We start from the raw sequence: 144,179 nt of genomic DNA on the forward strand, positions 1-144,179 counted from the left end.
TTCTGAGAAATGTATAAGGAGGTTTTATTTATTTACTTTTTGAGATGGAGACTCACTCTGTCACCAAGGCTGGAGTGCAGTGGTGCAATCTCGGCTCACTGCAACCTCCACCTCCTGGGTCAAGCGAGTCTCCTGCCTTAGCCTCCTGAGTACCTGGGATTACAGGAACATGCCAATACACCCGGCAAATTTTTTCTTTTTTTTTTTTTTTTTCCAGTAGAGATGAGATTTCTCCCCGTTGGCCAGGCTGGACTTGAAATCCTGGCTCCAAGTGATCTGCCTGCCACGGCCTCCAAAAGTGCTGGGATTACAGGCATGAGCCACTGCGCCTAGCAAGGTGGTTTTATTGTTTTGACATGATAGAATATACTTATACAAACCTAGGTGGTATAGCCTGCTACACACTTGGGATATACAGTACAGCATACTGCTCCTAGACTACAAAACTGTACAGCATGTTCTGTACTGTATACTGTAGGCAATTGTAACACTGTGGTAATTAATTAGTATGTAAACATATTTAAATACAGAAAAGGTACAGTAAACATACTGGTATTATAATCTTATGTGACCACCATGTGTGGTTTGTGGTTGGCTGAAATGGCTCATGAATGTATCTCTACATGTAAACATATACATCCTATGATTCTGCCTGTCTGGAGAGCCCTGACTAATACATAAACTATGGTCTTTGGCAATTTTAAGTCCTTTACTTTACTCTCCTTTCTTTGATAACACTGCTGAATTTTAGTGAAAGAAATGAAAAATCTTAGAATTGTAAATATTCTCCAGAGGTCATCTAAGTCATTTTAAGGAATTTTTCATAGTTTAATAAGACTACGACTCAAGCGAGATGGCAACCACCATCACGTATCAAATTATATCTTATATATTTATTTGGTCAAAAAATTGTGTTTTGATTTCCAAACTAGGATATTTTGGGGAGCTTTCTCTTTTTTTACAGTTTCAGTATTTTGCAACTCTCATCATTACCTTACTAATTTAAAGCTATGTCTAAATGCTGAATGAATGAATTAACATTCATTAACGTCTTCTCAATTCAATTGTATAATACTAATACACTCATTACACATATATTTACACACAACTATGTGTACATACATGTATAAATATCAATTCCATATATACATTATTCATACATATCTGTTGCAGCAAACACTAGATATTTCAATTTCTTCAAAACTATATTGAAGAATGATAGAAAACGAAATATAACAACAATTAGTATCCTCATAATTCATAAAATCTATAATAAGAACATGAATTACAAGTGGTATCATTGTGTAGATTTAAGATAATGAGATACTTTTAACACTCTAATTTATTATTTTGTAAAGGAAAGAAGATATAATTTTATCAATATAAGATTCACTCACCCCTGGGTTCTTTGAATGGTTCCCACGATGATTCTTCAAAGAAATAATTCCGTTAAGTACTCCTCAAGGTCAGGAGCTCATTCACCGCAGTACTGAATTTCAGAGGTCACCAAAGTACAGCTCCCTCTAAGCGTGCTCCTTCTCCTTTGGAGAAAACTGAGCTTGTCTCTTCTATGTCCTTTTATAAGAATCTGTGAAGACCACACCCACCTCTTTAAGTGGGTGGAGTATTGAGAAAGGTTGAGAATAAGATGGGTAGGTTTATGCAGTATGTAGATCACACCTTTGCACCACTGATTAAATTATGATCACTCCTTAAAAAACCATGACTGAAATGAATCATATGTAATGTATATCCTATCAGATTAGACACACATTGCAAATATAGGTTTTCCAAAGTTGTTAACCATTCGTCTGCTTCAAATAGAATATTTTCAAATTGCAAATTTTATTAGGAACCAATTTTTACACCACTTTCCGGGAGTAAATCAATTGACTCAAGCAAGAAAATTGCATCAAGCAAGAAAATAACCAAGAATCTCAGTCACAGGAATGCTGCTGTGTGTAGATATCTGTTTGTGGCAGGGGGTCAGGGTATTCATGCTGCAGAAGACAAGCTGGAATCGCCCTCCACACCCATTTCGACCCAACAAAGGGCTCTGGTTCCTTTCCTAAACCTGCCACTAGTCTTTCCCACCTTTCTCTGTTCCTATCCCCTCTCTAATTGCTGGATGAGGCTGTGCTGCTGCACCCGACTCTCTGGACGCTGAGCATTACATCCCCATACTCCAGGCCTTTATTCGTCACCAAAACAGCATGGTACTGGTATAAAAATAGGAACATAGACCAGTGGAATAGAATAGAGAACCCAGAAATGAACCCAAATACTTATAACCAACTGATCTTCGACAAAGCAAACAAAAACATAAAGTGCGGAGAGGACACCCTATTCAACAAATGGTGCTGGGATAATTGGCAAGCCACATGTAGGAGAATGAAACTGGACTTTGTGGCATAGACAAACTTAGAGGAATGCCTGTATCTTGGATGAAACTCAATAAACAGTATAAAATGCATCTTAGTTGATTTCCACTGTGTGTCTAATCTGATAGGATTAATGTTACATATGATTCATTTCAGTCATGGTTTTTTAAGAAGTGATGATAATTTAATCAGAGGTGCAAAATTGTGATCTACATACTGCATAAACCTAATCATCTTATTCTCAACCTTTCTCAGTACTCCACCCACTTAAAGAGCTGGGTGTGCTCTTCACAGATTCTTATAAAAGGACATAGAAGAGACAAGCTCAGTTTTCTCCAAAGGAGAAGGAGCGCGCTTAGAGGGAGCTGTATTTTGGTGACCTCTGAAATTCAGTACTGCGGTGAATGAGCTCCTGACCTTGAGGAACACTTAACAGAATTATTTCTCGAAGAATCATCATGGGAAACATTCAAATAATCCAGAGGTGAGTGAAACTTATATTGATAAAATTATATCTTCTTTCCTTTACAAAATAATAAATTGGAGAGTTAAAAATATCTCATTATCTTAAATCTACACAATGATGCCATTTGTAATTCATATTCTTGCTATAGATTTTATGAATTATGAGGATACTAATTGTGGTTATTTTGCATTTTCTATCATTCTTCAATATAGTTTTGAAAAAATAGAAATATCTAGTGTTTGCTGCAACAGATATGTATGCATAATGAATAAATGGAGTTGATACTTATACGTGTATGTACACATAGGTGTGTGTAAATATATGTGTAATGAGTGTATTAATATTATACAATTTAATTGAGAAAACGTTAATGAATGTTAATTAATTCATTCAGCATTTAGACATAAGTTTAAATTAGTAAGGTAATGATGAGAGACGCAAAATAGTGAAACTGAAAAAAATGAGAAAGCTCCACAAAATATCCTAGTTTGGAAATCAAAACACATTATTTGACCAAATAAATATATAACATATAATTTGATACGTGATGGTGGTTGCCATCTCTCTTGAGTCTTAGTCTTATTAAACTATGAAAAATTCCTTAAAATGACTTAGATGACCTCTGGAGAATATTTACAATTCTAAGATTTTTCATTTCTTTCACTAAAATTCAGCAGTGTTATCAAAGAAAGGAGAGTGAAGAAAAGGACTTAAAATTGCCAAAGACCATAGTTTATGTATTAGTCAGGGCTCTCCAGACAGACAGAATCATAGGATGTATATGTATACATGTAGAGATACATTCATGAGCCGTCTCAGTCAACCACAAACCACACATGGTGGTCACATAAGATTGTAATACCAGTATGTTTACTGTACCTTTTCTGTATTTAAATATGTTTACATACTAAATAATTACCACTGTGTTACAATTGCCTACAGTATACAGTACAGAACATGCTGTACAGTTTTGTAGTCTAGGAGCAATAGACTGTACTGTATATCATAGGTGTGTAGCAGGCTATACCACCAAGGTTTGTATAAGTATATTCTATCATATCAAAACAATAAAACCGCCTGGCTAGGCGCAGTGGCTCATGCCTGTAATCCCAGCACTTTTGGAGGCTATGGTGGACAGATCACTTGAGGCCAGGAGTTCAAGTCCAGCCTGAACAACAGGGAGAAACCTCATCTCTACTGGAAAAAAAAAAAAAAAGAAAAAATTTGCCGGGTGTATTGGCATGTTCCTGTAATCCCAGGTACTCAGGAGGCTAAGGCAGGAGACTCGCTTGACCCAGGAGGCGGAGGTTGCAGTGAGCCGAGATTGCACCACTGCACTCCAGCCTTGGTGACAGAGTGAGTCTCCATCTCAAAAAGTAAATAAATAAAACCTCCTTACACATTTCTCAGAACATGTATCTGTCCTCAAGCTACACATGATTCTACACGAGAGGGAATTCATCAGGATAATTCGTTTGCTTGATTATGGAGTCTGAGCAGTTCCAAATATAGGCTGTCTTTAAGCTGATGTCCTGAGGATACCGGTATCTTGACTGAGCTCAAGGCTGAAAGCCTCAGAACCAGCTTCAGGGGAAAGAAAGAGGAAATTGCCTTTTCTCTGGCCTTTTCCTTTTGTCTGAGCTACCAGCTGATTGAATGGTGCCCACGCACATTGAGGGATGATGGTCCCACTCGGCTCACCAACTCACGTGTCTCTCTCCTCTGGAAACAGCTTCACAGACTCACCCAGAAACAATGCTGCGCCAGTTCCCTAGATGTTGGTTAATCCAGTCAGACTGATACCTAAAATTCACCATCACACCATAGAAATATAATTAAACCTCTTTAAGTTTAACAAAAATCCTACTGTATGTTAGTTCAGAGTTTGGGTATCCCTAGGAGAAGTTAATTTAATCCACGAGAAAATAAAAAGGCCCAATATCTTTAATTATTTTTTCTCTTCTATTCAACCTAAATTGGTTTAATTGCTGTTTTTTATTTGTTTATTTGGTTGGTTGATTGGTTTTTCTATTTTCTTTTGGTTTTGGTTTTTTATTTCACTTTAATTTTATATTATTTTAAGTCTTGAGATAAATGTGCAGGACGTGCAGGCTTGTTACACAGGTAAACATGTGCCATGGTGGTTTGCTGCCCCACTGTTGTGTCTCTCTCTAAAAATATGTCTTAAGACCCTCTAGCCATCTTCTCATATTTCTTTGGCCAAGGCAGTTTTTCCCACTCTTTCATACTCATTCAGCAGTTACATGAAAGAAGAATAGGAACAACTACAACTTATTCTAGGCCACTTAGAATCAAACCCAATTTCCAGATGCACATTGAGAAATGGGAAATTGAATAGATTAGTATTATGTTACAGACAGGAACCAGGAATAGAAGGGGTTGTGAGTCATCTAGTCAGTAATATCTACTATAAAGCCGGGAGACTCTCTGTGTGAGATTTTTACTTTTGTTACAGAAGAAATAGTTTGCTGTGCTTTAATGAACACTGGCAAGAGAAGAAACTAGAGCTATCACTTATCTCCACATGCTCAGAAGCTTTTCATCAACCCAGACACCAAAATGACATGTTGCTCTTTCTTCTTCAGAAACATGAATTCTGGAATATTGAAAGTTTTCCAGAGGGAACTCACCTGCCCCATCTGCATGAACTACTTCATAGACCCGGTCACCATAGACTGTGGGCACAGCTTTTGCAGGCCCTGTTTCTACCTCAACTGGCAAGACATCCCAATTCTGACTCAGTGCTTTGAATGCATAAAGACAACACAGCAGAGAAACCTCAAAACTAACATTGATTTGAAGAAGATGGCTTCTCTTGCCAGAAAAGCCAGTCTCTGGCTATTCCTGAGCTCTGAGGAGCAAATGTATGGCACTCACAGGGAGACAAAGAAGATGTTCTGTGAAGTGGACAAGAGCCTGCTCTGTTTGCTGTGCTCCAGCTCTCAGGAGCACCGGGATCACAAACACTGTCCCATTGAGTCGGCTGCTGAGGAACACCGGGTAAGTGATGCGTCTGAAGATTGATTTCTCTAAAGGATGCATAAAATTCCTGTGGGTCTCTTTTCTTGGAGATTGGATAAAGCCAACTCTGAGTCCCTTTAAGCAGCTCTGTTTGGGCTTTCTTAGTTTCCAACCTCCGGGCTTTGACAAACATGAAGGGAAACAAAGGAAATGCCATTTACTAGGGGCTTATTTGTCTCTCATTCTGGGCCCCTCCCTATGTCATGGTCTGCACTGGTGCTTCAATTTATGGCTCTTTTGCAGGAGAAGCTTTTACAGATAATGCAGTCTTTATGGGAAAAAGCTTGTGAAAATCACAGTAACCTGAATGTGGAAACCACCAGAACCAGACACTGGAAGGTTAGTCCTGTACTACTCTACCTTCTCCAGGAACTTATGGTGGGCAAATGGGTGACTCTTAAAATAGGAACTTGATATCAAACTGTAATGTTTCTGGGATTCAGTAAAAAAAAAAAAAAAAAAAAAGTGAGAGAAAACATTGAGAAAATGTGGCCTCATTTTTATATAGAATAGTATGCCTGTTAGGTAAGATTTCTAAGAAAACCACTGATGTCACCCAAAGCATGCTGGTTTGTTTCATACAAACCTGTAGTTATACACCAATAGATCCAAGAAACTGGGCCATCTCACAGCAATCTATATGTGCTGGTTGGATAAATGCTGGGCATAAGAGTTATTTGGCGGTCATGGAATGCTCAACTGAAACTTCTGAGTGTCGGTCAGCATTAATCTGAATGCTGGTGTGCAAGTAGTATTTGGAATTGTATGGATAATTTGAGGCAGAAAAATTGACAGGACAAATCTAGGGCAACCATGAAATTAAGAATCTCAACTAATTAATGTGGAATAATACATAACATATGATGAGAAAAGTGGTGAGAAATACGGATTTGTGTCTTGAGGGAGACATGTAAACATGCCAGAAATGTGGGAACTAGTATCTAAATATAAGGAGAACTCCGAGGACTTCAGAAAAATATTAAAAATAATTTTCTCTTTGTGGGTGTGTACTTTGAGTGTATGATAGCTAATATTAGTTTGTTGAAAAGTATTTCATGAGAACCTAGTCTATGTTGAATATTAAATTAGAAAATATACTAGTAAAGAAGAAAGGAAGCACCTTTGTCCTCACAAATGATACAATCCAAATGAGAGAGTCAAGTGGTCAATAAGCAAATATATGCAATACATGATGTATTTGAGTGTGGTAGGTTTTTTGTTGGAGGGTAATCAAGCAGGGAAGTAGAAAAGGACAATAGAGGCCAGAAACTAGAGATTAGTGTCTGAGTTTTAAATAGGGTGGTCAGAAAAAAGACTCACTGAAAAATTCAAATTGAAACAAAGTTTTCAAGAGGAGGGGGAACACAAATGTGTGTGTGGATATATATGTGGACAACGAGTGTGTATATATAAGTATGTGTGTATATATATATGTATATGTATGTGTGTGTGTTTGTATACATATATTTTATTTATTTATATATACATATATATATATATATTTGTAATTCTAGTTGGAGAGAACAGTATATGCAGTAATTTTGAGTTTGTGTACATTTGGAGGCCTGAGGAACCACAAAGAAGTCTATGTTTCAGATTGGGATGACTTAGAAAAAGAATGGAAGGAAATGAATTCAGAGAGACAAAGATGGCCAAATCATAAATGCAGCCTTATTAGGATAGGTTTTGCAGGGTGAAACGCATTTAGCTGGACATGTTAGTCTAAGGTCATTTTATATACAATGAGTTTAAGCAACTTGTTGCATATCTCGGAAATAGAAATATTTGTTTCCTTTCTAGTAACTATAGCTCTATACTCCAACTCTTAAGCATGAACTTTTCTTATTTTTCCATAAACATGGGCTGGAATAGAGAAATTCGAATTGTGTTTTTTTATTTCCAACTCTCTTAGAAAACACATTATCTTGAATAAATTTAATGTAATTGGTCAGATAGAGCTATGTTGATCCTTATGCAGAAAGAAAGGAAAGGAACAAAATTTGTAGATTCTAAGAACTGGTAAGACTGAGGTTTAAAGTATTGGATGTTCGAGAGCCAAAAGAATCCATGAGATTTAATAGGAGAGGAATAAGTACATTTCTCTATTGACTAACCCATTATCACTGCAGGATTATGTGAATTTAAGGCTAGAAGCAATTAGAGCCGAGTATCAGAAGATGCCTGCATTTCACCATGAAGAAGAAAAACATAATTTGGAGATGCTGAAAAAGAAGGGGAAAGATATTTTTCATCAACTTCATTTAAGTAAAGCCAAAATGGCTCATAGGAGGGAGATTTTAAGGGAAATGTATGAGGAGCTGAAGGAAATGTGCCATAAACCAGATGTGGAGCTACTTCAGGTACAAACTCACAATGTGGTTTCAGGTTTTTGAATATTCACATGTATAAGTATTTTCCTCATAGCTGAAATCCATCTCCCTATCTTTATTTCCATGATGTGTTTCCAAAAACACATTCACATAACTAATGCTACTTTTTGGGAGAGTATAGCCCCACCAAGGGATTCCACCAGGCCAAAAGTCCTCCTACTTTATCCACCAGCCACAAAACTTTATGGAATGGTCAAGGTAACAGCCCCAAGAAATATTCCCAATCTAATTCAATAATAAACTTTGGGTTGTTAAACATGTATAAAAGAGTGATTCATTTACATTTAGGTTAATTTGGAAACATGGCAAAATCAGAAGTTTTAGGAATCTAGGTTCGTGTTAACATTATTTTGGGGTACACTCATTTGGGTAACAGGTTCAGCTAAAGATGACTGCGTAGGTTTTTCGTGGTTAACACAGAGCATAGACCCTCTGGACCTCTTCTCCCTTCACTTGTTTAGAGGATGTCTTCAAGACTCAGACTTTCCCAGGACGTTAATTAATGACAATACAACTGACTGGGTTTTTCATTACAGAAGAAATAGAAAATGCTTTCCAGAAGAGAAGATGGTAGGTGAATAATATCTTCAGAAACTGAGTACAAATCTCACACTGAACTTAGTGAAAGATGCATCTTGTGAAATGCACTAAATCTTTCTTCTTCTTCTTTTTTTTTTTTCAGGCTTTTGGAGACATATTACACAGGTGAGTGTGTACCTAGATTTCAGCATATGTTATTTAAGATGCCACGAATATCAAAGCAGGCTCTATTAAACTCATGGCATAAATAATTAAGATATTGATACCACTTTTTTTGCATCTACTTTCGTTCCCACACCTTAAAAGACAAAGCCACAAAGTAAATAAATGAAAATAAATGAATAAAAGAAGAGAGAACTAAAACAAACAATTTTATTCCTGATTTTTTTGGGTGGGTGGATGGTGTCTCGCTCTGTTGCCCAGGCTGGAGTGCAGTGGCGCGATCTCAGCTCACTACAAGCTCCGCCTCCCAGGTTCACACCATTCCCCTGCCTCAGCCTCCCGAGTACCCGGGACTGCAGGCGCCTGCCACCACACCCAGCTAATTTTTTTGTATTTTTAGTAGAGACGGGGTTTCACCGTGTTAGCCAGGATGGTCTCTATCTCCTGACCCCATGATCCACCCGCCTCGGCCTCCCAAAGTGCTGGGATTACAGGCGTGAACCACCGTGGCCAGCTCCGATTTTCTTTTATTACTTAAAAGCCTGCACAGGAGAAGGATAAGAGTTTTGTTTTGTGGATGGTGAGAAAGTCACCAGAGGAAGCAGGAAAGAAGAGGAGGAAGTATTTTACCAGTGAAAAAGTGTTGATGTTTGGTTTTTTATACATATATACATATCAGTTAACAGTTCTGAAAAATGGATTGAAAAAAACTGTGGAGTGTTAGAAATATAAGTCTCTAGGGAAGTTCTTTGCTAAAAGGCAGATCTCCCTGCCTAGAACAAGTTTCCAGTCTTTATCTTGAGAAGGAAGCAGTGGATGCATCAGTCTCCCCAGAACCCGGCTATTTCAGACAAAAATGTCAGAGGAGTCTGCCAAGAAGTGGAATTCAGAATTTCATTTCTAAGTATTCTCAAAGCCATAAGGCTGAGGAACCTTACACATTTGGGGCAAAAAAAAAGAAGGATCAGATTGAATTCTGACTTAGACTTTTCCACCATGCTTTAAAATTTAGAAACTGTAAAGAATTAATTTGCAAAAGGAAGTAATAATTTTTGAATTATCAAATGTATGCTTTCAAAAGATTCTCATGAAATGTCTTTTACATACAAATAGTGATTTTTATTCATTTTATGGCTGTAGATGTTGTAACTGCAGGTTTTTCCTTGCAGGACTGAGTCCGTGCTGCTGCACATGCCCCAGCCTCTGAATCCGGAGCTCAGTACAGGGCCCATCACTGGACTGATGGACAGGCTCAACCAATTCCGAGGTAAGTCTCCACCCATAGTCAGCACTCCCACTTTATGTAAATATTATTATTGTTAAGATCATATAGGTAATATTTCATATTTTATCAAATATTTTACTTCTTTTAAGACATAAGTGAACAATATAACCATGCAACTGTTTGGTATCTGTGTCTGTATTTATAGTCAGTTTTATAGCATGAAGTTTGAAAGATAGTGAAAAAGAAATACTTTCTGGCATAATATGTACTCAATTATATAACGGGAAAAAGGAGTAGGTAGAAAATTTACAAAAGGAGCAAAGGAAATAATGCTCAGGATGGTGAATTATTTAATGGTAAATACAAAACTGTACATTTCTTTAGTATATTCACTTGAACTGCTAAGAACTGTTCTTTGCGGGAATATAGTTTTCTGGAGATTCTTGGGGGTTTTGTATTTTTTTAATGTGTATATATTATTCATATATTGCAAACATTTGAATTAATGGGTAAAGCTAAAAGGAAGAAATCATTTTGTGAATACAAGTAGAATTACAAATGAAATTAACTTCAGTTTAATTGCAATATGAAGAGCTACATGTTAATTCTAAAATCCAGCTTCAGCCCAGAGCTAGCTTGGAGGACCACAGAGAGTCTGGTCAAAGATTTTGCAGAGATCTGTTTTAAATTATCATTTATAACGTGCACATATGGATGTTTATCCAGATACCTAGAGCAGTTCTTGAGTAAGTGAAAATCTTCACCTTCTTTCCATAATGATAGCACTAGTTTTTAAGAATAAGAAACATTTCTAAATAATGATCTTGATAACAGCATAGCATTTAGGGCATAAAATGTGTAAATTTTACTTTGAAAATTGGATCGCAAGAAGTTGATCTCACATTTGGCTCTCAACATGTAAGTTTTCAAAAAAAATATAATATCTGTGGTTAGGGTTTTGTTTGTCTTGTATACAATATTAATCATCTCTATACTTTACTGGAAGTTACAAGCAAAACTGTCTTTATGACCTTACTTTTCCTGGTAAAGTAACTTCCTGATAGAACAATTATTTTTTTTTATTTACACATGTCTATGCATGTTTTCTTTTTCTTTTTTTTTTTTTGCAGTGCATATTACTCTGCATCATGAAGAGGCCAACAGTCATATCTTTCTACATGAAATTTTGAGAAGCATGTGTATTGGATGTGACCATCAAGATGTACCCTATGTCACTGCAACACCTAGAAGTTTTCTTGCATGGGGTGCTCAGACTTTCACCTCCGGCAAATATTACTGGGAGGTCCATGTGGGGGACTCCTGGAATTGGGCTTTTGGTGTCTGTAACATGTATTGGAAAGAGAAGCATCAGAATGAGAAGACAGATGGAGAGGAGGGACTCTTTCCTTTTGGGTGTGTTAAGAATGAAATTCAATGCAGTCTCTTTACCACCTCCCCACTTATGCTGCAATATATCCGAAGACCTACCAGCCAAGTAGGATTATTCCTGGATTGTGAGGCTAAGACTGTGAGCTTTGTTGATGTTAATCAAAGCTCCCTAATATACACCATCCCTAATTGCTCTTTCTCACCTCCTCTCAGGCCTATCTTTTGCTGTATTCACTTCTGACCAGAGACAAATCAGAAATGTGTTTACATGCTGTGGGAACCCCCTTATCCGAGGAAGTCCTCTTCCTTGTGCCTTAACATACAGGACAAATAGGCTCTCTTTTATGTCTTGAATTGCCTTCTAATGTTATCAAAACTCATTTATTGTGTTACTATTAAATATGCTGAAAACACTAAAAGTATATGCATTGGTCCTTTATTAAATAATTTTTGAAAAATCATTATTCATGATCATGGCATACAGTATATTCTCTTTTTTTTTCTTTATTTCTGACTGTCACTGAGTGAAATAATAGATGACAGACATGTCTGAATGAAGTTAAAATCAATTGAAGACAGTCCAGATCTCTTGCTTCATGCAAAAAACATGGAGTGAAGTATCAATGATAAATGGGAAATGTTTTTCTCCCTCTTTATCTAACTATATCACACTTATCCATCATGTTTCATTGTATTAATCTGTCCTTTGAGGTAATATTATTTGACCTTCTATGCTGGGCTTTATTTTGCAATTCTCAACACAGATATGATTAATCCTTCATTATTAGTGTGCTCGTCTACATTGAAATACACGAGGTGATCAGACCAATGCTGGATTAATTAAATATTGCAAAAAAGGTAACTAAATATTGACTCCTACCTCAAACCATACACAGTCATTTCCAGATAGATTCAAATCCTGAAAGGAAGAGGAACCTTATACAATATTCTCATAAGTATATCTTAACCAGGGAACAAATTAATAATTAAAACAATTAGTTCATTTATATTGATAATGATGACTTCTGTGTTTCAAAAAACATTATGCAAACTAGTAATGGAGAAAGATATTTACCCCAACATACATAAAGTAAAATGTAATGCATGTATATGATGAATACTTAAATTGTAATAAATAAAAGACAGTGAACTCAATAGAAGATTGGCTAAAATATCTGAACAGACACTTTACAGAATTGGATACATAAATAACTAGCCAAATATAAAAAAGTGTTCACTTTCATTAGTCTTACAAAAGTAAGAATTAATCCACCAGTTGTACCACAGTCCCCCATACAAAAATACCAAAATTTAAAGACACACAATAGTGTGTGTTGTCAAAGATACAGAATAAATGAAATTTATTCATGGCTGGAGAGATGTAAATGGAAATCCTTTTTGGGAAACTGACTATTAGCATTTATTATGGGCTAGATATTCTAATTCTAAAATGTAGTCAACTGATCGCCTATATATACTTCAACATACACAATATTGTTCACTGCATCAACTTTTATAGTAGCTCCAAATCAGACCCAAAATATTCTTAAACTGTAGAATAGCTAAATAAATTTGGTGTATATATGCAAAATAATCCTATAAAACAGAGAATAAATAACTCACTGAATGCAACAAAGTTGATGAATCTCAGAAACAAGATAATAAACATACACCAATTTAAACAATAAAATTGAAGTTAAGAAAAGACTCTTCCATGTATATGATATATTGGTAATTGTATGCTCTTTATGGGTTCCATAATTACATGAACACTGTGGAATTATAACTTTTAAGACCCAAAATGGCAAATAATGCATAAGGTAGTAGAATTAAAAAGAGCCCAGGCACGTTGGCACTCCCAGCACTTGGGGAGACCAAGGTGTGAGAATGGCTTGTGGCCAGGAGTTCCAGACCAGTGAAGGCAACATAGTGAGACCTCATGTCTACCAAACATTCCTTTAGAAATCAGCCTGGCATCATGGCACATGCTATAGTCCCAGCTACTCAGGAGGCTGGTGCAGCAGGATGGCTCATGCCCAGAAGATCCTGGCTGCAGTGAGCCATGGTGGTGCCTTGCAGTCCAGCCTGTGAAAGAATGACAGTCTGTCTCAACAGTAAAACAAACTATCATTACTTGACATAACACAAACCAATATATTATAAATGCTCTAATTATAGGTATTTTAAATATTGATGTTATTTAAAATAACTGAGAAAGCTGAGATAGCTACATGTTTGCTTAGACCAGACAAAAGTGCCCTGGGAAGTAAGTTTAAAGTATTTTTATTAGAGTAAGTGAGGATGAAGTGCTTCATTCCAAATGTGATACACACCAGAATCTGCTATGAATAGTCACATGTCTAGAGGATTTGTGGATATCTAGGTAAGCAGTAATTCTTGGGTGCCTGAAGCCTAGCAGGTTCATATTCAGTGTGTCTTCTCTGGAGATGTCTTTGGAAAGTTTGATTTTTTTATTATATTTCAAGTTCTAGGGTACATGTGCACAACGTGCAGGTTTGTTCCATATGTATACATGTGCCATGTTGGTGTGCTGCACCCATTAACTCGTCATTTACATTAGTTATATCTCCTAATGCTATCCCTCCCCCTCCCCACACCCCACAACAGGCCCCGATGTGTGATGTTCCCCTTCCTGTGTCCAAATGATCCTGTTGTTCAATTCTCACCTATAAGTGAGAACTTGCAGTGTTCATTTTTTTGTCCTTGTGATAGTTTGCTGAGAATGATGGTTTCCAGCTTCATCCATGTCCCTACAAAGGACATGAACTCATCATTTTTTATGGCTGCATAGTATTTCACATTGCACATGTGCCACATTTTCTTAATCCTGCCTGTCACTGTTGGACATTTTGGTTGGTTCCAAGTCTTTGCTATTGTGAATAGTGCCACAATAAACATACGTGTGCATGTGTCTTTATAGCAGCATGATGTATAATCCTTTGGGTATATACCCAGTAATGGGATGGCTGAGTCAAATGGTATTTCTAGTTCTAGATCCTTGAGGAATTGCCACACTGTCTTCCACAATGGTTGAACTAGTTTACAGTCCCAACAACAGTGTAAAAGTGTTCCTATTTCTCCACATCCTCTTCAGCACCTGTTGTTTCCTGACTTTTTAATGATGGCCATTCTAACTGGTGTGAGATGGTATCTCATTGTGGTTTTGATTTGCATTTCTCTGATGGCCAGTGTTGATGAGCATTTTTTCATTTGTCTGTAGGATACATAAATGTCATCTTTTGAGAAGTGCCTGTTCATCTCCTTTGCCCACTTTTTGATGGGCTAGTTTTTTTCTTGTAAATTTGTTTGAGTTCTTTGTAGATTCTGGATATTAGCCCTTTGTCAGATGAGTAGATTGCAAAAATTTTCTCCCATTCTGTAGGTTGCCTGTTCACTCTGATGATAGTTTCTTTTGCTGTGCAGGAGCTCTTTAATTAGATCCCATTGGTCAATTTTGGCTTTTATTGCCACTGCTTTTGCTGTTTTAGACATGAAGTCCTTTTCCATGCCTATGTCCTGAATGGTATTGCCGAGGTTTTCTTCTAGGGTTTTTACGGTTTTAGGTCTAACATTTAAGTCTTTGATCCGATTCAGGAGGTGGAGCCAAGATGGCCGAATAGGAACAGCTCCGGTCTACAGTTCCCAGGGTGAGCGATACAGAAGATGGGTGATTTCTGCATTTCCGTTTGAGGTACCGAGTTCATCTCACTAGGGAGTGCCAAACGGTGGCTGCAGGACAGTTGGTGTAGCGCACTGTGCACGAGCCGAAGCAGGGCGAGGCATTGCCTCACTCGGGAAGTACAAGGGGTCTGGGAGTTCCCTTTCCTAGTCAAAGAAAGGGGTGACAGATGGCGCCTGGAAAATCGGGTCAGTCCCACCCTAATACTGCGCTTTTCCAATGGGCTTGGAAAATGGCACACCAGGAGATTGTGTCCCACACCTGGCTTGGAGGGTCCTATGCCCACAGAGTCTCCCTGATTGCTAGCACAGCAGTCTGAAATCAAACTGCAAGGTGGCAGGGAGGCTGGGGGAGGGGCGCCTGCCATTGCCCAGGCTTGCTTAGGTAAACAAAGCAGCCAGGAAGCTGGAACAGGGTGGAGCCCACCCCAGCTCAAGGAGGCCTGCCTGCCTTTGTAGGCTCCACCTCTGGGGGCAGGGCACAGACAAACAAAAAGTCAGCAGAAACCTCTGCAGACTTAAATGTCCCTGTCCGACATCTTTGAAGAGAGTAGTGGTTCTCCCAGCACGCAGCTGGAGATCTGACAACAGACAGACTGCCTCCTAAAGTGGGTCCCTGATCCCTGAGCAGCCTAACTGGGAGGCACCCCCCAGTAGGGACAGACTGACACCTCACACGGCCAGGTATGCCTCTCAGACAAAACTTCCAGAGGAACTATCAGACAGCTGAATTCACGGTCTTATGAAAATCCACTGTTCTGCAGCCACCGCTGCTAACACCTAGCCAAACAAGGTCTGGAGTGGACCTCTAGCAAACTCCAACAGACCTGCAGCTGAGGGTCCTGTCTGGTAGAAGGAAAACTAACAAACAGAAAGGACATCCACACCAAAGTCCCATCTGTACATCACAATCATCAAAGACCAAAAGTAGATAAAACCACAAAGATGGGGAAAAAACAGAGCAGAAATACTGGAAACTCTAAAAAGCAGAGCACCTCTCCTCCTCCAAAGGAATGCAGTTCCTCATCAGCAATGGAACAAAGCTGGATGGAGAATGACTTTGACGAGTTGAGAGAAGAAGGCTTCAGACGATCAAACTACTTCTAGCTACGGGAGGAAATTCAAAAGAATGGCAAAGAAGTTAAAAACTTTGAAAAAAAATTAGATGAATGGATAACTAGAATAACCAATGCAGAGAAGGGCTTAACGGAGCTGAGGGAGCTGAAAGCCAAGTTTTGAGAATTATGCGAAGATTGCATTAGCCTCAGTACCTGATGAGATCAACTGGAAGAAAGGGTATCGCTGATGGAAGATGAAATGAATGAAATGAAGCGAGAAGGAAAGTTTAGAGAAAAAAGAATAAAAAGAAATGAACAAAGCCTCCAAGAAATATGGGACTATGTGAAAAGACCAAACCTACATCTCATTGGTGTACCTGAAAGTGATGGGGAGAATGGAACCAAGTTGGAAAACACTCCGCAAGATATTATCCAGGAGAACTTCCCCAATCTAGAAGGCAGGCCAACATTCAGATTCAGGAAATACTGAGAATGCCACAAAGATACTCCTCGAGAAGAGCAACTCCAAGACAAATAATTGTCAGATTCACCAAAGTTAAAATGAAGGAAAAAATATTAAGGGCGGCCAGAGAGAAAGGTCAGGTTACCCACAAAGGGAAGCCCATCAGACTAACAGCTGATCTCTCGGCAGAAACTCTACAAGCCAGAAGAGAGTGGGGGCTGATATTCAACATTCTTAAAGAAAAGAATTTTCAACCCAGAATTTCATATCCAGCCAAACTAAGCTTCATAAGTGAAGGAGAAATAAAATACTTTACAGACGAGCAAATGCTGAGTGATTTTGTCACCACCAGGCCTGCCCTAAAAGAGCTCCTGAAGGAAGCAATAAACATGGAAAAGGAAAACCGGTACCAGCCACTGCAAAACCACGCCAAATTGTAAAGACCATCGAGGCTAGGAAGAAACTGCATCAACTAACAAGTAAAATAACCAACTAACATCATAATGACAGGAACAAATTCACACATAACAATATTAACTTTAAATGTAAATGGGCTAAATGCTCCAATTAAAAGACACAGACTGGCAAATTGGATAAGGAGTCAAGACCCTGTATTCAGGAAACCCATCTCACGTTCAGAGACACACATAGACTCAAAATAAAGAGATGGAGGAAGATCTATCAAGCAAATGGAAAACAAAAAAAGGCAGAGTTTGCAATCCTAGTCTCTGATAAAATAGACTTTAAACCAGCAAAGATCAAAAGAGACAAAGAAGGCCATTACATAATTGTAAAGGCATCAATTCAACAAGAAGAGCTAACTATCCTAAATATATATGCACCCAACACAGGAGCACCCAGATTCATAAAGCAAGTTCTGAGTGACCTACAAAGGGACTTAAACTCCCACACAATAATAATGGGAGATTTTAACACCCCACTGCCAACATTAGACAGATCAATGAGCAGAAAGTTAACAAGGATACCCAGGAATTGAACTCAGCTCTACAAAAAGTGGACCTAATAGACATCTACAGAACTCTCCACCCCAAGTCAACAGAATATACATTTTTTTCAACACCACACCACACCTATTCCAAAATTGACCACATAGTTGGAAGTAAAGCTCTCCTCAGCAAATGTAAAAGAACAGAAACTATAACAAGCTGTCTCTCAGACCACAGTGCAATCAAACTAGAACTCAGGATTAAGAAACCCACTCAAAACTGCTCAACTACATGGAAACTGAACAACCTGCTCCTGAATGACTATTGGGTACATAATGAAATAAAGGCAGAAAAAAAGATGTTCTTTGAAACCAACTAGAACAAAGACACAACATACCAGAATCTCTGGGACACACTCGAAGCAGTGTGTAGAGGGAAATTTACAGCACTAAATGCCCACAAGAGAAAGCAGGAAAGATCCAAAATTGACACCCTAACATCACAATGAAAAGAACTAGAAAAGCAAGAGCAAACAGATTCAAAAGCTAGCAGAAGCCTAGAAATAACTAAAATCAGAGCAGAACTGAAGGAAATAGAGAGAAAAAAAAACCCTTCAAAAAATTAAGGAATCCAGGAGCTGGTTTTTTGAAAAGATCAACAAAATTGATAGACCGCTAGCAAGACTAATAAAGAAGAAAAGAGAGAAGAATCAAATAGATGCAATAAATAATGAAAAAGTAGATATCACCACCGATCCCACAGAAATACAATCTACCATCAGAGAATACTACAAACACCTCTATGCAAATAAACTAGAAAATCTAGAAGAAATGGATAAATTCCTCGACAAATACACTCTCCCAAGACTAAACCAGGAAGAAGCTGAATCTCTGAATAGACCAATAACAGGCTCTGAAATTGTGGCAATAATCAATAGCTTACCAACCAAAAAGAGTCCAGGACCTGATGGATTCACAGCCAAATTCTACCAGAGGTACAAGGAGGAACTGGTACCGTTCCTTCTGAAACTATTCCAAGTGCACATTTATTTATTTATGCCAAAGAAAGTTTCACCCTCTGGAGTGCAGTGGCACAATTTTAGCTCACTACAGCCTTGAATTCCAGGGCTCAAGTAATCCTCCCACTTCAGCTTTCAAAGTAAAAAAGACTAGAGGTTTATGCCATTGCACCTTCCTAATTTTTCATTTATTTTTTTGTTAAAGACAGGATATCTCTACGTTTCCCAGTCCAGTCTCTAATTCCTGGCTTCAAGTTATCCTCTGACTTCGGCCTCCCAAAACAATGGGAATACAGGGTGAGCCACATGACCCAGTCAGAAATGCTCCTTTATCTATGACATTCTCAGAGGAGGCCCACAGGAACTAAAATTTTCTTTTATTCTTTTTTAGCACTCTAAGAGAATTCACTAATTAATCAAATAATCCAAATGATAATTTAGCATCTTATCAAATTTTCAAAGGCTTTTCCATTCTCATGGGTAAAACATGAGTTACTCTTTTAAATGCTTTCCTCCACATAGTGCATAATATCCTAGAATGGCTAGAAAAGTACGATGGGTATTGATTTTGGGATTATAAATATCTATTAGGATGTAGGCAAATTCACGAATACAGAATCCAAATGATGGGGAGAGACCATGCATGTTTTTTTTCTATTTCAAAGTTTTTTTTGTGATATGAAACTCCAAAAGAAGGAAAAGATTTCAGAAGGGGATACCTAAATATCTTCTGACAGAGGAATTATTTGCCAATGGCTCACAAGATTTATGGTCAAGACGGTCAGAACAGTGAAAACATATCTATCAGCCTTATATCAGTCAAGGTTCAAAGACAAAATCAGAACTCATAAGATATATGTACACTTAGGAAGATTCATATATGGATTTAGTACATGGAATTAGCTTACTCAATTGTGGTGGCTGATGAAGGAAGTATAAGATCTCTGGTATAGTCCATCAGGAAAAAAAACAAATTCTGCTGGTTGGATCCCAATGGTCATGGAATAAAGCTTTAGTTCACAGTCAGTACGGATGAACTGGAACAATAGAGATCCCTTCACAGTTTAGCCTTGTCCAAAGAAAGTCTAAGTCTTCCTTCAGAGAACTCTCACTGTTAAAGTCAGACTTACTTGGGTAAACTTCCAAGTCCCAGAATTAGAACCTTTACTTACATCTGAAAACTGCCTTCCCAGCAGGGACTACGTTAGCATTTCATTGACTAAGAAGGAGGTGTGTGTATGCTACAAATTGATGCTGTTTTCATTTCCCTCCTTGTAGTTAAACCTAGCCAATTTGCCACACTGAAAAATCATTAAGAGGTTATATGTCATAAATTTAAGAAAGAGAAAAATAGGATTCCTTGCTCCTTTCTAAGTTTACTGTGCAAGACCACCAACAGACTGAAGCCCTTGGATATACATTCTGTAACTCAATAAATTGAGGTAATCCAAGTGTCCACACAGAGGTGAGATCTGCCCTGGGTGCATGGGGTTACTGGGGACTCAGCCCTGCACTCAAGAGTGGGAAGCCTTTGAGACCTTAGTTCATGGACTGGACCCTGCAGGCATCCTCTGCTGAGATTCAGGGGCTCCCCAGTGGGGCTCTGGTATTCCATCCCAAGGTCAGATGACTATGTGTATCAGGAAAGAATTGGGGCAAGGAGAGAAAGGGAAAAGGGTAGCTTCTAATTTAATTTCAACTTTTTTGCACCACATAATTGACTCATCCCAACTGTCAACTTTAGGCAGATGAAGTCTAGAGCCCTGGAAATTAGGAGCTCTCAATTCTAGATCTACTTCTTTCTACCGTGGCATTACTAATGAAACAACTTATTTTCCTACATGAATCTCAAACCATGAAACAAATATAAGAATGTAAGTCCCTTTAGAGTTGGCATTTTGTAGGTTCTAAAAGTCCTAACCAAGCCAGAAGCAGGAATAGAGATGGGTATGGGCATTAGAGATGTGTGTATGGGCAAGAACAATACATGATGTGGACAAAGAGCACTCTAAACAATCTTGTTCATTTCCTCATTTCCAACTGAATCCCCTTTCAATACAAAACGTTCTGTTTTGGACCTGGGAGTCTGTTTCCACTCTAGCATCTGAAACCTTACTCTACAACAAAGATTTCTATTGAATTACAATTCTGTTTTTGAGAACCGTTAAGAGACTCTCTCCCTCATGTAGGTTTCATAACTCATTATAAAATTTTCATACAGGAATTTGGGATCTATTTCTGCTTTCTTAATATGCATAGAAAACTAAATTTATTTTATTTTAGAAATTTCTTTACTGAAAATTCAATTATAGCATATTATTTAAAATTAAACAGTTACAATTCCATTTAAATTGTAATTGCCACTTTGTTTTATTTGTTCAGATGGAGAGATGTGCCCAATTCTATCCATGCTAATAAAAATTCATTAATTTTCCAACAACGATAGACTGGATTAAGAAAATGTGGCACATATACACCATGGAATACTATGCAGCCATAAAAAATGATGAGTTCGTGTCCTTTGTAGGGACATGGATGAAACTGGAAAACATTCTCAGTAAACTATCGCAAGGACAAAAAACCAAACACCGCATGTTCTCACTCATAGGTGGGAATTGAACAATGAGAACTCATTGACACAGGAAGGGGAACATCACACTCCGGGGACTGTTGTGGGATGGGTGGAGGGGGGAGGGACAGCATTAGGAGATATACCTAATGCTAAATGACAAGTTAATGGGTACAGGAAATCAACATGGCACATGGATACATATGTAACAAACCTGCACATTGTGCACATGTACCCTAAAATCTAAATTATAATAAAAAAAATTCATTAATTTAATAATAAATTATATTTTGCTTTGTGGCCTCTGAATGTCCAAGACTATTTTTAAATCTTTTAAATTTCCTTTCTTTGAAAATCCCATTTATTAGATATTCTTCTGGAAACCCCAGTCATTTTCTCTTCAAACCCCTTATTTATTTCTGTTAAGATAAATATGTTAGAAAAAGGAAGGGAACAATGTACTACATGGGCTATGATGTACCACATACTTTGCTATCTCCCTGCCCACACCTTCCATAATCACAACAGAAAACATAGAATGTGTCCCATTGTCCCAACTTCGTATATGAGCACACAAATAGTAAGCAATCTCTTTTCCATCCTATTTCCTGTATGGGAGGGGGTCAGGAATCAGTCCCATGTCACTAACTCCATAAATCCTCAAATATTTCAATGTATTGCCTTATCTAGAACCACAGAAACATGTAGGATTCCTTTTGTGTTTGTCCAGCTGATTTTCAGCCTACATTTTCAGGTTTATTTATCTCACAAATAAAGCATTCAGTTGTTGAACACTATAACATGATAGAAGCCTGTAAAAAATCAGAATCAAATAATACAACAATTCAGAATATCTTCCTTTATGCCACCGTAGCTTTTATGTTACAAGTGTTATGCCTTTAAATGTAAGAATGTACTAAATTTATTATTATAAAAAAATCAGAATCAAATAGATTACATTCCTTAAGAAAATAATGAAGGCAGCAATTGCAAACAGTACCATAGATGCAAGATTTTAAACTTTTTTTTCTCTTCTTATTTATTTTCTTAGAGGCAGGGTCTGGCTGTGTCACCCAGGCTGTAGTGCAGTGGGTGGTTCCTAGCTCACAACAGCCTCAACCTCCTGGGGTCAAGCCATCCTCCATCTCTGCCTCCTGAGTAGAAAGAACTACTGTCAGGCACTACCATTCTGGGTTATTTTTAAAAAATTTTTTGTAGAGACATGGCCTTCCTATGCCACCCAGGCTGGTCTCCAACTCCTAGACTCAAAATATCTTCCTGCCTATATCTCCCAAGGCAATGGGATTACAGCTGTAAGCCACCATTTCCAGCCTCAAAACATTTTCATAGCAGAGTTAACAGAACGTTTTCTTCTATGTTAATCTCTATATTCGGTAGGTAGAAGATTAATGTCCTTTACTCTTCCCATATCTGGCTTAGTATCCCTTTCTTACACAACCTATTGCCAAATGTTTGTTTTCAATTTAATATTTATATTTCATAGCACAGAATAGTGAAATGAGCAATGCAAAGTAGAGTTCCCATCTTATTTCCTAGCCCCTGCCAATCCAACCATAGATATTCTAAAGGGGTTCATGATCTTAGCCTTTTCCCTCTGTTGGATTCCAGGTTATGAACTAATGAGGGTTGGGTGTAAAAACTTTAAGGAATAGAGCAGAAAGTAGGACTACAAACTCTTGTGGTTCTACCTACCCTAGAACCACTATTTTCACAGGAACTCTTATCACAATGCTAGGCTCACTGATTTCTCATCTGAACATGCTTAGAAATAAATATGTTAGCCCTTACCCTGATTTTAATTTAAAAAAAATAAATCCTAGCTCTACAGAAGCAGCCACCAAATATTTCCTTACACAAGCAATCGCATCTACAGTTCTCATAATAGGTATTCTCTTCAATAACCTGTTCTCTGGGCAATGAACAATAATAAACACTATTAATCAATTTTCATCCTTAATAATGATAATGGCCCTAGTAATAAAACTAGGAAAGGCTCCTTTCACCTTTTAGTCCCAGAGGTAACTCAAGGAACCTCCCTAATGTCTGGTATACTTCTCACGTAACAAATACTAGACCCTATCTCAATTATGTTTCTAATTTCTCCAACAATAAACATGAACATCCTCCTATCTGTCACAATCCTATCTGTTATCGTGGGCAGTTGTGGAGGACTTAAACACAACTGTGAGAAATTCTAGCCTACTCCTCAATTACTCACATAGCTTCAATAATAGCAGTGTTAATTTATAATCCAAACATTAGTATTCTAAACCTGATTATTTACTTTAACAGTTAACGCATTTCTAGCACTCCACCTGAATATCAGCAGCACGACCCTGTCACTATCTCATGCCTGAAAGAAATTAACATGATTAACACCCAAAATCCCACAATTCTACTATCCCTAGCAGGTTAACCTCCATTAATAAGTTTTCGGCCTAAATGACTAATTATTCAAGAATTTACAAAAAAACAATAGTCTTACTGCTCCAACAATTATTGCTATTATAAGTCTACTCAACCTATGCTTTTATATATGCCTAATTTATTCCATCTCAGCGGCAATATTCCCCACATTGAATAACATGAAAATGACAGTTCAAGAAAACAATACCCATACTACTCCTCCCCCCACTTACCATTTTTTCATCCTCCTCTTACCCATCTCTCCATTAATACTAAATATGATTTAGAAATTTACGTTAAATAAGACCAAGAGCCTTCAAAGCCCTTAGTAAGTAAATTACACTTAATTTCTCTAACAAACCTAAGGACTGCAAGACTCTATTCTGCATCAATTGAACACAAAGCTAAGACCTTACTAGACTGGTAGAATTCAAACCCACCAAAATTTATTTAACAGCCAAACGCCTTAATCAACTGGCTTCAATCTACTTCTCCCATTGGGGGAAAAAAGGCGGGAGAAGCCCAGACAGGATTGAAGCTGCTCCTTTGATTTTGCAATTCAACATGAGAAATCACCTCAGGGCTGGTAAAACATGTGTCTTTAGATTTACAGTCTAATACTTATTCAGCCATTTTACAACCGCCACCCCCGCCCCCCCCCAACCTCCCCGCCTGGCCCAACTTATGTTAATCAATCGTTGATTGTTTCCAACTAACCACAAAGATACCAGAACATGGTATCTACTATTTGGTGCATGAGTAGCGATAGTGGGCACTGCCTTAAGCCTTCTAATTCGAGCAGAATTAGGCCAACCAGGAACTCTGCTAGGAGACGATCAGATCCATAATGTTATTGCTACTGCCCAAGCATTCATTATAATATTCTCTATAGTTATACCAATTATAACTGGAGGCTTCGGCAACTGACTAGTCCCTCTGATAGTGCACCCGATATGGCATTTCCCCGGATAAATAATATAAGCTACCGACTTCTCCCACCCTCCTTCCTACTCCTACTTGCATCTGAAACAGCAGATGCTGGCGCTGGAACCGGCTGAACAGTTTATGCCCCTTTAGCAGGAAGCCTGACACATGCAGGGGCCTCTGTGGATCTTACTATCTTTTCTCTCCACTTGGCAGGTAGGTGTTTCTTCTACTCGAGGGGCCATTCACTTTATTACCACAATTATTAACATAAAACCCCCAGCCATATCCCAGTATCAAACACCCCTCTTCATCTAATGAGTTCTCATTACGGCAGTCCTTCCTCTCCTTTCTCTCCCAGTCCTAGCCACCAGCATGACCATACTATTAACTGACCGTAACCTTAACACTACTTTTTTTGACCCCGCTGGCAGGGGTGGCCCTCTCTTATATCAACATTTATTCTGATTCTTTGGTCACCCTGAAGTCTATATCCTTATCCTACCAGGCTTCAGGATAATCTCCCATATCATAACTTATTACTCTGGACAAAAAAGGAGCCCTTTGGGTATATGGGCATAGTATGAGCCATAATATCAATTAGCTTCCTAGAGTGTATTGTATGGGCCCATCACATATTTACAGTAGGAATAGACATAAACACACGAGCATGTTTCACCTCTGCCACTGTAATTATTGCTATCTGTATTGGCATTAAAGTGTTTAGCTGATTAGCTACACTGCACGGCGGTAACATCATATGATCACCCACAATACTCTGAGCCCTAGGATTCATTTTCTTTTTCACAGTAGGAGGTCTAACCAGCATTGTGCTAGCTAATTCATCACTAGATATTATCTTACATGATACATATTACTTTGTAGCCCATTTCCACTAGGTCCTATCAAAAGGAGCAATATTCGGCATCATAGGAGACTTTGTCCACTGATTCTCCTTGTTTTCAGGTTACAGACTTAATCAAGCCTATGCTAAAATCAACTTCACCATTGTATTTATAGGTACAAATCTAACCTTTTTCCCACAGCACTTCCTTGGCCTATCTGGTATACCTCGACATTACTCCGATTATCCTGATGCGTACACCACGTGAAATATTCTCTCATCTGTAGGCTCATTTATTTCAATAACAGCAGTTATATTAACAATCTTTATAATCCGAGAAATCTTTGCTCCAAAAGTAAAAGTTCTAACAATTGAATAATCATCTAATTTAGAAAGAATTTACGGCTGTACACCACATGGATCACACATTCGAAGAACAAATCTACGTTAAACTCCAGACAAAAAAGGAAGGAATCACGCCTCCAGAAACTGGTTTCAAGCCAGTCCCATAACCTCTATGACTTTCTCCATAAGATATTAGTAAAATCATTACATAACTTTGTCAAAGTTAAATTATAGGTTAGATCTTGTATGCCTTAATGGCTCATCCAATTCTATTAGGCCTTCAAGATGCTACTTCCCCTATTATAGAAGAGCTACTTACTTTCCATGACCACGTTCTTATAATTATTTTCCTAATAGTTCCCTTGTCCTGTAACAGGATGAGTCAGAAGCATCGACAGACTCGCATCTTCAGAGCTGAGCTTCCCCGGAGACAGAGTTCCTGGCCCTTTTAAGGGCTTACAACTCTAAGGGGTTCCACGTGAAAGGGTTGTGATGGACTGAGAGCACATGTGGTTAGAGTTGGTGGGGGGGGGTGGTTAATCTTTTAACCTCAGGCCTGGTCATCAGTGGCACCAGCTGGTCTTGCCACTGACTTCATTCCTGTTTTCAACTTTTACTATCTCCTCCTCTTCAGAGACAGGAGACAGTAAGAGAAATGGCTTCTCTCCTCAGTCCTATTGTAGCAGGACGAGTCGCAGACAAAATTCCTCAGACACCGGATTAAAGAAGTAAGAGGTTTTTTTATTTGGCCGGGAGCATCAGCAGACTCGTGTCTTAAGAGCCGAGCTCCCCGAAAAAGAAATTCCTAGCCCTTTTAAGGGCTTACAACTCTAAGGGGTCTATGTGAAAAAGTCACAATAGATCAAGTAAGTGTGAGGAATGTGACTGGGGGCTACATACATCAGCTAACAGTACAAAAGGTTTTACAGTGCTTTCTCATACAATGTCTGGAATTCACAGATAACACCAGTAGTTTTGGTCAGGGGTTAATATTATTATTTCAACCACCACGGCCAGGTGGTGGTGCCAAGGTCGTCTAGCTATTTATCTTCTGTTTCTTTCCAACATTTTGCTTTCTCCATTTTCTCCTGTCTTATAAACTAGGGAAAAGGGGAGGTTGGGGAGAAACTGGGAAGGACAATAGGAGAAGTGGTGATCTCATACCATATTTCCCCCCTTTGAGAATTTTCACTTTTTAGTGGGAGTTCTCACTCTCATCCTCACTTTCTGAGTCTCTTTGTGAGATAGAGCGATAGCGATTCATATAATACAAGTGTGCTGAAGTTTTCTGATGAACCACAGTAGCAACAAAACTTTTTATCATTTGAAAAAGCAAGGGTAACACACAGGGGAGCAGCAAGCAAGTTCCTATCACTAGCAATACGCCTACAATGAGGGTTTTAAATCCTCCTATAGCTGGAAACCATTTTCCAAATAAAGACTCAGGATTAAACTCGTGCCAAACCTATACAGGCGCATGTGCCACCTTTGTCATGTCCCTGACTATGTTTTCAATCACCTGTCCTTGATCATCTATTTGTAGGCAGCAAATGGTTAAGTTAAATTTTCCACAAACTCCTCCTTCAGCTGCTAGCAAGTAGTCCAAGGCCAGTCTATTCTGATAGATAGCATTCCTCATTTGGGTTTCCTGCCAAGCTAAAACAGTCAAAGCTCTGCCAGTTTCATTAGTTGGGGGAAAAGTACCAGCTTGAGCTGTCTCCGATCCACGAGAGGGCGCGGAAGCCCAAGGGATCAAAGAACTGCCTGCAGAGACTCAGGGACTGCGAGCTGTCTGTGCTGACGCCGCGCTCCGTGCGTGGTCCGGAGGACCGGGGCGCCCTGGACCACATGGTCAGGGTGACCACCAGCCTCTAACAGCCCCGCCATGGCCCTCGCGTGCCAGATCGTGTGCCCAGAGAGCTCCCTGTGCGCGGGGAAGAGGCAGCTGGTGGTGCAGGAAATCCTGGCGGCTCAGGAAATTCTGGCTGAGCGGCGGGGGGTGGAGAGGTAGGCACAGGAGGCGGGTGAAGCGGAGGGTGCAGAGCAGCACAAGTGGCCCTGCCCAGCGGCAGCGGGCTCCCGGGAGGGCTCCCCAAGAGCCGGCCTCCCACCTGCCCCGCTGCCGGGGTCCTGGGGCTCTGCCTACCCCGCCTGGCGGAAGGCCAGCCTCCTGCCCCTGCAGCGCCTGCGGCAAAGCAGCTTGCGGCCGAGCTTGGTGGTGTCCCAGGTCCGCCTCAGCAAGGCGCCTGTGCCCAACTTCCAGCCCCAGAGGCCGGCGCGGAAGGGCAGCACCAAGGACAGTGGCCACCTGCGGATACCCAAGTGGCCTTACAAGGTGGCCAAGGAGGAGAAACCAGAGGCTGAGGAGGCCGAGAAGAAGCGCCAGGCCAAGGTGCAGGAGAAGCGCCCGCCAACCTGGAAGAAGAGGATGTGAGAGTCCGCGGGTGCTTGACGCCAGGTTTGAGGACAGGGTGAGGCGGCGGGGCTGGGCACCATGGCCGCTCCCAGGACCACCAGGCCACGTGCGTTTCCACGCTGTCTTTCTAGGATGCTCCCAGGAAGGGGCTGGGGGAGCCACATGGATTCGCCTGACACCAGCCACCCTAGCCATCAGTACACATAGCGGGCATGTTGCCTGTAAGGCTCCCTTTAGAGAACCTCAATTAAGATTTGTTTAAAAATCAATTTATGAGGCCGGGCACGGTGGCTCACGCCCTAATCCCAGCACTTTGGGAGGCCGAGGCTGGCGGATCACCTGAGGTTGGGAGTCTGAGAGTAGCCTGACCAACATGGAGAAACCCCGTCTCTACTAAAAATACAAAATTAGCCGAGAATGGTGGCACATGCCTGTAATCCCTGCTACTCGGGAGGCTGAGACAGGAGAATCGCTTGAACCCAGAGGCAGAGGTGTCAGGGAGCCAAGATCACGCCATTGCACTCTGGCCTGGCAACAAGAGCCAAACTCTGTCTCAATTTTAAAAAACTCAATTTATTAAAGGGCATTTTCTGTGTAATTTTGTATTTTTAATTATTATCCAATTTGCCAAGTTTTACAAGTGATAGGGCCCCTTGTATCCAAGGCAGTTTTAATACACTTGCCTGAAGATGTTTTATTTAACATACTGTTTCTAGCAATAAATATTTATGATATCTGTAGGAGTTTACACAGAAATCATGGGATTCTCTCCTTTTTGGCTGTTTGCTTTGGTCTTTTCTTCTCATTGTGGGTGCACGTGCACACTGGATGTTTTTATTAGTTAGATTAAGTGATGCCAGATATTTCTATTTGATGGAGGGATTGACTCATTCAGCCACATGATCAAGTGAGAAAGAGATATCATATTTTATTGTATCTATTTATAAAGTATTATCCATACAGTCATATATTGGGGACAAACATTTATCATCAAATTATAAAACAATGCAGAGATAAGCATGTATGTATTGCTAGAATTAAACTCATTTTAATCAAGGAGTTTTAGATAAACTGGATACAAAAATCTTTAACATATTCAAAATAGATATGAGGAAAACGTGTCATTTGATAAAATGGGGAAATGTAATTAATGATTACCAGAAACACAAAATTAAGCCATATATGCTCTTAAGTAAATCGAATCCAGACATCCTTAAAATGTAAAAACAGGTTGCAACATGTGTAAGGAGCCCAGAATGATGCAAATTAAGGGAATGGGAGGAGGTGATGTTTAGAACAAGCAAAGAGAATGCAATGGGAAGCAAACTTATTTTAGGCAAATTCTCCTGGAGTGGACCAGGCAGCCCTCTCTTCCAGACTCAGTTCCAAAGAGTCCCTTATGTGGGTATTTCTTTTATTTTTCCTTTGAGGACTGCACTTGGTGTTTAGTTCAACCTCATGCAGACCTCATGGAATTTCCAAGACTTGGGGCCTTGGCATTGTGGAACCTTCCTGCCACATGTACATAATTCACAGCATTACCAAGTCACCACGAGCTCCACGCTCATCTCTGTCAGCCCAGGACCCAGCCAGGCAGTGTCACGTGGTCTCCCAGGCATGGCTTTCCAAGCTGGCTATCCCTGCTGCGGAAGTTCTGAAGGCACTGGCCCAGGGAGCTGAGCTTGGGCCTGTCCTAAAGCTCCACAGGTGACTGCATTGCAGCCCACGTGGAAAGCTGCAGCTCTAACACAGGCATTTTGAGAGGCCTCAGTCGCCTTTAAGTGGCACTTCCAGGACACCCATCCTAAGCTCTCACAAATGGCTCCACCTTCCCAAGGATGTCCTATTGTCATTGGAACAGCCAGTGTCAGGCAGCTTCTGCTCGGGCTGACGTAGCATCTGACCCTTGGTGGGTTGCCAGACATTCCTTCCTGTTTCCGCCATGGGAAGTTAGCACTGGGAATGGTATGGAGCCCCCACGTCTACCCTAAGCCTTGGGTGTCTGCTGCTTCCAGGTCAAAAATGGACATTTCTGGTCCTGACCAGACACTACCACATTGTAACCGATGCTCTACACACTCCAGGGATGTGTAGAACAGCAATGGCAGGACAGCAAACAGTTGGCGATTTCCCCAGGTCCCACGGTGTTCCAGAGTGGGCATGTTGGGTCCCTGTTCCCAATGTGTTCCAGCCTTACCCAGGTGCACAGGGTACCCTGGGACCAACACAGGGCTTGTCAAGTAATGCTCCTGGTGTCCACAAAACAGCTCCAGAGATACCTGCATTTTGAAAAGCCTGCCAATACTACTTAGCAAAAGAAAGAAAAACTATTGACAAAGATGCCAACATGGACAGGTCTCAAAATAATCATGCTGACAGCAAAAAGCAAGATGAATGGTTGTCTAGGGATTGGATGAAGTGGGAAGGAAGAGTTGGGAGGGTGAGAATATAAAGAGATGAGAGGAAGCTTTTTTGAGATAATGGGTGTGTTCACTATTTTGATTGTAGAGATCATTTCACATATGTAAAACTTCCAATTTTATGTTTTAAATAACACAAAAACTCATTTTTTTAAAGAAGAAATGTATGATATAAAGAAGGATACAATCCATCGGTAACTCAGCAAACCTAAGTTGTCATTTGTTAAAAGCAGCATTGCTTTGGGTATGAGGATCAGCATTTCCGAACTCTAATAAAGGAAGAAGAAGAGTATGAACTGAGTGTTTACTCCCCATGCCGACATCTCATGAAAATGTAAAACTAAAATAATACAAGAGCAAATGTTTTAAAATTCCTAGCAGCAGTAATCCAAAATGATATAAGTGCACTGAATTTTAGTTTAATATTATTGTGAACATGGTTGCCTGTATTCCTTCTAAAAGGGCAAGGAATATCTTTGCAAAATTGGTGGACTGATAGACTCATCCCTTACCTTTTGCTGGATAGCCTGGAGTGAGTGGGTCACCAGCACCATTCAAATTTAACACATTTCCTCTCTGGGCTGCAGTTCCAGGAAGATTCCATCCTTTGGGATATGGCTGTACCTCAGGAGCAAAGTAGCCAGCTGGATCTGAGTACAAGATGATTCCTATGGCCACTGCTAACATGGCATTTTTAACCTGCAGGGGCAGTGTGCAATTCATAATGCAGATATGGCAAATGGTTGGCTTATTCATATAAGAAACACATTAATTTAATAATGGAAGGATATTTAGACACTGCCTTTTACCATACAATTACACATTCAGTTCTCTTGGCTTTGAACACAATTTCTCTCCTGTTAGACCTAACAGACTTCCATTATTCCACGGAATTCTAAATGAGTTATCATTTCTTCTGTGAAACATTCCTATTACAACCTGCAACTGTAGAATTAATGTCCCTTCTTTGTAGTTCTATATTTTCTATATTATAGGATAGCTCTTAATGTATTAACATATCTTTTAAATGTCTATCTCTCCTATAAGGCTGAGGGTGTTTTTGAAAACATGAACCATGTCTTCTTAATTTTAAACTACTGCCCTGTGAAATCTTGCACATCATAGAGTAAGCATCCTACAAACATTTAAGGAACTAAACTGATTTAAAATTGTATGCAGAGCAGTCATATTTGTGAAAAACAGCACAGGGTTTTTGTAAACATCTTTCTAAACATCCAAACTGGCCAAGAATAGGAAAATACACCCTGTGAGATACTAAATTCTTCTTCACCAAAAGTATTGCAGCAGAAGATGGATAACAGTCTTGATTCATAAAAAAGCATTCCAATATTTAGAGAACACCCTGTTATATCACTAAGAGTACAATCTGTCACAACTTTTTGAAGGAAAATTGATGATGTCTATCAAAATTTTGAAAGAATATACACTATTATTTAGCCATTTAATTTCTATGAATCTATACTACAATAATCTTCACACAAATTTCTGAAGCATATATGGACAAAGATGTTCACAATGAAATTATTTGTAATAGTAACAAATTCAAGATAAGACAAACATCGTCAGTAGTAGAATGGTTAAATAAATGGCTTGTCAATTCTGTGAAATACGATGCCATCATTTAAAACAGTGAGGTAATTAATAAGCAGTTATATAGAAATTACTAAGTACCAGCCACTATCCTAAGTGCTTTCAAAGAAAGTCATTTAATAAGGACTCTGTGAGATTGGTGCCCTCGGCATTCGCATTTTATATATGAGGAAACTTTGCAACAGAGAAGTTAAGTAACATGCTCACAGCAAAATATCTAGAAAGAATAGGAGCCAGACTAGACCAGAACCCAAGTGATAATGGATCTAGGTTTCTATACTCTTAACCAATGTATTACATAACTCTCAACATGTGGACATGAAGAATATGAGTCATGGCTGAATGAAAAAAAATAAAGTCTTATAATATAGAATGTAAAAGTAAATAAATAAATATATGTAAAATGGGCATATAGGGACAGATATATTTATATTTCACAGAATTAGGTTTGAAAAAAGCTATTAAGATTGATTATATCTGAATAATGAAGTGGGTAATGCAGAGGAACTTTTCATTTTTTACTTTATATAAATTTCCTTCAATTAAATTTCTAAAAGCAAATATTACTTTTGTAATAAAAATGATTAGAAATAATTTTCTTGTCCAGGTATGTGAGAAAACATAGAAACATGAGTTTCTGTGTACCCATGGCAAATAGGAAAAAAAAGAAAAGAAAAGAAATGTTTGAAAGCAATTTGGAAACAGAGAAGCAAGTTGGTCATTTACATTTACAGAATATATATATCCTCTCATTCTCTGTAGAAAAATAAATAATACTGTACTTTATTTCCTCTGAAGATTTTTCCATATCTTGCAATAACAATCTTCCCAGTACAGTGGATGCCCATCTCTCTTTCTAGTTTGAAAAAGTCTTCAGTGAGAGCATAGTTCACATATACAAGATTTCCCTATAGGGAAAAGAAAATATATATAATACTGCTAAAATTAAAGAAAAAAAAACAAAAAATAAGTTTGCTTCACAATACTGCAACACCAAAAGTGTTTCTTTATTTGGGGAATAATAAACAGACCCACGGTAATTATGCAGAAGTCATTAGAGAATCTTTTAAAATCCTGAAAAGGTTTAAAAAAGGATAATGCATAAAAGTTATTTATTTGTTTATTATTTTGGAGACGGAATTTCACTGTCCTCCAGGCTGGAGTACAGTAGCACTCCCTCGGCTGACTGCAACCTCCTCCACCTTCTGAGTTCAAGTGATTCTGCCTCAGCCGCCAGAGTAGCTGTGATTACAGACATGTGCCACCATGCCCACATAATTTTTGTATTTTTTAACAGTAGAGATGGGATTTCACCATGTTGGCCATTCTGGTCTTGAACTCCTGACCTCCAAAGATCTGCCCGCCTCAACCTCCAGAAGTGAAGTGCTGGGATTACAGGTGTGAGCCACCGCACCCAGCCAGACATATCTAAACAGTATGTCCTGTGTTGAAGAAATTATCAGTGTATAAAAAGCCACAGGGAATAGAGTAAATAAATGTCATTTTAAAGATCCTAACTATATTTATTTAATTTCCAACCATTGCATTAATTTAAGAACCTCTATGGTATGATCTGTAAAATCCTATCTATGAATCCATAAAATATTCAAATTATGAAAAATGGAAAGAAGCTTGTAAAAACACCTACTGCTGGGCAGAAGCAGTGGCTCATGTCTGTAATCCCAGCACTTTGGGAGGCCGAGGCAAGCAGATCATCTGAGGTCGGGAGTTCGAGACTAGCCTGACCAACATAGAGAAACCCCTGTCTCCACTTAAAAAAAATACAAAATTAGAAGGACGTGGCGGCATGCACCTGTGGTCCTAGCTAAGCGGGAGGCTGAGGCAAGAGAACTGCTTGAACCTGGGAGGTGGAGGTTGCAGTGAGCCGAGACCGTACCACTGCACTCCAGCCTGGGTGACAACAGCAAAACTGTCTCAAAAAAACAAAACAAAACAAATATAAAAACAAACTAACAAAAAAACACCTACTGCCTCACTGAAAGGCATGTTCAGCAGTTTGTTATTTCAGACAGTGGCAACTCCTTCAGCAGGGTCAGTTTTTAATGTATTTGTTTTGTTTCTTTTTTCTCTGTCTGGTGTTCTCTTCTATTTTATTTTATTATAATTTTTTTTTAATTTGAGGGATGAGGTTTTCATAGTACTGAATATCAAACAATGAACCCGCATGAATGATTCACCTAATTTCCTTGGTTTTAGTCCTCTATACAGGTTTTACATTGCAAAAGAACCATTTAAAGACTTGGATTACAAATGTATTTTATTTTACCTCTGGCATGCCTTGGGCTGAGAAAGCATTATATGGTGGCACAATATCTGTAACATTCTCATAGCCATCTGGTGGTGGTTCGAGGTATGATGTTTTGAAAATCTAGCAAGAATTAAAATATGTCAAGTTAGAGAGAAAAATTCCAGATTATTATTAAGATATAATTCATTTTGCCATCAAGTATATACTTCAGATTAAGCATCCTGGAACTAGGTTATATAATTAAATAGATAAATTACACTGACAACAATGAGAAAGAGCCTTGTCATTATTAATGTCTTCCTAATAATAGAAACTTTTATAAATGCATGCAATCTCAGGTAACCAAAACTTTCCTTATAAAGTGTAACAGCAGAGCTTCAAAGGTGGCACTTTGGTGATCCTCTTTTTTTGACTATGCCTATTCAGCTTCCTTGGTGGGCTCCTTTTCTTTCATCTTTATTTAAATAATATTTCCCCATGTTTCATCCCCAGCCCATTGCTTGCCTCTGTACTCCCTCACTGCGAGACTTCATTAAGTATCAGAATTTTACTAGTAGCTAATATGCTTATGATACTTACCTTTTCAGATTCATATATTTAAATGTTTGGTGGTTATTTCATCCTGGATGTCCAAACTCAACATGTTAAAATTCAAATTTATCATCTCTCACACTGGGCCTGCTTTTGATCTGCATTTCCTACCTCTATTAATAGCTTCAGTCATTAGCCACTCACACCAGACAGTCGCGGAGTCATCCTCAACTCTATCTTCCCCTCCTTCCCCAAGTCAATCACTAATCATGTCCTGCTAATACATTTCCTTACTATTTCTGAAATCCATCCCTCTTCCTCATTCCTACTAACATCCTAAAACTTTATTATCTTTTACCTGGACTATTGTCTTAAGACAACAACTTTAACCCATTGCTTAGCCTAGGTGTAATCTACAGAGGACCTTGTCTATCTAAAATGCCCCTCTAGCCACATCCTTCCCCTGCTCAGGACTTGTCATTGGCGCCCATGAACTGAAGTTGAAGCTTCTTAGGACAGCATATACGCCCTTCTATGATCTGTTCCCAGGACATATTTACCGGTTTATCTCATATCATGGCCTATTTTGTATTTTACACTTTTGAAATACAGAAAATCATTACATTCTCCCAATAATACTAAGCTAATATATGCCTCCAATCCTTTGCCAATATTTTGTCTTTTGTTGAGAATTCTCTTATCCTATTTTGTCACATGGTTATCTCCTTACGTCCTTTCATGACTCACATGTCAAGACTTCAGGAAACATTGTCTAACTCCCAGGCTGGGCTGAGTGACACTTTTCTCTGTAAATAATGAACTCTAATCATAATCTTCATAGCACTTACCATACTAATTTGAAGTCTGAAGTATTCCATTGTCTGCCTCAACTTACTTAGGCAAAGGAACCATGTCCTAGTCTCATTCTGGCCTCAGGACTTAACACCATGTTGAACACATAGTGGATACTGAATAATTCACTATTAACAAATTTCTACTTTTACTTGACCCTACATTACAATCCACATAAAACGGTTGGATTGCAAAATATAAAAGGTACCAACAATTTCACATACCACAGTTTCATGTTCATCCACAATCGATATATAGCTGGCATTTGTCTCATTGGGGTAAGATAAGAGGACATCATAATGAACCAACTTGGGTGAATCTAGTCCAAATTTCTTCCACTGGGTTTGAATTTTCTTGGCAAGCAAGAAATTTTGTTCTGTTCCTGCCAGATGAGGAAGCTTTGTAAAAGAACTAAAATGAAAATAAAATATAAGAGGGTGTTAAAGACTATGCTCAGACGATGTGCCTAAAAACTATTCTAAATGCACTACTTATGCTTCGGGCATTAAGTTGTCATTCCTATATGATAGATAAAAGAAACACAGCTAATGCTACCAGTTTCTAGATAGGCCAATTTTTAAGTTATTTGTGTACAACTGCAGTTTTCATATTATGCTTCCTCAGAAAAGAACACATTCCATGGTAGACACAATCAGCAAAGACTCAGATATGAGAAGACAGCCTGGAAGAATGTCATACTTCTATACCAATAATGTTCCTTTTTGCTGCTTGTCAGAGAACAGAGACATTTTGGAAAGAAAATTAGATCTTAATATCTCGCGGGGACCAACTTGGGCACTTCCACGTTTAACTTATGTATTTCTACTGTTGATTGTAGCATGTATGCAGTTGTTTATTTATCTCACTGATGTCAAAGTCCATGCATTTTAATTTTTCATATCCCCTAGTGCTTAGTTCTTGTCTTTTACCCAAAAAGTGCAGGCTTGCTGAATTTAATTTGGGCAGTGTTCTCTTGGTTCTGGATGTAAATGGGTTGTAACATTTAAGTGACCTCACAAACATAGTTCTTAGTGAGATTTATTTTACTTGGGTTGAATAATATTTTTAAAGTCCCTGGCCAGGCATGGTGGCTCACACCTGTAATCCCAGCACTTTGGAAGGCCGAGGAGGGTGGATCAACTGAGGTCAGGAGTTTGAGACCAGCCCGGCCAACATGGTGAAACCCTGTCTCTACCAAAAATACAAAAAAATTAGCCAGGCATCATGGCAAGCGCTTGTAATCCAAGCTAGTTGGGAGACTGAGGCAGGAGAATTGCTTGAATCTGGGAGGTGGAGGTTGCAGTGAGCCGAGATCATGCCAATGCACTCCAGCCTGGGTGACGGAGTGAGACTATGTCACAAAAAAAAAAAAAAAAAAAAAAAAAATTAAAGTCACCCATCATCAGTAGAACAAAAATAAACCCTTTAAATTTTTTTTTGTTAACCAGACAACAGCCACAAAATATACAGCAGTAAAAGGAAATTAACATGTATTGAAAACCTGTTGTATGACAAGCACTCTACATTCACTTTCACATGTGTTTTCTCATTTAATCATCACAATCTTTCTTCCATCATCCCCATTTGGCAAATGAGGACACTGACAGAGTGGCTGAATAATCTACTCATAATTTTACAGCTAACAAATGCTGGAACTGGAATCCAAAATTGTAGTTATCTGATCCTGAGAAATAATGATGTTTCTAAATAATTCATCTGCTGTTATTACCCATGTGCTTAAAATTCTTCTACAACTCACTGTACCCTGCATTAGAAAGTTCACACCCCAACAAGGCACCTAAAGCACTTTTAGGTTAGATTCTCTCTTCTGTCTTTTCAGATTAATTCCACATCACTCTCTTATAAACTCCTCTACTCTCTGTCACTGAGTATACTTATTTTTCTCATAAAATGATTATGATCTTTACTATCTTTTAGCCTTTGCACAATGTCTTATCTCAGCCAAAAATATTGTCCCATCTACCTGAATCTTCCTCTATCACCACTTCTAATCACTCTCTTTTCTCATCTGCAAACTATAATCATCCATAAGGACTCTTCAAGCATCATCTTCTCTGAGAAGGTGTCCTTCTCTATATCAGAAAATGAAAACTGCAGGTATCAGATGTTTAATTTCTTACCATATTTATTTTTTAAAAGTACAAATGCGTTCAGACAGAAGTTATTTTATATGTATAGGAATAAAAAGGCAAAACGGCTAGAGATATTTAATTTCTACTTTATACAATTCATTATTTTTGTTTCTACATAGAGCAGATATGATTCTTGCAATTAGAAAAAAATATATGTATTTCCTTAAATTAGGAGGGAGGATTAGCCATGAATTTTTTGCCTCCCATCTTTTCAAGAACTCCCTGAAATGAAATAGAGAAGTACAGAAAAAGAGTAGGAAGGTATAACATCCTTTATTTTATATCAGGGTTTCTCCGTATGGTCTCAAGGTGGGCATTACAGCTCCAGGCATACATATTCACCCAGTAACTTCAGGAGAAACAAGTACAAACTGGAACAACTATTCCTTCTTTTGTGTTTAACAAAGGAACATTTTTGTAGAAGATCTTAGCTAAGTTTTTCTCCCATCTCATTAGGCAAAATAGGGTCATTTACCCCTTCTCAAATCAATCATTGCCAGAGGGAGGATAATGATTGGCTTATGGGCTAATCAAGAGATTCCTGGGCTGGGAGGAAGGTAACCTTTACTGAACACATACCCTCCTGAGAGAGGGAGAACACTCACAGTTGAGGCTCTGTTAATAAGAAAGTGGCTGGGAGAAATACAATTGTTCCCACATTTAAGCCCTTTAACTCAATCTTCAAGCCCTCCTTTGCCTTCTAAACTCTTCTGCTGTGTTCATTTACCCTTTAGCTCTGCAATCAACAATTCGCTTATCTCTTCAGCACCTTCTCTGAATGTTTCCTTGACCTCCTTGTCTTTCTTTTCTGTTTTTTTTTTTCGTTTTTTTGATGGAGTTTTGCTCTTGTTGCCCAGGCTGGAGTGCAGTGATACAATCTTGGCTTACTGCAACCTCCGCCTCCCAGGTTCAAGCGATTCTCCTGCCTCAGCCTCCCGAGTAGCTGGGATTACAGGTGCATGCCACAATGCCCAGCTAATTTTTTGTATTTTTAGTAGAGGTGGGGTTTCATTATGTTGGACAGGCTAGTTTTGAATTCCTGACCTCAGGTGATCCACTGTCCTTGGCCTCCCAAAGTGCAGGGATTACAGGCGTGAGCCAACGTGCCCAGCCAACCTCCTTGTCTTAACTGGTTTCCTCTGAGGACCCTGCTCAGCTGCAGGCTGTTTTGTTTTCCATGACCCCATATATCTCATGGCTAAAGTTCAGCTAGGAGGCCTTACTCTCCACTGGCTGTTTCAAATATATCTCTTTTTTCTTCTTTCCAAACTAACAGCTTTTTTGAAGCTTACAACAAAAGTCACCACCCACTACACCTTCTAGGTATGTACTGTCATCTACAAAACTTTGAGTCATGCCTCTTCATTCATTAAAGTTGGGGGCCCCTAATATGGTGTATTTCCCTCTATCCCTGTTCTTGTCATCATTCTTGGTGTGTAATATTTGTATGTGGTTGGATGCAAAAGAAAGGAAAATCAACACCAACAAGATATTTAATCATCACGAAAACCATTCAAAGATTGTTTATCAACTTATGCATATTATACACTAAAGCATAATACTAATAATATAAATAGAAAATGTTAATGTTTAATCAAGAGCATCACCATAATTTAGTTCTGATACCTCACGTCATTTTCTAGGAGCTTTCTTCTGGACACTTGATGATACAGTGCAAATACTTCAATAGTGTTAACATCTTACCTGGCCTTTTAAGTTAAGCAAATTTAAATGTGAGCACTCTGTCTCACTTGATAAGACATTCATGGCTGGGCACGGTGGCTCATGCCTGTAATCCCAGCATTTGGGAGGCCGAGGTGGGCGGATCACCTGAGACCAGCCTGGTCAACATTGCAAACCCCGTCTCTACTAAAAGTACAAAAACTAGCCAGGTGTGGTGGTGGGAGCCTGTAATCACAGCTACTCAGGAGGCTGAGGCAGGAGAATTGCTTCAACCTGGGAGGTGGAGGTTGCAGTGAGCTGAGATTGTGCCACTGCACTCCAGTCTAGGCAACAGGGCAAGACTGTCAAAAAAGAAGAAGAAGAAGAAGAAAAAAAAAACCTCTGCCATTCTACTCCATTGCATGAGCTATATATAGACTGAGTCTCTCTTCAAGTGATGTTCATTCCTACTCCTTCTTTTCCTGTTTCATCAAAAAAGCACCTCGCAACAGACATTTTGAACTAACCTCTTGATATCTGATGTGCCTTGATAATACATAAGCTGAAATTTAATAAGAACATTATAGCTGATTTATTCCTCATTACAATAGCTCACTCGAGTTCATCCATAGACAATAACATGGAACCTTGTGATCTCAACAGCACAGATGGGTAGAAAATAGATATACTACTCAACTTATGGTGAGGTTGTGTCCCTATAAACCCATTGAAAGTCAAAAATATTACTAAATTGAAAATGCATTTAATATCCTGGTAAATCCATCATAAAGTTGAAAAATTCTAAATCAAACCATCATAAGTCAGGGATTGTTAACTGTAGTGTGTATGTACTTCACTCGGTATATCTGTCTGTAGGGTTTAACTGGAGTATCAGAAGAAAAGAAGAGAAAGAATGGTGCAGAAAGATATTTTAGGAAATAGTAAACAAGACCTTTCCAAATAAATGGAAGACATAAATTTCCATTGTCAAGAGGCTCAGAGAGCCTAAACAGGCTAAATTTAAAGAAAACTATGCCTAGACACATAGTAAAACTGCCAAAAATCAAAGACAAAAATGATACATGTTACATGATTTAATGACTGTAAACTTCTCATCAGATAACATAGCAGCTAGAAGACAGTGAAACATTTAAAGTTCTAAAAACTTCATGTGTATTAGCGGAGTCAACCCAGAATTCTATATCCAGGAAAAATATGTTTGGAGAATAAAGTTGAAGTAAAGAATTTTATGGATGAAGAAAAACTAAGAATTTGTCACCATCAGACTCCACATTACAGGAAATACTTAAGGAAGTTATTCAGACTCAACAGAAATAGCACAGGGCAACCTAAATCTTCAGAAACCAATGAAAAGCATCAAAAATGATAAATATCTAAGAAACATGAAATACTAATTTTAACTTTAACTGGTTTACAATACATATACACGTTCAAAGAAAAAATATAACATTAATATAGCATTATTTTTTGAGGTTTATATTTCATGTATGTATGATACATATGACAGCTACTTTATAAAGGATGGTGGGGGAGAGAGTAAATGGATATACAGAAATGTGAGTTTCTCCATTACATATTAAGTGACACAGTAGTAAATTTAAGAATACAGTGAAACATTATAGATGTATTATATAACTTTTAGAGTATCCACTAAAAAGTATAGCCAAAGAGGTATAGCCAAAAGATAAATTGAAACAAAATAAAATTTCGTATATTTTCCCCACTATCCAAAAGTCAGAAAATGAGTAAAGGTACAGAAAGAAAACAGAAAACAAACCATAAAGTGGCAGACTTAAGTTTAATTATATCAATCAATAACTATATTATATGTTAATGGACTAAATACCCACAAGGCAGAGGTTACCAGAGTGGATAAAAAAGCAAATATCTATTATATGCAGCCCACAGAAGGCATACTTAAATTAAGATTACAAAAATGAGTAAAACAGCAAATGACAACTGTGTTCTCTCTATAGAGGGTACACTTTATTTCTAATGAAAGTGATAGTTAAAAGTAAGTAGATGGAAGAAGACATCCTATATAAACATAAGTATTAGAAGGCTGACATGGCTCCATTCATATGAAATAAAATAGACTTAAAAGATTATTACTAAAGATAACTAAGCACATTTCATAAAAATAAAAGGTCATTCTGTTTTGAAGACATAACATCCATGTGTATATGCCTAATGAATGAGCCTCAGAATACATAGAGCAAAAACTGACCAAATTAATGGGACAAATAGACAATTTCGCATTCGTGGAGAAAACTATAACATAGCTCTGGATTAAATTTGACCTCCTCCCAAATTAGTAAAGAAATAAAGGAATTACCCTACCAACCAGCTAAAAAAGAAAAATCATATGATCACATTAATTGATCCAGAAAAAGCACTTGACAAAATACAACACCCATTCATGATAAAAACCCTCAGCAGTCTTGGAATAGAGGGGAGCTTTCTTAACTTGACAAAGAGCATCAACAGAATACCGACAGCTACATCATACTTAACGGTGAAACTAAATCTTTCTCCTTAAGATTAGTAAAAAGAAATGAATGTCCATTCTTACTATTCTTATTCAACAGAGTAATGGAGGTTCCAGTCAGCACAAAGAGGCAATTATTCTTAAAAAAGTAAAAGACATACAGATTAGAAAGAAAAAAGAAATGAAACGTTCCCTTTTTGAAGATGACGTTATTGTCTACATAGAAAATTTCAATGAATCTACAAGAAACCAACCAAACCAAACAAAGAAACCAAACTCTTTCCCACCTTCCAGCCAAGTCTAGTGGCTCACATTTGTCATCCCAGAACTCTGGGAGGCCTAGGTGGGAGGATCGCTTAATACCAGGAGTTTGAAACCAACCTGGGAAATATGGCAAGACTCTGTCTCAGAACACACCCCCAAAACCAAAACAAACAAACAAACAAAATTTTCTTAGAGTTCAGCAAGGCCACAGGATGCCACATCAATACACAAACACAACAGTATTTCTATATGCTAACAACAGTTTATGTGGAAATTCAAATTAAAACACAATATAATTTGCATTTGCTCCAAAGAAAATGAAAGATGCAAATCTAAGAAAGCATATAAAGCATCTGCTTCATGCAAATTACAAAATGCTGATAAAAGAAAGATGATCTACAACTGGAAACACACCACGTTCATGTAATAGAAGACTGGACACAGCAAACATGTCAAGAATTCCCAAATAGCTCTATAGGATTACTGTAATTCCTAGCAAAGCTCCACAAATAGTTTTTTAGACAAATATGTGTTTATTATATATTTTAAATGAAAAGGTAAGGGATACAGTATAGCTACAATTATAGTTTAAAAGAATAAGGTAAGAGAAAACATTCTATATTTTGTTAAAATCTGCTGTATCACTTTAATAATCAGGACAGTACGGTACTTGATAAATAGGGCAGAATATAAAACCCAGAAGCAGAATAAGACCCTGTCTCTACAAAAGAGAGAATCTAGAAATAGACTCACACAAATACACCCAACCAATTTTTAACAAAGGTGCAAAAGCAATTAAATGAAAGAAGGATAACATTTTAATAAATGGTGATAGAGCAATTGGACATTCTCAAGCAAAAGAACAAACTCAACCTAAACCTTACATCTTTAAGCACAAAATAACTCAAAATAGGTCAGAAACTTTAACGTAAAAGGTAAATTATAAACCTTTGCGGGAAAAAAGAAGACAAAATTGGTCAAAGTCCAGATCAAAGAGTTCTTAAATATGAACAGAAAAGCATGATCCAAAAAGAGAAAAATTGATAAATTACACCTCATCAAAATAAGGTTTTAATTTCTGATCTGCAAATGAGGGTGGGCAAATAGACAAATTACAGACTGGAAAAAAATATTTGTTCACTGCATTTCCAACAAAAGACATATCTAGAATAGAACTGACCCTTGAAACATAGGTTTGAACAGCATGGGTCCACTTATATATGAACTTTTTTCAATAAATATATTGGAAAATTTTTTTGAGATTTGCAGCAATTTAAAAAAAAAACTCATAAATGAACCACATAGCCTAGAAATATAAAAAAAGAACAGGTTTGTCATGAATGCATAAAGTACATGTAAAAGTATTTTATCATTTACTGTTTTAAAATAACATGAATCTATTATAAAAAGTTAAAATGTATCAAAATATATGCATACACCTGCAGACTACATGGTGCCATTTGCAGTCTAGAGAACTGTAAACAAACATAAAAATACAATATAAAGTCATAATTATGTAAAATTAACTGTAATAAATTGTGTACTTCAGGAATACATTTGTAGCAACAGCTTATTGCTCTTGCAGTGAGCTTGTGTGATGACTATCTGCTTAAACCACTGTATGATACTAAGCATCTCCCTAATCATCACTACGTGAACAGTTTGTTTCTCCAGTAAATTGCTTATGGCAGTCTAAAGAATGATCTCCCATGGTTCTAATGTAGTTCTCACCGTGTTTAGTATAATACTGTAAACCTTGAATAACACCATGGGATCCATTCAAAATGCCACTAATGATACATCATAATATAAAGATGAATTGCTTGGTATACCCTAGACTGAGATGTGCAGCTGTGATTGCCCTCCATTTTCAAGATAAATCCAGCATAAGGACTATTGTTAAAAAAAAAATAAAACGGAAAAATTTCTGAAGCTGTCATGGCAGCTATGCCAACAAGTGTGAAAACCTTGTTCTTTTGCAAATTACCTTTTTTTCTTGTATTGAAAATGTAGCTTTTATGTGGGTGTAGGATTGCTATAAGAAAGGCATATCTATAGACTCTAATTAATGTGATTTGAGAAAAAGCAAAGTCATTCTATGATGATTTAAAGCAAACGGAAGGTAAAGGTGGAGAATAGTATGCCTGCAAAAGATGGTTTGATAAATTTAGAAAGAAGTTTAACTTTCAACGTGTCAAGATAAGAGGAGGAGCAGCTTCTGCTCACCAAGAGGCAGTGGACAAGTCTTCAGATGACATTAAGAAAATTACTGAGGAGAAAGGGCATATCTGCCTGAAAAGGTTTTTCAATGCAAATGAAAATGCCCTATCCTGGGGGCGGAGGGGGATGCTACAAAGGATATTTAAGAGTAAGGAAGAGATGTAAGCACTGAGATTTAAGGCTGGAAGGGATAGGCAAATTCTACTGTTTTGTGCAAATGCACTTGGGTTTATGATAAGGGCTGCCCTTATCTATGAAGCTGCTAACCCCCAAGCCTTGAAGGGAAAAGATAAACGGCAGCTTTCAGTCTTTTGGTTGTACAACAAGAAGGCCTGGACAACAGAAACCAATGTTCTAGATTGATTCCACACATACTTTGTTCCTGCAGTCATGAAATACCTTGCCAGGAAGGGATTGCCTTTTCAAATCCTTTTGGTATGGGAAGACACGTCTGGCTACCCAGAAACCCTGAGATCAAGTAGTCTACTTGCCCCCAAACACATCTCTCTAATTTGCCCCCTAGATCAAGGGGTCATAATAACAATTTTAAGGCTCACTGCACTCTATGGAAAGGATTGTCAATACTACGGAAGAGAACCCTGACAGAACTTAATGAAATTTTGAAAAAAATTACACCACTGAAGATGCCATCATTGTTATAGAAAATGCTGTGAAAGCCATCAAGCCCAACACAACAAATTCCTGCTAAAGAAAACTGTGTGCAGATGCGGACATGACTTCACAGGATTGATGACAGAGCCAAACAAGGTAATCATGAAAGAGATTGTGAATATGGCAAAAAAAAAAAAAAAAAAAAAAGCTTGAGGGATGAAGGGTTTCATGACAGTAATCTTGGAAAAATTCAAAAGGTAGTAGACACCAGAAAAATTAACAGAAGATGATTTGATGGAGATGAATACTTCTAAACCAGTACCAGATGATGAGGAAGAAGACAGAAGAAGCAATGCCAGAAAACAAGATGATATTAGACAATCTGGCAGAAGGGTTTCCATTATTCAAGACTGCTTTTGACTTCTTTTACAACACGGTCCGTTCTATGATACAGGCACAAAACTAAAGCAAATGATGGAAGAAGAACTGGTAGTGTATAAAAATATTTTTAGAGAAAAGAAAAGGTAAAAAACAGGCATGATGTCTATGAATTCAACAGAAAGTGACTGCCTTTCCTGACTCCCCTTCTCTACCTTCCCTGCCTCTGCCATCCTTGAGACAGTAAGACCAACCGCTCCTCTTCCTCCTTCTCCTCAGCCCACTCAATGTGAATACTGGATGAAGGCCTTTATGAAAATCTACATTCACTTAATGAATAGTAAATGCTTTTCTCTTATGATTTTTTAAAAATCATTTTCTTTTCTCTAGCTTACTTTATTGTAAGAATACAGCACATAATACATATACAAAATACATGTTAATTGTCTATGTTATTGCTAAGGTCACTAGTAGGCTATTAATAGTTAAGTTTTGGGGGAGTTAAAATTTACGTGTGGATTTTTGACTGCATGGGGGGTCAGCACGCTATGCCCACACTATTCAAGAGTCAACTCTATATAAAGAACTCTAAAAACTCCATAGGGGGGTTGAGGATGGTGGCTTATGCTTGTAATCCTAGCACTGTGGGAGGGTGAAGTGGGTATGTCACTTGAGCTCACGAGTTCGAGACCAGCCTGGGCAAAATAATGAGACCCTGTCGCTACCAACAACAAAAACAACAACAAAAAATAAACAAATAAACAAAAATTAAAAAAATTAGCTGGGTGTGGTGATGCATGTCTGTAGTCCCAGCTACTCAGGAGGCTTAGGTGGGAGAATCCCTTGAGCCTAGGACATGGAGGGTGCAGTGAGCTGAGATTGCAACACTGTACTCCAGCCTGGGTGATGGAGTGAGACTCTGTCTCAAAACAACAACAACAACAACAACAACAACAGCAAACCAAAAACTCCACAGGGGGAAAACAACTTATATCTAAATACAAAATAAGCCAAAGCCATGAATAGACTTCTAAAATTATTTCTTTATTTCTAAATTTTATGGCTACCTACTACTTGTACACATTTATACGGTATATGTGATATCTTCATAGAAGCATACAATAAGTAATGATCAAATCAGAGTAGTTAGGATATCTATCACCTCAAACACCTATCATTTCTTTGAGTTCAGAACATTTCAAATCCACTCTTGTTATTTTGAAACATACAATAAATTATTGTTAACTATAATTGCCCTATTGTGCTATGTAATACTAGATCTTATTCCTTCTATCTAACTGTATTTTTGAACCCATTGAACCAACCCCTCAGTATCGTCCATCCTCCTCGCTACCCTTCCAGTTTCTGGTAACCATCATTCTATTCTCTATCTCCATGAGATCAATTTTTTTTAGCTCCCACATATGAGTTACATCATGCAATATGTGTCTTTCTGTGACTGGCTTATTTCACTTAATATAATGACATTTAGTTCCATTTGTGTTGCTACAAATGATAGGATTTCTTTCTTTTTTATGCTGAGTAAAAATCCATCCTGTATATACACCATAATATTTGTTGATGGAAGTTGATCATCAGGTTGATTCGGTATCTTGGCTATTGTGAATACTGCTGTGGTAAACATCAGAGTGCATATATCTCTTTGGAATACTGATTTCCTTATTTTGAGGTAGAAATGCAAAATGATGCCACCACTTTTCACTTATCTTAGGCATTTTCTTAAAAAGTTAAACTTATGCTTATCATCAAACTCAATCATTTCAAGAGAAATAAACCACATATCCACAGAAAGACTTGTAAACATCTGTTCATAGCAGCTTTATTCACAATAGCCAAAAACTATAACCAACCCAAATTTCCATCAACTATACATTGCAGTATATCCATACAATGTAATTCTAGTCTGCAATAAAAATAATGAACTACTAATACATGCAACAATCTAGATGAATCTCAAAATCATTATTCTGAGTAAAAGAAGCTACATACGAAAGAGCATATACTCTATGATTCCATTTAAATAAGATTCTAGGAAATGCAAATGAATCTCCAGTGATATAAAATTGATTAGTGATTGCCTAGTGCCAGAGATGGAGGGGGATGGGGAATAAACTGCAAAGGGCATAATGGAATATTTTTGTAGCGTGATGGAGGAGGTGGTATGTTCACTATAGCATACATCTGTCATAACTCTCAAATTGTAGGCTTTATAGAGATGCAGTTTATTTTATGTAAATTATACTTCACTAAAGCTGATTTTAAAAATTAACACCCATTTGAAAGAGTCTGAATACAGAAATAAATATCATGGCCATTGTTCTTAAGGAGTTTATGATGACTCCCCCAATTTCCACTGTTTTTCATGGTTAGAAGCTGGAGGAATGGCAATGATTGTTTTTGGTTTCATTTTGTCTTATTTGTAAACAACAAATTTATACCTGCAAGATGGGATAAAGGTTTAACTTTTGGCAGACAGAATCAGACACTTTGATCACTTTTCCACTAAATCACTTAGTCAACCAGCATCTAACTTTCCCTGACAGAATACGGTATCTAAAAAAATTGCTGATTAAATCCCAGGCCCTGATGAACAAAGAATAACATTCAGTGAGATCCAAAGTTACATGAAGTTGAAACATCTCTTAATAAGCCAACCAGATACTTTTTGTTAGATAAAGTTAGGGAAGAAACACCTACTTTTATAACATTGTAACAGATTTCACCCTAAGAGTGGCATAGAGACATTAAAAAAAAAACAAAAAAAAGTTAAGTTGATGACTAATATGTAATTTCACACAGAGAAGACTGTCCTCATGCATATCACCAGGTATAATATGCTTCTCACTGTGATATTTTAAACATGATTTTTAAGATCAAATACGTAAATAAACTTACCGAAGAAATGATTTGATGTTTTCAGCTTTCATTTCAGATACCAGTTCCCACCGTATACTTTGATGATAGCGCATACAAGTGGTTATTTCTTTGAGAGGCTTAATAAACCAGGCTGAGGAAAAAAATACACAAACATGCACACATATACACAAAATCACTTCGACTTTATTAAAACCAGAAGCCACCCCTCTCTCCTTCCCCACAAAAAGCCTTTATCTGACAAATAGATCATGGTGAGCTTTAAAAAATAATGTTCATATTAAATGCAGAAAACCTGTAAATTCTGATATGTAATATAATTTTGAGATGCTTAAAAGGAGTTTTATTTAAGAGAAGCTCTTTCATTTTCTCACTTTATGCATGAAGGCGTGGCTTTTCTTGTTCTTCCCTGGATATCTAGTCCCTGACACATAGGGAACATTCCACAAATATTTATTTACATATAGAAAAGGGTTTTGTTTTGTTTCGTTTTGCTTTGTTTTTAGTGCTGCCCGTATTAGTTGAAAGTTTTGACTCACTCATGTTGCTTGGAAATAAAACGATTTTTTTTCGTCCCTGCAGATAGTGACAGCTGTAGGTTGTCTCTAGTGAACTCAGGGAACATTTAATAAATTTGAATTTCAAGCACACTTTGTCTGTTAGGAAGCCCAAAATACATTCCATCTGGTTTCTAGTTTTGCTGAAATTTGCAGAGTTTATCATATCTAGCCCAGCCGGCCAGGGCTAGCGCACAGCCCAATCCCTTCCGGCTCCAGGATTTCTCCCTTTATCTCTGCAGAGAATCACGAGCCCCGGAGTCAGGAGAGAGTGTTTCGTTCACTTACCCACCATAAATCCCACCAGGAAAGATGCCAGCGCAGCAGCCAAGCACATCCAAAGGTACAGACGGCCCCTGGACTTCGCCATGGCTTCTTGAGGACTGAGCTTGGGGCGCCTGCTACATTGGTGAGCTTCGGGGCTGCAGAGAAACACAGAGCGCGCTGGCAGGAGGCTGTGAGCGCTGAGTGACCTCCGCTGACTTTCGCAAGGCCACGCCTCCGCCCTACCCGCTGGGGACCTGTGGTCCCCAGGGGCCCTCGATGGGGGAAAGGAAGCCCTGCAGAGGGAAGAGGCATTCTTCCTGTTGGCGGACAACTTCCATTCTGTGGATCCCGCAGTAAACCGGACGTAGTAGGTGGCGGGAGCTGCTGAAAATGTCCCTAATTATTTCCTAAGGAACTCGACGGCTGTTTGCCACGCCCATCCCCCAAAAAGCCCAATTTCGGCTCAGAAGTGAATTTAAGTATTGCTTTTCCTGATCTATTCGTTATTCTTCTTCCAGATTCTCTGCTGTAATTTCCCACTCGTCAAACTCGGAAAGAATTTCTGGTCCTGCCTGGGTGCTCCGCTGTTAAAGCTGTTAACACCACTAATACCTCAATCACTGTCAGCATCAAAATCGATGGGATTGCGCTCTTTTGTTCCCCTTTACTTAAACAAAACTCCACATTTCTGTAATTCTGTTCCCACTCATTTAACTGAGGTTTTTACCTGCCTCACTGGAATGTTTTAAGTTCACATTAGTAAAAGTAATCATTGAAAGGACCTTGCACTGCCAGTAGTTACTGAGAGTAGGCTCTTCATGCTGAAGCTCAGACACCAATTTCCCAAAATATGGTGCTTTGACATGCTAAACCGAAGAAACCAGAGGCTCTCTCTCACAATACCCCTCTCTTCCAGCTCCTCTCTCTCAATCCTTTGTCTCTCCCACAGCACAGAATAAAGCTGTTCTCTAAAGTTCCCTTATCTGCCTAAAGTCCAGAACTACTAAAGGAAAAAACAAACAAAGAAAAAAAAACTGTTTCTTTCCTGAGTTTTCATTAACCGAACTAATACCTCAGGAAGAAGGACTGCAGTCTGTCAAAACAACTGGCAGACTTCTGTCACAAACCATTGTCTGCCCTGTAAGGCCAACAGATTTTGTCCCAGGCCATTGTATATTCTTCAAGCCCATTGAATTCCCCTAAAATTTATTTACTACCCTCCTAAAATTATACACACATTCCCATCTTCCTTTCCTCTAAAAAGATGGGTATATTATCATCTGCACCTCATTGGTTATTGGGTAATCATTCTACTATGATTCCCCTATGCTATCCAGTTCAATAAATTTGTAAGCCTTTTTTTTTTCTAATAGTCTGCCTTTTATGAGTTTATTTTCCAGCAAAACTTCAGAGGGTGAAGGGGAAGCTTTCCATTAACCCCTACATTAACAATGGCCCCTGTCTTCACCATATTACATTCATGAAGCATTTCTCTTTAAAGATGGGTTTGCAAAATAGTGGCCATTGTAAATACCCTGCATCCAACCATCTCCCCTCAGAGAAAAATTTTAGGAATTTATGATTGGCTTCACGTATCTAACCAAAAGTAGTTTTTTCAGAAAAAGCAAAACTGCTGAGTTGATTTCAAAGATGGTAATATATCTAGGATAAACTTCACAGCATTGTCTGCAGCCCTGATGGCTTTAGGTAATGCACCTTTGCTCCTAACAAGGGACTGGAAGAGTCAAGTTTATTTTTCTGGGACATAATTTTTTTGTTCTTGTATTTCATTGGCTATGAATTGAACATAATTGTTGATAGGTATGCCTAATGACCTATTTCTTGAAACTTTTGTAGCATACCTGGTACTTAACTTTGAAGCAAACCTCCATAATGAACTATTGATTTCTAAATGTTTGCATGCAATTTAAGTCCCAACTAACTTCAGCTTTTTCAGCTACTATCCCGTTAGACATTCCTTGACTGATTGTGTTTTCTATTTTAGAGAGAAATATCTTTCAAAAAACATTTTCATAACAAAGTAAGTTTGTTCCCCCTTATATGCATACACACAACACCATAGATATGGAATTAGAATAGAATTATTCAAAAGGTTCAATATCCAGTGAAGTAACTGAACCCCTCAAATACGGCTTAAGAAATATTTTGCAAGAGCACTCAGAATTATTTTTATGTGTTGCATTATGAAATTATACTGGGATTTTAATAACTCTCCAGTGTTTAACAGGTGACACATAAAGGTCTCAAACAATATCAAATGTTATTTTTGTACATATAAACATTTTGGGAATTGATTGTGTAATTTTTCAATTTTTAGACTCTTGGCTTTTTCTATTTGCTACCCATTGGACCATTCACTGTTGACCACATAGCCCTCAGATCAAAATTATCTCCAGGAATAGATTTACTAAAGAAAGATAAGGTAGAAACTAATGAATAAAGTTGCTAAGCTATTTATTAAATTTATTTTTTCCTGCTCATTTTCTGTTTTTTATTGCTAATTGAAGTTTGAGTAATAGAATAAATCAATGCATTATTTAACACAGTTTGCCAGTTTGAATAATCTTCCTAAATTAAAATTAGATTATTCATTCAACCAACATTTATTGAGAGGCTATAACATGCCACACATTATGCACAATTCCAAGAATATGATCCTTGTTTTTATGAAGCCTATAATTCAATGAGAAGGCAAACATTGAATAAAAAAATTAAATGTAAAGAGTTCCAAGAATGAGCAATGTTACCTCAAATATGACTGTCGTCTCTGTAGGCGGCATCTGCAATCTTCAAAAGCCATTGTAAAAAGCCCAGTTAGCTGGCTCAAAAAGTCTTTGTCCTTTTGTCAATATAGACACTGCAAGCATTCAAAATTCTATGTTAATTAAGTTTGTAACAGAAGGCTGCTATCAAAAAGTAATTCCTAATTGTTACCATCTTGGCAGATACTTGTACTTTGCAAAGCACACTTAGCAAAGCAACACTGTTGACGTAGGGCAATCCTTTTCAATTTCTCCATCAAAGCTAATGGTATATAAAAACTTTTAGTATTGAAATCCAGTCTCTCAATGAAGCTATTTGACACATTTGACCTGCTCAGGATTCAGTGAGCCTGTAACATAACAAAACTCACCACTTCCTCCATTTAAGTTAAATTGCTCTTATCTAAGCATTTTTTCCTCCTCTTCTCCATCATAGCAGAGGCAATTTTGTAACTCTGAAGCTCAAGTTCCTTCAAACAGGCTATGGCAATGTTTGAAAACAAAGTGTCATATATGTACTAATAAAGCAGTATATATAAATTTCACTTGCAGAATTAAGCTTTAATTATTAAGCTTTAATAAAAAAGAATAGTGTTTAACTTGATGATAAAGTGATGAGATATTTGTCAAACCCACAGTCTCACCAGGTGCTGTGCCACAAAATTTCAGGTTTTGCTTGAAAATGTTGCCTTCTTCTGCATTTGTGAGGCTCACTGTATAGATACAGACATTATGTCATTAGTGATGTCACAAGGTGGCATTACTAGGGAAATGAATAGGCCCACATGATTTTGGGGTCATCTAGAAAGCAATGTTCACTTTCAAAAATGTGAATGGTTGATGTTATGATAGCTGTGATTCAGCACAAGAATTATATTCCAGTTAGGTATTTGTTTCTTTTCTCTTTTATAGGAGAGGGTCTCACTATGTTGCTTCAGCTGGTCTCTAACCCCTGGGCTTAAGCAATCCTCCCAACTTGGCCTCTCAAAGCGCTGAGATTACAGACACGAACCACTGTGGTTAAGCATTTTTAAGATTCTGGGCTACAAAATTGTCAAAAATTAGTTTCAAACATAAAATAAGATGTTAGAAAATTAGTACATCAAACAAGATACCAGAACCTATATAACAGAGGAGAGGTGAGACAAAAGAAGTCTAGATAGTGAGAAGAGGTAAAAGACTGCTAAAAGTGAGAAGAAATTTTAAAAGAAAAGCAGAAACCATGATTGGATGATTTCCTTCTGATGTCATAATTACTCTACTCAACAATAAATGTAGAAATTACAAAAGACCTACCAGGTTAATGTGTAAAATAGACCATGCATACCTTCTCATCAACATAGGATATGCCTCCTATCATGCTAACATTCTAGTTGGAACCTTGACACTGGTAAGTTGTGTAACTGAGCCTTTAAACAAGATTTTCCAACTTAACATTGCTCATCCCTCATCATTAAAATGCACCTTCAAGCTATTTTCCATAATAGTTTTAACTAATAGTGCCATAATTAGAGTACCTCCAGTGCTATTCCTTTACAAACTCTCATCCTATAGCCTCATTTACAGCTGCGGTCCCTGTATCCCTTTAGTATCATTTTATTGTGTATAAATGCCTTTATATTTCGAATCCTCTCTATAACATATCTTTTTCTACCCCCTCTTGTCTGACACCTATTTTCACTTGATACCACTTTTTTCTGAAAAGCAGTTAAATGGACATTTCCTTTTCTTGCCTCTCCATTGACACATGGGGTCAGAGAGGAAGGACAGATCTTCGCTTTGTCACCATTATTCCCTGTGCATTCTCTTCTGAAGTCACTTCCATCTGATTATATAATTTGCTTCCTTTTTTCATCATTGTCCCCACCAAGATATTATCCCACTTTCTCCAGTGGTTTTAATGGCTACATTGTAGAATTTGAGTGTGCCCCATTCTTTGGCACTTCACTCCTCATTTTCTTTCACACCTCACATAGAATTGTTTCGTATGTTCTTTTGACTCTGCAATCAAAATGTGTCTTGAATCTAGCTGCTTACCGTCTTCACCAGCATTATTCTAATCTTAGCTGCAATAATCTCTCATGTAAAGCATTTTTATTGGGTTCTCTTTCTCCACCTTTGCAGACCATCTTTGACTCAATAGAATGTCCTTCCTAAGGCAACAATCAGATCAAGTTTTAACTTAAAATTTTCCAAAGCCCTGTCTTTAAATTTAAAAACAAAATTTATTAGAACAAGGATCTCTGAGGAAAAAGAAAAATATAAACTGAAAACAACCCCAATTTCCCCCAAATTTAGACTCAGTAGAGTGGCTACCAAAAACTCACACGATCTAGCTTTTGAATCTCACCTCCCTTCAAATAAAAACGGCACTAAGGAAATACATTCAAGCCAAATACATAGAGACCAGGCAACCACAAAATCAACAAAGATCACCAATATCATAAAGAAACAGACAAACCCAAAGGGAGGGCTTGTGGCACTAAGCCCTCCTAGTGATAAGTGTCATAAATTCGTATGTCTATAGATAAAGGAGGCTTTGTTATATGGCAAATGGCTAAGAAAGCCCCAGCCTTCTATAGTATTTTTCAAAGATCCCTACCAAAGTAAAATAGCAAGAAGGGGGTGTTTAACAATTTTACAATTGGAGGTAACTATTGGAGAAACTAAAATTATTTGATATTTTTATTGTGGTGAGTTGAAATTCATTTGTTATTTTAAAAGAGAATTATTTTTATTAAGTGGTTACTTTTCTTGACCAGCTAACCTGACCAAGGACAGTCTAATTCATAACAAGAGGAATATAATCCCTATTCTACAAGCCACATCCATAACCTCATGCTTCCCTAAATTATATTGCCAGTATTTGAGACTGAGCATTCATTTCCTGCTAAGTCTCAGACCACTCTGAGAAAGGCTGCCAAACTTTTGCCAGCCCTGCTCACTACCATCCCACCTTCCAAGCAAAATTCTTTTTCTTAGGCTCAGACAAGCAAGGCTATTAATCAATGAGTGAAGGAGTTTTTCAGATCCTCTGGTGATGAAGTTATGGCACTCTCTGGTTTGTACAGGTTGATATGGTTTGGCCATGTCCCCACCCAAATCTCAACTTGAATTGTATCTCCCAGAATTCCCACGTGTTGTGGGAGGGACCTAGGGGGAGGTAATTGAATCCTGGGGTCCAGTCTTTCTCGTGCTATTCTGATGATAGTAAGTCTCATGAGATCTGATGGGTTTATCGGGTTTTCCGCTTTTGCTTCCTCCTCATTTTCTCTTGCTGCTGCCATGTAAGAAGTGCTTTCCACCTCCTGCCATGATTCTGAGACCTCCCCAATCACATGTAAGTCCAATTAAACCTCCTTTTCTTTCCAGTCTCAGGTATGTCTTTATCAGCAGCATGTAAATGGACTAATACAGTAAACTAGTTCCAGTAGAGTGGGGCGCTGCAGAAAAGATACCCCAAAACGTGGAATTAACTTTGGAACTGGGTAACAGGCAGAGACTGGAACAGTTTGGAGGGCTCAGAAGAATACAGGAAGATGTGGGAAAGTTTAGAACTTCCTAGAGACTTGTTGAATGGCTTTGTCCAAAATGCTGATAGCAATATGGACAATTAAATCCAGGCTGAGGTGGTCTCAGATGGAGATGAGGAACTGGTTGGGAACTGGAGCAAAGGAGACTCTTGTCATGTTTTATTAAAGAGACTGATGGCATTTTGCCCCTGCCCTAGAGATTTGTGGAACTTTAAACTTGAGAGACACGATTTAGGGTATTTGATGGAAGAAATTTCTAAGCAGCAAAGCATTCAAGAGGTAAGTGTTGGTAAAAAACATTCAGTTTTATAAGGCAAGCAGAGCATAAAAGTTAGAAAATTTGCAGCCTGACAATGCGATGGAAAGGAAAAACCCATTTTAAGAGGACAAATTCAAGTCAGCTACAGAAATTTGCATAAGTAGCAAGGAGCCAAATGTTAATTCCCAAGACCACTGGGAAAATGTCTCCAGGCAGTGTCAGAGAACTTCCCAGCAGTCTCTCCCATCACAGGCCCAGAGGCTCAGGAGGAAAACGTGATTTTTATTGGCTGGGCCCAGGGTCCCCGTGTTGTGTGCAGCCCAGGGACTTGGTGCCCTGTATCCCAGCCACTCCAGCTGTGGCTGAAAGAGGACAACATAGAGCTCAGGCTGTGGCTACAGAGGGTGGAAGTCCCAAGCCTTGACAGCTTCCATGTGGTGTTGAGCCTGCCGTTGCACAGAAGTCAAGAATTGAGATCTGGAGAGGCCAGGGGTGGAATGATGTGATTTGGCTGTGTCCCCATCCAAATCTCAACTTGAATTCTATCTCCTAGGATTCCCGCTGTTGTGGAAGGGACCCTTGAGGAGGTAACTGAATCATGGGGGCTGGTCTTTCTTGTGCTATTCTTGTGATAGTGAATAAGTCTCATGAGATCCGATGGGTTTATCACAGCTTTCTACCTTTGCTTCTTCCTCATTTTCTATTGCTGCCACCATGTAAGAAGTGCCTTCTGCCTCCCTCCAGGATTCTGAGGCCTCCCTAGCCACGTGGAAGTGTAAGTCCAATTAAACCTCTTTTTCTTCCCAGTCTTGGGTATGTCTTTATTGGCATCATGAAAATGGGCTAATACAAAGGTAAAAAAGATTAAAGAAGATGCAGAGAGTCAGAGAATCATGGTGGGGCCCAAGAAGATATAAAATAGCTGGTTCAGTGAATGGTCTCTGGCCTTCTCCAAGACCGAAACTGTACCTGGCTACTTTTCTAAGTCCCAAAACACACACAAGTCATCTGTCCCCAACAAAACTAAGTCTCTAACCAACACAAACTTTTGTTTTACTTCTCCTTAAAATCTCTTTTCCTAAAAAAGACCCGGAATCTGGAAAACATTATACTAGGTGACATAAGCCAGACACAGAAAGGAAAATACGCATGAGCTTACTTTTATGTGGAATTTAGAACAAGTCAAACACATAGAAATGGAGAGAAGAATGGTGGTTTTCAGGAGCAGGAAGGAGGAGGAAATGGAAAGTATTAGGTCAAGGGGTAGAAAACTGCACTTTTATAGGATAAATTACTCTAGAGAGCTAATGTACAGCATGAGGACTGTAGTTGATAACATTGCATTGCGTATAAAAATTTGTTGAGGGTAGATTTTAGGTGCTCTCACCACACACACACACACACGCACATGCTTACTCACACCAGTAATCATGGTAGGTCATCGATAGTTTAATTTGCTGGACAGTTGTGGCCATTTCATTATGTATACATACATCAAAACACCATGTTGCACACCTTAAATATATACGATACACATTTTATTGGACTATTTCATAGAATTCTTTTTTACTGCCATATTGAGAAATGGGATAAAATCCCCTCAAGCTAAATATATAAAGCAGAGTATTAAATGTGCAATAATCAGAGGATAACTATAGTCAAATGAAAACACGGTTAAAAATTTTTCTTCAAAATGATTTAAAAAGCATTTCACTTTAGTCAACAGTGAAGGATACAGAGTCCCTAGGACTACTATTTTTGTCCTACCTGTTGTCATCTTTGGCATGGTGAGCAGGTGTACTACAAAAGTGGTGTTGCAACATCAAAACATTGCATTTTATATATTGCTTAGAGAAGAGTCTGTCTTTACAATTTATTGGCCTGAGGAGAACCCATCTCCCACTCAGCAAAATACAGTGAAAGAGAGACTCTAGCCTACTAGACAATCAGCTTTCCTGCATCTTATACTTTTATCCCATTTGATCAGTTCTGGTGAAACCAAATTTAAGAGTCATCTTTGAGTACAGAATTTCAGAATTTAGAGGAAGGTGATTCTTGTTTACCTTCCACTTTAAAAAATGCTTTGGATACTTGATCTGTAAGCATTGGGAAGTGACATTTCACCTAAGTGAAAGAGTATTTTGCTTATCATTAAAATGACTCCATTGTAAACTGTATTGCTTGTAATCTGTATCATTCTTGGCCTATGCTTTGGTTTCTGTTAGCTTCTATTTTGCAAGCAATATACATTACTCTAACTTGAACAGAAAAGAAATATAGTTCATGGAAACTCTGGCAAGATTAGAGAATCTTTTTTTTTTAAAGTGGGCAGTGATTAAAATGGCCAGTCAATCAGAACTATGGCAAAAATGATGACAGAGGAACAATCTGATGAGGGTGGTGTGGCTGCGGCAGCGGGACACTGGATGGCACCCCTTGTTTTAGAGACGATCCCCGTGATCACCACCACCATAGAACAGTGAGATCATGTGCCTGTGCTCTACCAGGGGCAGGGAAGACAGATGTCTAGACTTTATAGATTCTGAGACCATGAAGAATCACACAGCAGAACATTCCACAAACATAGAAAGGGTGTTCAAATGCTGTACAGACAAAAATACACCAGCAAACAATTATATAGTCTCTTTTTTTTTGCCTGCCCTATATCTGTACATGTTAATCTTCCAATAAACTTCCAAAAAAAACATCCCCAGTGGTAGTTTTGTAATTTTCACATTTAGCAAACAAGACTACACTCATCATTTCTCTAAGCAGACAGGAAAAAAGTGCATTAGAGTATTATTTAGAGAAGTGGTTTGCAAAGTGAAATCCCCAGACAACAGCGTCAATATTACCTGACAACTTGTTAGAAGTGCAGTCTCAGGACAATTGTAGAGCTATTGAATCAGAAACTTTTATTCAGAAATGAAGATAACTATTACTTTTAGAGTTGCTTTTATATGATGGGAAAAAATTGACCCAAACTCTTGTGGTTACTGCATCCAGCTGCAAATCTAGCTTTCTAGTTGATGCTCATTCTTCTTGTAGTTCTGTCATGATTCTATCTCAGTTGTCTCATTCTATGAACAAAATTGTAAAGCACAGGAGGCTGGGTTCAGTGACTCACGTCTGTAGTTCCAGCTATTTGAGAGGCTGAGGCAGGAGGATTTCTTGAGCCCAGGAGTTGGAGACTGCAGTGAGTCATGATCATGTGACTGCACTCTGGCCTGGGCAACAAATGAGACCATGCCTCTTAAAACTAAAAATTTGGCCAAGATGGTGGCTCATACCTGTAGTCCCAGATACCTTGGAGGCCGAGGCTTGAGCCAAGGAGTTTGAGTCCAGCCTAGGCAACAGAGGGAGATGCGATCTCCATTTAAAAAAAAATAAAATTAAAAAAATATATATGTAATATGGAGAGAGAAAAGAAATTTAAGATAAGCTATAAGAATATATACATGTTGCAGTAAGAAATGAGACACACGAGATAAAATTTTTGTTTCAGCATTTCATCATAAAGTCACTTATAACTTCCTTCCACCACTTATCTCCCATATTCCCTTAGCTTTCAGCAAGTATCTCAGCTATTCAGAATCATTTACCTTCATTTCTAAGGGACCTGAACCCTTGCTGTACCCTCTTGTTTAGTAATCTCAGTGAACCTTGGATTGGCTGAGAACACTTTGCTTTGCTTTACTCAGAAGGTGGACTTTATTCTTCCCACCTCCCCCCCACTTTTGTGTTATTTCCTGTCAGTCCTTGAAGGGGCAAACTATCCCGCTCCCTCACCCTGTGTTTCTTCCATCCTCAGCTTCACTCAGACCCATGGTATCAACACTCAATGGGTGAACTGCTGTCAATGAAAAATATTGCCATCATTGTACTAGAACTTATTCTTAATAATAATAGGAGCAAACTGACCTTAAAAGTCAAGTAGGTCAAGTTGTACACAAATACCTATCACAGATCGGTAGATGGGTATTGTCAAGTTCATTTTTGTATGCTTTCTACTTCTGTTCCAACTTTGACATTCATTTGCGGTTTCCAAAAGGGAGGCAAAGACAATTTTACACTTTATAGTTTTCAACTTACAAGATGTCTGTAAAGACCTCACATTAGAATCACCTGGGACCTTTAAAAATGCCAATGATTGGCCGGGCGTAGTGGCTCATGCCTATAATCCCAGCCCTTTGGGAGGCCGAGGCCGGCGGATCACGAGGTCAGGAGATCAAGACCATCCTGGCTAACACGGTGAAACCCCTGTCTCTACTAAACATACAAAAAAATTAGTTGGGCGTGGTGGTGGGCACCTGTAGTCCCAGGTACTCGGGAGGCTGAGGCAGGAGAATGGCATGAACCCCGGAGGTGGAGCTTGCAGTGAGCCAAGATTGTGCCAGTGTGCTTCAGCCTGGGTGGCAGTGGGAGACTCCACCTCAAAAAAAAAAAAAAAATTGCCAGTGATTGAAGCCTAATATTGAAGTTTCTGATTTATTAATAATTAGTCTGTTGCTGGGTGTTAATTGAGCTCCCCAAGTGATTACGCATGTAGGACTTCAAACCACTAATTTAGAACCTTGTGATTCAAAATTTGGGCAAAAATGAGCAGCATCAGTATCACCTGGGAGCAGCTTCAGGCCTCACTTTAGATTTACTCTAAATCTAAATATTTTATTTTTATTAAAACAATTAAGAACAGATTACAAGCTTCAACTACATCTAAATTCTTTGGATTTACTTTAAAAGAATCTACATTTTGACACAAAACCAAAGTGAAATAAATTAGCTTTTTTTTTTTTTTTTTTGAGACAGAGTCTTGCTCTGTTGCCCAGGCTGGAGTGTAGTGGTGCAATGTTGGCTCACTGCAACTTCCACCTCTCCAGTTTAAGCAATTATCCTGCCTCAGCCTACAAAATATCTGGGATTACAGGCGCATGCTATCACGCCCAGCTAATTTTTGTATTTTTAGTAGAGACAGGGTTTCACAATATTGGGTCAGCTGGTCTCGAACTCCTGACCTCAAGTGATCTGCCGGCCTCGGCCTTCCAAAGTGCTGAGATTATAGGCATGAGCCACCATGCCCAGCCTAAATTTGCTTTAATTTGGAGAAGTACTGGTCTAGAAAACACAAATTCCCAGGAGACTCAAGTTCTTAAAATAAGTTGATTTCTTGAGTACAAGTTCTTCAAATGCATTCTTCAAGATTTTTTTTTTTACTTTATAAATTGACAAAGTTTATACATATTCATGGCTATATGGGGATGTTTCAATACATGTAGATGGTGATCGGATCAGGGTAATTAGCATATCTATCATCTCAATCATTTATTATTTCTTTGTATTGGGAACATTCAAACTACTCCTTGGTATTTTAAACTACATAATATAGTATTGTTAACTATAGTCATCTACAGTACTATAGAACACTAGAACTTATTACTCCTAACTAACTGTAATTTTGTACCCATTAACAAATCTCTTACTATCCTTCCTTTCTCTCTACCCTTTTCAGCCTGCAGTATTCGCTCTTCTTCTTTTTACTTCTATGAGATCAACTTTTTTTTAGCTTCTGCGTGAGTTAGAACATGTGGTGTTGAACTTTCTATTCTTGGCTTATTTTGCTTGACATTATATCCTCCAGTTCCATCCATGTTGCTGAGAATGACAAGATTTTATTTATTCTTTTTTATGGCTAAATAGCCTTCCTTGGTATATATATACCACATTTTTAAAATCCATTCTTCTGTTGTTGGAAACCTAGGTTGATTCCATATCTTGGCTATTGTGAATACTGTTGGAATAAACATGGGGATGCCGATGGCTCTCCAATATAATGCTTTTCTTTCCTTTGGATAAATTCCCAGTAGTGGGATTGCTTGAGGGGTTTCAATACTGTTCTCCATACTGGCTGCACTAATGTACATTCCTGCCAACAGTGTATGAGAATTCCTTTTCCCCCAGCTACTCAGGAGGCTGAGGCAGGAGAACTATTTGAACCCTAGAAGCAGAGGGAACCAGATTACACCACCACTGCACTCCAGCCTGGACAGAGAATGCGACTGTCAAAAAAAAAAAAGTCCCTTTTCTTCACATCTTTGCCAGCATTTATTTTTGTCTCTTCTATAATAGCCATCCGAACTGGGGTGAGATGTTGCCTCATTGTGGCTTTGATTAGCATTTCCCTGCTGATTAGTGGTGTTGAACATTTTTTCATATATTTGTTGGTCATTTGTATGTCTTATTTTGAGAAATGTCTGTTCAGAGAATTTGCTTATATTTAATTAGATTGTTGAGTTTCTTTGCTATTGATATGTTTGAATTCCTTGTATATTCTTGAGATTAATTTCCTGCCAGATGAGTAGTTTATATTTTCTCCCATTCTGTAGGTTGTCTTTTCACTCATTTTATTATTTCCTTTGCTGTGCAGAAGCTGTTTAGCTTGATGTGATCCCATTTGTTTATTTTTTCTTTTGTTGCCTGTGCTTTTGATGCCTTATTCATAAAGTCTTTTCCCAGAACAATGTCCTGAAGGATCTCCCCTATGTTTTCTTCTAGTAGCTTTACCATTTTGGGTGTTATATTTGGGCATTTGAGATATTTTGAGTTAATTTTTGTATAGGGTGAGAGGCAGGGGTCTAGTTTCATTCTTCTGCATTTGGATATCCAGTTTTCCAAACACAATTTATTGAAGAGGCTATCCTTTCCCCAATGAGTGTTCTTGGCATCTTTGTAAAAAATCAATTGGCTGAGATATGTGGATTTTCTGAGTTCTTTATTCTGTTCCATAGGTCTGTGTCTGTATTTATGCCACTACCATGATGTTTTAGTTACTACAGCTTTGTAGTATATTCCGAGGTCTGGTAGCATGATACATCCAGTTTTGTTCTTTCTGCTAAGGATTGCTTTGGCTATTCAGGATATTTTTTGATTCCATACAATCTCTTTGGATTTTTTTTTTTAATTTTGTGAAGAATGTTCATTGGTATTTTGATAGAGATTGCGTTGAATCTGTAGGTTGCTTTTGAGTAGTTCTGTCACTTTAACAACATTAGTATTTCTGATCCATGAGCATGAATGTCATCTACAGTGCTATAGAACACTAGAACTTATTATTTCTACCTAGCTGTAATTTTGTATCCATTAACAATCTCTTACATCCCTCCTTTCTCCCTACCCTTTTCAGCTTGCAGTATCCTCTGTTCTACTTTCTACTTTTCATTTGTTTGTATCTTCTTCAATTTCTTTCATCAGTGTTTTGTAGTTTTCATTTTACCTCCTTGGTTACATTTATGTCTAGGTTTTTTTTTTTTGGTAACTACGGTAAATAGGTTTGCCTTCTTGATTTCTTTTTCAGCTAGTTTGTTTCCATAGATATAAATGCTACCAATTTTTGTGTATTAGTTTTGTGTCTTGCAACTTCACTGAATTTGTTTGTTCTAAAAGTTTTCTGGTAGAGTCTTCAGGTTTTCCTATAGATAAGATCATGTCATCTGCAAACAGGAACAATTTGATGTTCTCCTTTCCAATTTTAATGCCCTTTATTTCTTTCTCTTGTCTAATTACTCTTGATAGGACTTCACATTTATATACTTTGAATACTTAAAATGTTTACATAGATGTCAGAATCAACTTTCATTTTTCATAGTAAAAGAAGACCCTATTTGTTTTGTAGTTTTAATATTAATCAATTATTATTATCTGAGACAAATTATTTAACAAATTAAACCATCTCTTAAAATATATTATCACAAATAAATTCCATAAGGAAAATATCTACAACTGTTTTTATGAAAGAAAAAAAAGAATTCTCTAAAGTTGCTTTGTCCTGGTGCTATGGCACACACCTATAAATCCAAGCACTTTGGGAAGCCATGGCGGGATGATCCTTTGAGCCCAGTAGTTTGAGACCAGCGTGGACAACAAAGTGAGACCTCATCTCTACAAAAATAAAAAAGAAATTAGCTGGCTATTGTGGTGCATGCCTGTGGTCCTAGCTATTCGGGAGGCTGAGGAAGGAGGATCACTTGAGCCAGGGAGGTGGAGGTTTCACTGAACCATATTCACGCCACTCCACTCCAGCCTGGGCAACAGAGATAGACCTTGTCTCAAAAAAAATTAAATTAGTTAAATTAAACATAAAGTTGCATTGTAGTTAAGAAATTGGGAAAGCAGAAAATGCTTCTTTTTTTTTTTTTTGAGTTGAACAATGAGAACACGTGGACACAGGGAGGCGAACATCACACACCGGGACCTGTCAGGGGGTTGGGGGCTGGGGGAGTGATAGTATTAGGAGTAATACCTAATGTAGATGATGGGTTGTTGGGTGCAGTAAACCACCATGGCACGTGTATACCTATGTAACAAACCTCCACGTTCTGTACATGTATCTCAGAACTTAAAATGTAATAATAATAATAATAAAAATGGCAAAAAAAAAAGGAAATGCTTCTTGTTAGAACAGATTACATATCCTCATTGCTTTTTATAATAGCCTATAATAACAGAATATCCACAAGGTGGCAGTAATATATCAGTTTCATCCTCTGAAATTAAAACTTGCCTATTCAATAATACAATGGATCCTTCTGAATTCACTCTAAGACATAGAATACAGCAATTTGACTTAATAATTAGCCTTTAATTTATAGTTTTGTATTATCACCTTAGTGTTTTGAATTAGTTTGTATTTTAATATACTTAAATGAATTAGTCCTATGCAAATTGACTAATTTGACATGTGAAGGTGTTTTTATTCTATTTTCAGAAGTTTGGCTTTAAAAAAATTTCTAAACTTTGATATCTGGTGAATGTTAATGTTTTTATCTTATTAAAAGGTGACAGACCACAGGATATTCAACTGACTTTTTTTAACAAGGATGCAAAATCCGTTTAAAGGAAGGATACCTTTTTCAACAAATGGTGCTAGAGCAATTGGACATTCATAGGTACAAAAACTAAGATTGACCTAAATTTATACTTTATATAAAATTTAACTCACATAAATCACAGGCTTAGATGTGAAATGTAGTATTACAAAACTTTAAGTTGTGTATGGTAGCTTGTGACTGTAATCTCAGCTACTACTCAAGTGGCTGAAGCAGAAGGATCACTTCAGTCCATAGTTTGTGGCTACAGTGAGCAATGATGGCACCACTGCACTACAGCTTGGGCGAAACCTTGTCTCAAAAATAATAAATAAATAAATTTATTAATTCATTAACCTTTTAAAAATAGAAGAAAACTCTTGAGACCTTGGGCTAGGCAAAGAATTTTTAGGCTTGATATCAAAAACAAAATCTACAAAAGGAAAAAGTGATAAAACTGGACTTCTTTTTTTTTTTTTTTTACTTAGAAAGACCCTGTAAAGAGGTTGAAAAACTGAATTACAGACCATGAGAAATAATTTGCATACCCTATATCTGACAAAGAGCTTACATCTAGCATATGTAAAGAATTCTCAAAACTCAATAGTAGTAAATAAGGTATCCATTTAAAAAATTGGCATATGTGACCTCTGTGTATTATAACTTAAACCTCATGTGACTACAATTATTTCAAATGAAATAAACAAAACAGTAATGCCTGTTTCTAGCATATAAAATAATCAGAGGACATAGAATTTTACAAAGTTAAATTATTGGGCCATTTACTTAATTTAAATATTTTTAAATGAATGTACCCATTTTGCTTGAAGCTGTGTGCAAGTATGCTTGGTTTTTTTTTTAACGATAATATGGTCACATGAGCATATACTTTATTTTTTTAAAGTTTATAGTTACCCCACACAAGTTCTTATTGATTCCCTCATTCTTAACACCTGCACAGTATTTCATTTTATAATTAATGGATTGTAGGGTTTATTCTTTTACTATCACTTGTGTTGTTCTAATGTTTTGTTTTGTTTTTTTTTCACTAGAAAGTGTTGCAATGCACAAAACTACAAATATAAGGAGGGTCTTTTCTGGATCTCTATTGAAAAACTTTGAATAAAAATTACAAGTTCAAATCACATGTAAAATAAACATTTTAATTAATAGGGCTTTTATGCAAGATGTTAGTAGCAGCAGCACAGTTTTATTAATATCCCTGAATCTCTCACAAAAACTGACCGAGCAACTGGGATAATGAAGTGTTAACTATGACAAAACAATGTAACAGGGTGTCATCATGAACCTTTTGTGAGGTTAAACCACAGGGACCCAGGGGAATCACCAACTTTTTTGGAAGAAGGAAAGGAAAGGAAAAAAATCTTTAATGGCCCTGGGAACTGGAAAAACTAGAAATACAAGCGCTAACATCTATGTTCCTAAATTCAGAGATTCCTACTAGGCAAAAAGAACTTAGCAGATTAATCTGAGAACAGCAGCTGAGGCTTGCAGAAGGCTTCCTGAGCCTCAACTCCCAGCTGAGAGTGAGGATGGCAAAAAGCAGGTGCTGTGAGTGGTCTGTATCCTATGAACCCTACAAATTAACCACCTCTGAAACAAAGCCCTGCCCTAAGGAGAAACTGCAGGAAGTCAATTATAAAGTGAGTTGGGAAGGACACTGAAGCTCAAGAAAAAGAGAAACTCCAGTTTAAGATGCAAGAGAAGACGGGAAAAGGCAGTTTTCTGCAAGTTCAAGCACAAATAATTTCTTTAACTTCTAGTTCTGGAAATACCAGGTGCAGTGTATGTAAAGCAGGAATTTTGGATGGATATTATATAATTTTCCGACCCACTGTTACTAATCCAGTCTCCCCTGTACTCAGATCTTCCATGCTACAGACAGACTGACAGATGCTCAGCAAATAGTAGCTAATATTTTCTAGGAAACGAGGTGCTAAACGAGTTGTCCTAAATTTTTACCTCCAGGTCTGTAAGTTGATTTGAACCATTACCAGTTCCTGGTTCTGCACAGGTTGTTGAAGACAGGACTTCTCTCCTCCACTGGAAACTCCACCTGCTCCCAATCAACCATCCTTTCCTGTAGCCTTGGAGACACTACTCGGTGTAGCACCCCTCCCAGCCTAGAATAAGCACACTCATCATCAATCGCTCTCATTTTCTGTCTTATCTCCATTCTATCTACATACATTTTTTGTTTTCGCCAATGTTTTTAAATAAGCAACTGTACAAGCACAACCATGACAACAAAAACCTTCCTTTCCCCAGTGTCATAGTGAGCAAGGAATATATTTAACCTTAAATAAAAGACAAAAACAAATGCTGGATAAAGCTGACAGAAAGAAATGCAACCGTAGGTGCTCTGGCATTACAGAAATGATACACTAAGAAAAATAGAAGAAAAGGAAAAAGAAGGTATTCTGCAGGATGATTTTACTGACTGCACATCTGTAATGCCTGGGAGTCAAAGGATATTGTTTATAGAAATGTAGGCATACTTAATGGCACCAGGGGAAACAAAGTTAATATTATTATATCCAATTGGGGGATGAAAGATCACATAGGGAAGACAAGAAAGAGTTAATACCATTGTTCTTAGTTTAGAGACATTAGCTACTGTCTAAAGAAAGAGATGATTTTATGAAATTACGTAAGGTAGCCATCAGAATAAAAATTTAACTCTTCCAAATATCACAACATCAAAACAAAATCAATAAAAACAAACAAGACAGCAAAAGAAGATATGTGCATATAGATCATAGCATAACATGCTCTTATTAGAGGAAAAAAATATTGTCAGATTAAATCAAAAAGGGAAACTCAATTCTATGCTGGATATAAGATAAAGTGTTTCAGAAAGTTTAAAAATAATAGTACAGGCAATGAATAAAAGGGTCTTCTCTTCATGTGTTACAGAGTATAAAACAGTGAGTAAACACATCATACGTTTTCTCTTTTTACACTTAAAAGGCTGGAGATGTTGCACCACTAGTATGAATTTACTTCAGATATATAGTGGATATACTTTTATATGGTTAGAAACAGAGATGATAATAGTTAAGGAGAAAATAACATCTGCATTGACGCTAGGAAGAAAGAGCCATTGTTGGGTACATAGTGATCACATTACCACGGAGCAATCTGTTCCCAACTGAAATGTCCTTGCCCTTCTGCTGAAATCATGTACGATTCTGCAAAAGTAGTTTTTACCTCCCACAAATCAGCCATTGGCTCTGCTGTTATTGTCCACACAGAATAAGCATCAGAGCTAGATTTAGCTGTTGTATTATGGTATGAGACCACCACTTCTCCTGTTGTCCTTCCCAGTTGCTCCCCAACCTCCCCTTTTCTGTAGTTTATAAGACAGGAGAAAAGGGAGAAAGCAAAAAGTTAGAAAGAAACAGAAGTAAGATAAATACCTAGACGACCTTGGTGCCACCACCTGGCTCTGGTGGTTAAAATAATAATAATATTAACCCCTGACCAAAACTACTGGTGTTATCTGTAAATTCTAGACATTGTATGAGAAAGCACTGTAAAACTTTTTGTTCTGGCCAGGCGCGGCGGCTCATGCTTGTAATCCCAGCACTTTGGGAGGCCGAGGCGGGCGGATCACGAGGTCAGGAGATCAAGACCACTGTGAAACCCCCTCTCTACTAAAAATACAAAAAAATTAGCCGGGCGTGGTGGCGGGCGCCTGTAGTCCCAGCTACACGGAGAGGCTGAGGCAGGAGAATGGCATGAACCCAGGAGGCAGAGCTTGCAGTGAGCTGAGATTGCGCCACTGCACTCCAGCCTGGGCGACAGAGCAAGACTCTGTCTCGAAAGAAAAAAAAAAACTTTTTGTTCTGTTAGCTGATGTATGTAGCCCCCAGTCACGTTCTTCATGCTTACTTGATCTATTACGACTCTTTCACCTAGACCCCTTAGAGTTGTAAGCCCTTAAAAGCCCTAGGAATTTCTTTTTCAGAGAGCTCATCTCTTAAGACACAAGTCTGCTGAGGATCCCGGCCGAATAAAAAACCTCTTCCTTCTTTAATCCGGTGTCTGAGGAGTTTTGTCTGTGACTCGTCCTGCTACATTTCTTGGTTCCCTGACCAGGAAACGAGGTAATTGATGGACAGTTGAGGCTGCCCCTTAGTTGGCTTAGGCCTGCCCTGTGGCGCATCCCTGCGGGGGACTCCAGCCAGTTTGAGCGATGTGGATCCTGAGAGCGCTCCCGGGTAGGCAATTGCCCCGGTGGAACGCCTCATCAGAGCGGTGTGTGGTAGGCCCCTGTGGAGGATCAACGCAGTGGCTGAACACCGGGAAGGAACAGGCACTTGGAGTCCAGACATTTGAAACTTGGTAAGACTGGTCTTTGGAACTTGCCTACTCCACTTGAGTGGAAGTGTGTCCTGATCACCCACTGCGTGCCTGTACTGGCACTTTGGCTTTCGTTTTTGAATTGACTTGAATTGCTTGATACTTTGGTTTTTGTTTGACCTGGCTTGGATTTCTGGATACTCTGATTTTGGTTTTGATTCTGGTTTGGTGAAAACTGAAAAAGTGTGTATGTGACCTTTTTACCCATTCTTTGTTCTGTGGTGTGCGTGTGGTGTGAGCTTGGTGTTTTGTCTTGAGGAAACATGGGTCAGACACAAAGTAAGCCTACTCTGCTAGGAACTATGTTGAAAAATTTTAAGATGGGATTTAATGGAGACTATGGGGTTACTATGACACCAGGGAAACTTAGAACTTTGTGTGGAATAGATTGGCCAACATTAGAAGTGGCCTGGCCATCAGAAAGAAGCCTGGACAGGTCCCTTGTTTCTAAGATATGGCACAAGGTAACTGGTAAGTCAGGACACTCAGACCAGTTTTCATACATAGACACTTGGTTACAGCTGGTGCTAGACCCCCCACAGTGGCTAAGAGGGCAGGCAGCAGCAGTGTTAGTAGCAAAAGAACAGATAGCCAAGGAAGGATCCCGCTCCACCCGCCGAGGGAAATCAATTCCTGAATTTCTGTTCGACCCAACATCAGAAGATCCATTGCAGGAGATGGCACCAGTGATCCCAGTGGTGCCCTCCCCTTACTAGGGAGAGAAGCTTCCCACTTTTGAGTCCATAGTGCTTGCGCCTCCACAAGACAAGCATATATACAAGTGTTTTAGAGTATACTAAATGTCTCTTCAGCATTTCTGGGTGAAATCTGATCAAATCTCACAATGTTCAGTAAATAAATAATGGTTATTTAGAAATCATTTTGCAGTGGTGGATTGTGATTGAGATTTTACAAAATACTTTAAAGGAGAAAATTATGACATCTAAATGAAACAATGAGAGTAAAATTGCAGTTAAATACCATTTCCTAAACAAATCACTTTTTTTCTTTTGTACTAAATCAGTCTTTTCTAAACCAATCACAATGAGCATTAAGAATGATTTTCAGAGTATTCAGGACCCATCGTCTAATGGTATAAATTGGTCCTAACTTCATACTCTTAAACCTGAAGCTTTTTGGAGTAAAGTCAAAACTCAACAAAACTGAGGTTTCTTTTCTTGTTTCTTTCTTTCTGTTTCTTTCTTTCTGTTTCTTTCTTTCTTTCTTTCTTTCTTTCTTTCTTTCTTTCTTTCTTTCTTTCTTCTTTTCTTTCTTTCTTTCTTTTTCTTTCTTCTTTCTGTTTTTTTCTCTCTCTTTCTTTCTCTCTCTCTTATTCTCTCATTCTTTCTTTCTTTCTTTCTTTCTTACTTCTTGCTTTATTATCCAGGCTGAAGCGCAGTGGCTCGGTCTCAGCTGACTGCAAATTCAGGGTTCAAGTGAGTCTCCTGCCCCATCTCCTAAGTTTCTGGGATTACAGTCATGTGCCACCACTCCTGGCTGATTTTTGTGTCTTTAGTAGAGATAGGGTTTCCCTATATTGGCCAGGCTGGTCTCTAACCTGATCTACCAGCCTTGGCATCCCAAAGTGCTGGGATTACAGGTGTGAGCCATCACACCTGGCCTCTCTGAGGTTCATTTTTCTATGCAAAAGAAAATGGTAGGATGTAGTGCCCTGTGAGTTGTGTATGAACCCAACAATTTTACCTACAGATCCAAGAGCTCTCTTTGGGCCTCAGGTTCTCTTTTTGTCTTATACAAAATAAAGCCTGTTCTACTCTAGACAGAAGTTTATCACTGAGTCACAATCTGAGTCAAATTTTGCTTTGGTCTTTGTTTCCCCAAGGCATAAGATGAAGTTTCAATCATACCCTTCCTAATTTCCTTCCTTCAGGGAAATGTTTTCAGACATCACACAAGCCTTCCAGAAAGAACGCATCTGCCTCTTCTGTCTGAACTAACTCATAGACCCCATCACTACAGGCTGCGGCCCTAGCTTCTGTAGGCCCTGTCTCTGCCTTTCCTGGGAAGAAGCCAAAATTCCTACCTGCTGCCCACATGTGGGGAATTGTCACAGCAGGAGGACATCAAAACCAATATTCTTCTGAAGAATCTGGTGTGCATTGCCAGGAAATCCAGTCTCTGGCAATTCCTGAGTTCTAATGAACAAATGTGTGGGTTCCACAGGGAGAAAAAAAGATATTTGGAGCAGTGGATAAGAGCCTGCTTCATTTGCCGTACGCTCAGGAGCACGGGGCTCACAGACACTGTGAGGGGCAACTAAGGAACACTGGGTAAGTGATGGCTCTGAGAGCACTTTGAAAGCTGGAGGATGGCACAAGTAAAGAGATTAGGGAGAAGATGAAGAGCATGAGGATTATTCTTTTCTGTACTGGATGTCATGTAGTGCCTAGGTATCAATGGTAAAAATTTAAACGGAATCTGTGAGAATACCTTCCTTCCTGGAACTTGCATTTCACCGAGGGAGTGATGAAGTTAATAATCATTATAATAATTTGGCTATTTACTTTAATGTTCAAGGCACTGTAAAGAGCTCAATATCAGAAAGGGTTTCTGGCTATCTAAACTACAAGTTCAAAAGCCTTCTATATAAGAAACCTATTTACCAACACTGGAAATAATACAATAAAATATGCTAGAATTAGCAAGGCACGGTGTCAGTGGATTCCAATTCTGATGCAAGATGCCACATTATCTGTAAACCGGCCCTGCTTATGATTTTCCTATTAAACTGATTGTGTTGCATGTCGTGGTTCTACATTCTGAGATCTTCCCAAATCTCTTTCATATCTCATTCCTTGATTTCTTTATCAATGGGGGTCTGACACCCAAAGCGATTTGTTTCTGTGATGTTCAAATTCATAGTTCTTTTATAGGAGAAGATAATGAAGCAAATGAGATCTTTTTGGGCAAAAATTCAAGAAAACCAAAGAAAGTTAAATGAGGAGAGCAGGAAAACCAACCAGTGGATTGTAAGTATTAGGCCTTTTCCCTCAGATTCAGCCTCAGACAGACATGCTACAAATGTATCCACTTACCACTTGAGTGGAAAACATCTTGGTTAGGATTTGAGGAAGATTTTTTCTCATGGCTTCCAATCCTGAGGGTACAGTGCAGCATTGATTACTGCTCAGAGAGAGTGGTCAGGCTATGGAGTAGGGAGGTTTGGTACTAAAGACTAATTTAAAAACATAAGACTGCAAAAAAATTATCTGTGAATCACCATAAATTCCAATGACTCTCACGTAGGTTGTCTGTTATTAAAGGGTGTATATGGAAGAAATGGTGGATAATAACCTTTCTTCGGGTGTTTTAGGAAGTCATATAATGAATAAAAGTGGTTTAAGAAAAGAATGAATTTGGCTTCTAGTATTGTTAAGAAACAATAAAAATAAAGGAAAGAAAGGGAGGAATGATTGATTTCATGGTTCTGAGAAGTGGGAAGACATGGGTTTATGTATATAGCTTATTGGTAGAATACATCAGTCAGTCTAGGCTCAGTGGCTCAAGTTCATAATCCCTATAATTTCGCAGTGCTACATCAGGAAAGGGTTTTAAAGACGAATTTCCCTTGAATGATTATTTGTTTTTAAATCCTGTGATGAAATATTTGGTATTAGAAAGCTCAATTGTATTTTCCTCTTTAAAGGAGTGAGTTAGAGCAGCGGCACATGCCCCAGTGTGTGAGCTCAGAGCTCAGTGCTCAACCCATCACTGGCATAATGGACAGATTTCATGACCTCCAGGTGAGTGTCAACCTGCTGAGGTGATGACCACACTGTGCCCTTCAGGCATGGCTTGCTCTTTCTTTCTTCTTTCTTTGTTCTTTCTTTCTTTCTTTCTTTCTTTCTTTCTTTCTTTCTTTCTTTCTTTCTTTCTTTCCTTCCTTCCTTCCTTCCTTCCTTCCTTCCTTCTTTCTTTCTTTCTTTCTTTCTTCTTTCTTCCTTTTTCTCTTTCTTTCTTTCTCTTTCTTTCTTTCTTTCTTTCTTTCTTTCTTTCTTTCTTTCTGTCTCTCTCTCTCTCTCCTCCGCCTCTCTCTCCCTCCCTCTCTCTCCCTTTCATCCACGCTGGAGGACAATGGTGCAATCTCGGCTCACTGCAACCTCCACCTCCCAGGTTCAAGCAATTCTCCTGTCTCAGCCACCCAAGTAGCTGGAATAACAGGCACTCACTGTCATGCCCAGCTAATTTTTTTTTTTGTGTGTGTGTTTTGTAGAGTTGGGGTTTCTCCATGTTGTCCCGGCTGGTCTTGAACTGCTTATCTCAGGTGATCTGCCCCTCTTGCCCTCCCAAAGTGCTGGTATTACAGGCATGAACCACCACTCTTGGCCTCAGGCATGGTTTTACTGCAGGCAATTTTTTGTTCTTTATTAATCTTTCATCATATAAAAGGGAACAGACTGTAAATAGCATATATAAGCATACTTAGTAATACAGTCCTTATGATCATATGGAAAAAATAAATGAAAGCTGGTGTAATGGTAAATGTCATTCAGTTTCCTCTTGATTCTGGGCCTTTTGGGTCTGGGTCCCTCTGTGCAGCCAAGGCAGTTCAGATGGAGAGAGATGGTCCAGACCTGGCCAAATGGGTTCTACATGAGCCTTCTGGGTCAACACTGCATTTCAATAAAGACCTGGGCTGTGATGACTCCAGCCGTGTTCTCCACCACAGAAGGTGGAGTGCTCATAGTGGGTCCTTGGGCCATGGGAGACCCCATTATATACATTGAACAACATGCCATTAAAGCATTTCCCAATGTTGGGGGTGGAGCCAAGATGGCCGAATAGGAACAGCTCCGGTCTCCAGCTCCCAACCCCAGCGACACAGAAGATGGGTGATTTCTGCATTTCTGCTTGAGGTACCGGTTTCATCTCACAAGGGAGTGCCTAACAGTGGGTGCAGGACAGTCGGTGAAGCGCACTGTGCATGAGCCGAAGCAGGGCGAGGCATTGCCTCACTCGGGAAGTGCAAAGGGTCAGGGAGTTCCCTTTCCTAGTCAAAGAAAGGGGAAACAGACGGCACCTGGAATATCGGGTCAGTCCCATCCTAATACTGTGCTTTTCCAACGGGCCTGGAAAATGGCACACTAGGAGATTGTGTCCCGAACCTGGCTCGGAGGATCCTATGCCCATGGAGTCTGGCTGATTGCTAGCACAGCAGTCTGAGATCAAGCTGCAAGGCGGCAGTGAGGCTGGGGGAGGGGCGCCCGCCATTGCCCAGGCTTGCTTAGGTAAACAAAGCAGCCAGGAAGCTCGAACTGGGTGGAGCCCACCACAGCTCAAGGAGGCCTGCCTGCCTCTGTAGGCTCCACCTCTGGGGGCAGGCACAGACAAACAAAAGCTCAGCAAGAACCTCCACAGACTTAAATGTCCCTGTCTGACTGACAGCTTTGAAGAGAGTAGTGGTTCTCCCAGCACGCAGCTGGAGATCTGAGAACAGACAGACTGCCTCCTAAAGTGGGTCCCTCACCCCTGAGCAGCCTAACTGGGAGGCACCCCCCCAGTAGGGACAGACTGACACCTCATTCTGCCAGGTACTCCTCTGAGACAAAACTTTCAGAGGAACTATCAGACAGCTGAATTTGTGGTCTCACGAAAATCCGCTGTTCTGGAGCCACTGCTGCTGACACCCAGCCAAACAGCGTCTGGAGTGGACCTCTAGTAAACTCCAACAGACCTGCAGCTGAGGGTCCTGTCTGGTAGAAGGAAAACTAACTAACAGAAAGGACATCCACACCAAAAACCCATCTGTACATCACCATCATCAAAGACAAAAAGTAGATAAAACCACAAAGATGGGGAAAAAAACAGAGCAAAAAAACTGGAAACTCTAAAAAACAGAGCACCTCTCCTCCTCCAAAGGAACGCAGTTCCTCACCAGCAACGGAACAAAGCTGGATGGAGGATGACTGTGACGAGTTGAGAGAAGAAGGCTTCAGATGATCAAACTACTCTGAGCTACGAGAGGAAATTCAAAGCAATAGCAAAGAAGTTAAAAACTTTGAAAAAAAATTAGAAGAATGGATAACTAGAATAACCAATGGAGAGAAGGGCTTAAAGGAGCTGATGGAGCTGAAAGCCAAGTTTCGAGAACTATGCGAAGATTGCAGAAGCCTCAGTAGCAGATGCGATCAATTGGAAGAAAGGGCATTGCTGATGGAAGATGAAATGAATGAAATGAAGAGAGAAGAGAAGTTTAGAGAAAAAAGAATAAAAAGAAATGAACAAAGCCTCCAAGAAATTTGGGACTATGTGAAAAGACCAAACCTACGTCTGATTGGTGTACCTGAAAATGACAGGGAGAATGGAACCAAGTTGGAAAACACTCTGCAAGATATTATCCAGGAGAACTTCCCCAATCTAGCAAGGCAGGCCAACATTCAGATTCAGGAAATACAGAGAATGCCACAAAGATACCCCTCGAGAAGAGCAACTCCAAGACACATAATTGTCAGATTCACCAAAGTTGAAATGAAGGAAAAAATGTTAAGGGCAGCCAGAGAGAAAGGTCGGGTTACCCACAAAGGGAAGCCCATCAGACTAACAGCTGATCTCTCAGCAGAAACTCTACAAGCCAGAAGAGAGTGGGGGCCAATATTCAACATCCTTAAAGAAAAGAATTTTCAGCCCAGAATTTCCTATCCCGCCAAACTAAGCTTCATAAGTGAAGGAGAAATAAAATAATTTACAGACAAGAAAACGCTGAGTGATTTTGTCACCACCAGGCCTGCCCTAAAAGAGCTCCTGAAGGAAGCACTAAACATGGAAAGGAACAACCGGTACCAGCCACTGCAAAAACACACCAAATTGTAAAGACCATCGAGGCTAGGAAGAAACTGCAGCAACTAACGAGCAAAATAACCAACTAACATCATAATGACAGGATCAGATTCACACATAACAATATTAACGTCAAATGTAAATGGGCTAAATGCTCCAATCAAAAGACACAGACTGGCAAACTGGATAAGGAGTCAGGACCCATCAGTGTGCTGTATTCAGGAAACCCATCTCACGTGCAGAGACACACATAGACTCAAAATAAAGGGATGGAGGAAGATCTATCAAGCAACTGGAAAACAAAAAAAGGCAGGGGTTGCAATCCTAGTCTCTGATAAAATAGACTTTAAACCAACAAAGATCCAAAGAGACAAAGAAGGCCATTGCATAATGGTAAAGGGATCAATTCAACAAGAAGAGCTAACTATCCTAAATATATATGCACCCAACACAGGAGCACCCAGATTCATAAAGCAAGTCCTGAGTGACCTACAAAGGGACTTAAACTCCCACACAATAATAATGGGAGAATTTAACACCCCACTGTCATCATTAGACAGATCAACAAGACAGAAAGTTAACAAGGATATCCAGGAATTGAACTGAACTCTACATAAAGTGGACCTAATAGACATATACAGAACTCTCCACCCCAAGTCAACAGAATATACATTTTTTTCAGCACCACACCACACCTATTCCAAAATTGACCACATATTTGGAAGTAAAGCTCTCCTCAGCAAAAGTAAAAGAACAGAAATTATAACAAACTGTCTCTCAGACCACAGTGCAATCAAACTAGATCTCAGGATTAAGAAACTCACTCAAAACCGATCAACTACATGGAAACTGAACAACCTGCTCCTGAATGCCTATTGGTACATAATGAAATGAAGGCAAAAATGAAGATGTTCTTTGAAACCAATGAGAACAAAGACACAATATACCAGAATCTCTGGGACACATTCAAAGCAGTGTGTAGAGGGAAATTTATAGCACTAAATGCCCACAAGAGAAAGCAGGAAAGATCCAAAATTGACACCCTAACATCACAATTAAAAGAACTAGAAAAGCAAGAGCAAACACATTCAAAAGCTAGCAGAAGGCTAGAAATAACTAAAATCAGAGCAGAACTGAAGGAAATAGAGACACAAAAAACCCTTCAAAAAATTAGTGAATCCAGGAGCTGGTTTTTTGAAAAGATCAACAAAATTGATAGACCGCTAGCAAGACTAATAAAGAAGAAAAGAGAGAAGAATCAAATAGATGCAATACACAACGAAAAAGGGGATATCACCACCGATCCCACAGAAATACAATCTACCATCAGAGAATACTACAAACACCTCTACACAAATAAACTAGAAAATCTAGAAGAAATTGATAAATTCCTCGACAAATACACCCTCCCAAGACTAAACCAGGAAGAAGTTGAATCTCTGAATAGACCAATAACAGGTTGTGAAATTGTGGCAATAATCAATAGCTTACCAACCAAAAAGAGTCCAGGACCTGATGGATTCACAGCTGAATTCTACCAGAGGTACAATGAGGAACTGGTACCATTCCTTCTGAAACTATTCCAATCGATAGAAAAAGAGGGAATCCTCCCTAACACATTTTACAAAGCCAGCATCGTCCTGATACCAAAGCCTGGCAGAGACATAACCAAAAAAGAGAATTTCAGACCAATATCCTTGATGAACATTGATGCAAAAATCCTCAATAAAATACTAGCAAACCGAATCCAGCAGCACATCAAAGAGCTTATCCACCATAATCAAGTGGGCTTCATCCCTGGGATGCAAGGCTGGTTCAACATACACAAATCAATAAATGTAATCCAGCATATAAACAGAACCAAAGACAAAAACCACATGATTAACTCCATAGATGCAGAAAAGGCCTTTGAGAAAATTCAACAACCCTTCATGCTAAAAACTCTCAATAAATTAGGTATTGATGGGACTTATCTCAAAATAATAAGAGCTATCTACGACAAAACCACAGCCAATATCATACTGAATGGGCAAAAACTGGAAGCATTCCCTCTGAAAACTGGCACAAGACAGGGATGCCCTCTCTCACTGCTCCTATTCAACATAGTGCTGGAAGTTCTGGTCAGAGCAATCAGGCAGGAGAAGGAAATAAAGGGTATTGAATTAGGAAAAGAGGAAGTCAAATTGTCCCTGTTTGCAGATGACATGACTGTATATCTAGAAAACCCCATTGTCTCAGCCCAAAATCTCCTTAAGCTGATTAGCAACTTCAGCAAAGTCTCAGGATACAAAATTAATGTACAAAAATCAAAAGCATTCTGTACACCAATAACAGACAAACAGAGAGCCAAATCATGAGTGAACTCCCATTCACAATTGCTTCAAAGAGAATAAAATACCTAGGAATCCAACTTACAAGGGATGTGAAGGACCTCTTCAAGGAGAACTACAAACCACTGCTCAATGAAATAAAAGAGGATACAAACAAATGGAAGAACATTCCATGCTCATGGGTTGGAAGAATCAATATCGTGAAAATGGCCATACTGCCCAAGGTAATTTATAGATTCAATGCCATCCCCATCAAGTTACCAATGACTTTCTTCACAGAATTGGAAAAAACTACTTTAAAGTTCATATGGAACCAAAAAAGAGCCCGCATTGCCAAGTCAATCCTAAGCCAAAAGAACAAAGCTGGAGGCATCACGCTACCTGACTTTAAACTATACTACAAGGCTACAGTAACCAAAACAGCATGGTACTGGTACCACAACAGAGACATAGATCAATGGAATAGAACAGAGCCCTCAGAAATGATGCCACATATCTACAACTATCTGATCTTTGACAAACCTGACAAAAACAAGAAATGGGGAAAGGATTCCCTATTTAATAAATGGTGCTGGGAAAACTGGCTAGCCATATGTAGAAAGCTGAAACTGGATCCCTTCCTTACACCTTACACAAAAATTAATTCAAGATGGATTAAAGAATTATATGTTAGACCTAAAACCATTAAAATCCTACAAGAAAACCTAGGCAATATGATTGAGGACATAGGCGTGGGCAAGGACTTCATGTCTAAAACACCAAAAGCAATGGCAACAGAAGCCAAAATTGACAAATGGGATCTCATTAAACTAAAGAGCTTCTGCACAGCAAAAGAAACTACCATCAGAGTGAACAGGCAACCTACAGAATGGGAGAAAATTTTTGCAACCTACTCATCTGACAAAGGGCTAATATCCAGAGTCTACAATGAACTCAAACAAATTTACAAGAAAAAATCAAACAACCCCATCAAAAAGTGGGCAAAGGACGTGAACAGACACTTCTCAAAAGAAGACATTTATGCAACCAAAAAACACATGAAGAAATGCTCATCATCACTGGCCATCAGAGAAATGCAAATCAAAACCACAGTGAGATACCATCTCACACCAGTTAGAATGGCCATCATTAAAAAATCAGGAAACAATAGGTGCTGGAGAGGATGTGGAGAAATAGGAAAACTTTTACACTGTTGGTGGGACTGTAAACTAGTTCAACCATTGTGGAAGTCAGTGTGGCAATTCCTCAGGGATCTCGAATTAGAAATACCATTTGACCCAGCCATCCCATTACTGGGTATATACCCAAAGGACTATAAATCATGCTGCTATAAAGACACATGCACACGTTTGTTTATTGCGGCACTATTCACAATAGCAAAGACTTGGAACCAACCCAAATGTCCAACAACAATAGACTGGATTAAGAAAATGTGGCACATATACACCATGGAATACTATGCAGCCATAAAAAATGATGAGTTCGTGTCCTTTGTAGGGACATGGATGAAACTGGAAAACCTCATTCTCAGTAAACTATCGCAAGGACAAAAAACCAAACACCACATGTTCTCACTCATAGGTGGGAATTGAACAATGAGAACTCATGGACACAGGAAGGGGAACATCACACTCCGGGGACTGTTGTGGGGTGGGGGGAGGGGGGAGGGACAGCATTAGGAGATACACATAATGCTAAATGATGAGTTAATGGGTGCAGGAAATCAACATGGCACATGGATACATATGTAACAAACCTGCATATTGTGCACATGTACCCTAAAACCCTAAAGTATAATAAAAAAAAAAAAAATAAGCATTTCCCATTTGACACTGCCAGGGGCCCATAACAAGCTACAGCAGCACCATAACCTTTGCCATCAGGAAGCCCGATGTCCTTTTGGTTTATCTGTGTGTATGAGTAAACACACTTACGCTCGCCTGTGCACACCCTCACACCATAGTGTACACTGTCCACAGTGGCACCGCCTGCTACTGAGGCCTGTGCCTTTTATCGAGTCTTATTTCAAGCTGGCTCAGCATGAGGAAATTGTGTATGCAACACTGACTTTCCACTGAGTCACTCAAAAATTAGTAAAATCATTTCAGGTAGTGTGTGCTTTTCTTTTTCCTATTAATGAAGGAAGCTTTGAGTGCAGGGGCACAGAAAGGAGCAGTTGATTTAAGTCATTCCAACGCATAAGCAAGTTCCAAATGCACTGAGAGACGAGGAGGAGAAGATGCAAAGGGCGCCTTGGGAAGAACTGCTTTTGCCGTAAGTCCTTGGCGGCTCCCAGCATGCCCACTGTGATGGCATTCACCCCACTGCAGTCGTCGTCATCAATGTGACTTTGTTGTTTTAGAAGGATCTGTTGTGGTCAGGGTTCCACCTGTCCTTCCCTAGACCATGACCTTCCAGGCAGCTCTAGGCAGGTCCCAGCCAAAAGGTGCTGGGGTAGAAACCAAGGACCAGGCCCACACAAACAGGGACCCCAGGGGCTTCCAAGGGAAAGTGCTGGCTGCCAGGTGCAGAATCCATAGAATTACCCACCAGGGGAGCCAGAGGGACCTGCGCAAATCCCTGGGGAGTGTGTTAGAATTTCCCCAAATACTGTAAAAGAGAAAAGTGCTCATACTTTATCACGTGAAAGACTAATGATGTCTAGGAGCTGACACAGAACAGGAGGACTCTGACCACCGCAGGACCAGCGAGATGTGTCAGGACAGAAATGAGCAAGCTTGAGTCTACGGGCACACCTGGGGAAAGAGTAATGCAAGGCACACCTCAGGGCTGTACTCACTCCTCAAGGCAGGCTTTGGTCCCCAGGGTAAGGGTGAAGAGACGGCCTTCCCATATCATGTTATGTGGATGGCGGGGCTGCAGGGGATGTAGTCTTCTTGCCGGTGGGCTGCATGAAACAGCAGGCTTTGCATCCTTTTCAGGCCTGGGGTCTGGCCTTACCCCAGGGACTTCTGTTTCACCCACGACAGACTCGCCTCCACACCGGGGACCTGGTCACTGCTGACAGCAGGGAGAGAAGCAGGCAGAGGGGCCCAGCACGGCCCTCCTGCATTCAGAAATCGTATTTTCCTACGAACATCACGAACTCCGTCTCCTGCTGCCAGGAGAAAGCTTGGGTCAGAGGAGTGGTCAATGCTGAGACGACACAGCTATTGAAATTCTGATCTCCATAGTTTTGAGGTCTCCAGTGTTGCCAGGTGACTGTCAGGAGGAGCTTGAAAAGAAAGAGGGACATGATATTTCACACTGCTTTTCCCAAAGGCAGCCAAGGGACAGCCTCTGCACACTGAGGTAATTCTAGATGATTGGCTCCACGCTCTTCCCTCCTCCTTTCTAGTGAGTTTAGTGCTGGCTGACTGTAGAACACTTTATTCACAGAAGCTAGTAGAAAAAATTGTCACTCTTAATTCACATGCTCTAACGTCAGACTGGGAGTGACCAGCTCTGGAGGGAAGTGCTAGGACTGGCTCATTTGTGTTCTCATCAGCTGCCTCAGTGTACGTGGAGGTGGATTTCACTGGTGTTCATACATGCTTTCACATCCACAAGAGGCTCTCTGAGGGACAGAAGTGACTTCACACCCACCGTAACGCCATTTCTGTTGCCAGAGTCCCCAATTTCCAATCACCAAAAAATTCTCCACCAAGGGGCGAGCTCCAGCCATCTCACTTGTAATCAGTAGCGTCGACATTGTCTGAGAAATATTTATTCTGTCCACTTTAAGCTTAATTTTCACAAACACTAAAAAGTAGTAAAATAGGCTTTAGATTTTCCTCTAACTCTATTTATATATAAATCCCTGAGAAGGTAGCTATTAACTTGAAATTCACTATTTATAGTTAATTAACATCAGGGTGCAGGGAGGGACCCTGAGCCCCATCCCTGTGCACAGCAGGGGCTGGGCTGTCATTGCAAGAGAGCAAACCTCCTCTCCCTTCTGAGTAAAGAGTAGGGGGTGGTAGGGGCACGGCGGTGGAGGAATTCTTAGCCATCAGCACAGATTCTGGCAGGCCTGCTCTTCCCTCACTCTGGGGGCCTGGAGGTCCCACCATGATAACACCACATTGCCTCACAGAGGCCCCTGCTTTTCTGTCCTTGGTAGACCTCAGGGTAGGTGGTGCTAGGGATCATAAAGAACTTAACCAACTGGGAGAAGAAAACAGGCAAAGGAAGGAAGTGTGAATGAAGAAGAAGAGATGAGGCAACAGGGGTGGGAGAACTTGGTGATAAAGCCAGGGGGGACAGTTTAGTGGCAACTGACAGGAGAGGAGAAGGGGGCCCATGCTCATCAGTCCCCTCCTTCCTGAACAAGATGAGGGGTGCAGAGAGGGCGAGCCCTCAGTGAGTGAATGCAGCAGTTCAAAGAAACAAAAATAGACAAAAATAATAATTGTTCTCCTAGGACACCAGGTTTTTAGAGAGACCACTGTGAGACCTCTGAATGCCCGATGCCCAATAGTGCTGAGTGGGTAAGTGACAAAAAGCCTGCACCCCCCAGCCCTGTGCACCTCCTGAGACCAAGGAGCCTGGGTCATCAATACCTAGGGCTAGAGGAAAGGGCTTCCAAATGGCTCAGGAAGATGTGTGGGCATTTCACTCCCCCTCTGGGACCAGATGACCACACCTCCCCTGAGGAATCCCTTACCCAAAATAATTGAACATAATAATGTTGCTTAAATATAAACTGGCTCATCTTATCACCCTGACACTGACCCCAGGACACCCCCCTCAAGGTGGCTCCAGTTCCTCATCATCTAGATTTTTCTCCCTGCCCTCCCCACACTCCCTGAGCCTGGCTGGAGGCCGGCTTGTCCTCTCTGCTGCCCACTCCAAAGAGAATAAGAAACCAAGGGCATGGGCTCGCCATAGGTCGAGGAAAGAGGCTTGGCGACACTTCCTTTGACTTGGAAAATTCCTCTAGTAGCAAATCTGCTTCCACATGGCGAAAATGAGAAGTGCTGGGCCAGTAGCCAGGCACACAGCTGCAGGAGCTACCTGGACCTGCCTCATGGGCCAAAGGGAAGGGCTGCCCACAGGCAAGCCACGTCTAGAACGAGTCCAGAGAGATCAGGGAGAGTCTGGGATCCAATCAGGGATGACCCTTCTTTCAGTTGGGTCTGTTGCGTTTTCAAAATCCAGTCTTTCCACTGGGACCATAACAAAGCTCCCCGGGAGGTCAGGCTTCCCAGTCCCACCAGAGCACCCCATGAAGCTGTCATTTTCTCTCAAGTTGCATACACTGGCCAGGTAAAGGCAGCTTCTACTCACCAGGCAAGTGGCCAGCTCACCTTCAGATTTGCCAAAGAAATCTGGGTCCTGCCCTATACTTGCTGGCTTGGCAGGCTTTTCAAAATGCAGGTATCTCTGGAGCTGTTTTGTGGACACCAAGAGTGTTACTTGACAAGCCCTGTGCTAGCCCCAGGGTACCGTGTGCACCTGGGTAAGGCTGGAACACATTGGGGACAGGGATCCAACATGCCCACTCTGGAACAGCGTGGGAACTGGAGAAATCGCCAGTTGTTTGCTGTCCTGCCATTGCTGTTCTAAACATCCCTGGAGACTATGAGCATCGGTTACAGTGTGGTGGCAGCTGGTCAGGACCAGAAATGTCCATTTTTGACCTGGAAGCAGCAGACACCTAAGGCTTAGGGTAGACGTGGGGGCTCCATACCATTCCCAGTGCCAACTTCCCATGGCGGAAATGGGAAGGAATATCTGGCCACCCACCAAGGGTCAGATGCCACATCAGCCCGAGCAGAAGCTGCCTGACACTGGCTGTTCCAATGACAATAGGACATCCTTGGGAATGTGGAGCCATTTGTGAGAGCTCAGGATGGGTGTCCTGGAAATGCCACTTAAAGGCGACTGAGGCCTCTCAAAATGCCTGTGTTAGAGCTGCAGCTCTCCATGTGGGCTGCAGTGCAGTCACCTGTGGAGCTTTAGGACAGCCCCAGGGCTCAGCTTCCCGGACCAGTGCCTTGAGAACTTTCGCAGCAGGGATATCCGGCTTGGAAAGGCATGCCTGGGAGACCATGCGACACTGCCTGGCTGGGCCCTGGGCTGACAGAAGTGAGCGTGGAGCTCGTGGTGACTTGGTAATGCTGTGAATTATGTACGTGTGGCAGGAAGGTGCCACAATGCCAAGGCCCCAAGTCTTGGGAATTCCATGAGGTCCGCATGAGGTTGAACTAAACACCAAGTGCAGTCCTCAAAGGAAAAATAAAAGAAATACCCACATAAGGGACTCTTTGGAACTGAGTCTGGAAGAGAGGGCTTCCTGGTCCACTCCAGGAGAATTTGCCTAAAGTAAATTTGCTTCCCATTGTATTCTCTTTGCTTGTTCTAAACATCACCTCCCCCCATTCCCTTAATTTGCATCATTCTGGGCTCCTTACTCTTGCTGCATCCTTTTTTTTCATTTTAAGGATGTCTGGATTTGATTTACTTAAGAGCATATATGGCTTAATTTTGTAGTTCCGGTAATCATCTATTACATTTCCCGCATTTTATCAAATGACACGTTTTCCTCATATCTATTTTTATTTTTTATTTTATTTATTTATTTATTTATTTATTTTTTGAGACAGAGTCTCACTCTGTCTCCCAGGCTGGAGTGCAGTGGCGCAATCTCGGCTCACTGTAAGCTCCGCCTCCCGGGTTCACGCCATTCTCCTGTCTCAGCCTCTCCGAGTAGCTGGGACTACGGGCGCCAGCCACCACGCCCGGCTAATTTGTTGTATTTTTAGTAGAGACGGGGATTCATCGTGGTCTCCATCTCCTGACCTCGTGATCCGCCCGCCTCGGCCTCCCAAAGTGCTGGTATTACAAGCGTGAGCCACCGCGCCCGGCCCTCATAACTATTTTTAATATGTTAAAGATTTTGTATCCAGTTTATCTAAAACTCCTTGATTAAAATGAGTTTAATTCTAGCAATACATACATGCTTATCTCTGCATTGTTTTATAATTTGATGATAAATGTTTGTCCCCAATATATGACTGTATGGATAATACTTTTTAAAAAGATACAATAAAATATGATATCTCTTTCTCACTTGATCATGTGGCTGAATGAGTCAATCCCTCCATCAAATAGAAATATCTGGCATCACTTAATCTAACTAATAAAAACATCCAGTGTGCACGTGCACCCACAATGAGAAGAAAAGACCAAAACAAACAGCCAAAAAGGAGAGAATCCCATGATTTCTGTGTAAACTCCTACAGATATCATAAATATTTATTGCTAGAAACAGTATTTTAAATGAAAGGTCTTCAGGCAAGTGTATTAAAACTGCCTTGGATACAAGGGGCCCTGTCACTTGTAAAACTTGGCAAATTGGATAACAATTAAAAATACAAAATTAAACAGAAAATACCCTTTAATAAATTGAGGTTTCTTTGATTGAGACGGAGTTTGGTCCTTGTTGCCCAGGCCAGAGTGCAATGGCGCGATCTTGGCTCCCTGCCACCTCTGCCTCCGGGTTCAAGCGATTCTCCTGCCTCAGCCTCTTGAGTAGCTGGGATTACAGGCATGTGCCACCATGCTCGGCTAATTTTGTATTTTTAGTAGAGACGGGGTTTCTCCATGTTGGTCAGGCTACTCTCAGACTCCCAACCTCAGGTGATCCGCCAGCCTCGGCCTCCCAAAGTGCTGGGATTAAGGGCGTGAGCCACCGTGCCCGGCCTCATAAATTGATCTTTAAACAAATCTTAATTGAGGTTCTCTAAAGGGAGCCTTTTAGGCAACATGCCCTCTATGTGTACTGATGGCTAGGGTGGCTGGTGTCAGGCGAATCCATGTGGATCCCCCAGCCCCTTCCTGGGAGCATCCTAGAAAGACAGCGTGGAAACGCCCGTGGCCTGGTGGTCCCCGGAGCCGCCATGGTGCCCAGCCCCGCCGCCTCACCCTGTCCTCGAAACTCGTGTGAAGCGCCCGCGGATTCTCACGTCCTCTTCTTCCAGGGCGGCGGGCGCTTCTCCTGCACCTTGGCCTGGCGCTTCTTCTGGGCCTCCTCAGCCCCCGGTTTCTCCTCCTTGGCCACCTTGTAAGGCCACTTGGGTATCCGCAGGTGGCCACTGACCTTGGTGCTGCCCTTCTGCGCCGGCCTCTGGGGCTGGAAGGTGGGCGAGGGCGCCTTGCTGAGGCGGACCCGGGGCACCATGCCCGGCAGCAAGCTGCTCCGCCGCAGGCGCTGCAGGGGCAGGAGGCTGGCCTTCCGCCGGGCGGGGTCGGCAGAGCCCCAGGACCCCGGTAGCAGGGCAGGTGGGAGGCCGGCTCTTGGGGAGCCCTCCCGGGAGCCCGCGGCCACTTGGCAGGGCCGCTTGTGCTGCTCTGTGCCCTCGGCTTCACTCACCTCCTGCGCCTGCCTCCCCATCCCCCGCCGCGCCGCGAGAATTTCCTGAGCCGCCAGGATTTCCTGCATCGCCAGCCGCCTCTTCCCCACGCACAGGGAGCACTCGGGGCACACGGTCTGGCACGCGAGGGCCACGGCGGGGCTGTTAGAGGCTGGTGATCATCCTGACCATGTGGTCCAGGGCGCCCCGGTCCTCCGGGCCAGGCACGGAGCGCGGTGTCAGCGCGGACAGCTCGCAGTCCCTCAGCCTCTGCAAGCTCGTGCCCTGGAGCGGAGGCAGCTCAAGCTGGTAATTTTCCCCCAACCGCTCCTGGCAGGGGCGCTCCAGGAGCCTCTGCATGAGGCAGAAGTGTAAGTGGCCACTCCTCTGGCGACATCCCACGGCGGGGCCCTCGCGTGGACACCCGCCCCTGCTAGCTCAGGGCTCGGATGCGATGGGTTCGACCCTGCATGGCGGCTTTGCAACCTAACGCGTCCATCCTTCAAGGTCAAGACCCAGGACATAGTTCAACAAGTAGTTGGTGATGATAGCATGCCCTGACTGGGCCAGAACAGCCTCTTTAGTAAAACAGCGCAGGAAAGTCATGAAACACATCCTCAGCTCCTTTCTTCATTTTCACTTTAATTCCGTGATGCCTCTGTGTCCGTCTGACGACATCTCTCCTGGGGTCTGGGACTCTGCTGGTCTTCAATGCTTACTGTGAAGGGTTCCTGGCCATCATCAGCCAGGAAAACCTCGAAGCCCTCCGTCCTCAACGTGGGATCCCTGGGCCAGGGGCATCAGCCTCACCAGGAAACCTGTTCTTCTGCTCATTCTTGGGCCCCAACCCAGGCCTATTCAAAGAAAGACTCCAGGGGCAGGGCCTGGTAGCCTGTGTTTCCACCAGATCTGTGTTAAAGCTCAAATGAACCAGTCCAGGTGATGCTGAGGCAGGAAGCGCAAGGCTGAGAGCCAGTGTCTAAGGCAACTGTGCCCATGGGGCCAGGGGCAGCTCCTGCCTGTGCAGCTACGATTAGGGTTGCATTCCCTTCCCTGTCCTGCCAGTTGACGTCAATTTGGGGGCACTCAGCTAAGGCCACCACGGTATATCCACAAAGCCGTGGTAGCAGGCGACATTAAGGCCAGTCTAGCCATTGTGATCAGTCTCCTGCGCCTTCTCAAAGTTCAGCCCCCGCCGCACCAGAGTCTGCAGCAGCCCCACTGCTCCAGGACGCCCTCCTCCAGGACGCCCTCCTCCAGGACGCTCTCTACGCCCTGGACGCCGTGCTCCTCCTGGTCCTGGAAAGGGTAGAAAGAGTCGTCCCAGGAGATGCTGCGGGTGTGGGGCAGACTGGAGAAGTCCTGGAACTCTTTGTAGTCAGCGAGATCCTCCTAGACCTGTGTGCCTAGGAGTGGGGACAGCGGTGGCGGGGTCATGCAGCGCGCCCCGTCACCCTGTGGCTGGGTCCCAGCCAGCAGCACCACACAATCGGCCGGAGGCGTGGGCGTGGGGCGAAGGCTCTGTCTGGGAAAGCCTGGTGGGCGCCAAGGTCCCTACTTCTTGCTTCTGTGTCCCCAGGAAGCCCTAACTCCCCCCCAGCCCGGGGGAAACCTCACTTCTTTTACATTATTGTTTGTTTTTATTTTAATTTTTTAGGACATTGATAAAATCACTTTCTGATTTTTGAGATTAAAAATTAAATAATTTTCAAATTTACCCTTTTTTAAATGTTTCACTATTTTAATGCTTTTATTTTTTGTATACTTTAATTATTGTAATTTATATCTTCAATTATTATGGAAGAATTTTAGAAAAGTCTTTTCACATAATAAAGTCTAATTAATTAGCTGTTATTTATTCTCTCCTCTATCTCATATACGTACTTTAACCTTTTAGAACACTTTGTTTTGAGACTGTTGTTACTTATGTGACATTTTAACTATTAGTCTTCACTCTTCTAGTGAATTTTTAATGTCATTCAAAGGGTACATCTTTCTATACTGAGAATTAAACATAGTTGTCAACAATATTCTCAAATATTAGGAATTTCACCTTCCAATGGCATGTTAAGTATGTTCTCCTTCCCTTCGAATGCATATTCCCCGCCCCCGCCCCCTGCTAATTTTGTATTTTAAGTAGAGACAAAGTTTTACCGTGTTGAACAGGCCAGTCCTGAACTCTTGATCGCAAGTGATCCAGCTGCCTAGGCCTCCCAAAGTGCTGGGATTACAAAAACAGCAACTAAATGCTGGAATGATGACCGGGAACTTGTCTAGAGTCTCCAGTGATTATCCTCCTTATAACAAGGCAGAAAGCCTTCCTCAGAATTATCCAGACTGACATTACTCATTGTCCAGACCTGTTAACAGACTCCTGCAACCAGTGCTGTGAGTCTCAAATGTGCTCTTTCAGTAATGCAGTAGAAGGCCCGAGTTTCCACATAGTAGTATCCTTCAATGCCTGGAGACTTTTAAGGCATAAGAACGTATTGATCCTATGAACTATATGTTTTGTAAAATCTCAGGATATGTGAGGTGCTTGGACAAATTAAGTTTCAGGGTGATATCCACTATTGAGACAGAAAATTAGTCTAAGAATTAAGACCTCAAAGTCCAGAATGAGAAAAAAATTGTTTTGCTTAGAGCCTCCTTATAATTATCTTACTTGTTTTATAGATATAAGCACTAGAGGACAAGCTCTACCTGATATAGCTGGCCTAGACATATGCGGATTTAATTGTAGAAGAAAGAATTATACCTTTCGGGTAAAATGACTACCAAAAAGAATTAGTTGCTGTTTTTGAGACAAGTTGTCACCCTGTCACTCAGGCTGGAGTTCAATGTCACAATCAGAACTCACAGCAGTTTTACACTCCTGGACTCAAGCAATCCTCCCAACTCAGCCTCCTGAGAAGCTGGGACAACAGGTGTGCACCACCACTCAAGGCTAATTTTCTGTTTATGCTTTGGTAGAGATAAGGTCTTACTATGTTGACCAGGCTGATCTCAAACTCCTGGCCTCCAGTGATTTTTCTGCCTTGGCCTCGCAAAGCACTGGGATTATAAGTATGGCCCCTGTAAAGAGCTTTAGATCAATTTTATTTAATACAGATAGCTTTCCAACTAAAAATATTTTACTAGAATTCTCTTAATTCAGCAAAGCATTGTTATTACTGACCCAGTCTTCACTTATTTTCGGCTTACATGCAAGAACAAAATTATCTTTATGTTTTAATTTGTTTTATTTTATATTTTCAAGGTGCACAATATGTCGTTTTGAGATACATGTGCATAAGGAAATGATTACTATAATGAAGAAAATTAACAAATCGATCATATCACTTAGCTGTGCTTCTTTTTTATGATAAGAACGCCAAAAATCTAGTCCCTCAGAATATTTCCCAAAAACAATACGAGATTATCTAATATACCTACAGGTTGTACATCAGATTCATTTATTCTACATTACTGCACCTTTACCACTGTTACCCTTCATTTACTTATTTTCTTCCCATGAATGTAACCACCATTTTTTAATGTATTGAACTTTTAAAAATCGATTTCAAATATGAGTGGGACCATGAAGTATTTTTGTCTGTGTGTCTGTCTCATTTCACTTAGGAAACCTGCCATTTACATATCTCCTAAATTTAGTACAGAAATAAAGTGCTAGTCAAGAATGTGTCTCAGTTTTGTTAGATTAATTTTTTCCAAGTTATCCTCTTTATCAGTTTTTACTTTTTGTACTACAGAAGAGTGAAAATTCTTGTATTAAAAGAAACTATAACCAGGCTATTCATAAATAACTTCTTTCAGGGATAAAAATCTCAGGAAGTTAAAGATTTCTGTATTAATGATTGACAGTGTTGTTAGTGGTCTCTCTTAGACTTATTTCAATTGTAAGTAAGTCTTGGTGATATTCTAACATAAATTCTGACAGGTGAAGAGAATAAATAAATTAAGTATCTCTAGGAGAATCAACAGAATAAAATTATCTTCGTTAAATGGCTAAGAAAATGTGGTAAATAGACACAAAAACATTTTCATCTTCCAAAATCAGAGTCAAATACTAAGTGATCGTAAAGTAGCTAATTCTGTCTTCCTGACAAAGTGAATGTGAGCTAAATTAGAAGAATGTCAGGAACAAATTTTTCCTTGAAATCTAGCAACAAATAATGTAATTAAATTATGAGGCCTTGACTGTTGCATAGAGTTGTAGCATCAACAGAAAAACTCACAAAACATAGGTGAAAATCAAAAAGGAGTGCCGGGTTGGAGCCCTAAGGTGAATAATTTTATCATCTCAGATCACTTGGAAAAAGGCAGCGAGTCCAAAAGAAGCTGTTGAGAAGCTTTCTCTCTGCTAACTCCTAATGTTCTGCATGAAATATGTGGAGGCAGAAGAGAGACAGTTTATTATAGTCTACGTGATATAGAGTGAAGGAATAAGAGAATCTTTCTGATAAGTATCTTCAAAATTGGGAGAATCATTTCTATCAAAATCGTTCATTTAAGGGACTAAAATACAAATAAGATGTTTCTTGACACATAACACTCAGCTAGCCAGGCTCTAAAAAGGACGACACTGGACACCTCGACAGTGGTAAAAAGCAGGGTTTACTCACTCTTGAATAACAACTGGTGCTAACCTTAGGCAGCAGCTTATCTATTTGGTTGAGGTTCAGCTTTGTTTCATTGAACAAATCTCTTGGGTTATTTTCAGTTGTTCCAGTCATTTAATTTGTTTTCTGAATCAAATGATAAGAATAAATAAGGTTTAGAGTGTAAACAGCATTCCCAGATACATTACCACTTAGTGTCCCATCTGCCTAATTTTGAACCTATAGGACAGGAATAAAAGCACTGTGAGAAACACCAGGTGATTTCCTTAAAGCCAAATACTCTTGACCCTCCTACGTTTCTTCTGGCTCTCCTGCTGCATGGGACATGGTAATAAATGGAAGTTTCCTGCACAAAGAGGTAAAATTCACTTGTTGAAGATGTCAGTCTTCTTCTTGACCAACTCCTATATTGGTACAATCATGTGAGAGAAATGCACCTTCTGAATCATTTCAAATTCGTGGTCTTTGTTACAGCACATAAGCCGGTGTGCTAGGAGACGTAGCTATTACATTCTCTTATAGAATTTTCCATTCTCTATCATCTGGATTCTTATTTAAAATGTAAACAAAGTTTGTTCTTTCTACTGCATAAGAAGGTTTATACCACTTTATGCTTAGTAAGTAGTTAAATTTATATGTCAGTTTAAATAAGGACAGCCTCCATTATTCTAAGTCCTGTTCCTGTTCCCCATCATCTTATATAGGAACCTTCCTCTTTTGATTGTTTATATTAAAAAACCTAAGACAATTGAAATCAACCCCGTAAAAATTATGCTACAATTATTTTAAACCCTAACATAATAGTGTTATCTTTGATATGAATCTGAAAATCAATTTATTTCTTATCTTTTGATAGATATTCATTAGTATGTTCTATCCTATTTTGTTACTTATATTTTGGAATAGTTTCTTAATGTTAGAATAATATTTATACATGTTAACTCCTCTAATTATCCATTTACTCATCTTATTTACTGTATGATCTATTCTAAAAGTTGCGTTGAATAATTGTAATATATTAGCAAAGAAGACAAATACTGCCATTGCCCCTTTGGAATTTTCAATCTGGTAGTAATAAGTATAAGAGTTTTCTGAATATTATAATCTGATATAATATATTCAGAGATGTAATAGCAGAGCAACCCGGCACTGAAAATCTGTTGCATGAGTTGAAATGTGATTAATAACTAGGATGTTGAGAAACGATAAAGTCTGTGAGGTCAACTTAACTTGCTCAGACTTAAAAAGGAAATAAGCACACTTTTTATTCTTTGTAAGATAAGATATCCACCACTTCATTATTCTACCCCAGCCTGGTTCAAATATACAACTAAGAGAAATGATTTACAGTGTGTACAAACTGAAAACATACTCTCTGAAAAAGGAGTCAGATTAAAAAAAGAACTTACATTGTATGATTTTATTTACCTGAATGCAAAAACATAAAAAGTAGATTAAGTGGTGTCAAGGAATGGGGGAGGTTGAATGGAGAATAAATGTTAATGTGTATCGGGATTCTTCTGGAAGTGTTAAAAGTGCACAGGCAGTAGAGAGCTCTGATGCCTACACAAGTGTGATACACTAACAATCTCTGAATTAAATACATTAGAACATGACTTTCACGGTAAGTGAATGAATTTCAACAAAACTAGTACAAAAAATTATTGATGTTCTAGTGAAGATTCCACAATAATTTATTAATTAAAATAACTTAATTAACAAATGTACACATTCAAGGTGGTTATCCCATTTATTACCATAAAGTAATTACATTCCATGAAGTTACAATGAGCTCACAGGCTCTCACACGTAGGGTCTTAGGACACTATTTGCCTCATATATGGGAGGTCACAATAAATCATCATGAAACCAACTTTTCATGTACAACCAAAGCAAAAGAAAGGCCTCAGAGGGGAAGAGAACGAGGAAGGAGGAAAACCATAGATAAGAGAACCTTTAGAAATATCAAAAAAACTCACAGATCCATTATCATAATCCAGAAACACCCCAACCCGACCCAAAGGCCTTTGTACATACTGAATTAAAGGTGGAGAGTTGATGGAGAGACTACAGTGATTGCTCCTTTTTGAGGAAATTAAAAAAAAATGTTTCATCAGAATCAATAACGATATTGGCATCTGCAGTCCTGAAATCTCTACAGACTCCCAGAATCCAGCTGGAGGAGAGGGTCACATCCACCTCTCAGAAATGCCTGTGGGAGGTGAATGCTTGTGCTCCCCACACAGCAAAGCTCTCCACTCCCTGGGGATCCACGGGAGCACTGAGATGGTCATCTCCAAATATCACATATCTCACATCCTCAGAAAGGCTTATATAGCAAGGAATCATTTCCGTGCTCAGAGCATTATCCACTGACAAGGAAAAAATATTATATTAGTGAGTGCTATGAGGGACAGAGGCTCTGTGCCCAATTATTCACTTCATTTGCTCTTCCTCCAAGAAAATACAGAAGGAAGGAAAGCAAGAGAGTTTAGCCCCATGCATGCATGAAGATGAAATGTTATTACACCTCTTCAGCACATACAATTATGTATTATTCCTTAAAATCAGAGAAAAAATGTGACCATATAACTGGGCGAAGTAATGATTTAATGTCTATCTCTGCATAGTTTGTTTCAGGACATATCTAAAATGTTTTTTTTTCTTCAGTAGAAAAATCTTCTTGTATTATTTGTGTTTAAGATCATCAACAGGTAGACATCAATTTGCTGTGATGTGGGAATTTATTGGAATGTAAGTAATGCCTGTTATAGTCTCAAACATAAAAAATTTGGTAGAAATTTACACACGTAAAATTTATAAGTTTCTGAAAAGAATACTCTGGCTTTACATTATCTGTTTAGCTCCTGATTCAATCTACTCTGGGTTCCTGCCCTCTGCTACTTAGACCTGCTCTCTAGAATGGGCCTAACATGGTTCAGCCACGTTCACAGATCCCTCACTTTTCACTTGTTTTGAGATGTATCTGATGGCATTAGAATTGTCCTGATTATGGATATTTCAGTCATTTTCTTTGTTGATCAAAATGTTCTGATTTTGTAAATAATAAAGGTTACTTGTAGAATGCATGTAAATGCACATAGAATAGAAAGAATTAAAAACCATTATGACAAATCTAAGCCTTCAAAATTGAATTAAATTGAATAAACAGGAAATACTGATGCCACCATGAGAACTAGTGTCTTCATAACTACATGATCTGAATATTCTTTGTCCTCTTATTCTGCAGATAAAGTGTGTATCTTTCTTTACATTTTCATCAAACTGTAAGTCAGGAAATTGAGTTTTCATCATTGTAATATTACTATGCAGGTAGAGAAGATGCACATGTTTTGGAAAAGTATGTATTACCTACATGTCAAAACTAATAAAACTTAAATGGAAAAAGCCTCAACCAAGGGACCCAATAAGGAAATAATTTGAGGCTGGACTGTGAAGCAGCTGGCTCTTGCCTCTGAAGTTGTTGAGCATGTCTAGGACTCCAGTTATGCGCCATGAAGTGAGCTCTGGGTTCACTGGCTGGGGCTGTTGCATCTGTGCCAAATCAGTCCTGCAAAAAAAATGGCCTCAGCTATAGTTCCAAGCCCAGAGTTAATCATACAGTCATACGAAGATATCACATTTTCATATAAGATGTTTCCTCAGAATTCTGCCAGTTTTGGTTAACTGGTTGTACATTTTATTCCACACTCTAGGGGCCATAAGGATGTTACTTTTTCTAAATTTTACTTCCATAAAAACCCAATTTCTCCAGATATGTTATTCTCAGACATTACACAACTTCTAAAGTCATAAAAAGTCATTGCCTCCCTCTGCCCATCACACCCCCTGAGGGTAGGCAGAAATCTTGGGAATATTTCAGAGAGCAGAAAACCCAGACAAAAACTTTGGGACCTCAGTCTGCAACTGTCACTAACGCTAGTCAGTGTGTAACAGAGAATGTTCACTGAGACAAAAGGCTTTAATCTTTTGTGCAAATCAAAGGAGTCTAATTCCAGCCTGAGAACCCTGCTGGTGAGGGTCCTGAGGCAACCATTTTCCTGAGGTCTTTCCTAGAACTGGGTGTACGGTGATGGGGCAGGCCCAGGTCATTGATGCTTTTAGGAACAAAACATCCCTCCTCAGCCCATCCTTAGGGAATCTCTCTCCTCCCTCTGTCTTTTTTTTTTTTTTTTTAACCTCCAACCCCTCTAGAGTAGAAGATGCCTCTATGATTCCTCAGAGTAATTTTGTATTAAGATCTGTGGGGTATGGCTGGTCAGGATGGATGGATCGGGAGAAAAAACTTCCAAATGGCAAAGTGTTTTTATGTATATTTTAATTCATACAAATTTTAAGATGAATATTTTCCAGACCAAAGAGAAGAAGACCTCAGGCCCTCTTTTGAAACAAAATTTGAAATAGCTCTGACAACGATGTTAGTCCTCAAAATGCATACATCCCCTTCATTCACAGGAGAACAAATTTTCAGAAATAGCATTGTTTTTACTGTAAACTCATCTTGCTGATACATTTCCCACATCCTGCAAAAAAAAAAAGATAATGTTAATTATGAGAGATTTTTCCTTCTGCATCTTTTCTCACACTCTTGTTTCTTTCTGTTTTAGTGTTTTAATAATGTATATCTTTTTATTTCCTGCTAAGGAATCATTCAAGGCTACATTAATAACAGAACCTCAACTAAACAATAGAAAGCTTCATCAGTGGGCATTAGGAAGAAAGGAGCTCAGCAAGAGATGGTGGAGTAAAGCAAGGATATCTAGGCTTCCAGTGTCATTAATTTCCTAATCTTATTTCCAAGGAAAGTTCTGACCACACATGACAACTCTTAAAACAAAACAGAGAACCATATGAGAAACAGTACATGGACATTGATGAGCAGCTTTGAGAAATCTTGCCCAGGCAAGGGGAAACCCCTCAATGTCTTCAGCAAATCACTGCTGTCTGGGACATCAGAGTGAGGATGAACTAGGGCATGTAAATGGAGTATTACTAACCTTCCCCTGGCCTAGAGTTCTAATGATTTTGGATGATCTCTCTGTGTGGATAGCACTCCAAATTATATTGAAGAGAACTTTGTTATATGCTATCAGCTAAGATGGCAAAAATTTCCCAAAGATTACCAAAGTATGCAGTAATAAGTGAATGGAGAAACGTAATGGTGGAAGTCAGACAGCATTTGTCACTTAGCTTAGAGCAGTGACATATGCAGGTGATATTTGCATGTCCTGGCAGCACTGTCCAGCAAAGGCTTCCTGTCTCTGAGGATGGACCCTCCCTCCTCACATGGAGCAGCTCCCCGTCAGGCATGTGGCATGTCTCCCACAGCTCTCTGTACGTGTCTTTCATCCCTTCTAAATGTTGGGTCGTTCTCACTTGACTGTCTTGTAGTTGTTGGAAAAGCTCTTTCGCTTCTCTTTCCAGTGCCTGCAGATGCAGTTGCTCCTCCTCTTCTAGAAATATATGCATCTTTTGATATTGAATACTGATTATCCTCTTCCTTAATGACACATAGTGCTGCAGAGATGTTTGGTTAAAAGGATTACACGTTCTCACTCTCAATAGAAAACTTCAAATAATTATATGCTGGGTGTAATCAAGCAACTTATAAACTTTCTGCCTCACTCTTGCAAGCAGTCTTGAACATTTTCTATCTTCTTCTGTCCATCTTTGTCAATGTTTGTATTCTCTCTCCCTTTTTAAATCAAACCTATATAAAGACTCCTGGTTTCTATCACTGTGATGCTTCTTCACAGTTGTTATTGAGTCAATTATTTCCTCTATTAATCTCTCTTTTAGGATTTTTCCCTGTCTGATTCGCCTACATGTTAAAAAACATTTAGCCATACACCGTATTATGCAGTTTCTTTTTACTTTTACCTTATTTTTACTCTATATACTATTCTATTGCTTTCACCTTCCTCATTCCCAAACTTAGTGAAATGTTGTCTCATCTGCGGTGTCTGAAAAGATTGATACCAACCTTCAAATTTGAACTAGAATACACATCATGCCATTTATCCAATATACTAGAATTAATTTGGCTAGCTTGTGTGGGCTTCTCTGTTTGCAATTCCTATTATATTAATTGAAATCACTACATTTTCTGTGGATGAAATCACTGTCTTTCAACTGGTAGTTTGAATTTAGCTAAAAATTATAAGCTAACAGTGTGTTTATTTGCATAAAAACAAAGAAAACATTTTCATTTTTACCTCTAACGAATGAAATTTGCTAGTTTCCTGATTTAGATTGTTTCGTGTCTCTTGATTGATTTTCCATAAATAGTCTATTTCCTTTATAAGTTTCTCCTGCAAAAGAAGCAAGAAGCTTAGCAATAATGAAGACAGTATAGTAGATTTCATCCCCTTATCAATAAAAAAAAGGCTGTCATTGAAAGAAACATAAATTAAGTTAGAGTGGAGTGATCAGATTTTTCCAAATTAAACACATTTGGTTCTAATCATTGGGATGTGAAAAGTGATAGAAACATAATAGAGAGTTTTAAGGGACCCTTCAGATAATATCATCAATTTTCTGAGAAACTGGCTTTTATATAACCCGACTTTGAACAGTGTTCTTGGTGCTGGCCACCTGCTCCACAGCTCCATTCTATATGTTTGAACAATGTTTCTAAGGAAACCTCCTTTAGTGGAGTCTCAACACAGCTATGATTAGAGTGCCAAATTAGTCAGCAACATTGAAAGGACACATTTATGTTATCATGATTGACATGGAATTATCACCACCTCCACCATCTGCATTCTCATCACCGTCATTATCATAGGCCCTCATCATTCTTATTTGGGAATCTACATAATTCACACTGCCTTAGAGGCATCACGTACCCTGCATTCCTCAGCAGCCCATCCTATTGGGCTGTGGCTGTGAGCCATGTGCTCTGGTGACTCAGAGCAGGGCCCACAGAGCAATCTCTTGTCAGCCTCACAGAAGAGCTCCTTAGCCTCCTCATGGAGCACACCGATATTGTGTGAGCTGTTGATGTTCTGAGGTCTGGTCTGTCTGGCTAGGGAAGCCAGCTTTTTGAGTGCCACACTGGTGTTGAAGTTGGGCTTCTCTGAGATTTGTCTGCACAAAGGGCAGTGAATTGGTGCTCTGCCTTCTTCTGAGCAGAGGCAGAGGCAGGGCCTGCAAAAGCTGTGCCCACAGTCAATGGTGACCGGGTCTATGAGGTATTTCAGGCAAATGCAGCAAATGAGCTCATTCTGGAAGACTCGCAGGGCGTCTGAATCCGTGTTTCTGAAAATTAAAAAAAAAAGTGAGAATTTCTTTCTCTTATTTTTATTTGTCCCGATGAAAAGGAAAAAAAGGCTGGTGGACAATTTTCCTTGTCTACTTGAGCTCTGTCCAATATGTCTAATAAGTTAGCTCCAGTACAAACTGAGACATAGTAAATGCAAACATACGGGATTTATAAAGTTTTCCCTCAATAGTCGTCGAAGATTCAGTCCAGGACTCCCTGAGATACCAAGATCCTAAGATGTTCAAGTCTCTTATTAGTAAATGGTGTGGGATTTGTATGTAACCTAAACCTATCCTCCTGAATACTTTATGTCTAGATTACTTTGAATGCCTAATACAATGTAAATGCTGTATAAATACTTGTAATGCCATACTGTTTAGTAACAGCAAGAAGATTAAAAATATGTACATGTTTGGCAGGGCGCGGTCACTCATGCCTGTAATCCCAGCACTTTGGGAGGCCGAGTCGGGCAGATCACGAGGTCAGGAGATTGAGACCATCCTGGCTAACATGGTGAAACCCCGTTTCTACTAAAAATACAAAAAATTGGCAGGGCGTGGTGGCACCTGCCTGTAGTCCCAGCTATTCGGGAGGCTGAGGCAGGGGAATAGCTTGAACCCAGGAGGCGGAGGTTACAGTGAGCTGAGATCGCACCACTGCACTCCAGCATGGGTAATAGAGTGAGACTCTGTCTCAAAAAAAAAAAAAAAAAAAAAAGACAAAAAAGAAGTACATGTTTAGTACAGCTGCTTTTTTCTCCCTGTAAATATTTTTTATCTGAGATTAGTTGAATTCACGGGTATGAAACTTATGGATATGAACAACCGTGATGCAAATGAGAAAATGAGACAACGGTCGTCATGACATTTTTGTTAAACAAGCCGTGCTCTCAATCATTCCCAGTTACTTAGACAAGCTTAAAGCCTGGGCGGAGGGTAAAAGCTGGGATGATTTCTGAATCACTTATATAAGCTAATCAACGAAGAAGCACATTCTGAATGTCATCCTGTCTCTGTCATTCTATCTCTCTCAATGATTCCTTGATGATAATATATGAAAGACACTTAGTATCTATGGTATTATTCTATACTCCCTGCCTCCAAACTCACCTAAGAAGTATGCTCAGACAATTATAAATAAAGTAGGTTTTATCTAAGATTGATTAATCAGAGTGGACTGTCAACTCCTAAAATTATGAATCATTAAATTTGTCCTTTTAACTTTAATATCAAAACTCTTCCTTCCAATATATTAAATGTAAATAATATCTATTATTTTTAATTAAGAAAGTTTTTTCCCATAGTCAATTCAGATGATTAGAGAGAACACTTTCACATTCTGAAATAGCCAATATTTCACCTATAATAATTAACAAGAATGAATCAACAATTAATTATCTTCTAAAATAACAAAAAAAATGAAGATATGTATTAGGTTTGCCACTCTACACTAGAAAATCCAGAAATGCAGTTAATGGAAGCGTGGCCGCCAATTCACCATTCTCCTTAGTGACTTGGAAGTTGCAGCTTCTTGGGAGCCCTTGCCAGTTGGTTAGATCTATTGATCTATTTTCTTTCTTTCTTTCTTCCTTCCTTTTTTTTTTTTTTTTTTTTTTTTGTTGTTTTTGAGATGCAGTCTCACTCTGTCACCCAGGCTGGAGTGCAGTGGCGCGATCTCAGCTTACTGCAACCTCTGCCTCCCAGGTTCAAGTGATTCTCCTGCCTGCCTCAGCCTCCCGAGTAGCTGGGATTACAGGTGTCTGCCACCGTGACTGGCTAATTTTGGTATTTTTAGTAGAGATAAGGTTTCACCAAGTTGGCCAGGCTGGTCTCGAAATCCTGACCTCAGGTGATCTGCCCATCTCGGCCTCACAAAGTGCTGGGATTACAGGCATGAGCCATGGCACCTGGCTGTTATTTACACAATAATTATGTCCATAATTATCTTTAATAGTGCATGAAAGTTATTTGTAACACGGTTGCCATACTAACAGATTTTGTTGTCTTTTACCATGATTTAATAAATCACCATGTTTATACATAGATACATGTTTATACATAAATCAACTATGTTTATACATAGTTGTATTCATAAATTATCTAATGTTTGGGGATTTAGGTCATTTCTATAAACGTAAAATTAACAAACCTTGCTAGAATTTGAAAAAGTAGAAATCTATATAAAAGTCACCATTTACATTTGAAGAGACATTTAAAAAATTATAAAATTCATAAAAGCCAGCATATCCTAGAAAAAGATGAAGTGGCTGTCTTTTAATCAGTCCATGGCATTGCAAATTAGTATGTTTTCTGAAGTGTCATTTCACCAGCATTATGCTTCAAAAAGTATATCCAATAACGTTAAGAAAATGTAATAATAGATACATATATATGCAGACTTTTCCACAAATCTTGTTCTCTGAAAACAGATTCAAACACTACTTAAGATGTTGCATGTTATCTACCTAAGTGTAAAGAAGAAAGACTTTCTGGTATTCTCACTTCTCAATAAAAATTTGATTCTACATTTTGTAGACTGCCCTGTATTAGACAGAAATAAACAATAAGCAACTTATGAGATGCATATGAAAGAATAAAATATAGTTGCAAATTTTAGTGCTAGAAGCTGAAAAAGTTATCTATTTTACTACAAGTGTGTTATCATGCAGGGTAGGTAAGAGAGAAAAGGCAGTATTTCCTTACCTAACCAAAAAATACTCTGTCATTCAAGTGAAAATATCAGACATTTATTGATCACCAATTCTGTGCTGAAAACTGTTCTATGTGCTTCACATGTTCTAACTTGCTTAATTGTTGCAGCAACCCCATAAGATAAATAATATTTTATACTCATTTAAAGATTAAGAAACGTGAGAACAGGAAAGTTTAATAATTTGTCCATAGGCATACTCAAATTAAGTAGGAGAACTAGGGTTTGAAACCAGGCAGTCTGTCTCCGAAAACTGTTTTCCTTTCAGTGACATTAAATATGTTGCCAAAGTATCTTCCTAAGCCACCGTGTTACATACAATATTTTGAGGGGACGCTTCTTGCATGCTGACAGAATTGATTGAAAGTTGACAAAGCCTTCAAGTATTGTGCAGGCTTTGGTCCACTTTTTTGAATAATAATATGCACACTGTCCTACATCTACCATACTGTCCAACCCTCTATCAATGACATCACAAAAGGCCTGTGGGCATGCTCGGCCAAACCCCATAACAAAGGCATTGTGGAAATCCTAGTGTGCAGTGCAGCTCTGCTTTTCAAAGCACAGAATGTCTCAGGAGGTCTCTTATGTGCACTACTCTGACTACTCACAAAATAAGTGTCTGCTATGGACTCTCCATACTGGTAGAGATTGGAGCCAAAATTGTAACAAACCTGCACGTTCTGCACATGTATCCCAAAAATTAAATTAAAATTTGTAAAAAAAGGGTAAAAAAAACCCAAGATTAAGTCCTTAAGGAGCTCATGGTCTAGTAGTTGAGACAAAGGAAGGGACAGTCATCCTAAAAGTCTTCCTAAAAGAAATGACACCTAAGCTGAAACCCAAAGGATGAGAGTAGTCTTATATTTTCTGATAGTAAAGTCTAAGTGACAGCAGTTGTCATGAGAAAAGATGGTGGGGCCTGGCATGGTGGCTCATGCCTGTAATCTCAGCAATTTGGGAGGCCGAGGTGGCTTGACCGGTCAAGCTGAGAAGTTCGAGACCAGGCTAGGCAACATGGTGAAACTCCATCTCCAGAAAAAATACAAAATTTAGACGGGCATGAGGGTGCATGCCTGTAACCTCAGCTAAGTCTTAGGCTGGACGCTTGCCTGAGCCCAGGAGGCTGAGGTTGCATTGAGCAGGGATTGTGCCACCGACTCTAGCCTGGGTGACAGAGTGAGACCCTGTCTCACACACACACACACACACAAAATATTAGTTCTGTTCTCTTCCTGGGTTGATATCCTTCTATTCTATCTAGGCCAGAATGCTTTCTGAAATGGAAATGTGCCTATATTCCTACCTGCTTAACCTTATTATGGGATTTTGATAAACTACAGGAAAGTAGTTACACTCCTCTCGATGTCTTCCAAAACATACTTGATGTATTTGGTGCTAAGTGTATGAATTGTTCTTCCCACAAATGCCTTGGATTCTAGTAAGGGTGAGTGCCTTGTATTTCTTTAACTTGCCACAATCATCTATACTTCTATTATTTTGTATAACATGATTGTCAGTGGAAATATAAACAAATAAAATTACTTTGAAGCGCTGTGGCATTGCCCAATAGAATTAACATCCACAAATTTTATAACGCAGACATTCCAGTTATCGGAAGATACTGTCTGGAAAGAGAATCTATTGGCTATTTACATTAGGAGACATGTTCACAAAATCAAAACACAAAAATCATTCCAAGTGTACAACAGCAGAAAATGAACAAATATATATCATTATGCACCATGTATCCAACTTTGGGTTTTCCACTACAAACTCACTCTTGATTGTTTACATAAATAGATCTGGACTCTTTAAATATTTTTTTCTTTGCCACGTGTTAAGATGTCAGTCTGTGTGAGTAGAAAGCATTGGAGAGAAATTCCAAAAAAGCGCTTCCAATCTGCTTTGGAAATGACACCTCCAGTGTCTGGCCCAGAGGGCATACAGGGATACACCAATGCCCAGATTGTGTAGTTCAGGCAGTTGCTATAGCATCCACTTCCGGAAGTTCATGGTGGCCAGGAGAACTGAGCAGCCACGAGCTTCTCCTGATACTGCGCTTTGCCAAATCTGAAGTGGAGCCTGTCTGGCATGACATTTCTTTGTAAACAGCTTTACAAGTGGCCCAGAAGGCAAGTTTCTGGGGAGCTCTGAAGTGTGGATTTAAAGCAAGTTGTTCAAGCGCAACAGCACAGCGACTTCTTAACATTCAGTGAGGCCAAGGGGTGAGGGGACTCTTCATTGGCTACTCCAACTTCACCCTGGACACAATGGCAATTCCTTATATGTGCTCATCACGTATTATTTAGACTTCTCCTTACATTCTACTGGACAATATTTCCTTGCTCAAATGCTGTTATAATTAATCATTCTTTATATTAACTTTCCCTATTCACATTATTATATGTTTTCTCTGTCTTGACAGACCCTGAATGTTCCTTTCATTTGAATAAATGCTATCCATCTATCTATCTATCATCTATCTATCTATCTATCTATCTATCTATCTATCTATCTATCATCTATCTATCTATCTATCATCTACTTACTTATCTATCTATCTGAACACTTAAAGACCAGTGGAAAAAAATCAAGTACCACAAAACTATACATGGTATGATTTTATTTTAAAAAGTTCAAAACTACCTAAAGCCAAACCATACAACATGTAAATAATATAGCCATGTGTGATAAAATTATAAAGAATAAGAGAGGAAATAAAGATAAACACAAAATTCAAGACAGTGAAAAAGCACAACTGTTATTAGTGCACGGGGAACCCAAAGATATTGGAAACGTTATTTTCTTAATATGGCTAGTAGGTTCACAAATGTTCATTACTATTTTTCTCTATACTTGTGTGTTATATTATAGTCTTTTACATAAATAAAATATTTTAATAAAAAATAGTGATTTCTTATGCTATAGAGTGATTACATATACTAAAAGTGTAATTTAATCAGTGTCCCAACTAGTGCGCTGAGATAGTGATCCTCTCAGCCTTGGGAGGCCAGGCAGGGCGTGAGGCCTCTGGCTTGGAGCAGTTGCGCATATTCCGCAGTGTGTTCTGTGACAAACTGTTTTCCCATGTGTGAAGCGACATGGACACATTAGACTTGATTCCTCGAAAATGCCAGATGAGAGTTTTATGATATTTCTCCATTCCCCTTGGATTTAATACTGACTTTGATTCTTCTACTTCAGAATAATCTTGTATAATTATAAATTTTGATTTTTTATTTTTAATCCACGAGAAAATAAAAGAAAAAATATACACTAAGACAAATACATGAACACTCACATAACTATATATACTATCCATCTTTATTTCTAAAATACTAATTTTAAAATACATCAATATACCCATCATGATTCTTTCTGAGTGACATACCACACAAATTCAATATGGGTTCTCTAAGGAATCCTCTTAGGCTACTTGTTTCAAAGCCTCTGAAGCTGCCTGCCCAGTGAAGGCTGCAACGAAGCTTTCTCTTCACTTCTCCTTTAGCCTTGCATGGGTCCACTTTCCTTTCAATATCAAACAGAGCATTAGAAATTCCTGGAAATGACTCCCCTGAATACTTGCTGTGGCTGCCTGGAGCATAGATGACATACCTGTTGATAAAACAGTATACTGTTTACTAGTTGCCCAAATGATACGGAAGAGGAACACAAGGGCACTCTACAATTCTAACATTGAATATTTCTAATTTAACAATTTGAACCAGCCACTTGTCAACTAAACTTCCACATTAAATCAACTCTAAAGACTATTATGGTCAGGTGCGGTGTCTCAAGCCTGTACCCCCAGCATTTTGGGAGGCCAAGGTTGTCGGATCACGAGGTTAGGAGTTCGAGACTAGCCTGGAAAGCATGGTGAAACCCCGTCTCCACTAAAAATACAAAAAATTAGCCAGGCATGGTGGCACGTGTCTGTTGTCCTAGGTACTCAGGAGTCTGAGGCAGGAGAATTGCTTGAACCTGGCAGGCAGAGGTCACAGTGAGCTGAGATCATCCCATGCCACTGCAATCCAGGCTGGGCTACAAAGCAAGGTTCCATCCTTTAAAAAATAAATAAATAAATAAAATGGAAAAGACTAGTTTATGAAATATGTGTTAATTAATAATATTTGACTTCGAACAAATAACCTAAAGTGGTAAGTGGTTCAATGCTACAACAGTAACAACGATAAAATAACCACAGCAATCGTGCTGGGTAATAAAGTATTTACTTACAATTTTTCTAATTCTTCAAGATAAACTACACACAGTTGATATTAGTATTTCCCAGAGGAGGAAACTGAGGTCTGAGAAATCGAGTTGCTAAATAGTTTGTCTCAAGGCACATTACAAGTAAGTGCTGATTTTTTAATATATCATAATAAATGATAGCACAACTGTGATCCTTAAAGTCCTGCTTGTGATTAGTCAACCATCTATTGTGTTTTTTTTGTCCTTTTTAAAAAAGCCACACTACCATGTTAGCATACTTAACATAAAACATGAAGAAACATCAAAAATAATTTTGTAATGTTTCATATGACCACGACAGATGAATGTTTTATGGAACAGGCAAAGACATTTTCATATCATAGACCTAGAAAGGAAGGACAAACTCTGAAGAGAAAAATAAGGCCAGGAGCGGTGGCTCATTACTGTAATTCTATAAATTTGGAAGGCTTAAGTGGGAGAATTGCTTGAAGCCAGGAGTTTGAGACCATCCTGGGCAACATAGGGACACCCTGTCTTGACAAATGAAAGTACAAATATTAGCTGGGCACTGCGGCAGCGATTTTGGAGGCTGCGGTGGAAAGATTGATCAAGCCCAGGAGTTGGAGGCTGCACTGAGCTAAGATTGCACACTGAACTCCAGCTTGGGAGACAGTGTGAGAACCTGTCTCTTAAGAACAACAACAAAATAAGCTGGGGCGATGGGTAAGTTTAAAATATGCTGCCATTGGCCAACCAATCGAACTGTTGAAAACATGCTCTTACTCCCAAGCCAGACACTTTGATAATCCCTGGAGAGAAAGATGGAGCCATTTCTGGCTGTCCAATGACCTAACCCCTATCAATACATATAAGGTCAACCTGGGGATAGTCAATGTTTGGCAGAAAAAAATTACAATAGTCAAGATTTAGGAAGAAAGACACCTCTAAATGTCAAAAATATGAAAAAGAACAAATAAAGATGTGTTGATTATATACCTTACATATAGAGAGATTTACTGGGTTTTGTGTATACATACACAAAATATATTTAAAATAGGAAAAGGGCTAGAATTATACACACAAGAATATAACCATGATTTCATATTTTTCTGATGGAATTAGGCAGCTATTTACTTTCTGCTGTGGCTTTCTTGATCTTTACAGTTTCTAAAATAAACATTATTTTAAAATAAGAAACAAAAAGATACTGAAAATAAAGATATGCAAAAATTATATTACATTGTATGAGAGAATATTATATTTATCATTACTACATATATATTGAAATTTTCTATTGGCTTGCAAAAAATCATCTATGATATTTTTCCACAGTACAAAAAAAAAAGAAAAAGTGATACTATAACAGGGAATCATTTTTTCTTTTTCTACCTATAAAAACGTCTATCTGGTAACGCTAAGGATCAATAAATGCTCATTACAGAAACATTGGTTGATTATTCATAATTCTCAATAATATTGGAATGAGAAATAAAATGAATATAGTTATAACTTCATGAAAATGCATTTCTATAGACAAAATAAAAATTTCAGAACAAAACTGAACTTAGTCAGCTCTGGGGATTGGTTCCAGGACACTGACAGAGATCAAAATTTGTGCATACCCAAGTCCTGCAGAAAAGACATGTATACATGAAAAGTAGGCCCCCCCCTTCTGTGGAATTAACAAGCTGAATGTGAAAAAAACACTAAACAAATCAAATTGATCTATCAGAATAATAATCCAAATTTTAGTGTAAATTATTTAATATTTCATCTTTTCAAGTGATTTTCTGAATAATGTAAGTCCAGCATTCTCAGAGTCTGAAAAGACTTTCTGGATTACCTTGCTCTGCCTCAGTGAGGAAAGGTAGTTGCGGATGTGGAATGTGGAGCCACATCTGACCTCCCTTGTGTTAACTGGCCATAATATAACTCTCACCACATGCCTAATGCCCTTTGACAGCCTGGTCTTCATATTGTTAAGACAATGAAGTAGGCAATAATATAAAACAAAATATTTCTGAAAAACATGGCTAAGAGTCCCAATGGAACGTAACAGTTTTGCTTTATTTTGTTTTGTTTTTTAGAAAAACATTCATAATTTTCTTACTTTACACATTTTTCATTAGTTCTTTATTGGCCACATCTGAGGTTCTCAGATTCAAGCTCATGTAATGAGTATCATTCTGTGAAAAAAGTTCTAACATGTCAAAGCTAAAGGAAAAATAATTGTTGAGGTTTGTTCCATAGAAATAAATTGACTCACTTAAAAGCTTTTTCTTCTGGATTTATGTCCTTCCTACTTTGTGATATTTTTTTTAATTGTCAAATAAAAATCTGTAAATATCCAATAATCATATGATGCACAATGATAAACAATGCCATACGAAAGTGCTCAGCAAGCCTTCCATATTCGTGATTGTTTTTGAACTCAGGCAGGTGAAGTAGTAGGAGGTGCTCCTTACAATTTTTGTTTTGCAAACATTTATTTCTTCATTTAACCCACGACCACAACCTTCCTGATTCACCAAAAATTGAGTAAATAATACTTGTTTTTTTTTTTTTTTTTTTTTTTTTTTTTTTTTGAGACAGTTTCGCTCTTGTTGCCCAGGCTGGAGTGCAATGGAGTGATCTTGGCTCACCACAACCTACACCTTCCAGGTTCAAGCAATTCTCCTGCCTCAGCCTCCCGAATAGCTGGGATTACAGGCATGTGCCACCATGCCCGGCTAATTTTATATTTTTAGTAGAGACAGGGTTTCTCCATGTTGGCCAGGCTGGTCTCAAACTCCTGACCTCAGGTGATCCACCCACCTCGGCCTCCCAAAGTGCTGGGATTACAGGCATAAGCCACCATGGTTGGCCAATCCTTGTTCTTATGAATCTTTTTTTTTAAAATTTTTTTAAAAGTACAAACAAAATGATGTATATCAAACATATTAGGATGGTTGCACATGGGAAGACGGAGAATAGAAATAGGGGGTGGGAATTAAAGAAAATAAATGAGAGAGGGACTTTGTATGGATCAATGATAACAACTCAATCTTCTATTTGACAAAGAAGAAGGAGAAGGAAGCGGAAGAGAAAGAAAGTGTGATAAAGGATCAGAAAGGGAGGAAAATATAAAAAATTAGAGTATGACTCCAGGTTAGACCTGTTTTGTTGTCGCTTGGTTGGTTGGTTGCTTTGTCTGTTGTATTTTTCATATGTTTCACCATGTTGGCCAGGCTGATCTCCAACTCCTAGCCTCAAGTGATCAACCTGCCTCAGCCTCCCAGAGTACCGGGACTACAGGCGTAAGCCACCATATGCAGCCCCCACATTGCTTCTGGCCTCTGTGGTAGACCTCCCAGACGGGTGGCCGGGCAGAGGCCCTCCCCACATCCCAGAAGGGGCGGCCAGGCAGAGGTGCTCCTCACTTCCCAGACGAGGCGGCTGGGCAGAGACCCTCCTCACTTCCTAGACGGGGTGGCGGCCGGGCAGAGGGGCTCCTCACTTCCCGGATGGGGCGGAGAGGCAGAGGCGCTCCTCACATCCCAGACGATGGGTGGCCGGGCAAAGGCGCTCCTCATTTCCCAGACAGGGCAGCCGGGCAGAGGCGCTCCTCACTTCCCAGACGGGGCAGCCAGGCAGAGGCACTCCTCACTTCCCAGAAGGGGCGGCCGTGCAGAAGCGCTCCTCACTTCCCAGACAGGGCGGCCGGGCAGAGGCGCTCCTCACTTCTTCCCAGAAGGGGCGGCTGGGCAGAGACGCTCCTCACTTCTTCTCAGACTGGGCGGCTGGGCAGAGGTGCTCCTCACTTCCCAGATGGGGCGGTCGGGCAGAGGCGCTCCTCACTTCCCAGACTATGGGTGGCCGGGCAGAGGTGCTCCTCACTTCCCAGACGGGGCAGCCGGGCAGAGGCACTCCTCACATCCCAGAAGGGGCGGCCGGACCGAGGCGCTCCTCACATCCCAGACGATGGGCGGTGGGGCAGAGGCGCTTCTCACTTCCGAGGTGGGGCGGCCAGGCAGAGGCACTCCTCACTTCCCAGACAGGGCGGCCAGGCATAGGCCCTCCTCACTTCCCAGACGGGGCGGCCGGGCAGAGGTGCTCCTCACTTCCCAGATGGGGCGGCTGGGCAGAGGCACTCCTCACTTCCCAGACGGGGTGGCCGGGCAGAGGCGCTCCTCACTTCCCAGATGGGGTGGCCGGGCAGAGGCGCTCCTCACTTCCCAGACTATGGGTGGCCGGGCAGAGGTGCTCCTCACTTCCCAGACGGGGCAGCCGGGCAGAGGCGCTCCTCACTTCCAAGGCGGGGTGGCCAGGCAGAGGCGCTCCTCACTTCTTCCCAGATGGGGCGGCCAGGCAGAGGCGCTCCTCACTTCTTCCCAGACGGGGCGGCTGAGCGGAGACACTCCTCACTTCTTCTCAGACGGGGCGGCCGGGCAGAGGCGCTCCTCACTTCTTCCCAGATGGGGCGGCTGGGCAGAGACGCTCCTCACTTCTTCTCAGACGGGGCGGCCGGGCAGAGGCGCTCCTCACTTCTTCCCAGACGGGGTGGCCGGGCAGAGGCCCTCCTCACTTCTTCCCAGACGGGGCGGCCGGGCAGAGGCGCTCCTCACTTCCCAGACAGGGTGGCGGCCAGGCAGAGGGGCTCCTCACTTCCCGGACAGGGTGGCCAGGCAGAGGCACTCCTCACATCCCGGACGATGGGTGGCCGGGCAGAGGCGCTCCTCATTTCCCAGACAGGGCGGCCGGGCAGAGGCGCTCCTCACTTCCCAGATGATGGGCGGCTGGGCAAAGGCGCTCCTCACGTCCCAGATGGAGCAGCCAGGCAGAGGCGCTCCTCACTTCTTCCCAGACGGGGTGGCTGAGCAGAGACCCTCCTCACTTCTTCTCAGACGGGGCGGCTGGGCAGAGGCGCTCCTCACTTCCCAGATGGGGCGGCTGGGCAGAGGCACTCCTCACTTCTTCCCAGACGGGGTGGCCGGGCAGAGGCGCTCCTCACATCCCAGATGGTGGGTGGCCGGGCAGAGGCGATCCTCACATCCCAGACGATAGTCAGCCGGGCAGAGGCGCTCCTCACTTCCCAGACGGGACAGCCGAGCAGAGGCGCTCCTCACTTCCCAGACGGGGCGGCCGGGCAGAGGCGCTCCTACTTCTTCCCAGACGGGGTGGCGGCCGGGCAGAGGGGCTCCTCACTTCCCGGACAGGGTAGCCAGGCAGAGGCGCTCCTCACTTCCCAGACGATGGGCGGCTGGGCAAAGGCGCTCCTCACTTCCCAGATGGAGCAGCCGGGCAGAGGCGCTCCTCACTTCTTCCCAGACGGGGTGGCTGAGCAGAGACCCTCCTCACTTCTTCCCAGACGGGGCGGCCGGGCAGAGGTGCTCCTCACTTCCCAGACGATGGTGGCTGGGCAGAGGCACTCCTCACATCCCAGGCGGGGCGGCCGGGCAGAGGGGCTTCTCACATCCCAGGCGGGGCGGCTGGGCAGAGGCGCTCCTCACTTCCCAGATGGGGTGGCGGCTTGGCAGAGGAGCTCCTCACATCCCAGACGATGGGCAGCCGGGCAGAGACATTCCTCACCTCCTAGATGGGGTGGCGGCTGGGCAGAGGAGCTCCTCATAACCCAGACGATGGGCGGCCAGGCAGAGACTCTCCCCACCTCCCAGACGGGGCGGCGGCCGGGCAGAGGCTGCAATCCCAGCACCCTGGGAGGCCAAGGCATGCGGCTGGGAGGCGGAGGCTGCAGCAAGCCAAGACCACGCCACCGCACTCCAGCCCGGGCAACACCGAGTGAGCGAGACTCCGTCTGCAGTTCCAGCACCTCGGGAGGCCGAGGCGGGCAGACAACTGGAGGTCAGGAGCTGGAGACAAGCCTGGCCTACATGGCGAAACCGCGCCTCCAGCCAAAGGAGAAAAACGAGGGAGGGGTGGTGGCGCGCGCTGGCAATCCCAGGCAGTCCGCAGGCCAGGGCAGGAGAACCACGGGAGCTGGACGCAGGAAGTCTGCAGCGAGCCAGGGAAAGAAAGAAAGAAAAGGAAGGGAGGGAGGGAGGGAGGAAGGAAGGAAGGAAAGAAGGCAGGCACTTTGTGATATTTTTAACAAAATCATTTTCTGTATGCAATACTAATATTTAAAAAGATAAGTTTAAAAAAATAATTTGGCAAAATAAAGTTTACCATCTTTAAAAATAAAAAGTTGGTCCTCTACATACGTGGGGTTCTTTCCTTCAATACTGTATTTTATTATGTTTTCTTAAGACATGGAATTTTGCTCTTTTGCCAGGGTGGAGTGCAGTGGCTTGATCATACCTCACCACAGCCTCAAACTCCTGGGCGTAAGCAATTCTCCTTTCTCAGCTTCCTAAGTACTTGGGATTACAGTGAATAACACTGGATTTTCTACCTATCTTTGCTTGCTGATGTGAAATCTACAGATCGAAAGGGCTGACCGTATTTTTTAAAAACATTGTGCTTAAGTAGACCTGTGCAATTCAAATCAGTGTTCTTCAAGTATGAAATGTGTATTTTAAATTCCTATAATATGCAAATGAAGAACAATAAAATACATAGCTACCATTTTTTTTAAATCTTATAAAATACTATTCTGCTAAAGCTTATGAAAGCACATAAACAGCTGCATGTGCCAATGGGATAAAAGATAGTGATTTTTATTTACATCGATAATAACTTACTGATAAACCCAGGTATACAAATATAGGCAAGACTTTCTTCACCTTAGGTCTCCTAGTAATCTGCTCACAGAAATAATATTAATATTAAATTAAAATAATCTAGTAATGTTTAGTAAGATGCCTGACAAATTATAAATATTTACCAAGTGATAACTATCAATATTCTAATTTTTAAAGCTAAACCTAGTAGGAACACAAAACATGGTGCTTATTTCAGTCTTTCTACAGTATCTGGATGCCTGCTATGAATCAAACACTCCCTGCTTTCACAGAACTTACAGTCCAAAAGGAGTGATGGGGTTGCTATTGCAATAAGAATGATTCGATCTAATTGAAAGTGTATCAACAAGCTCTGAGTAGATGAACAATGAGTCACTGAATTCAATATACCATTCTGTCACAATGTAATTAACTAATGAGAAACCATCATTACATTATGAAAGCATTAATTATTATATTCATTCATTTATCTCTTACTTTTTATAATGTAGTTTTACTAACAGTTGGCATTTAGAACTGGCTGATCACCTCCTGTGAGCCAATTACTGTTTTGAATGTTTATACAATACAGGATTTTTAATCTTCAGAGCAATTCTGCAAGTTGGGCAGGCTAGTAGCCCCATTTCATAGAAGAGATACTAAAGGATCAGGAGTTAAATAACTTACCTAAACTCACACTAGATAGTTTTAGAATGAAATGGGAGGTCTATATTGTTCTTTCAACTGCACCCTATTGACAAAGGAAAAATAGGAATAACTACAACCCCCATAATTTGGATGTCAGCTCTATTCAACATTTATGAATTTAGCATCACGAACTCAGATTTTGAAATAGTATATAGTAAATGAAACACAGACTATCTGTTAGCAGCTCTCATAAACAGATGAGACAATCAAATAAAACATAATTTCAATAAAATGCTATGGGTTTCTGAAACAAATTCACAATCCATTGCTACAAATACAAAAATTGATGTGGCTACACACATGTAAATGCACAAAGACACACACACACACACACACACACACACACACTTCTCTTTCTCTGTATCCTATGTTAACACCCTGTATCCTTTGATACAGAGGAAAGAAGTCATACAAGAAAAGCAGGATGAAGACATGTCTCTTCCGTAGATTTCAAAGTTTGGTTGAGAAATTCAACATTCAACTTAATTTACTTAGTGAGAAATTACTATTATTACGTGCAATGCACTGCTCAGGTGTTTCAGGAATTGTAAACATCTTATAGAGACACAGACTGGATCTTTACTATCATTTGGAGAAAATGAAACAAATATAGAAATACTCAAGGAAGAAAAAGCTGTGTGTCCTTAACAAACCATAATTCAAATGATGAGGCATTTTGTCAGGGAGAGAAAACATCATTTTTCTTTTAAAGATAGAAAATCAGCTTCATGGAATCTGCTTACATTTTCATTCTCATTGTTGACCTTTTACCCACATAAAAAAAATTGGAAAGAATTGTGAACAATAAGGAAATAATTCTCCCAATATTCCTCTGAAGATAATGCAGTGCTTATACTAACTGATTAACTCCCTTTAAGTTTTTCCTATATTTGTTGAATAAAATTAATCAAATTATATATACAACTTTAAATTCTTTCTGCTTACTTCATGTTTTGTTGTAAATGTCTTCTTATATTATACCTCTAATAATATTTTTTCTTTTTTATGGGACGGAATCTTGCTCTGTCGTCCAGGCTGGCCACCTCCTGGGCTCAAGAGCTTCTCCTGCCTCAGTCTCCTGAGTAGCTGGGATTACAGGTGCCTGCCACAACACCTGGCTAGTTTTTTGTTTGTTTGTTTGTTTGTCTGTCTGTTTTTTTTGTTTGTTTTTTAGTAGAGATGGGATTTCACCATGTTAGCCAGACTGGTTTCGAACTCCTGACCTCAGGATTTTTGTCTCACCCACCCAAATAGCTGGAATTACAGGTGTGAGTCACCACACCTGACTCTAATCATTGATTCTAATGATTATAAAATGTTCTCATTGGGGAATATCGACTTCTTTAGTAATTTCTCTTCTCTTAGGCAGGAGGTTACTTTGAAATACTTGCTATTATCATTTTAGAACTCAAGTCTTTTTCAAAGCAGTCTTTCTTTTCCAAATTTGATACTTTTTCTTAAGAAATAATTCAAGAAATGAAAATACTGTGACAAAATATGGAACTTTGTGACAGTTCTTGGACACTTTAGAAATATATAGCTATTACTTTCAAAAATATTAATATAATGCACGATATTATCAGAACTCCATGGAGAGCAAATGCTTCCGTGTACCAGACAGAGCAATGGGCACAACCAAGGTGTCAATTGTTATGCTACTGTGAGCAGCAGAACAATAGCAAAAGGGTTCTATCTAATCATTTCAACATGGCAGCAAACTTTTTATTAGGATTTCTTGCTAATATCAAAATATTCAGCTAAAACAATTTTGTTTCCTGGGAAATGATATAAAATATCAGTAAGCATGATAAAATACACTATCACTATGAAATGCAATAATTACTGCGTGAGATAAACAGGGTTTCACAGAAAGATAAAGTCTTTGTTCACAAAGAGATTCTCAGATTATTTGAATGATATTTAATAAACTTAGAGTTGACCCTTGAACACCATGGTGGTTGGGGTGCCGAGATCCCATGTAGTCAGAAATCAGTGTATAACGTTTGACTTCCTCAAAACTTAGCTGTCAATAGCCTACTGTCGACTAGAAGCCTTAATGATAATATTCACAGTTGATTAATGCATATTTTCTATGTTATATGTATACTCTATTTTTACAGTAAAGTTATCTAAAGGAAAGAAAATGTCATTAAGAAAATCAAAAGAAAAATATATTTAATATTCATTAATGGAATACTAAATCTAATTAGTGGAAGTGGATCATTATAAGAGTTTTCATCCTGATCATCTTCATGTTGAGTAATCAGAGAAGGAGGAGAAAGAGGAGGGGTTGGTCTTGCTGTCTCAGGGGTAGCAGAAGCGGAAGAAACTCCAATTATACGTGACTCACATAGCTCCAACCAGTGTTATTCAAGGGTCAACAGTATATATAGGTCAAAAGTTTTAAAACTATATTCTCTAATTTTCTAAATAAAATTAAACTACATTACATAAAAAAAATTAATAGAAAATTTCTTGGAATTTCAGGCAGGTAAATTGGGGCGGGGGGTGCTGGAAACTATATACTAGATAAACCATTGTACTATTGGATTTCCACTTAGTTCACATATGTGATTAACACACATATGATGAGAGAGGCAGTGCTTAGAGATGTAGCAGAAAAGGTAGCATAGGGTAGTTCAAGATGGGGCCTAGATGCATGGCTGAAGAATCTGTATGGATCATTTACTAATTCAAACATAAAATGAATACTATGAAGAGAAGAGATTAAAGGAAATTACATATACATTCTGAAAGAAGTAAAGATTTCCTGATGGAAAATAAAAACAAATAATATTAAAGACACTCCCAAGTACTAAGAAAGAAATTGGCTCTGTGTGAAAGAGAGAGATATCATCAGCTAAATTATTTATAAGTCATCTTGATGCTTTAAAAGTGATATCCTAAAGGATGTAACTTACGATACTTTTTTCTTCAAAATATCAAGTGCCTACTGTGTCTTAATAAGCATTCTAAGCCAATGCAGAAATGAACAAATGAGACAGATTTTCTTGCACCTAAAGAGCTAATGAGGTCGCAGGGTGAGAAACACAAGTCAGCAAGTCAAAATACAACATTGAAAAAGTGAAGCTGGCACAGTGGCTCTGGCCTGTAATATCAGCACTTCAGGATTCTGAAGCAGGAGGATCACTTGTGCTTAGCAGTTCAAGACCAGCCTCAGCAACAGAGAGCCCATCTCTAAGAAAAGAGAAACAAAATTAGCTGGGGTTGTGGCATGTTCCTGTATTCTCAGACACCGGCTTAGATGAGAGGATTGCTTGAAATTGGGAAGTCAAGGCTGCAGTGAGCTGATATGGCACCATGCTTAAGCCTGGATGACAGAGCAAGACCCGGTTTTGAAAAAAAAAAAAAAATTGCTAGAGAAACGCATTGTGATAAGTGCTTTAGAGAAAAACACAGCAGGAAAGGAAAATAAATAAAGTATCATAGACAAAATTGATTTTTGTTTTGTTTTGTTTTTGTTTTTGAGACAGAGTCTCGCTCTGTCACACAGGCTGGAGTGCAGTGTCGCGATCTCAGCTCACTGCAAGCTCGGCCTCCCGGGTTCACGCCATTCTCCTGCCTCAGCCTCTGGAGTTGCTGGGACTACAGGCGCCCGCCACCACGCCAGGCTATTTTTTTTTTTATTATTAGTAGAGACGGGGCTTCAGCGTGTTAGCCAGGATGGTCTCGATCTCCTGACCTCGTGATCCGCCCACCTCGGCCTCCCAAAGTGCTGAGATTACAGGCATGAGCCACTGCACCCCGCCCAAAATTGAATTTATAATATTATGATCAGAAAAGACCTAGTATAGAATATATTTTGGCAGACACCTAAAGGAGGCTAGAAATGAAGGCGCGTGGCTATTTCATGTATTTCAGCTTTTACCTAGCTTTTTAGGAAGTGACAACTACATTAAAAATATCTAAATGTAAACTGATTATTTCTCCACACCATATTTGCCCCCACTGTCTATTATGAAACTTCTGATATAGAGGAGAAGGAATGAGAATAGAGAAAACTGAAGCCAGATCTCAAGGTTGAGAGTAACTTACTTACGATCAGTAAAGTCTCATAATATGTATAGCAATTTCAGCATGGTAGGTGAGTGTTATTCCGTGTGAAATGAATCAAAATCTTACTGGGAATACTGAAAGTAAATACGTCAAGTGTATATGGAGACCAGAGACAAGTGCTCTGCTGCCTTTGGCCCAGAGCACAAGCAACATTTTAAAGCTTCATTACTTGTTTCTCAATATAAGAGGAGAGGAGAATGTCTGCCTACTGACCTCAACAGCCTCCTCCTGCAACTAATATCCTTCATTCCCCTTGTCCCTGAATTCCCTTGACCCGCCCCTCCTTCATTTGATTGGCTCTGTGTACTTGTTAGAATCAGAAGATCTGGGGGAACTGTGGCTTCTGAACATGTACACTAGACTCTACCCATATCCAGCCCTGTGACCCTACAAACATGCTCAACTGAATTTTCCTCCCATAGAGGTACTCTTCCTGCTGAGTTTCTCTCCTCTGCTCCTAGAGCCAAATGGCATCTCCTGTCCTATCCCTGGATGGCTTAACCCAGGAAAATTCCTGGATCCAAGAGGAGTCAGAAAAAGGAACGGTGGCCTTGTGGGTGCTGAGATTCTCATAGAGATAAAGGGGATATCCTGAAATCTAGAGTTTCTTCCTTCCCTTTTCCCTCCCTTACAGCTTCTGCTGCTCCTGGGAGCTTTGCTCTATCTCTCATCCAGCTCAGACTGTTGCTGAGCCTGATAGTCTTTGCATAGCCAAGGTGGTTCTTGAAGAACTCTTGTCTGCACGAGGTCTGAGCTGCTTCTCCAGAATCTGCAGCACGGGTTTCCATAACTGCATGAAGATCTGGAGCCACCGGTAACTAGGCAGAGAGTGTTCTCATGTGTCTGAAATGGCATGTCACTCCTCTCCATGAGCGGTAGAATAAATGCATTCAGATGAAGCCCTGCCATCATTACTTTGTCAAGTAGAAATGCATTTCAATATATCTCAGAGCAACATGCCCTACACTACCGTGGCCCAGGGAGATCCCTGAGATGGAGCTTTGTAGACTTTCCCTCCTTTACCCATTGAGCTGGGATGAGCAATGGCAGGCATTATAGGAGGGAATCTTACATCCTGTGGTTGTTGAGAGGCCTTTGAAAGCCTTCATCTGGAGCATGAGGAGCAGGAGAAATGTCCCTTCTGGAGTGGAGGCCGACAGTGTTCTTAGATTAAATTCTTACATTACAATAAAAGTGAATCGCCTGGGCACGGTGGCTCATGACTGTAATCCCAGCACTTTACTAACCACTCTATTAAAATGCCAAAAAAAAAAAAAAAAATTAGCCAGCCATGGCAGTGGGCACCTGTAATCCCAGCTACTTGGGAGGCTGAGGCAGGAGAATTGCTTGAACCTGGGAGGCAGAGTTTGCAGTGAGCCGAGATCACTTCACTGCACTCCAGCCTAGGCAAGGCAATAGAGCAAGACTCCATCCAAAAAAAAAAAACAAAAAAACTTCTGTTTTGAAAAGACTTAATCATCATCTACCTTAACACCCCCCTATGCCCCCTGAAATGCAGTCAGTTGAAAGAAAGGGGTTGGTCTTCAGAGATTTATATAAGGACACTTCAAGAGTCAAGCTCATTCTTCTCCAGAACCCACAGAGTGTCTTTGCAACTGGCCTTGGAGACTTCCAAAAGCTACCAGCACTGCATGGTGAGGCTCTGATCCCTGAACTGAATTCATCTTATTTGACAGCAGGCTTTGGTGAGAACATAGATATTTTTCTGAGGTAAGCACACGATTTCCAGAGTAGGAGCTACTATTAGGTTACAAACCAAAACAAACAAAATTTGGGGACTTTAATTTATCTGCAAAATTAGATTTTTTTAGATGAAATGATCTCATTTTCAGAGTTTTAAGAACGGCTCCATTTCTTTTTTAAAATTATTCTCAACATAATCTGTAGGTTTACAAGCTCCATTTACTTAACCTATTTACAAATTAACATTTTCGTCATCTGTCTTGCTACATGTTCCTCAAATTAAGGTTATGATTAATTTTTTACTTAATGTATTTCTAAGTTATTTGTATAGATTGTAAGCGTTTTGCAACAGTTTCCAAATATCTAGTAGTTTTTTAATCTCTGTGGGTTCTATAAATGGCTTATGGGTGTTGTAATTTATGTGTATAAATGTGTTACATTCTACCGTACTAGTGGTAATGTGCCTGTGTTACAATGTATGGCTATATATAGGTAGAGAGCGCATTGGATGATTCGGGCAAACATTTTTTTCTAAAAAATGGTAAAAGTCTCTTCACAAACTTCAGTCTGTCAAAGAAAGCAAGAAATGAGTATTTCTGCAGAAAAGTCTCACTGGCAATCATGCAGAAATGTCAGAAATAGAGGGATCATATATTTATACAGTGTAGAAACCAGGATTTAGGTTGTTCATTTCTTTGTTTCTTTGTTTGCTTTAGACAGGGCCACCCAGGCTGGAGTGCAGTGGTGGAAATAAGACTCACTATTGCCTCTACTTCTCACTTCAAGCAATCCTTCAGCCACATCTCCCAAAGTAGCTGGGACTACAGGTATGGGCCGTCATGTTCGGCTGTTATACACACATATATATTTATAGAGATAGGCCGACCTAGACATTTTGCCATGTCGCCAGTCTAGAACTCCTGAGCTCAAAACACCCTGCCTGACTTGGCCTCCCAAAATACTGTGATTTACAGGCTTGAGCCACCTTGCCTGGCCTACGTTTATTTTTCCTCTTTTTTTTTTTTTTCATAACATACATTTAAAATTCTGACTTACTGTCTAGTGCCTATTATTATTGCGTAATACTTACTCGTTTTCTGACTGCGTGAAAGAGTAATGATAATGCTTCCAAAGAGCTTAGAAAATATTTCTATCCTTTGTGTACTCTCCTACAGTTTATCAATCTTTTTGTAATTTTAATTACCTGTCTTTTAAAAATGTCATAATATTAACCAGTACATCCCCAAATTAACAGACAGTAAAGGAACAGTAAACACGCCAGAAAGTTTCTGTTGATTGAATTAACAGAGCAGCCTAGAAAAGCAATGATTGTTTGTTTTGCCTTGGAGAAGTGCCTTTACCTCGATTTGTCTGTTTTATCTTGGAGAGTAAAGGCTAGCTTTTTCTGATTTGACTCTAAGTATGAGTTCTGCTCTAACATTTTCAAGCAAGGTCCTTCTGGAAAAGTCACGATGGATGGTTGTTACAGTTAAATGAAAAAGTGACAGTAGAAGAGCTTAGTTCGCTTGCCTTCTCTAAACCAATCACTGGCAATTAAGAGTGTTACTGATTCTCAGACAATTCAAGACTCAACCCTTGAGTTTACAGGTTGATGAAACCTTTGAAGCCCAAGCAATTTTGTGGACACTAACCCCTCAAAAAATACGACATTCTTCTATGCAAGAAAATAGAGTTTGGAAAGCTGGCCCTGTGTTGATTGGAGAACAGTCACGTTTTCTTACAGAGGTCGATATCTCTTAGTGCCTTGGTTTTCTATTTTTCCTATCTCTGTTGTTGCAAATCAAAGCCTATTCTTCTCTAGAAAGAAAGGATATTATTCAATTGCAACCTGATTCAAACTTTGCTTGGACCTTTGTCTCTCCAGGGTAGAAGATTAAATTCTTGTGGTTTTCTTTCCTTAGGAAAATGGACTCAGACTTCTCACATGCCTTCCAGAAGGAGCTCACCTGCGTCATCTGCCTGAACTACCTGGTAGACCCTGCCACTGTCTGCTGTGGGCACAGCTTCTGTAGGCCCTGTCTCTGCCTTTCCTGGGAAGAAGCCTGAAGTCCTGCCAACTGCCCTGCATGCAGGGAACCATCACTGAACAAGGACTTCAAAACCAAAATTCTTCTGAAGAACTTAGTGACCACTGCGAGAAAAGCCAGTCTCTGGCAATTCCTGAGCTCGGAGAAACAAACATGTGGGACCACACGGAAAAAAAGAAGATGTTCTCTGACATGGACAAGAGTCTGCTCTGCTTGCTGTGCGCCACCTCTCAGGAGCACGGGGCTCACAAACACTATCCCACTGAAGAGGCAGCTGAGGAACACCAGGTAAGAGATAGTTCTGCGATCACCTGAAAGCTGGAAGGTGGCAGAGTTAAAGAGATTAGAAGGACGATGAGAATCATCATGGAGATTACTCCATTCTTTACTGAGTGCCAGGTGCTGTTCTAGGTACCAATGATGAAATTTTGAATAAAATATGCAACTCTACCTTCCTTCATGAAGCTTGGACCCAAACAGAGCGTGAACAAGTAAATGTCATTATTATTGATTCTACAGTTCAATGCTAAAGGCATTGAAAAGCCACCAAAACTACTAGCGCAAAGAAACGTATTTTGGAAATATATTCAATATTATTGGACAAACGAGTATGGGACTAGCACACTACAAAATCTGGGGGCTAGCATAGTGGGTTCTGAAGCAGGATGCTAATGCCAAGTTACAGGAAATCTTCACTTTTCAGTTCCCTAATCTGTTCTGCCTTCCGAAACCTCAAACTGAAAAATATCCATTGAGGATGAGCAGTGAAAAATTTGTTTTTCTTTCCCCTTTCTAATGTATTTATGTATTATGTCCCTTGCTTGTGTATACCACTCAGAGTGTGGAATTTATGGTGTTTCATTTTCTGTTGTTCAACCTAGTAATTCTTTTGCAGGAGAAGTTCATAAAGCAAATGAGGATTTTATGGAAAAAGATTCAAGAAAATCAGAGAAATCTAAGTGAGGAGAGAAGAACAGCCTTCCTCTGGAGGGTAAGTATGACACCAGGAGTCCTCACGACCAGCTTGAGACAGGCATGCTGAGAGCATTTATATTAGCAACTTGAGTTGAAATTTTCATATACCAGATTTTGTCATGTGTTTATTCGTAGGCTGGAAAACAACCAGACTGTTCAATATAACAATTGTGCAGGTTTTCTGTAAATGCTTTTCAGATAAATAAAAATAGATATAAATTCTGAAGGACAAGTAGATGCTTAAAATTTGTAAGTATTTCAGGCAGAGATTTCTGTATAAACGAATTATGTAATATTGATTAAATAGTATATAATTGAGGAATAAAGGCATTTAATGGTGAATATGATGTTGTCCAGGGGTAAAAAAGCAGGTGGGATCAGTAATTTAAGAAATGTGCCTGTGCTGGTGAAATCTGACATCAAAGGACCCAGATGATGCCAGCTCAAGTAGGAGAAAATGTAACACGATGAAAAGCTGAGGAGAAGGGACAACAAATGACCGGGGGAGTGAGAGAATAAATATGTCAATATTGAGAGGAGAAACACAATGGAATGGAGATTCATGTTCTCAGAATGGCAGGGCAATTCAGAGCCTGTGGCTTTTGAAGGAAGAAAGATGGGAGACAGAAAATAAGTAGTCGGTTTGAGAGATGGGGGTTAAATTTTTTACTAAGATCCTTTCCGTATGATGGCTTCTGATCCTGATTATAATATACTAACAGCATCTCTACTTAGAGTGATTGTTTGCACTGTGAAGTACAAATGTTTGAGACTACAAACTAATTGAATAACAAAGATTATATATATTATTGATGACAATTTAACAATCAATCATAAATTTTAGTTGTTTTCTAATGGTATTTCAGATTTAAGAGGACATATATTTAAACATTTAAATCTAAAGGGCTTTTTCGCGGGTGTTCGAGAATTAATGAATTACATAAATTTTGAAGGAAGGTCTTGCTTAACTCATCATCCTGTTTGTAAAGGGTGGAAAATAAAAGAAGGAATGAGGAGGATGAATTTGTGTGTTCTGTGAGGTGGAAGTAGACCTAAGCATTTAGCCTACAAAGCCATGTCCCTACAGAGCGATGTGGTTTTTTGGGCACAGATGATCAGGAATAAGTATAGGAAGCTGCAACCAGTTCTCCATAAAGGAGAAAAGCAACATTTAGAGAGACTGAACGAGGAATACCAAGAGATTTTTCAGCAACTGCAGAGAAGCTGGATCAACATGGATCAAGAGTAAACACTTGAAAGAAATGTATCAGGAACTAATGGAAATGTGTCATAAACCAGATGTGGAACTGCTCCAGGTAAGGACTGAAAGAAAGCTTTATGGAATTGTGCAACTAGATTTCCATAGAACGTTTTCTACCACAAGCTTCCTCCTCCAGCACATTTCATTCAAACTCTGGAAGAAAAAAATTCATGTGAAAATTCTATTTTTGTTTCCATAGGATAATACAAAGAAATTAGGGAAAAACTAACATTTCCTTCTTCCTCCTTTTGGGAAGTCGTAGGTTTGAAATGCTCTTGATTTGAGCCACATTACCCTTCCGGGGACTAGCCCTCAAAAAGACCACATTGTAGACAGCTGCAGCAATGCGCAGTCACTACTCACACCTTTCTCTCTCACTCTAATTTAGGGTCCTGAATCTATCAGAAATAGATTATGTCAATAGGTCTTACCGGTATAATAAGTGTTAGAGATGAGAATACATTTTAAAACTGTTGCAGTGATAGTATGTGGTAATTCTAAAGTTTTCAAAACCTCAAGAGCAGATCCTCAGAATAGCAACTTGTTTGTTTGTTTGTTTGTTTGAGACAGAGTCTTCTGTCATCCAGGCTGAAGTCCAGTGGCCCAATCTCAGCTCACTGCAAGTTCTGCCTCCCTGGTTCAAGCAATTCTCCTACCTCAGCCTCCCTAGTATCTGGGAATAAAGGTACGCACCACTGCACACAGCTAATTTTTTTGTATTTTTAGTAGAGATTTGTTTTTGCCATGTTGTCCGAGCTAGTCTGGAACTCCTGACCTCATCTGATCTATCCACCTTGGCCTCCCAAAGTGCTAGGATTACAGGTGTGAGCCACCTCACCCAACAGGAATAACAACTTTCTAAAGAAGTCATTTTTTTTTCTGTCTCTCTCTACAGGATTTGGGAGACATGGTGGCAAGGTATGTTATTGGCCATCAGTGCAAGCTGGAGCACAAGGCATGGTATGAAAAACATCAAGCTGTTTCCAACAAAGTGAAAACATAATTTACTAACACCACAATGTGTCAGTGTGATTGTGTGGGTGTGTGTGTGTACTCATGTGTTTGTGTTGTGTGTTGAATGTTACCTATGTCTTTTATCAGACATTAACCTTTTCTTACTTTTCCAAGTAACTCAGGCGGTTATGTTTTGAAGAGTTCAATGCAGAAGTTGCTAGAATACGATTGCCTCTTTTTAGGATTCAGAGTCATAATTAGAGATCAGCTATTTGGTGGCAGATAGGGAGAGAGGCATTTATCTTTCAGTGGCAGTAGGTTAGATATGGAGTGAAGAGTTAGAAAGATACCCTAAGAGCCAGAAACCCATCCTAGGATTGTGGAGGTACATTACAATATCAGAAGTGGGTTTGAATGAAGCATTTTCTGTTGGAATCTGTTTCTTAAACACAGACATCAGAAACCTAACCAACTCAACCTACTTCCTTGCAGGAGTGAGTCCGTGCTGCTGCACATGCCGCAGCCTGTGAATCCAGAGCTCACTACAGGGCCCATCACTGGGCTGGCGGATAGGTTCAACCGCTTTCTAGGTGAGTGTCACCCTCTTGGTGGGATCCACATGCAATGCCTTCAATTCTGGTTTTCTATGGGCAGCTTTCTCAGTGTAATGATCTTTCATCTAGAAGAAAATGGCCTGTGAATAGGTATTTATATTTATAGTTTCATTGTCATCAAACAGACAAAACTAAATAAAAGATGGTGGAACCAGCCATATAACAAATTTCTTAGGAAAGTAAAACATGCAGAAGGGCCCTTTAGGATGTAGAACCATTCATGTGTGGTTCAACCGTGATACAATTTCCTGTATGCAATTATTACAGGAAGTATACAGACCTGAATTAATTCAGGACATTTCAATTTCAAATTCAGTGCAGGTAATGACTGATTTGAGTGACAGTGTTTTTTTAAATACATTTCAGGTGAAGTTTCATAGCATTTATAATTTTAATCGTGTGCAATTTAATCAACTAAAGCATACACGGGTAACTTATATAACAATGCAAAAACTGAGAATCTGTGAACGATAGGAACGTGATTTGTTGGTTGATGAGGCCTTAGATAGAACTCCAGGATAGATCATGATAAACCCAGCAGGTAAAAGATGTCTGTGCCTGAATCTGGAATGAAAGTCAGATAATTCTTGCAAGGAAGCTGCACTTTTCAGAAGGCAGAGTCAGATTTTCTCTTTAAGTATGAATTGACTAGTTTAAGTGGCAGATTATAATATTTCCGGCAAAGTGATAACTTTCTTATTTGGGTTTAAGGATGGCTTCCCACCTCATCTCCTGTCCCAAGCCTCCTGCTCTGCCCTGACAGAGAAGAGACAATGAATGTTAATTTTATTGCTATGGACTTGGCTTCAGTGCAAGAGCTTCCAGTTTTTCAGTTGTTATGAATGGTCGCTAACTAGACATAGACATGACCTTCCTCCCCTTTATACTTTTGGAGTTTATAGAAATTGCGATCATTGAAGTTTAGGCGTTTACTTGTGCAGATATCCTAACACTCTTTGATTCCAACATTTTTCCAGACAGAAGTTTCTTTCTAATCTTGACCTGTGTTTTCTAGTGAGAATCTCTTTCTTATCTGAACATAAGAATTTATAAACTGCTTTTCACTGGAACATTCTCTTTTTTCCACCGTGGAAAATTCCTTCACTTGGGAAGTAACCAATTACAATATCAGGCTGTTTGAGGATGTGAGAAGTTTGAGGTTTAGACCTGAATCTTTGCATTCTGACAGATCTGGCTATTTTGCTGCATGGGGAGCCTGGGTATTCTCCTCTGGCAAACACTACTGGGAGCTGGATGTGGACAACTCTTGGGACTAGGCTCTGGGAGTCTGTAAGGACTCCTCGATAAGGAAGAATAGCACAATGGTTAAATCTAAGGACGTATTTCTTCTTTTATGTGCCTGCTGTCCTGACCTATATTTCCAGGGATAACCTGGCATACGTAGACACTATGTAAAGCTCACATCCATTAGAAGTTTATAACACTATGTTTTCATGTGACTGTTTTCTTATTCCTGCAGTGCATATTTCCTGGGATAATAAAATAACCACTTGGTACATTCCCGTTGTTTGAATTTCTGAGACAGCTACTCTTTGGTTCTGATCATCTCAACATTGCCCCAACTCCAACAAAATCTAAGTGTTTTCCTGATGGCGAGCCCTGCCATTCACCCTTGGAAGATATTACTGAGAGGTGGATGTTGGGCAGTGTTGGCACTGGGCTGTTGGATTTTGCAATGATTCTTGCCCAATGAGAAATGACATGCTGGTTAACTTCAAGAAAATTTTTCTACTTTTTTGTGTCAAGAAGGCTACCGGTGTCATCTCAAGACCTCTTCCCCACTATTATTTCAGTATCCAGAAAGACATCTAGGCCAGATTGGGGTGTTTCTAGATGATGAATGTGGCATAGTAAGCTTTGTTAATGTGGCCAAGAGTTTTCTCATCTGTAGCCTCTCTGGTTCTTTCCCTTACCCTCTTACAACTGTGCTTTGCTTTGCTTTGCTTTGCTTTCTTGGATTTGCACTCAAAGAATCAGAGATAGGTCAGTAACATGACTAAAGGTATCAGAAACACCAACTTCTGAGAATGCTAACCTACTGAATACTTGACATTCTTTATCTTTGTCTATGAAACTTTGTACCATTTTTAAAAGTGTGGAGGTATACATTTGTTTTGATTTTCATTAAACTACTCTCTCTTAGAATACTGCGCATGTCTTTTCTTTTATGCTGTATCTTTTCTTTCCCTTGATTTCCAAGCCAGCCCAGGTAAATGAATACCCGAGTGTGTTTATCCAAACTGATGGGTTAATGCAAGAGCACAGGTTTCTTCCCCCTGAACTGGAATTTTCTTTTCTCTGTTCCACATCTGCAAGTCCCATTTCATCAAGTGTAAGTTCCAACATTTCTTCAGGGAATTCTTTCTTTAGCTCCTGGACTAGATTAGGCTATTTGTTTTAAAGACTCAGAAAACCTTACACTTTTCTTTGTAAAACTCACAGTGTAATAGTAGGCATCTTTTCTGCTTCTCAGGTTACAAGAAAAGGATTGTGTTTGTACTACACACAGGTATATTCCAAGAAAGTACACAATGCTTAAAATACAACTAACATTCATTAATTGTCAGTTTGAATAAAAGAATAAATGCACAAAATAATTGATAAAAACATATGATACAACTGTTTAAAAGGCTACCAAATTTACCCCTGTATTCCTTTTGATTTTGACTACTGAATATAACCAAAATCAACAGGGATACTGAGAAATATTATTTAATAAAGTTATAAATTGGACTGCTTATCCAATTGATAGGCTCAGTCAATTTTATTTAGCTCAGGAACAAACTATTGATGGACACAGATCTTAAGAGAGTGACAATGATACAGATAAAAAGGCTGAAAACCTGTAAGATTTTAGTAATTTCATGGATGGCATCCTACAGACAGTTACCTGGGAACATGTCATTACCAGAATAGAAAGTAAGACCCACTTTTTGCTTCAGAAAATACAGAATACTCAGAAGCCTCATTACATTTTAAGAAAACTGCACATTTATTTAGGTGTTTGAAGTTTTTAAAATACATGTACAGTAAAATATCCTTATTATCAGAAATACCTATATTTTTATTGTGTTAATTTTGTATGAAGACTTTCCTAAAGTATCGACTGGAAATTGGATCCAGGACTCCCCACAGATACCAAAATCCTTAGATGCTAATAATCCTCAGATGTCCTTACAAAAGATGAGGAAGTATTTTCATGTAGCCTAAGCACATCCTCTAATGTACTTTAACAATCTTTAGATTACTTAAAATACTTAATGCAATGTAAATGCTATGTAAGTAGTTGTTACACTGTATTATTTAGGGAATAATGACGAGCAAAAAAAGTCTGCACATGTTCAGTGAAAAGGTAATCATTCCATTTCTTTCCTGAAATTTTTTAATCCATGATGAGTTGAATCCATGGGTGCCGAACCCATTCATAGGGAGGTCCAACTGTATATCAAATATCATATTTCATGGTGTATTTTCTAGCATTTAATCTAATTACTGGCAATATGGCACACAACAAACATATCAAAGGTTTCTGATATGTGTTTTTTGAATTTATTTAAAGCAATCTAGGAATGCCTACTTTAATGAGGATTGCTGAGAACAAAGTCTAAAAAAGGCCAACTCCATTTATAAAGAGTAACTCTGATCCAAAAGTTTAATGACAGATGGGTTACGTAATGGGTTATTTCAAGGATAGGAGTAATGCAAACATACAATTCTGTAGTCATTTATGTTTTAATAGCATTATACTGTTTTAACCATCCTCATCTTGTATATAATCTCATTGTATATTAGAATATTACTATTAGAGCAATAAAGAAGAATGATTAAATACGGTCAGCTTTTTGCTTTTGTTTTGTTTTGTTTTGTTTTTGACACAGGCTCTCACTCTGTCGCCCAGGTTGGAGTGTACTGGTGAGATCACGGCTCGCTGCAGCCTCGACTTCCCCAGATCAAGCAATCCTCCGACCTCAGCCTCCCAAATAGCTGGACTATAGGCTGAACTGTCATGCCTGAGTAATTTTGTTCTTGCTGTTGCTAGAGAGAGAGGGTCTCACCTGGTTGCCCAGGCTTCTCTCAAGCTCCTGGCTCAAGTCATCCTCCCACTTCAGCCTCTAACAGTGCTGGGACTATAGGCATAAGCCACGAGGCGAGGCCTAAATACAGCCAATTCAACTGAAATTTAAATTATTTGTGTTTCTCTCTCTTTCATTATAAGAATAATCTGTGTCTTAAAATGTGTTCTTGAACATGAATTACTTTATGATTGCCCCTTCATAAGAATAGTTCTTAATGTTTAAGAATAATTCACAAAAATATGAAAATTCCTTCATAAACAATGACTTGAATTAATAGAAGGAATACTAGGTACAGGCAGTGGATAATCAAATTTTAAGTGAATTTTCTTATTCTGTCCTACAATTGTAAGAGAAAGTGATCCTCCCACCTCAGTCTCTCAAAGTACTGGGAATTATAGGCGTGAGCCACCATGCCTGGCATAAATATGGCCAATAATTTAAACTTCAGTTGAATTGGCTGTTCTTATAAGTTTATGAGAGAAATATGTTTCTCTTGTAGTTGTGAGGACTGGATGAGATAATGCACATACAACCTCCACTGATAGGGTAGAATCTCCACCCCGAACAGCAGGTCTAGCGTTGCTATGCCCAAGTTTCCCACTGGCTGTATCTTCCATCCCTCAAGGGATAAGACAAAACACCATCCCCCTACCTACTCCAGCACAGACTTGTAGAGCGTGTGTGAGTGCTAGAGAAGCCACTGTCAACTCCTTTGCAGTGATGCAGAGCTTCATGTAGGAGGACTGACAGGCCGTAAAAACTGAGAGCTTTGCTCAATGCCTCTCATTAATGATTGATTTTGAATCAGTCATGAAAAGGTACATTCCCAAGGGCATCGTCAAAAACAATGGAGACCTCGGTTAGGAACATTAAAGAGGAGCTTGGAATCTTTAGCCTGCTTTGTACCAACGAACAAACTTCTGACAGCCAGCCAGAAGTTCACCAGAGAAAACCAGGCAAAGAGAAAGCCAAGAAAAAGTGTCTTTGGATCACTAATTTCTGGAGATCTGGAAGGCTGTGTATCTGTGCCAGCCTGCACCCACTCAAGAGCAATCAAGGTATAACGTGGACAAATTTGTAAGCACTCCCCAAGCTAACCACTGATTCATCAATAAAGAGCATTTAACCCTACTGGCTGAAGAGCTAAAGCACAAATTCTGAGTGAACACTGGGTGAACAATAAATTCTTCTGTTCCAGGGAGTGATTCCTAGAAGCTAGACCTAAAAATAAAATCACAATCGTCTCCGGTGATCTGGAAGACTGACCATGCACTGTCGTAGCAGTAACCAGAGAGAGGATCTCTGAGCTGTTAGTCCACTGAATGTGGGACATAATTGTCAACTTCCTGATCTGTGAAAGCAGTCTCCAAACCACACACACATTAAATGGTAAAGGATAAAAATCTAACTAACTAGGAAGGCTTAGCCACAACTTTTGAAATACAGATTTAGGTAGAAATAGAGGTAAATAGATACGAATATTGCTGAGTTTCACGTTTAGCTGAATTCATAGTAAATATTTATCATTGTGAATATGTTCATCTCAGAAGCCAAAAGCATACCTACTCTCAGATGAAGGTTGTATATATATATATATATATATATATACATTTATATGTGTGTGCATGTATATAATATATATATATTTCAAAGCAGTCATTCATATATATATTTTTCAATTAGTAAGCTTATTTTCCAAGCACTATTTTTCATATATTTTATATATATATATATATATATATATATATACATAGTCCCAGCACTTTTAGAGTCTGAGGTGGGAGGATCACTTGAGCCAGGAGTTGGAGAGAAGCCTGGGCAACAAGGTGAGACCCTGTCTCTCCAACAATGGCAACAACAAAATTACTCAGCCATGTCAGTTCAGCCTGTATCCAGCTATTTGGGAGGCTGAGGTCGGAGGACTGCTTGATCTGGGGAGGTCGACACTGCAGTGAGGCGTGATCTTACCACTGCACTCCAACCTGGGCGACAGAGTGAGAACCTGTCTCAAAAACAAAACAAAACAAAACAAAACAAAAAGCTGACTGTATTTATCCATTCTTCCTTATTGCTCTAATAGCTGAATCCTAATATACAATGAGATTGTATACAAGGTGAGGATGGTTAAAAGAGTATAATGCTATTAAAATATAAATGACTGTAGAATTGTATGTCTCCATTAACCTTGTCATTGGAATACGGATCCTGTCACCTTGGTAGTCAGCATAGTACCAAGTAGGTAGTTTTTAAATATTATATCATAATGATTTATTAATGTGGAGAAGATCAATCCAAAGACAGCTCCAATGTCCTTGTCACTCAGAGGCAGCAGTGGTCAGGAGTTCTGCTGACCAGGGCTTTAGGTGCCTGTTTAAAAGGAAGACATTCTGGAAAAAATTCAGGAAACTTCAGAAAATAAACAACAACAACGACAAACACCTTTCCTTCCAAAATAAGTATTTTCTGACACTCACACCTTCAGGCTGTTGCCCCTGTTGGAAGTGAGAGGATGACTAGTTTCTGGCAGTGTGACACCATGAGCATGCTCCTAGGCTAATGGAGCAGACGGAAGAGCTCCCTCCAAGAGAGGCTCCCTGCAGCCCTCCCCTTTTTTCTTCTGAAAATGTGTATCTTTCTTTTCAAGCCACGACTTCAAGTCTTATTTTGTTCCTACTCTTAGAAACAGTCAAAAATAGCCCCATACCGGCCATTTTAGGAATCAATGTAATTTTAAAGCAGAGGGATACTAAAGCATTATTTGTCTCTCTGGCCTGGGTTCCTTTTCCGCATACTGCAATCATTCAACTACATCTTACACTCTACCATGTCCACGACACTGCTTATGACTAGTGACTAGAAGACTGAACATCACTTGTGCCCACGTGCAGATAGAGAGAATGTTGTCTGGTCACATCACCACTTTAGTGGAAGGCACTCTTTTAAAATTCATCAGTCAGGTCTGCTATTATAAACAACCGTAGTTGACTTGAAAGTGTTCTCAGAAAGTCTGATAATACACTATTGAAAGACGGTTTTCCATCTGAAAACCTGACTGCTGGCAACTTTCAATTGGCCGCTGCATTTCCTCTGCGCTGAAGCAGCCAAGAGATGGAATCAGTTGCATGAGGAGTTCTTACTGCCACTACAGTTGTTAGAAAATTTGGAATGATCCCTCTGCCCTCCAGGTGATTGAAAGCTATGCAAAACAAGGTTGTTTCTTACTGAGAGCAAGGAAGCAACGGGTAAGAAAACTTTTCAGGCATAAATAATATAAAAGGGCACACATTTTAAGACACATTCACATGACATTATACTGCAAAAAAAAAAAAAAAAATAAAGAATGATTTTCTCCGATTTGAATTAGGATCCTTCACACAGCTCACTCCCAGGCCTGTTTTGTGCAGTTGGTTACAGGCTTGAAGTCAGAAGATGACTGGTTGTTTGCACATCCTCCACTTTCCTGGGGCCGCTGGAGGACCCCTGATGGGCTGTCCAAAGGAATACCAGGCGGACGCCATGTTGTCTTTTCAGCACCGTCCTCTGAGATAGGTGGCAAAATAAGAGGATACCAATGTAAATTGTTGCTGTCCGTTTCTGAATAGACACAGCTGTCTCCTCTGCTGAACTCTTCTGGAGTTTCTGTGCGAACGCAGATGACATCGTTTCTATTATCCTGACAGCACTTTTTTCCTCCTCTGTAATAACACACTTTGTGGATGAACCAAAATCACCAAAAACTGCCACGGACACTGATACAGGGCCACTCAAAATAATACCAACGCTATTTTTGGCAAGGGATTGGTAGAAACTCAAAAGAGAGGAGTTAAGAGAAAGAATTGTCAAAGTTCTCTGATGAATCTTTATATGTTCCATGTTTCTATCCTACTATTTTCCATTATGCAACCATGAGCTATGAGTGGTCACAGGTTTGGCAGAACAATGTAGTTCTACAGGTCCACCACGTTTCTGGACGGTAGAGAGTGGCTCAGAAGTAAAATCAGGTGCCAAGTCTGAACTCATGGAAGAGCAGAGAGTCATGACAGTAACATACAGCAATGTCCATATGGGTCCAAGATTCACATGCAGAGCGCCAGATTACAGAAGCAGGCAAGGCAGGCTTCCAGAGCAAAACCCAGGCCTTGATTCACTTTCCAAGGTACTACAATTCAGGGTAATCAGACGCATTCCTTAACCTTGGCTCCTTTCTGTTTACTAAAGACTTTGATCAGTCTTCATGCTGTCCACAGGGAGTCTCCAAAAGTCAGAGTAACAGTTGGCTTACATCTTCAGTGTTTCAAGTCTGCAAGGTGTATATGATTGTGCTTAGGGGGGGAAAGCAGAGAAGCCACTTTCTGTACTTACAATGGAGTTCACTTCAGTGTTATAAACATCACCGCAGTCCCGCTTGTAATAAAGTCCAGACTAGCAATCTGCCTTTGGGTTGAGCTGTTCTCCTACAAGATAAGCTGTTAAGTCATGTCTTGATTTTAGATCTCTCGGCCGGGCGGGCTAAGCATCCAGAGTCACTGTGGGGCCACCGGCTGGGAAAGCCCCCCTCACATCCTTCCCTCCGACGCCCGCGGCGGCTACTACGATGGCGGCTGCTATGGTGGCGGCTATGGCGGCAGCGGCTGTGATCCGAAGGGGTCCCTCCACACACCACGCAGGGCAGAGGAGGGCGCGGTGTCTTGCAGGCCAGGATGCAGGCGCTGGGTAGGTCAGGCGGGCGCTGGGTCCTGGTTCTTCTGGCACCTTGACACTGGAGCCCGGCATCAGGGCTCAGTGTAGGGGACCTGGGGCGCGCCCCCGCGGCAGCGCTCCTCCAGGCGGAGGGGAGTGGACATGTAACACGGCAGGTTCAGGGCTGCCCAGAGCATGCCCTGTGAGAGACAAGCGAGTCCGGTTGTAGAGTCCGCCTCCAATAAGTAGTTTCTTAAGCCCATCCCTCTCCGTCCACTCACAAGTAGACCACAGAGTCTACTTTGCCCATACTGATGTCTCTCTGTATTCTATGCTTAGCTGCCAATTATAAGTGAGAACATACAGCATTTAATTTTCTGATCCCGCATTAATTTGCTTAGGATTACAACCTCCAGTGCCATTCCCATTGCTGTAAGAGAGTTGGTGTGCCCAGAGTAAAATCCTCCATTTAAGCTCCCATTCACAATTACACTGACCCCATTGAGAACCCTATGGTGAAGGTGGGAACAGCCACTGCTGAGACCGCCATGGCTCAGTAAACCCCCATGAACACTTCCATTTATTTCATTTGCTCCTGAGAGAGTGGTGTATTATTACATCATCTGTCCATTAATATCTCATCCTTGATAGAGGTATCCTGGAGCATCATATTTCTGTATGATATTCTGCTGGCGATTCTTCCACAGGCACGATTCAATGAAAACCATAAGAATGAGGCCCAAGACACCCAGCATACAGCCAAGGATCAGATATAACATGTCACTGCTTCTGTCAGGGCTGGTTGCTGGCCTCGCATTTCCTTCACTTCCTGAGGAATTCAGAGGGGTACTCAAGCCTTTCGGATACTCAGAAGCTCCAGGAGCACATTTCACTTTAGTCTCGCAGATCATCACATTGCTAAACTCACTTTCTTCTTCACTGAAGCGCTGCATTTTAATGCCATAGGAAGTTTCTGACAGCAGATGGCCAATCATGTGCCACTCCTTTGAACCTTCTGTAACATCCCTCTTATAAACATTGGTGTTGTCATTATCTGTGGGTCAGTAATAGACACAAAAGAATGGAAGTGTTGTTGTTACTTCGTGGAATGCATGTCCACATTAGCACAATCTGAGTAACGCTGACAGCCTCTGTGTATACAATGTGAGGTCCGTTATTGCACAGTTGGAAAAAAGTCTGGGGAACCCAGTCACCGGATAAGGATGAGACGCTGATCTCTGAAAACTCTCTTCATAATGGTTGATAGCAGTGACCCAAAATTTGTATGTTGAACCTGGTTCTATACTACAAACTTGCACAGAAATTTTGGAAGGAAGGATATGTTCAGCTGCCACCAGCCAGTCACTGGTCCTCATCCATTTATATTTGACCTTGAAGGCAGCGATTGAAGAATTCCCAATTGCCCAAGGAAATCAAGTGACATAGACCAACGTCTCTGATGCAGTGGAGATAATCAGGTGATCTGGTGCCTCTGGAGCGCCACTGTGCCTAGATGAATCTGTAAGCACCACTCCAAAATTGTTGTTTGCAGCTTCTGAAACAACAGGATACTTGGGGGTGCCTACGAGTTGAGAGGACGTCTGGGTGTTTTTTGATGATGCTGTCTTTTCTTTGCTGGTTCAGAAGGTAAGCATGGCAGGTGGGTTTTCACTTGCATCACTTCTTGCAACCATCAAGAGTTCATAAAGACCAGATGGCTCCAATTCAGCTAAATGAAGCTCACTTTCACTTCCTGGGATTCAAACCCTGTGCCAACTTCCCATCACATTAACTTCATAGTCCAGATTCTGATACTTCACAAAATAGGCATTGATGGGCAGTCCACTTTCCTTGCCTGCCCTCCACACCAGGTTGTATGTACTGGTATGGGGGTCTGTAGGGCTTCCATTTGGTGGGGACCTCAGGAACAGAGATACCACTAGCATTTTTCTCTGATGTTTCTAGAAACTGCACTGGGATGTACTTTCTCTGGAAATGAGCTGAATAATCCAGTTTCTGAACAATCTCTTATTTTTTTTCATTATTCTGGGTAGCAACAAAAAGTGTGACTATTTCTCCTTTTGTTTGTTTCAAAAAGAACAACCATGAGAGGTGCTTCTGCCTGCATGGTACCATGTTCATCTGTAGCTTCACAGATGTTTTTCTCCACATGCTCCCGCATCACAGCCTGAGTATGGAGAGGGCTCAAGCCAGCTTGGGACATGATGAAGTAGACAGGCTCTAGCTCCAAGATTCCAGGTCTTGGTAAGTTTGACTTTTGGGATTTAGATCTAAGGACTTAAGAGAGATGGCTGGTTATCAATCCATGGCGGTCATACCAACAAATGACCGGACCCAACAGCCTCGTGGCACTGAAGGACAGAGTAACAAAGTCTCCATCTACCACTTTTGTGCTTGCTGGTGTCAAAATTATAACTTGCTTGAATCCATTGCCTTTTTCTATTTCAAGTCTTCCAGTAGACTGCATAAATCCAATCTCATTATCTGCTAAACACTGGTGTAGCCTAGTACCTTGCATAATAACCCCACTGAATTTCCATCAATTTCCTGCAGTTCAATGTCTTGAGGAAGGATGATTAGGCCACGCATTATGAAACCAGTTATACTTGGCAGCTGGGTTCCTACAAGCATCAGAGATAAAGTGTTCTGTGGAAAATAGAGACACTGTCTGATCCTGTAGTCCCTTAGAGCAGGAGCGTGTTCAAGTACATTAACCATGGATGCCACATATTTTACATCTCCAGAGTTGTTTCGCACCATGCAGGAATCGTTTCCAGAGTCCACTGGGTCAATGCTATCTATGGCAAGATGAGAACACAACCTTCTCCAGTTGCTTCCCGGGGCAATATCCTGCCTGTTCTTTAGCCAACACACTTGAGGAGCCAGGATGCCACTAAACACACACTCCAAAGGCACAGGGCTATGTGAATGAACAGCTAATACCTGTGAACGAGCAGGGGAAGAATGCCAAAATCATCTGAAGAAAGGTGACTCACAAGGAGCTTTTGGCCAATGGGTTCAACTTTTAATTCATGTGTGGCCGGATTATAAGCTGCACATTTATATGATCCCTTGTCCGCTAAGGATACATTCAAAATCTAAAGATGTTCTTGTGGAGGGCTTAAGTAATTCTTTGTGGAATGTTTCAGCCTCTTCCCCTGGATTTTAGCGCACTCCTCAGCTTTGGGGTTACTCTCTGGTACCCTGCAGCCAATGAAACCAGCACCTTTATTATTTTGCTGTAATAAAATGCTTTGCGGATGAATCAAAATCACCAAGACCTGCTGTGGATACTGCTCCAGGGCCACTTACAACAACATGGACCTGTTGTTGAAAATGCATTGGTAGTAACTCGAAAGGAAGGAGTTAAGAGAAAAAACTGTCAAAGTACCCTGATGAATCTTAATATATTCCATGTTTTTGTTCTATTTTTTCCATTATGCCACCTTGAGATGTGAGTGGTCACAGGTTTAGCAGAACAATATAGTTCTACAGGTCCACTACGTTTCTGGATGGCAGAGGGTAGCTTAGATGTGAAATAAGGTGCCGCGTCTGAACTCCCAAAAGAGCAGAGAATCGTAAGAGTAACAGACGGTGGTGTCCATAAAGGGCCAAGATCTGGATGCAGAGCGCGAGATTACAGAAGCAGGCAGGACAGGCTTCCAGAGCAAAACCCAAGGCTTGGTTCATTTTCCAAAATACTGTAGTCCAGGCTAAGCAAACACATTCTTTAACCTTGACTCCTTCCTGCTTACTAAAGACTTCCATCAGGGACAGTCTTCATGCTGTCCACAGGGTGTCTCCCAAAATGAGAGTAACAGCTGGCTTATATCTTCAGTGATTCAAGTCTGCAAGGTGAATACACTTGTGCTTGGGAGGGAAAGCAGAGAAGCCACTTACTCTTCTTAGCCTGGAACTCACTTCAGTGCTAAAAGCACATCATAGCAGTTCTGCTTGCAATAAAGTCCAAACTAACAATCTGCCTTTGGGTTGAGCTTTTCTCTTACAAAATAAGCTGTTAAGTCATGCCTTGATTTTAGGTCTCTCCACGGGGCGGGCTAAGCATCTAGCGCTCCACGGGGCGGGCTAAGCATCTAGCGCTCCCGTGTGGCAGCCAGCTGGGAAAGCCACCCCTGTGTCATGCCCTCCGGTGTGAGGCAGCGGCTGTGGTGGCGGCTGTGATCTGAAGGGGCCCCTTCAGGCCCCGCATGGGGCAGAGGAGGGTGTGGTGCCTCCCACGCCAGGGAAGAAGCGCTGGTGGGGAGAGCGGGCAGCGACGTCCCAGGTCTCCTTGCACTGAGTGACCTCAACAGGGAACCAGGGCTCAGGGGAAGGTAACTGGGTTGGGGGTGGGGTGCGGAGTGACAGGACCCATCCCTGTGGCAATGCGACTCTGAATGGAGGCCTGCCTACAGGTAACCAGGTGGTCACAAGGCCCAACAGGAGCAGGAGAGGAGCAGGAGGAGGAGCGATCCCAGAGAGAGACAGGCAAGGCAGGCTGCAGAGACCGCCCCCAGTCGGTATTTTTTTAACCCGTCCTTCTCCCGCCACCCTCAAGTAGTCCACAGAGTCTATTTTTCCCATATTGATGTCTATGTGTGTTCAATATTTAGCTCCCCCATGTAAGTGAGAACATACAGCATTTGGCTTTCTATCCTGCGTGAATTTGCTTAGAATTAAGGCCTCCAGCTCCATCCACATTGTTGTAAAGGTTGTCATTTCATTCTTTTTATGGCTGTAGAGTATTCCATGGTGTATATGTACCATATTTTATTTATACAGTCTACCATTGATGGACTCCTGGCTTGATTAGGTCTGTGCTATTTTGAATACTGCAGCCGTGAACATAGGAGGGTATGTGTCTTTTTGGTACAATGATGTATTTTCTTTTGAGTATATACTCAGTAATGAAATAATTGTATCAAAAGTAGCTCCGTGTTCAGTTCTTTGAGAGATCTCCAGACTGTTTTCCATAGTGGGTGCACTAATTTACATTTCTTGCTCTATGTTTAGTTCACAAAATTTCTACTAGACTCAGCTCAGGGCTGCGGCCCTGACTGCAGCAGGTGCTGGGGCTTCCCTAAGTCGATACTGTGCACAGGTAAAGAGAGTGCTCAGATCCCAGGGTTGTGAGAAGAGAAGCAGAGGAAGGAGTTAAGGAGAGGGCCACATTTGGATGCCCTGAGGAGGGATGACAGGCAGATGTAAGGAAGGTGGTACTGTGCTAGTCACTGGTGACATCCTCCTAGTTCCAAAATCTCCTGGAAGGCAGGAAGCCTCACAATTCCCAAGCATGCTGCAGTTCTGGAGGGCACAGGGCTACTATTCTTCCCAGCGTGACCCTCTTTTCTCCCAACAAACATGGGACTCTGAAGCCAGGAGTCAGAATGAATTATCTTCCACCCACACAACGCTTAAACCTTCGATTTATGATTGAGTTACACACACACACATGCGCAGGCACACACAGGCATCCGTCTCTGTAATAAAACGTCCTTAGCTAATGCTAGACAGATCTGTGATCTGTGATTATCTCTACCCTTTTGGGCAACAAGAATAGTGAATTGATTGACAAAATTGATTGACTCCTGGAAAGTAGTGTAAAAATGTAATATACATGTAACACACATGGTGTACTCCCCCTGTGACATTAGCAGCAACATTCCCCTAGAATATTACAGATAATATCAGAGGGGAGGTACAGCCATAACGTACATAGCTTGTAAAATTAGGAGCAGCATCTCCCTAAGATATTATGAATATTATCACAGAATGTGTACACACATGGCTTATACCCCATGTGATGTCAGGAGTTACATCCTTCTAGTATGTTAGGAATAATACCACAAAGGTGTTCACACATGGATAACAGCGTATGTAATATTAAGATTAACATGCCTCGAAAATATTACAAATAACGTCACAGGGGGTGTGCACACATAACGTACATGCCCTGTGACATTAGGAGTACATTTCCCTGACACATTACGAGTAATATCAGAGAGTGTACACCTTCTGTGACATTTGGAGTAATGTCCCCTGGATAGTACAAATAATATCACAGGGTGTACATCCCCTGTGACCTGAGGAGTAACATCTCTCTTGGATAATGCAAATAATATCACAAAATATACAGCGCCTGTGGCATTAGGAGTAACATCCACCTAGGATGTTAGGAATAACATCACAGGAAGTATACCCCGTGTGACAGTAGGAGTAACCTCCCCCAAGGATATAATGAACAAATACAGAGGATGTACACGTATTGTGACATTAGCAGTAACATCCATTAAGGATATTATGAAAATTGTCACATTGTGAACACCCCCTGTGATATTAGGAGTAACATCCCCCTACAGTATTGGGAACAATATCACACGGTGTACATTCCCTGTGACTTTCGAGGTAACATTTCTTTAGGATATTATGAATAATATTACAAGATGTACAGCCCCTGTGATATTAGGAGTAACATTTCCATAAAATATTATGAATAATATCCCTGTGTGTACACCACGGGTGACATTAGGAGTAACAGCCCCCAAAACTATTAGGAATAACTTCACAGGGTGTACACCCTCTGTGACATTAGGAGTATCATCTTTCTAAAATATTACGAATAATATCGCAAAAGGTACACCCCCTGTGACATTAGAAGTAACATCCACCTAGGATATTATGAATAATATCACAGGGAGCACACCCCCTGTGACATAAGAAGTAACATCACCCGAGGATATAAGAAATAATATCAGATTGTGTACACGCATGGTGACATCAGTAGTAACATCCTTTTAGGATATTACGAATATTATCAGAGTGTGAACACCTTCTGTGACATTAGGAGTAACATCACCCCACAGTATTGGGAATAATACCACACGGTATACACCGCCTGTGACATTAGTGGTAACATTTCTTTAGGACATTACAAATAATATGACAGAGTGTACAGCCCCTGTGATATTAGGAGTGACATACCCAAAAAACCTTACAAATAATATCACTGTTTGTACACCCCGTGTGACATTAGGAGTAACATCCCCCGAAACTATTATGAATAACTTCACAGATTGTACACCCTCTGTGATATTAGGAGTTAACCTCTTCCTAGAATGTGAACGATAACATCACAGGATGTACACCCCCTTGACATGAGGAGTAACATCACTCTAGGATATGATGAATAATATAACAAAGTGCACACAATCTGTATGGTAGGAGTAAAATCCCCCTGGGATACTAGGAATCACAGCACAGAAAGCACAACCCCTGTGACAATAGGAGTAACATCCCCTTAGGATATTACAAATAATATCACAAGCTTTACAGGCATTGTGACATTAGTAACAATATCCGGCTAGTATATTTTGAATAATATCACAGGGTGTACACATTTGTGACGTTAGGAGTAACATCCCCCAAGAATATTACAAATAATATCACAGGGTGTACACATTTGTGACGTTAGGAGTAACATCCCCCAAGAATATTACAAATAATATCACAGGGTGTACACACCCTGCGACTTTAGGAAAATCATCCCCCTGGATTACCACGAATAATGTCACAGGATGTTAAACCCCTGTGCCAATAGGAGTAATATACTTGTAGGATATGATGAATAATATCACAGTGTGTACACCCACTGCGATATTAAGAGTCATTTTTCCTAAAATATTATGAATAGTATCACAAGGTGTACACACATAGAGAACACCTGCTGTGATATTAAAAGTTATACCTCCCTGGGATATTGTGAACAATATCACAGGGTGTACATCATGTGGGCACACCCACTGTGATTTTTAAAGCAATATCTCCTTAGGATATTACAAATAGTATCAATAGGGGTACACACCCTATGACATTAAGATAACGTCCCTTTAGGGTATTCCAAAGAATATCCCACGGTGTAGACCCCACGTGACATTAGGAGTAACATCTTCCTTGGATATTACGAATGAGATCACAGGGTTGACACCTCATGTGATTTTAAAAGTAAAATCCCCCAGGAATATTACTAATAATAACACAGGGTGTACACCCTTGATGTCAGGAGTAACGTCCTCCCAGGATATTACGATTAATATTCAGAAGGTGTACACACAGAAGGTGACATTAGTAGTAATATCCCACTAGTATAGTGTGAATAATATCACAGGGTATACACACCTGCGACATTAGGAGTAACATCCCCCTGGAATATTCTGAATAACATCGTTGTGTTTACACCTCCTGTGACTTTAGGGGTATCATCCCGCTAAAATATTACGTAAATAATTGTAAAATTATGAGCATCTCCCTAAGGTATTATGAATAATATCACAGGATGTGTACACACGTGGCATATACCCCACGTGATGTTAGGAGTTATATCCTTCTAGTATGTTAGGAATAATACCGCAAAGGTGTTCACACATAGTTAACAGCATATCTAATATTAGGATTAACATCCCTTGAGAATATTTCAAAGAACAGCACAGGGGCTGTGCACACATGATGTACATGACCTTTGACATTACGAGTACATTTCCCTGACACATTTCAAGTAATATCACAGTGTTTACACCTTCTGTGACATTTGGAGTAACGTCCCCTACGATAGTACGAATAATATCACAGGGTGTACATCCCCTGTGACCTGAGGAATAATATCTTTCTAGAATACTACGAAGAATATCACAACGTGTACACCCCCTGTGTCATTAAAAGTAAAATTCTCCTAGGATATTATGAAAAATAACGCAAGAAGTACACCCCGTGTGACATTAGACATAATATCCCCTGAGGATAAAGCGAATAAAGTCAGAGAATGTACATGCGTTGGGACATCAGTAATAACATCCCTTTCAGATAATACGAATAATATCAAAGGGTGTACACGCATTGTGAAATTAGTAGTGAACTCCCGCTAGTATATTACGAATTTTATGACAGGGTGTATATGCCCTGTGACATTCATACTAACGTTTTCCTAGAATATTACAAAGAATATTAAAGGGTGTACAGGACCTGTGATTTACGAGTAACATTTCCATAGAATATTACACTGTGTGTACGCCCCGTGTGACATTAGGAGTAACATCCCACAAAACTATAACGAATAATTTCACAAGGTGTACACCCTCTGCGACATTAAAAGTAACATTTCCCTAGAGTATTATGATAATATCAACAGAGTGTACACCCCCTGTGATATAGGGAGTAACATCTTATAAACATAATACGAGTAATTTGATAAGGTGGACGAACCCTGTGACATAAGGAGTAAAATCCCTCTAGGACATTACGAATATCAAAGGGAACACACGCCGTGTGACAATAAAAGTAACCTCCCCTTAGGATATTACGAATAATACCACAAGGTGTACACACACTGTGACATTATTATTAATGTCCCGCTAGGATATTGTGAATAATATCACAGTGTGTACAGTCCTGTGACATCAGGATGAACATTCCCCTACAATATTACGAATACTATAGCAGGGTGTACACCCCCTGTGATTTTGGTAGGGCCATCCTCCTAGAATATGGAAAATAATGTCCCAGGGTGTTAACCAAGTGTGGCAGTAGAGGTAAAATCCTAGTAGTGGAGTACTATCACTCCCCTCTCCCCGCCTGTATATTAGGATCCACATCGCAGGGGGGCGGGCGGCTCCCATGATGTAGGGAGTAACGTCACCCCGCCTCTCCCTCCCAGGATATTACGATCCACGGTGGACACACGGCGTGTTTACGTTATTGTGAGTAATACCTTCTGCGCCTCTGGAGACTACCAACTATATCATAGACGGGTGTGCATCCTCTGCACGATTTGCAGTATTAGCATCCTCTTCCCCCTGGATATTAACAACAGTATCACAGGAGTGTTTCTACCCACAGCGGCATTGGGTGTAGTATCATCCTCTCCCACGTTGAATTTAGGAACAATATCACTGGGGGCGTGGACACTCCCTGTGATATTGAAAGTAATATCATCCTCTTTTCTCCTGGATCATGGGACCAATATTAATGGGAGGTGTAGGCTTTCTGCAATATTGGGAGTAATGGCATCCTCTCCGCTTTGAATATTAAGGGCAATGTCACAGGGCGGGTGTACACTCTCTGCGATATTGGCAATAATATTATCTTCTCCCCAACCTGCATATTAGGAAAAATATCACAGAGTGGGTGTACACCTTCTGCGACGTGAGTAGTAATATCATCTTCTCCCCTTCTGGATATTGGGAACAATATCACTCGGGAGGGTACACTTTCTTCGAGACTGAGAGTAATATCATCCTCTCCGCCTTTGAATATTAAGAGAAATATCACAGGGGGGATGTACAGCCCCTGAGATATTGGGAGTAATATCGGGCTCTTTCCCTCCGTGGATATTAGGAACAATATCTCAAGGTGGGTTTACACCTCCTGCTACGTGGGGAGTCATATCCTCTCTTTTCCTGGATATTAGGGACAATATCACAGGGTGGGTATGCGCAGCCTGCGATATTGACTGTAATATCATCCTCTCGCCCTCTGGATATTAGGAACAATATCACAGAAGGGGCGTACACTCCCTGTGATATTGGGAGTAATATCATTTTCTCCTTCCATGAATATCAGGAGCAATATCCCCGGGTGGATGTACACCCACTGCTATGTTGGGAGTAATGTCATACTCTACCCCCTGGATATTAGGAGCAATATCACAGGGTGGGTGTACATCCATAGCGATATTGGCAGTTATTAA

At 40.1% G+C, this 144,179-nt stretch overlaps 2 protein-coding genes, 1 non-coding gene and 4 pseudogenes across 3 annotated transcripts; 2 read left to right on the plus strand and 5 right to left on the minus strand.

Moving 5' to 3' along the window:
* The first annotated feature begins 5,457 nt into the window (after positions 1–5,457).
* Positions 5,458–11,836, plus strand: LOC129484727 (putative tripartite motif-containing protein 49B). The gene is made up of 6 exons (XM_055283218.1): positions 5,458–5,868; positions 6,133–6,228; positions 8,019–8,249; positions 8,962–8,984; positions 10,151–10,248; positions 11,337–11,836. Exons 1-6 carry the CDS (start codon positions 5,458–5,460, stop codon positions 11,834–11,836), a joined length of 1,359 nt encoding a protein of 452 aa, XP_055139193.1.
* An 18,662-nt stretch (positions 11,837–30,498) lies between these two features.
* Positions 30,499–86,890, minus strand: LOC129485335 (N-acetylated-alpha-linked acidic dipeptidase 2-like). Its single transcript, XM_055284676.2, has 9 exons — positions 86,833–86,890; positions 52,274–52,383; positions 49,527–49,798; positions 48,703–48,814; positions 36,213–36,399; positions 34,624–34,725; positions 33,119–33,244; positions 31,238–31,424; positions 30,499–30,994 (listed from the first exon to the last, which is right to left on the minus strand). The coding sequence occupies exons 2-9, from the start codon at positions 52,324–52,326 to the stop codon at positions 30,942–30,944; spliced, it is 1,092 nt and encodes a 363-aa protein (XP_055140651.2). The 5' UTR covers positions 52,327–52,383; positions 86,833–86,890; the 3' UTR covers positions 30,499–30,941.
* On the minus strand, positions 59,894–59,964 carry LOC129485563 (small nucleolar RNA SNORD56). Its single transcript, XR_008658703.1, has one exon. It is a non-coding gene; the product is annotated as a small nucleolar RNA SNORD56 (small nucleolar RNA).
* On the minus strand, positions 85,840–89,537 carry LOC129485336 (ankyrin repeat domain-containing protein 33B-like; annotated as a pseudogene).
* A 3,718-nt stretch (positions 89,538–93,255) lies between these two features.
* Positions 93,256–120,232, minus strand: LOC129485338 (putative tripartite motif-containing protein 64B; annotated as a pseudogene).
* Positions 120,233–120,717: 485 nt separating this feature from the next.
* Positions 120,718–127,874, plus strand: LOC129485339 (tripartite motif-containing protein 43-like; annotated as a pseudogene).
* Positions 127,875–133,512: 5,638 nt separating this feature from the next.
* LOC129485340 (cell adhesion molecule-related/down-regulated by oncogenes-like) lies at positions 133,513–137,066 on the minus strand (annotated as a pseudogene).
* Between the last annotated feature and the right edge of the window lie 7,113 nt (positions 137,067–144,179).

Source organism: Symphalangus syndactylus, chromosome 6 (genome assembly GCF_028878055.3).
Source record: "Symphalangus syndactylus isolate Jambi chromosome 6, NHGRI_mSymSyn1-v2.1_pri, whole genome shotgun sequence".
Lineage (NCBI taxonomy): Eukaryota > Metazoa > Chordata > Mammalia > Primates > Hylobatidae > Symphalangus > Symphalangus syndactylus.

Coding starts and splice junctions, on each gene's coding strand:
- LOC129485335 (XM_055284676.2), bottom strand. CDS start 52,326: ATGGCTTTTGAAGATTGCAGATGCCGCCTACAGAGACGACAGTCATAT. Junction 34,726..36,212: donor TGGATGAACATGAAACTGTG/GTATGTGAAATT, acceptor AATTCTTGCTAG/ATTTTCAAAACATCATACCT. Junction 30,995..31,237: donor TCCAGGCTATCCAGCAAAAG/GTAAGGGATGAG, acceptor TTCCTTTATTAG/AGTTCGGAAATGCTGATCCT.
- LOC129484727 (XM_055283218.1), top strand. CDS start 5,458: ATGAATTCTGGAATATTGAAAGTTTTCCAGAGGGAACTCACCTGCCCC. Junction 5,869..6,132: donor CGGCTGCTGAGGAACACCGG/GTAAGTGATGCG, acceptor GCTCTTTTGCAG/GAGAAGCTTTTACAGATAAT. Junction 8,250..8,961: donor CAGATGTGGAGCTACTTCAG/GTACAAACTCAC, acceptor TTTTTTTTTCAG/GCTTTTGGAGACATATTACA.